Below are 144,179 nucleotides of genomic sequence, written 5' to 3'. Positions count from 1 at the left end.
ACCTGTTTGCTTGTCACCCCCACCCCTCCATTAAGAAGAAGAGGACACCTAAAAAAAGTAGTCAGCCTTTGTAGTTAGTTATTTGGAGGTCTATTTAGTGCCTATCAGCTAAAGGCTTATGCTGTCCACAGAAATCACTATAACCTATAGTATCACATAACTTTTTTGTGTCATGTATCAGCAAATGCCAGACCAGCTTTTACTGGCTACTCACATTCTATTTTGCCTCAGAGTTTTCGGGGGAGATGGCATCTTTTCATAACTCGGGTTAGAGCTGGTCAGGTAACTAAGTGAAGCAGTAGCAATGCTGTTATATCTCAAGCTGTGGAGAGAGAAGTCTGCCAGAGGACAATCACATCATGGCCTTCCACATCCACACCATCTGATGGAACTCATGTCCCAGGCACCTTATTCCATTTGTTCTGTGCATAAGGGAGAAACTCCAGTAACCTAGGTGACCTCAGACTGAACACCAGTCACTGTATAAGATACTGGGGTTGGGGGAACATGGAGAAGCGACACAGAATAGCCACGCCCTCCCAAGCCTTTGGCTTACTCAGCATCTGGAGACAAGAGTGCACTCGGGATGCCAGAGCTAATGAGCGCCCATGTCAACAGCCACAAAATGTGATAAAACCCCACCCTCCCAGCAGTGTGGTCTTAACACAAAGAGACTGTATTTTATTCTCCAGAATTCCAAGTTTTGTTTTAAATTCTGCACATCACAGCCATACTAAATATCCCCTTAAGACGAGACCCAGAGCTGCTGAGTAAGACTGTTGCAGATGAGCCGTGCTTTTTCATAAGACCAACATCCATAATTTATATCTGCATACAATTAGCCTGTTTACATTTATACATTTTGTGCTTCCTTTTATGAGAAATCTTCCACAGGAAGCCTGGAAATGCATTCAGGATAACCTTTTTTGAAATAAAGACTCCAGGACCAAGCTGTTTATAAAATCCAATACCTGATAAATACTTTATATGAATATAAAAAAACCAGGGTTTTCTTAATCAGAATCGTTGTGTTTGAATTTGAGCTAGCCTCTCTTGCCTCCCAGACCAATAGCCTGACATTAGATGGTGCCTTATTTCTTTAATGTCTTTGAGGGAAAGAAATTGTGGTTCCATGTCCTCTTGGCTGTTCACACAGAACTGTCATTATTGGCTTTGCCCATCATTAGAACACTGTAAGCATAGTATTTAGGATCACGCTGGCTGGCCTTCATTAAGTCAACTCCTTGCATTAACACAATGAAGAAAGAAAGAAATTCTATTCGGTCCCTCATAAATGCTAATCATAATGATGAGATTCTTGATTTACTCCATGCATTTAGCTGCAAGTAGATTTCACCATTGGGAATGTGTGCAGCGGCAAGAGCCTTATAAAGTTATCTAAATTAGCCAGTTTACTACAGGGCAGTGCTTGAATGGGAACGACTCTACAAGTCAGAGCAGAGGAGATGCAGACACATGGACGCCCTTCTTGCCGTCAGGGTATGAGCTCAAGATCCTTCCCTTCCCATGAACACTTCCTCAAGTATAAGTAGCTACTGGAGGAGGAACTGGCACTTGCTCTAACTCCTACTTGTGTGTGGGATAGAACAAGATCTTAGTGGTGAAGAACCGAGTCCAACTCTGAGCCTATCAGCATCGTATCTCATCTGAGTACAGAGATTCCACAAAGGCCAGGGGAAGTGCAAAGAATCACCACTCTGGTGATCCAGATGTGCTTACTGCAAAGAGTCATCCTTCAGCGTCAGAGTAACATAAGGCTGCCCCTTTACTTGGTAGAACAAGGCTACAGACTCCACAAATTAAGTTTTTGATTCATTGTGGAGTAAAATGAGCAAGAGAAGCAGAAGGATCACGCTTTCAAGGCTTCCCTCGGCTGCAAGATGAGCTCAAGGCCATCCTGTGCAAATTAGCAAGACCCCACCTCACAAGACAAAGTAAGCAGCAGGTCTGGGGATCACGTCCAAAGGACAGCACTTGCCTAACATGCATAAGATTCAACCCCTAGTACTGCCCAAATCAAATAAAGTAAGACTGTAGATAATCTGCCTTCCCGCACTGATCAACCAGAATAGACCAACTTTCTCTCTTCCCCAGGTTCCCGAGCCCTCCAGCTGAACCAGCACACAACTCCACCTGAGAATGGACTTGTGTAAGCTCAAGCATCCTTGCACCCAGTCACTGAGCAGGGCACCACTGATCTTCACTGCCCACTACCCTCCAGCTTTCTATTCCTCTCTATGGCACTCTCTCACCTAACTCTTGAGACTCACAGAGCTGCAGTCTAGGTCCTCATCCTCTTCCATTATCTCCCTTTACTCCCTAATCTTAGTGCCTTCAATGTCCCCTACAGGCATATGTGTTTTAACACTTGGTCCCCAGGTGGCTATTCTGGAAGATTGGGAAACCTGTAGAAGGTAGTCATAGTGGGGGATGTGGGTTATAGTGTTGGGGAGCTTGGGTGTTCCAGCTCTGATCCACTTCCTCATCACTTCCTGTTTCCTAACTGTTGACACAGTGTGAGCTGCTGGCCTACAGCTCTTGGGACCAAGCCTTCCCTACCATAATGGACTGTACCTCCTCATACTGAAAGCCACAATAGACCTTTTCTTCCTTCAGTTGCTTACTGTCAGATATAGGCCACGTCAACTAGTAAAGTAAACAGCACTGGAATGTGTTCTTAACGTTCAGAGTTGTTCTTCCTTTGACAAGCTCCTGCAGGAAGAGTAAACAGGGGTACCCTGAACAAACAGAGAGTTTTCATAAGAGAAATAGCACTGAGCTTCAAATAGACTGTTAGCAGAGACAGTTGGAGCTTCTTTACAGACAGATGGGAATTCTTGGAATTAAGACTTGGTCCAAGCTTTTAAATGAACTAACCAGAAACCTAAACTGTAACTCAGCTGTAATGACCAGGGCTCTCTTAGGTATAAGCACCTCTTGGTTCCCAGACCATTCTCAATGGGGCAGAAGACAGAGTTCCTGTGAAGAGCATGAATTGGCCTTGCCATCTGGAAGAGTGTCAGTATCACAGAACAGGAGGAAGGTTTGAGTTTCCCCTTGGTGCCTCTGTCCCTCTTCTTCCTAATGGCAGTCTGCCACTCAACAGGGCCATGGTAATGTGGGTTGGGAAAGAGGTTCTATGACTGATGTCTTGTCACACAGTTACCTTCATTTATACCATCATTCAAGATGCTAAGCCTATGTCATCATTATCATCGTCATCAATCATTATCACCATCACCTACTTGATTTTGAGCATAAGAGCCAGACCAGACTCATGCCTGCTGTAGTAACAAGTTTACACAAGAGCCAGACCAAACCATGCCTGAGATCCCCACTGCAACTGACAGCTTGCTCTAGAACCAGAATGATTCTCCAGACCATTACCCCATCTCAGCATTGATTAAGAACTACACAGTGCTTAACCAAACTGTTCTGTGTCCTGCCAGTTTAGCTGCTAAAAGCTGATTACAACTCTAAGCATTCCACATCTAAACAAAACCGAAAATCTCTTAAATAGGAGACCAGTATACAATACCTTAGTTTATACCAATTACTGAAAAATCCAAGAAGAGAGAAAAAGAAATTTGAATAAGAGAATCAAGTACTTGAGTAGCTTATTCAAGGCCTTGGGTTCGAACCTAATCCCTCAGACGAATAACAAACAAACAAACAAACAAACAAACAAACAAAACCTAAGTCAGAGTCACTGGAAATCTCAACTAGGCAAATTTCTGGATATCAGCATTAATTAACTCCATTAGTCAGCCATCCTTTAGTTACCCATCCAAATAATTACAATTAAGGTTTCTAAAGTTGGAAGGAGCTGTGCTGATATGCAGAACAGTGATCAGGCTAGACCAAACACCTGCCCTCATAGAGTTTGGAGAGGGAGCCTTCCAAACTAATTCAAAGATGAGTATTAAATATGAATCACCAATTTGATATGCACATAGTTTACAGGGTGACTTGTTTGTTATCATGCAAGGACCTATAGTCCTTGCATAATGGGCTTGAAAAAACAGTTCGTCAAGCAGGCTTTCAGCTTGAGCTCCTGACACTCCTCCTCACCACTACAATCCATGGATCTGTGAGCTCTCTTTCCTAACTTAAAATCCATCGGGAGCACTGCTTCTCTTTAATTTTTGGATGGGGAAGTCTATGTCAGTGCCCAATGGTAGAAAAGCAAGTGGACGAGCACGAATGAACACTCTGAGAGGAACAGGAGCACTCATGCTGCACGTGGTCAAAGCCAGTGTGCAATGTGTGTCAGCAAGGGGAGACCTGATATCTTGACGTCCATTAGAGAGACTTCCTGCTGGATGTTGGAAAACTCATTTTGAGGATGCCAATGAGGGATGCAATTCTGCATAAATAAGTGCATTCACCATTGATCCCATTTCCCACTGGGAAGAGCAGATTAAAAGGAGATGAAATCACTTACCTTTCAGAATAAACAAGGTGTATATGTAGAGCCAGAAAGCCCAAAACCAGGGCTACTTCTCATCGTCAATGTCTTCTTGTTCATTGTCGGTGCTTGTCTACCCTGCTTTTCCTGTCAGATGTAAGGCAGCTGCCTCTCATTTTCACAGCTTCCAACATACACAAATTTTATTTGTTTTGTGATCAGTAATTAAAATGATCACTTGCAGACCGCAGGCTATGATGCTGGATCCAATTTAGTCATGCTACTTTTAGTTCATGAAGACTAAGGTTTGTGTGTGTGTGTGTGTGTGTGTGTGTGTGTATGTGTGTGTATCTATAAGCACAGCTGCTGTTAAGTATACTCAGTCCTCCAGAGCAAAAGTGAAAGTTGGTAGAAGTTGAAGAACCCTCCTCCACATAAAAGCTAGAGAGAATATTAAAGTTTTTAAGGGAGAAATAAAAGAAAACGTATGTATTAGATATGATGTCAGCATTAGTAGCATCCAACACCCATGTTCCCATGGCAAAGATGCAAAACAATGTCAGGGCATTGAGTCCGGCTTTAAGGATTCTGCTCAACTTTTTCTATAATAGGTTCTTTTTTTTAAAGATCCATAAGTCGTTTTGTAACAGATGAGAAAACTAAGTGCACAGAAGAAGCAGAGCTCCACAAATACCACCCAGCATGGTGCCGTGACTCTAAGACAGTTTCGAACCGGGCCCTACTCCTCTCTAGGATAAAAGTACAGTTTCATTCCTTGAGTGAGAATTTAAAAAGTAAACAATGAGAAAAAAGTGTTCTTAGGAACATAAATAATATCCAATTTAGTCATGCTACTTTGAGTTCATGAGGACTAAGGAGTGTGTGTGTGTGTGTGTGTGTGTGTAGAATGATAGAGATGAATATGTAGACAATAGGTAGGTAGACAGATGATAGTATAATTGGATTATAAAGATAGACAGACAGACAGATGGCAATAGATTGATAATAGGTTATAGATAGATGACAATAGATCGATAATAGGTTATAGATAGATAGACAGACAGATAGATATGATTGATAGATAATATAATTGAATTACAGAGATAGATGATAGGTAGACAGATGATAAATCCATCTTCTCTCTTCTACAGTTGCTGCCTTACTCTTTACTCTGCTCACTTCATCATATGGATTTAATCATAACATGAAATGTCTTTGTTTGCATCTTATTTGCTCTCTACAATCTTTTTGGCTCCATCAGAACGCACACTCCTTATGAGAAGGGAATGTTTCTCCTACTGTCATGTTGAGAAAAGAGCTTGGGATAAAGTACATGTTTTAATAAACACTCACAGACTTAATTAGTGAGTCTGTTGAGACATCAGCAAGCACAGCATAGATGGGCAGTAAATGCTATTTTGTTTGGCGCTTATTGCATTGCTGTTTGAATAGAAAAACGTTTCTTTGTGATTACTTATAATTTTTAACTTTTCAGCAATGCAATTTTTCTTAGACTAAGAACAAGTAAGGATTTAAAATAATCAACTCAGGTCACTTAGAATTGGAGAAATCATTCAGGTTTAATTTTATATTCTTGTCACACTTAAAAGGACGGTCAACTAACAACACCCCAATTAACAATTCCCCTTGCAAGGCAAAAAATAAACTAACGAGAATAAAAACACCAAACACCAAGCCAGCGTTGACTGTAAGAGTCATTTCCTACGTTCCCTTACACTAGTCTGTTCATGAACCATGTGGGAAATAAAAAGGAAGGTGTTAATCACAGGGCTATAAGACAAGACGTAGAAGATGCAGATTTGACCTCCTGGCCCTACGCTCCTGGCCATGCCTACAGTTATGGTACTTTTCAGAGCACATTTCAGTAAGCTTGAATGTCACTGTTGACCAAATTCCTGAGAAAAACCAACTTGAATGAGGACTGAAAGCTTTATCTCTGCCCACAGTTTCAAAGGCAGAATACCACAGGAAGCTAGGTAAGGCCGCTTGCCTCCTGACAGCCAGAAAGTAGTAGGGAAGGTAGAGAAGGGAGCTGAAGACAATGCACTGCCCTCAAGAGTGCAGCCCCTGTGCTCTAATTTCTCCAGCTGGATCACATCTCTGCAACCTCCTAATATCCATAACAATGCCTGGACATTCTGAGTAGATCAGGGCACTGATTTATCCGCCAGGTCAATAAATAGTCTCATGATCCGGTCACCTGGCAACCATCAAATCCATCAGCTGAGGACCAAGTGGGAAACTCCGTGACCAAATTGCTGTTCTGAAAATGTTTCAAATAGTGTAAGTTAAGGGAATAAATTTACAAAATCATAAACAAAAAATGTTCAGAGTTAAGAATACAGATGATGTTTTCACTCTCCCCCTAGCCAATACTTTCCAGTATTTAGTTGATTTTTCTATGATTTAAAATAATAAATTTTCATGGGGAAAAAACGGGTTAATTTGAAAATCAAGTGTTACATATATGAAAAGGATATTATTTCACCATTCTAGAAAAATACTTCAAAGCAAAAAAATCAAAAAATGCCATAATTAAAAATATAGCAGATGGGGGACAGAAATATGATTTAACTGTTAAGAGCAGTTGCTACTCTTCTAGGAGACTTGTGATCATTATTCTTTGTTGTTAGCCTGACAACATCTGGAATTAACTAACCATCACTCCCCCAAAGATGGCTGGACACACCTCTGATGGGTTTTTTAAGTTTTGAATGGGGAGACCCACTTTTCATCTAAACCTTTGAGATGGGAAGACACACGTTTCACTCAAATCAAACATTTTGAGGTGGGTTTAATTTGGGCCACCCTTCTGCCTGCAGCCCATAGAAAGAAAGCAAGAAGGAAGCTTGTGCTCTCTTTGCGTGCTTGTTCTTCTTCTTGATAGAGTCCATTTCTACAGAAATACTAGAACTTTCTTCTTCAGGATTCCAGCCCACGCTGAAGACTAGCTGAGGCATTCAGCCTTTGAAAAGAGACTGGATTCTTGGAGCATTCATAGACAGCCATTGTTGCACTAGCTGGACCAAAGCCTGTAAGCCATTCTAATAAATCCTCTTGGTAGACAGACAGACAGATTCATTTTATAAGTTTTGTTCCTCTAGAGAACATTGACTAATATAAGACCCAAATTTGGTTTCCAGTTCTAAGACTGGGCAGCTTGAAACCACCCTGTAGCTCCAGTTCCAGGGGTCAGACACTCTCTTCTGATATCTGTGAACACACACACACACACACACACACACACACACACACACACACACACACACACAATCTACTATCTATCTATTTATCATCTACTTCTTAAATTTTTTTTTATAAAATCATAAAGATCTAAGATATAACAAGAAAGATCAACTGGTTTAAAGTGGAGATTTCTTGTTTCATTGGATACTCAGTTTTGTCATATGACATTTTTCTAGAAACTGTCTTCTGAGAGGATGTTTTTCTGAGAACTGGCATGTGGTGTTTTTCTTGAAGTTGCCTGGTGAAAGGTCATGTGATATTTTGCTGGAGAGTCATGGACATGTGATGTTTGGAAAGAGTCTAAGTATAACCCAGCAGATTTTAGATGACATTCTTGTATTGGTTCACCTTGCTTTCTATGCTGATCTTTGCTTGTCATGACTTCATAGAGAGAAACATATCAACGAACTTCTGGTGGTATTCTAGCTGCTTCATGTTGGATTCATGCTGAATGGCAGAGCCTTGTGGCTTCTTCTGGATCTAACTGCTGCTACTGATTCATGTTTTGTGTTTTGCTAGTGAACTGGACTCCTGACAATGAAGACTGGAATTGCCCCAAAGAACTATCACTAACAGGTCCACAGCTCCTGTTTCCTATTAACCTTCCTTTTCCCCTACCTCTGATAGGTGGTGGGGTAGAGAGATTGAAGCATTTAAAAACCACAATTAAAGTAGGTTTTGAAAAATCTACGCCTACACTGTTTAATAAAAGATGAAAATGAAGTAGAAAGGGTCACTGAATCATTCTGAGGGTTAACTAATGTATAAACACAGAGTTCTGATGGCAGACAACACCAATACATTTTTGAACGCCTTGGTGCTGCATAATAGACTTTATTTTTACCTTTGAGACTCCTGTGTCTACCAGAATTGCTATTTGTTTCTAGCTGATGTTACAGGAGTCTGGGATCTAGGATATGATCCTAGGCCATGCAAGTCCAGGGACATCTTCTTCATAGTTTATGTTGCAAGGATAGGTGCACATGTGGGAAACCATACATGAATGTTGCTCATTTCTAGATCTTAAAAGTAAAGTATCAGTAAGATATTCATGGGCCCCAAAGAAGTCAATGATATGTATGAATCTAATAATATGGAAATGTTAGCCAATTTTGAAATATAGGTTTTTCTGCTGTCTTCAAGAGTGCTGCATTGCTGTAACACAAGGTTAATCTATATTGATCATATATGTATTGGCTTATGGTTCTAAAGGCTGGGATATCTAAAACTGCCTGGCAAGATTCTCCTTCTGACTCCTCCTAAGGGAAAGAGCCAAAGAAACAGTGAGTGAGATCAATGTATTAAGTCCACAGATCAAACCCTTTAATATTAGCTATAACCCATTTTTGACCTGAATATTTCCCTCCAAGTCCCAGCTCTCAGTGCTGGAGCATTATGGATTGAGTTTTAAAGAGATGCTTGGGGCAGGGGGCATTGAAACAACAATACCTTCCTAGGCTGCTGTAAGAATGTTGTGTGCTGTTAGCTGTGAATGTTAGTCGTGAATCACAATGATGACTCCACTACCTTCTTGTCTTTACCCTTTCAAACTGGGATGAAGGATACCTAGAAGTCAGACAGGTAACCTTCACCCAATCACTATGGCCAAGAAAGAGGACCTGTGTTTTCCCCATGAAACAGCATTCCCAAGAGCACATAGTCAGGCTGCTGGGATATTCACCCTCTCATCCTGCCTAAGGTCAGACGTCCCATGCCTGATTCTCCATGTGTTCTTCCTTGGACAAGAAAAACCAGTGGCTCTAAACCCTTAGATTCTACAAATATTCCATACTGATTCACTTCCGATTATTTGTTTATTTTGTGTATGCGACTGTGGTGTCTGTGCATGTGGGCAAGCCCAGGAACATGCAACATGAGAATACATGGATGCCAAAGAAGGGCATCTGGTGTCCTCTATTATTCAATGCCTATTATTTAGATGCAGGGTTTCTCACAAAATTTGAACCATACTTTTTTTTTCTGGCTACACTAACAGCCAGCAATTACCCTGTCTCTGGAACACAGGGCTAGTGTTACAGGGGCAGGGAAGCCCACCATCTGCATCCTGTTTATGTGGAAACTGAGATCTAAACTCAGCTCCTCATATTTGTAAAGTAAGAACACTTAACCACTGAGCTATCTATCCAGCCCTAAAAATTCTATTTCACTGCCTAATTCTGAAGGTCAATAGTCTGTTGCAAATACACACGACTCTATGAACCTGAATGTTCTGCAAGTCAATGGCTCTCATGCTTGAGATGTTACACCTCAGACCTCTTATCCTGAGGGTCAAGTCACAAGAACTAATGAATACATTGACAATATCAGTCTATACAAAGTGTATGCTTTAGAATATTTAATCATGAAAAATTAGATATTTTGATATTTAATTTGTAAATATATTTTATGAGATGCTTAACATGATTGCTGTCATATTATTCATCTACTGATAAGCTTCAATAAAGCATATGGGTCTGAAAATACCATATGTTCAGGAAGTGTTAATTTGTAGAAATATTAAGAAAATCAATGTAATATCTTACATTAAGAAATGCCACTTTGACAAAGTCTTACGAGGCTATTATGTAATCTAAGATTCTCCTAAGTCACATTTGCTTCCTCAACAAAAATGGTAATATGTACTCAAGTTACAAAGGCAGAAAATCAATGCCAAAGGGTAATTTTCAAAAAGAGGTAAAGTTGTGGCTCTTGTGTAGATATATAGTGAGCGCTTGTCAGATATTTTCACTAGCCTATTACTTAAATCAGAGAACCAGAGAAGGTGTTAGAAGCAGGTCGAAAGAGAAGTCAGAAAAGCACAAATTAAGAAAATTGAAATGGACCCACAACTGATTTTGTCCACAGGAAAGAAGGCTGACCAGCGAAGCCCCACCAAACTGAATTAATTTGCATATCTTAAGACAAAACATTCATTATACAGCATCTATACTTCACAGTTATAAAATAACCCAAGGGCAGTGGCTAGCTCACCGAGGTGTAAATAATGCATGTCTGCCCGCTGTAGCTTTCCTTGGGTAACTTTTTGGCTTTTTGCAGATTTTTCTACAGTAAAGCAGAGTAAGAAGACGGAAGACAGGGTACAAGAAGGGAGAGAGGGGAAGGAGGAGGGAGAGGGGAGGGGGAGGAGGGAGGGAGACAACTAATAAAAAAGACTTCAGAAGTCAATTGCAAACAGGACACAGAGGTTATAATCCCTATAATCCCAACCCAAAGGAGGCAGAACCGAGAGGTCAAGTTGCAGGTCAGATTGGTGCAGGAAATAAGTTACAGGTCAGGCAGGGCTACATAGTAACACCCCAATGGAAAAAAAATTGAGTAAACAAAAGTTCCACACAGAGATCCCAAGAGAATTGTACTGAATCACCCATGCACCATGTTCCAGGAACACCTTTCTTTTTTTTTTTTCCCCCGGAGCTGGGGACCGAACCCAGGGCCTTGTGCTTCCTAGGCAAGCGCTCTACCACTGAGCCAAATCCCCAACCCCCAGGAACACCTTTCTTAATAGTGAGAAGTGCTACGTGAGAATAGGAAGCAATTTCTCATATTAGCATCCCTTGTACAGCATGATAGTTTACAGGAAATAGATCTGTGACAGTTTCTTCAACAAACACATTGAGTTTTTAAAGCATTAGAAAGATCTAAGGATAATTATCTTTATAGCTGTCTCTAATAATCTATTTTTCAGGAAAGGATCACATACTTTCATAGATGTTGATAAAATGCCCTATAGACATGCTCTTTGATTTTTTAAACCTTGCCAGCTATGTGAAACAACCCCTGCTTCTCCATACCTACCCAATGCTATCCTTATTCTCAGCCAATTTGTTGAGGTAAAACATGGGTCTTTGCCATCTTCCATCTGTGCTTTAAATTCTATTGAGGTTAAATTTTATATTATCCTCTGGGACTGAGAAGGCAAGCAGCCTTTGGGATGTAAATACATAAACAAATACATATTTATATTATCTAAATAAATACTGTACAAAACAGCATAGGAATACAGTCAAAATGGATAATAATTGGAATTGTTTTTCCTCTATTTCTTTTTCCCTAATTCAGAATGGTCAAGTATTGACAAGTAAATGAGCAGACATTCCCACAGCAAAGGCAAAGATAGAACATTGCTGTGGCACGGAAATGCAGCTTGAAGTGACTAGGTTCTGAGCTGTGGAAGTGAATGGTGGTATTTGATTGGAATTTGGTTAATAATGAACCAGGCAGATTCTGGGTTTAGGAAGACACGAAGCATCTGTGTAGCCAGCTATACATAAGGGAAAAGCATCTGTGACTCATTCTTTCCCACGCCCACTCATGGGTACCACGTAATTTAAACCTTGACGTAGTCACGTCTCTTCCCTGTCACGGGTTGAGTACTTTCCTCCTGGGGAGCATTTGATCTGTTTTATAGCATGTGTAAGCTGGACTATGGTGACTCTAGCTTTGTGTTTCTTAAGAAGACATGAGTTTTAGGGGTTGGGGATTTAGCTCAGTGGTAGAGCGCTTGCCTAGCAAGCGCAAGGCCCTGGGTTCGATCCCCAGCTCCGGAAAAAAAAAAGACATGAGTTTATTTCAGATTTGTATCATGCTGCAGCGCTTGCAGTAAGATGAAGGTGAGTACTGGGGAAATATATTAATATAAAAATCAAGAAACTCTCTAAGCTAAAAATCATGGTTTCCCCAGCCCTCAGAAAAGTGTGTCACCCCTCCTCCATAATTCCTCTGTGTCTATTGGGTTTCCTTTTCAATTTGCTGCTCCAGAGGTCCTAAGAAGGACTCAGCAGGAGCCTTCTTAGGTCTCGTCATGACTATCCAATGAGCAAGAAGACTAGAAGGGGAGAAACAATGTCAAAACCCCACCTGCTCAGGTTTACATACATGGCCAATGGCAGGCAATCACCTGGAACTTAGTTGTGACGTTGTAAAACTAACAGCTCATTGAAGCCACCACTGACTTCTGTCTAAAGTAGAGTTCATAGGAGCTCATGGCTGCCTCACAAGGCGCTCTCGTGAACACACACACACACACACACACACACACACACAAGTTAATATACAAACACAACTCCACAGAACTGAGTCAGAAACATAATTCCTTACTGAGTTTAAGGAGACTAGCCTATGTGTATGTTTAATGCAAAAGGAAAAGGACATGTTAAAGAATTGATCAAACTACAGCTTCTTAGACTGATGATACAGCATGAAAATTACAAGTTTATTTCCAAAGGGAATGTGAAAATCTTATGTTGAAATGGAAGTCAAAGAAAAAGGAAAAAAAAAAAAAGGTCAACAACAAACCTACTGAAGGGACCTGAAATCTCTCACACCAAACTCTTATCATTAATTTTATGTTAATAGTGTTTGTTAGCTTAAGGTTCCACTGTTCCATGTGCTGTGTGGATTTGTAAGTTGAGGGATTAGCTCTGGCCTATGGCCTCTAATTGGATACTGTCTAATTGTGAATATTCGTTTTTCCAGAGGGATTTGTATCACAGAATTTATAAAGTTGATGAGTCGGCTACAATTCCCCTCTGACTTAGGAGCATTAAGGCATATATAATTCAAACATGGCCGTCACAAACAACCCCAGATCATGATTTGAAAACAAAGCTTAATGTCCTTCTTTCATCTCCAACTTTTCAGAACTTTAAGTAAAATCAGAATTGTATACCAAGGAAATCTTGAGATCCAATGGCAACTCTTCAGCCAGCTCTGAATTCTGTTGTCTATCAATAAGCTTAAGTCAAAGTTATTTTATGTCCCAACGTGAGTGGGAAGGGAAGACACTAGGTGTTTCTTCTTTTGATGCAAGAAATGGTTGTGTTGACGAGAGATCATCTTTCATAACTGAACTATAAATGGTTTGTCCTTAGCATTTGATGACAAAGACATTCTTTAACCACAGAACAGACAAAAAGTCTTACAGCTTTGTAGGAATTTACATGCCTTTTATCGGGAGTGAAAGAAAAAAAGTAAAAGAATTGGTGTTCCTAAATGAGAAGAGTGAAGTCTGCCAGGAGAAGATCAAAGTAGTCAGGGTGAACGATAGCACTATATTAGCAGGGATTTAATCTGGGAGAGCCACTGTTCACGTGTCCGTGTGCCTGTCTATCTCACTGTCCATGACGTGACACCATGAAAAGGAAGAAAGGTGTCTCTGATGATAGAAATATCATGTTTCGTTTTTATTTCCTCATTGCTTAAGGAAAGGGCTGTGAGTTTCTTAGATCTGTCACTTGGAAGGAGAGAGAGCTGTTGTTGTAAATTCCAGCCAATAAAATGAAGAGATGACAGGTCTTTGCAGCTCTGTTTTGCAATTGCTTTTCAAATGGTTTTTAAAAAGAAAAAGGAAAGACTTTCCAAAAGTTAGAGACAATTTGATCCTAGTGGGAAAAAGCTGATTTATAAACTGTTCATAGAGAAAATATTGATGATATTCTTTAGTAGCGGGCAAGTTTAAAATATGGACATTTTGTCCTAATTGCTTTGATTTCTGGGCATCATCCTTTCTGTACTTGAGCCTTAGAGATGCCAAGGTCAAGTGTATTCACATCTATCTCTTGCATAGCAAGATCTTCCTGTTGTCCATGAAGGAGCATAAACAAATGGCCAGAACTCTGGGATTTAGACTGTGGAGTCTGGTGGTATCTTGGAACAGGAAGGTCTAAAATTGCCCCACACGTCTTAGACTGAAGTGAGCAGAAAGCTTGCAAACCTGCGGTCAGCTGTTGAGAACCCTATCTTCACTTTGAAGAGTATTTAGAAAGTCAACAGTGTGTCTTCTGGCATATCCCATACATTAACTTGAATGTGTACCTGTAATTGTACATTTGTAACTTACTCTGGAATCTTGGCCCTTTTAAACTGAAAAATAAAAGGCTAGCCAAACAAGAGCCATCCTCGTTAGACATTTCAACATTGAAAATCTGGATTTGAATGGCACAGAGATGACCCTAAATTCTTTGAAGTTAACATTCTTCTCCTTGTTTTTCAGTGGAGCCTGGCCCCCCAAGTCCTCTGCTGTAGTTTGAACTCTTGAAGCACATATGTTGAGCTATATCTCAGTTTGTGTGCTCTGCCAAGTTTCAGTCCTGGTCTCCAGTAACAAGAGAGATGTGAGCGACCTGCTGATGACATCTATAATCAGATTTATACCCACTCAAGCTCTGGACTCACAGAAAATTCACAGCAATGCTGCGTGAGTCCACTGCCATTGTGACAGGTAAAACAGATGTTGCTAGAAGACATAACCTAGAGGATTGTGAATATTAGGTCTGGAATCACTATAACTACGACCTTTAATTCTTAGATTGTGAGGATCATATAGATCTACAACAGTAAGCAAGACTTCCTTGGGCTCATGAATTTCCCATACATGTTGACCTAGCTGATACCACCTACTAGCCTTTCATGAAAAGCACATAATCTATGATTATCAGTTCAGGACTAACAAGCTAAGCTTTAATCTTTTCTCTTTAATAATAAACTCTCACTCAAAAGCATTTTGACAGAGCCCATGCTCTACAAAATAGCCATAAAAATGTTTGTTGCCACCACAGGGGTAGGATCAGCTCACAGCTTTCAGTCACACTTCCGAATCCTCTGGCAAACAGGTCAATAAACCGTTTTGTTTGGCCGCCTCTCCTTATGATAGTTAGGCTTTTATGCTACTGTCTATGCTACCTGGATAAACAGCTCTCGTGAAGCTCCTTGCAAACAGGGGTCTGTGTCTTTGCACAGTGTTTCCCCAACCCTCTTGATGAGTGTAGCACAAAGCAGGCACTGCATGTCTTATTGCGAGAACAGATGACTCATTCAAAGATTCGGGTTTCACTTCAGATGCTTGGTGACCTTGACACAGATTTTTTAAGGAAAGTGGAGTAATTCCAGCTAGAACATGGGAGTTTGATGCCAAAATTACCCATACTCCAATCTTGACCATTTTCTATTCCTGCCACTGAACCCTCTTCACACCTCTATGCTGTGGGTACAGAATACCTCAGAGTCCCCCTTCCTTTTCTTTGGCAATAACCCCATGTTTTCTCTTTGCACCAACCTATCTCTCTATTCCAGGGCCTCACTCTAGCCAATGTAAAAGATCATCAGAAGGTGAGAAATGCATCTTACTTAAAACTAGGAACCTTAATAGCAGCACACACACACACAAACACACACACACACACACACACACACACACACACGCACGCACACACACACAAGCAAGGTAAATGAAGATTAAACAATTAAGCTAAAAGTATCCTTAGACACCCACAATAGAGGGGAAAGAGAACTGTCTATTGAAATACTACTGCAGAGGAAGAAGAACAAATGACTCATATTCACGAGCATCCAACAAGCTGCCGACTGGAAAGGGAAGAGGCAAATCTCAGCATTCCAGCACTGTAAATCACGTACACATGCATACAAACCAGATGTTCAAAAAGTAAATGTAACCTTATTTCCAATCGTCAATGCTTCCCTCTAGAATAAATTTAGCAATTTAGTCCTTAACACCTTGGCTCAGTGTCTATAAAAGTATAAGCGATTTTAGTCTCAATTGTCAGATATCAAATACATAAGCAGTATTTTAAAATCTATATTTTAAACATTAAAGGGTTTCTGCCTCTCACAAATCAAATAGATGTGAAATTATAGCTCAAAGGACGCTATTTTGAGCCCCCTGGCCATGCTTACATTGGTTTGGCTACACTTAAGGAGCTGATATAACCATTTTCTAAAGTGAAGTATATATATATATATATATCCAGAGTACTAGAAATTACCTTCAACACCTTGGCCAATTGAGCATCCAAGTTTACTTTTGCCTAATTTACCATTAAAATTACAGAATGTTTTTGCTCTTTCACTTTTTGAAACATGTGTTTAAACTATATTTAATTCTGTGTACGTGTCGGTGTAAGTGTATGCAGGAGAGCGGATGCTCGTGCAGGTCAAAGGCATCCAGTCCCACTAGAACTGGACTATTCGTGAGTCATCCTCCGTGGGTACTGGGAACCCAAACTAGAGTCCCCTGCAAAAATTATCCATGACTTTAAACACAGAGTCATCTTTCTAGCCTTCGTATTTTGTTTTTGTGTTTCAAAGTATATGTACATATTACTGCTCCCTTTTACCTTGTGATTTTTCCCTTCTTCTGTTGACCCGAGCTCAGTACTAGCCTTGCCTGGCATACCAGGAGAAGCAACTGTGAAAACCTGAATAGGAGTAACAGGTACAGGTAAGGTTCAAACCGATTACCGCTCTCCCTCTTAACAATAATTAATTGGGGTAGTTTAAACGGACATTGGCAGAGCACAGGAAACGAATTTTGGAGTATGTTTTTAAAAATATAGATTATTGACTCGGTAAACCATAATGGGCCTTTCATTATCTTTCAGGGACCATTGTGTGAACATACTTGTGAAGTTTTTTAAATGGGTATTATTGACCTGATAGACCACAATAGTTCCAAAGAGAACATTAGGAGCCATCTTCAAACAAGTATTTATAGTATTTAAAACCATTATTGGCACGTGTGCATAAAAATCTCTTAACTTCAGAGCAGATGTTGAATGAGAAAGTGGTCCAGTTATATACACTTAGGGGGAAAAAAAATCAAACTTACCCTTCATGACTTTCGCATAGGAAGGAAAGTATTTGCCATAGTGGATTTACTTCTCTTTAGATTGTATTGAGTGCCTTAGTTCCTTTTATTTAAACCTTCTTTACTATAATCAAATGCTGAAAAGAATGTCAAGCAAGTTTTCATGAGGGGCAAGAATTTTTTGTTGGTCTGTTCATTAACTTGTTGAATGACCAAGTTGGTCATGACAGATCACTTTTGTTCTCAATCACTGGGAGATACAGAAGACCTAAAGTTATTTTTAATATTAACTCTAGCCATACCTATGTGGGTGAATGGGTTCTTATTTCCTACTTTGTCTGATTATAAATCCACTCACATGAAGAAACAGAGCAAATCAGATGTATTGTTTGAATCCTACTCTGTAGGGAGTTAATTGGAACTTTCCTTCTGACATTTGACAAGCCTAAATGTTGATGGTTTGAGAAATAGATTATTGAAGGGACCTAATCTCCATGTCCCCTCTCACTTATTCTAATACAAAGATCTGTAGTAGGATACTAGACTATGAGCCATTCAAGGGTAGAATTTGTTCCTAACATTGTCAAATCAGAGATGAATTCTGGGTAAAGGGGACGGGTGATTGTAAGAATGAGAAAGATCTCTTTGAGATAATAGCAAGGAAGGTTTGGAATAAGTGGGAATCAAAAAACCCCTAGAAGGTTTCAGGGGCATGACGTAGCCCTCCCCTGGGCACAACAACATAATGGGGACTGAAAGTACCATAGATAACTGAAGAATGGGTTATTCTCTTTGAAGTTTTTAGCTCCAGGAGAGAATGTCTGGTTGAACAAATTATATCACTTGTCTTGACTCTGAGTGCTTCATGGCTTTGGTAGAAATGTGTACAGAAAGAAACACTCATGGAGATGTGGGCCTCTAGTGGGGAAAGGGGCTGCTTCAATTCACCAATCCACCAAGGTGTCAAACAGTAGAGGCAAGTTAATGAGGAAATTAAGGAGTTTGTCCTAGTTTGTAGTCTCTTGTTATGATAAAATCCACGGCCAAAGGCAACTTGGAGAGAAAGGGGTTAATTTCACCTTACAGCTTATAGTTCATCACTAAATAAAGGCAAGGCAGAAACTTAAGGCAGGAACCGAAGAAAAGACCATGGTGGAATGTTGCTTATTGTTTGCTATCCATGTTCATATATATTTTGTTTTAAATACAGCTCAGGAACATCTGCCCAGGAATGGTAACTACCTGTAGTAGCCTGACCCTTCCAATCATCAAGAAAATCACCACAGACTTGCCTACAGTCACCTGATGAAGACGTTTCCTCAAGTGGTTCCTTCTCAGTATATACCCCTAGCTTATAACAAGTTTGAAGAAAAATCAAGAACAATCAATCAACACAGGGCTCTTAGAAAGCAGAAAGGCTACACTAAAGGTCCAGGAATATCCACACATAGAAAATACAAATGTATCTTGAATAAATGGAAAGATAAACAAGCCAGAAAAGAGGAGGTGAATGAGATTCAAATGCAAACCATATCAACATGATCATAATCCCCATACATTTTCAAATATTTCTGACCATTCCAGCAGATGTCATCTCATAATTTTTCTGAACCAACTCATACCAATCAAATTTAGTTTTCTAAATCATTTCTATTGTGAAATCGGGATGATGGGTTAGATAAAATATTGACCCTTGAAATAGACTCATGAGACTACTAACTTGCTTATGGGAATGTCTATAATTTTCCTTTAAATATTATTATCAGATTAAATATTAAGATGTGTGTTTTTCTATAGCATCAATGTAAACTAGTTATCTTTTTCTTCTTAAATAATAAGGGTTACTTATTAGTAATGTTCTTATTAAAATTATGGTATAAAAAGACATCTTTTAAAACATCTATATTTCCTCATCATTGAAATATACTGTGTCATTTTTTCATCGTAAAGAGCATATGCATCATGTTAAAAAAAACTGGCAATTTTTCATATAACTGGCCAACAGATGGAGGTGTGGTATAAGACAATACACCACCAGACAACAAACTTAGGTCTGACTATATGAGCTATTTATGTATCAATGTATTTGAATTCATATTCTACCACTTACCACGTCCTCTTTACCCAAATACAAAGAGACAAAGTCAGGAGAAGAGAGAAGAAAGTGGGGAGAAGAAGCCTGAAGACCCGAAAATACTCAAAGGGAGAGGAATTAGCACGAAAATAATCACTGAGTGTCACGGTCCCCTCCCCGTAAGTCCACAGTAACACCAGGCACCATGTACTGAAAGTAATGGCCTCTATCCTTTAAGAATGTAAGTTTTTCCCTTTATTTTTGTCCCTTCTTTTCCCCTGTTCGATTGGGGTGAAACTCTGTTCTGATAAAGATTTTTACAGTCCTTTCCAAGGCAAAACTATTGAATGTGATCTTCCATGCAGTTTCTCATGTGACACTGGATTACCATCTGTCCTTATGGCTAGCCACTCCATTGCCAATGTGATTCCAGTTTTACACTTCTTAAATCTCATTCTTTTCACCCATCTTCCCTAACCCTAGCTTCTTACTGGCTCCCAGCATTATTTCATCAGCTTTTTGTTCTCAGTCTTGCTCCCAGAATTCTCAAACTGTGCTGGTGCCACTCATTGTCCCAGTGACTTCCTGCCACTGTGATAAACACTGGCTAAAACCACCTTGGGGACAAGCTGTTTTATTTCAGCTCACAGCTTGCAGTCCATTCTCAATGGAAGCCAAGGCAGAACTCAAGGCAGGAAGCTGGAAGGAGAAACTGAGGCAGAGGCCATGCTTACTGGCATACTGCTTGTGGCTTTCTCAGTTTGCCTTCTTTATAACCCAGGACCACTGGCTCCAGAGGTGGTGCTGTTCATACCAGTCTGGGTCCTCAGGTTACTATTGCTGTGATAAAACACTATGACCAAAGCCACTTGAGGAGGAAAGGGTTTGCTTGCATTACTCTTCCACATCACTATTGATCATTAAAAGAAGTTAGGGCAGGAACATGGAGGCAGGAGCTAAGGCAGAGACCATGGAAGGGTGCTGCTTATAGGCTTGCTTACATGACTTGCTCATGCTGCTTTCTTATTTAACCCAGGATGGTACCACCCACAATGGGCTGGATCCTTCTCAATCAATGACGAAGAAAAATGCCTTACAGGGTTGCCTACAGCCTTCTCAACTGAGACTCCTTCCTGATAACTCTAGCTTGTGAAAAGCTGACATAAAACTACCAAGCACCAGTGCCCAGTTCCCTAATGCCTGCCTCCTCTCGACTGCTCCTCTTAAGTATTTCCAGGCTCTCAAATGCTCACTCTGACTCATACCCCTGCCCATTAGGGTTCTCCTTGATGACCTTCGATGGAGTGAGGTATTGGTTCAAACAGGTTGGCGATGGTAAGGCACTGGAAAGAGAATTGCAAATTTTCTTGGGAATCACCTGAGACTTCACAGCAATCTCATTCCTTTGGGTACCCAAGTGTCCAGTTATACACTTAGCACTACACTGTCTGAACTGATCAGAGGCTAACAAGTCTCTATCAATGGTTCCTTTACCAAAAATTCCACTTAATTTGGGCATTCATCTTTATATGACAAACTAAATCAATGAAAAATTAAGCAACTAGGCTAAATGCCATGAGGGTAAATCAGTTTGAATGTGTCTCTCAAAGTTCACGAATCCTAAGTGCAAATGTTTGTGAGTGGAGCCAAATGAGAGGGGGCTGGACTCAGTGCCATGGCCACATCACAGTAATGTGGAGAATGAGGCATTGGAAAAGTGTGCTTTTTCCACAGAGGGCCCTCCCTTGCTGTGATACAACCATAGATGTGGCCTCTCGGTCTCAGACTCTCCACCTTCCAAAAACAGTAAGACCTCTACTGTTTATAAATTGTTGCTGCTATAGAAACACAAAGTAAATAGGTTAAGACAGAAAGATAGAGTTGGGGAACAGGTCAAGTCAAGTGTCTGCTAGGTTCAGAAACTCAGAATCCACGTAGAAGCCTGCTTGGTTATTACCCTTCTGTACTCCCAAAACTGCTACAGTAGACCTGGAGACAGAGACCGGAAAATCTCTGGGCGCTCCTGGGTCAGCTGGTGTGGGCTATGCAGCAGTGAACATGAGACCCTGTCTTAAGATGGTCCTCTGACCCCACAAACGCACTGTGATTTGTGTGCATCCACATTCTGGAACATGTGTGCACAGAAAGAACGGGGGAGGCATAAACCTCGTTTATATAGTCAACATGGAATGCCAGGAGTCTAGATCGTTTCCTCTTCTACATCTTTTGATCTAGGTGTGAACATGTATGTGTACAGAGAAAAATACCAGGATTAAAATACCTAAAAGCTGGCAAATCAGTGTCCTTCTACAGTAGCAGCTACAGAATCTTTCTTGCGTTGAATGATATCTGTTTACTTCACAGCCTTATGTAGAGGCTTCGATGGTGAAACCTGAAGAAAACAATTTACAGTCCAAGCATTTATCCCCCCAGCAGAAGATCTGGGCTACCTTTGCATCTGAATTAACAAGCTTTGCCAAAAATACAGAGAAGATTCATTTCTGAGAAGTTTTGCTGAACTTTCTCAGCTATGTACAAAAATATAACAACAACAACAACAACAAAAATATGACAGATCCATTTGTATTTCGGGAGGTAAGAGCAGCTCCTGCTTCAGCTAAGCTGTTGAGAATCCGCATTGCTGGGACCCCCCCTTCATACTGAACAATTGTATCCATTTTCACAGATATTCAGGGTTTTCTCCCCACCCCTGATAAAACTGTTAGAGAATCGGAAATTACAGCTTCTACGGTCACAGCTCAAAATTAATTGTTCACCCTAGATTGGAGCTAATTTGCACAAATTCCCTTTATTTTTGGGCAAACACAGTTACTATTTATTTCTAAAAAGGTCTATGCCTCCCGCCTCAGAAAAGCAGAAAAGCGGGTTCAGTCAGAAGCTTTAATTTCCAGAATAGGCAGCGTCTTCTCCCCGCACTGAGGAAACAGCTCATGTTTCCCGTCAAGGCGGCAAATGTGGATTTCTGACTGGACACGGAGGAAGCAGCTCTGTTTCAGGATCTCATTAAAAGCCACCTGCTGCCTTAATAACGACAGCATAATTAAAACCCGATTCCCAAATTTGGTACAACTTAGACGCTGCGGACAGAGAGAGAAAGCTGATTAAAGCCGTCTAATTTGAGACTAAGGTAGCAATTTGTCGAAAGTCTGTCCTGAATGTGTTTGACAAACGAAAGAGCGAGATGCCAAAGAGAATTTTAATCCATGAAGGAAATGAACCCTATGACCTGGCCCCTATCTCCAAGCCCTGATAGCACCTGCCACACACCATCTCTAATGGATGGATGCCCCCTTTAACAAGAGATGTCTTCTAAATTTTTAATTTCATGCTAACCATTCTAATGGTTTTCTGAGAATGCTTTCCTTTTATTTTTGGAAGAACCAAATTGGCTGTTTTCAAGACAATCATTTCAATAACAAAGATACGGAGTAGTGGTCCAGGAAGAAATTAGGGATTAAGTGAGGGGATCGTGGGAGATCAACAAACTCCAGTAGAGCCTCAATGAAGGCAACACTCTTTCTCCATTAGTATCAGGCCTTATAAACAGCGTGGGAGCAATAATCGATGGATTGTCAAACCAGCTATTGCAATATTTATCAAGTGTTAAGCATTGCAGTTGGAACGGCATGAAGCAAAAAGAACCTCTCCTCGTAGCCCTGTGGCTTACTTTCCACAGAGGGGAGTGCCCAAAGTCCTTCAATATAGCCTTGCATCTCTCTGACCCACTTCCTGGTCAGGAACTTCCACACCTCTACTGCCAACCCCACAGCCCTCTCAGATCTGCAATCTGTCAGTTTGCTTTGGTTTCCTCTGTGAGTCTCCTGTCCTTTGGACTAGAGAAAGTGGGTAAGTCCCCGCCTACCCAACTGCTTCCCACCACCCACCCCCATGACGACCACATACACCAACTCTTCTCATTCTTCTGTGACTTTGTACATGTTGTTTCCTCTACGGCCCCAGGAACTCCATCCTATCCCAAGGGGGTGGGGAAGCCATCTGCTTGGTGCTGGCACAGAGATCTGCACATAATCCTGTCATTACAATGGTATATTAATAATGACAGCAATTTTCCATCAAGGGCTTAGTGTGTGCTAACCACCGGTGAAAGCGCTTTGCATATGTGGCATCATTTAACCCTCCCAACAGACTATGAGATAAAAGAGAGACTATTTTTAAAAAAGAGAACTTCTAAATTGCCTATGGCTTCGAAGACATCGTGAACCACACACCCATTCTGTTCTTGGATAAAACACTGGTGTTGCTTGACTCTTCTCTGCTCACTTGCTCCTGACCCAGTGGCAGTCCGTAGTACTTGCTTAACAAATGTTTTTTAATAGGAAACTATTCTCGGACTCAAGAGAGAGGCACGGTGCACAGAAGCAGTCACTGTTGGTCTCATTCTCGTACAGCTTCCCTTCCCTCCTGCATGACATTCTCTGCATATGTTGACAAAATACGACCCTAACCGTGTCCCGGGAAGGAAAATGCCGAACTGACTTGCTGCTGGTGTTTCTGGAAGCCTCACTTGCCTTTGATAATCTGTAGTCGTTTTTCAGGGAACTGATGTCAGGTGGGAACTGGCTGCAGTAGAGGTGGTCTTGGCAGTTTCAATCACTGTCAGGCGCGAAATCCGGGGCTACTAACAGATATATATCCCCTGTCTTCTTCCGGTGCTGTGAAAATTGATCTCTGAGATGCTTTGACTGGAGGTGAAAGAAACTGTATATCACAAAAGCAGCCTTGCAAATATCCTTCCACCCAAAGTAAGTAACAATTTTCGGTGGGTAAATAGGAGAGGAAACCGATCTTTAGTTTATGCTCGTTGGCTATTGGAGTGGAGAGCGAAGCTAGGGGACTCATTTTATTTATGTTCGTGATTGCTCACTTATCGGGATTCCTTCTTTATCTTGTACACAGTTCTGTGATTTCATGGACCATCGCTCTGTACATCTTGGCCCATTCTTGGCTTTAATAAGGTCTATACGATGGGAGATGATGTCTTCGGTCGGCCCTGGCCCTGAGCAGGTAGTTAATTCCTACTGAAAGGAAATGAAAGCACCCGGGCTCTCCCTTCCAGAAGTGTCAGTTACCGGGGATGAGACTGAAGAACTGGCCTCAGAGGTCTGCTTTCCTTCAGATAATAATCCGTTTTCTCAATCACGGAGATTACACGGGGGAAGGAATTGAGCTGAATGTTGATAACCAATCCACAGCCTAGGGTAAATTTTACAAATTTGTGGGCTCATATTTTGGAGCTTATCCTCAGTAGAGTCCCAAAGTAGACACAGCAGTATTTAATAGGAGCCTATCACAGGCAAGCCCTGGCATCGGACTTTAAGGTATCTATTTAAGAAGACACAGCTTCAGTACCACATGTGGTACTAGGTCAAGAAAAGTGTGGCATTATCCCAGGAGTATTGAAAATCCTTCTCCAGTAAGCTAAGTTTAATGCAATACTTTTTAAATTATAAAATCAATGCAGAACTCCAGGAGAAACAAAGTGTGAACATTTTAAATAAAAGCAGGATCAGTCATGGGGCTGTGCCAAGCCATATTGGAGCCTGGCGCAAAAAGGAAACTCAGTAATACTGATCCTATCTTTATTTAAAATGCTGAAACGTTTGTTCCTGATGAAAAGTGTAACATTTATTTTGATTTTTTTTTAAAATTGCTATGAGCTATGATTTCTTCTGACTCCGGGTGGGTTCTCATGCATAGGATTGCTCATCAAGTCCCACCATTGCCCTGATCTCAGCTGGCACACAAGGGCCTTGACATGAGGATGGGGGGCAAAGCAAACTGGGAGAAAATGGAATTGTTCAAATTCAACGATCTTGCAGAGTCATTCTGGGAACACTACAGGCACTCGGGGCACTTGGCTCATTGGAATTCGAAAATATCATAACCCAAGGGGGTCACTGAGGTGTTAGATAGTGGGTCAAGTTAGGTCATCTCTGAGGCGGCAACCTGGGAGTGAAAGGAAATACACAGGCTATGACAAAAGGAAGGGAGGTTAATGGAGGCTTCAGGAAGCATGGGAATGTGGGTGTCACCAGAGAGGATTCTGGGTAATATATACTTAGGGGTTGATAAGGCTCCATGGAAAGCAAAGCCAGCTCCAGCATACTAGAGAAAATGTACAGCAGCATGCCTTAGACCACGTTTCTCTAGTGTCTACTGTGCTCTTGCATTGTTGGGTAATAGCCTAGGATCAGGTTACAGAACCATTATACATCAGGCCTTGCTCTGCATGCAGAGGAAGTCAATTTGCTTGACAAATCTATGCTAAATGCACTGACCTGTTCCTATTCTCCTTTATGGAATGCATTCCACGTGGCTTCCCTCAAACACACTTTAATCTAGAAATGTGGTTCCTGGAGTAAAAAGTTGTCTCAATTTAGTGTCTTAGTGTCCTGGTTGGTCTGGTGCTGTGTATTCAAATGCTAGATACTGGCCTCAAAGAAGATCTGGTTGTTGCAGGTGGGTGAATGCCCACTTACATAGGCCTTGGATGTGTAAACCTTGCTCCCCTTAAAGCTATTGGTTAAATAAAAGTAGCTCCAGCCAATTGCTGGAGATAGAGTTTCAGCTACTGAGCAGGGAGTTGCAGGTAGGGACCATGAGGAGAGAGAAGGGAGAAGGTGAAGGGAGAAGAGAAAGAAGGAAGAGTGAGAGGGCAAAAGTCTCCATCAGGCAAAATGGACCAGGAACATGTGCATGAAGTGAAATGGAACCTGAGGACATATTCTTAGAATGGGAATAACCCAGGCAAGGCTCAAGCAGCAAGTAACAAAGGACACAGGGCTGGGATGTAAGTCGGTATACTCACAACCTGCCCAATCTAGGCTTACAGCTTGTAAATGAAATACCAGGATTCTGTGTCCTTTGTAAGAGCTAGCAAGAATAAATGATTTGTTTACAAATTAGCAATCTGAGAATGGATGTTGTATTTAATATGTCCACCATAAAAGACCCTTCATCATCAACAACACCCACAAAATCCTGGGGCTGTGCCCTGTGCTTTAGGAACAAAGAGCACTTTAGAGCTAATTCTTTCTAAGAATATTCTGAATCCATGCGAAACACAGCACCAGGTTTGTAGGGAGACAGGAAAAGAAACAATTATAGTGCTTTCTATTCACAGGAAGAGCTGTCAGGACAGCAGTATGATCAGACAGCCTTCAGTGACAATATTGCTAATATAAGTATCTAGGGATACAGGTTTGAGGGATGGTGAAGGAAAATCAATGGTAACACTATAAAATTTCTAAGATTTGGAGTCAAACACCTAAAGCCTTGATCGTCTGGTCTCTATATTTTATTTGTTTGCTTTGTTGAGACAAGGTATCACTATGTAGCCCAAGGTAACTCTCAGTTTTCTGCCTCCCACTGTTGGGCTAAAGGACACTTACTACCACTCCTGCATTGGAGTGATTCTCATCTACAAACATATTTCTTTAAATGTTAGGTAGGATAGCCTCATATCATATCCTTGACTTCTTATCATGCCCTTGATCTATCCCAGAAGTCATCCATTGCTCTGCTTTTGACTTCCCTTCTTACGTCATGTCCTCATTGTCATCCATTGCTTGGCTTTTCACTTTTCTCCTGCTGGTTTCCTTCTAAGGTAAATTTGCTCATTTGTGGGGCTCATACCATTGGATACCTACTCAGAGACGCCTTATAGGCCCCTCCCTCTAATACTGTAGAAGGGATATTCTCTCCTGTGTTCTAGAACATTCTCTTAGGATTATTTTCATAACAAGAATACAGTACCTGCTGCATGTTGATTTGCATTTGTTGCTAATATGACTCCCCAAAGATCCATGATTTTTCATGAGTGTCTGGATGGTTATCAACTTGACAGAATCTAGAGTTGTCAGTGGTACAAACCTCTGGGCACACTTGTTAGGATTATCTAGTTTGTTACCCTATGAGAACGTGGGAGATGATCTTGGTTACATTAATTGATGTAGGAAGACCCATCTTGATTGTGGGCAGAACCATTCTTTGAACAGTGAACCCTAGAGAGTATAAAATGGAGACCTGGAACTGCTCTAACATGGTTTATCCCTCCCTCTCTGCTTCCTGATTGCAGATACACTGTAACTAACTACTTCAAGCTCCCCCTATCTTGACTTCCTGCCATGATAGACTTGAGCAGTAACACAGAGAAAACCCTTCCCCCTTTATGATGATTTTGTCAGAGTGTCTTTGCACAATAGAGAAAGAAACTAAGACAATGTGGTTCTGTTTTAACGCAGCCAGTATAAACTAAAAACTTGTAAAAAAAAATTTACAAATCAAAATACATTAAGTAAAATCTACCTAGTTTTTACTATGGTTAGACTTGAGATTTGTTTTAAATTTGATGTGTGTGTGCATACAATTTAAGCTGTGCTTTGAATTTTGGGTTTAAACTCTTTCCTGGGGATAGCAGTATGTGCAGAGATCTTCCCACATGGTTCTAGCACTGAACAGCAGCCCCCAGTTTACCTCCCACCTCCCAGGAATCAACCAATACTCTCTCTAGTATATTTTGATCCCTGAGGATCTGCTAGTAACCCTATGCCAAAATCTGGGGATATTCAAGTCCCATGTATAAAATTACATGTTTACCTCTAAGTCTCTGCATTTACTTTAAATTCGCTCTAGATTACTAATAAAGTCTAACACAGGGTAAATACCATATACAAGGTTGGCATGTTGCTTTTTACATTATATCAAAGAAAAAGCTATATGTGTTTTATACAGGTGTAATATTTTTCCACAAAGTAATTTTTCTTCCTAGCCCTTCCCCTTTGTGTTCACATTTCTTTCTCTTCTTTCTCCTTGTTTTTGTTTTGTTTCCTCAAATATCATGGAGCCAAGTTTGGCTGAATGTGTGGCTAGAAACCAGAGCATGCAGGTTACACTCTGTTCTGCTGTATTACCTGGAAACCATATTTTCACTTGTAATGGGCTCATTGGAATGCGGAGCATCTGTACGGCTAACCTATCAAACCTCAAAGGTTGGTAACAGAGTCCAGTCTTTTATATTTCCTGGTGGTGCTTTCTGGATTACTGGGGTCATGGGAACTGAGATTTGCTGCTTTTGCCAGTATCAAGAGGGGACCAGCACACAGTGCTACTGGAAAAGCTTCCAAGCCCAAGAATCATGGTGTGGCTTCCTGTGCGTTCATTGCTTTTACACTGTCGTAATGTAAAGATCCGTACAGTTGAGGGCCATCCTCTAGAGCTATGGTATACTGAATAAAAGTCTGTGAGTAAACTAACCTGTGGGGTTTCAAAAAAGGGAGTTTATAAGTTAATTAACATTGTGAGAAATGGGGTTTTTTTCTATAAATGAGAGCTAGTCCACCAAGATGCAATATTCCATAAATCTCAGGCATCTGGTCATGCTCCTCTTTGCTCTGCAGGTAGACATCCCTAGACTTTCTGTCACATCTTGACTCTGATATGCCACTATTATCAGACTGTGAGCTCAAGCTCAAGCAAAATAAGACGAAGTCAAGATCTACGTTAGGGGGGGGTTGGGGATTTAGCTCAGTGGTAGAGCGCTTGCCTAGCAAGCGCAAGGCCCTGGGTTCGGTCCCCAGCTCCGAAAAAAAGAAAACAGAAAAAAGAAAAAAAAAGATCTACGTTAGGATAAAAGCTAAGTGAGCTTCCTCCCCTGATTTAGCCCCATTTGGGTTGTGCAGTGCCTTTTTTACAGAAAGAACTTGCCAGGTCACTTTCACTTGGTGTATTTCTTGTGCGACACCGAGATTGTTCATTTCCAAAAACATGTTACAGAAGTAGAGGGATAAAAAGGAGTTAAATTACCTATCTTTTTTTTCTTAATCCACAAAATCTACAAAAAGCAAGTCAATTCACTGGTATTGGTTTCCAGAACATTGGAAAGGAAAAATCATGACTGGTTTGGAGTCTCACAGAATCAGATAATTCATCGTAAATAGTGTTACTGTCAGAGGCACAAGATAGATCCATAGCAAATATATTAATAAATATCTTAGAATTTATTTTCAAACATTCACACACATAGATACATACAGGCACACACATGCATGCACACACATGCAAGCGCACACGCACATGCACACATGCAGACATACACACCATCATAAGAAACCTGACAGTGGAAAAAAAAGAGTTTGCTAGGAATTAATGTACCTGTTTAGATATGAATTTCAGTGTGAATACCAAAGTCCACAATAAAACACAACACAACAAAACTTTGACCTTTAAAAATAACATCTTAAGTCCTTTCTTTACTTCTGCCATCTGCCCCACCAGTGTCACAAGCCAAGTGCAAATGTACCTCTACCTGAGGCTTTTTACCATTTGTCACTGTTTTACTTACTTATTTTTTTACAATCTTAGCTTTGTTTAAAACACCAATTTTTTTTTCTTCCTCTTCTTTTGGCCAGGAGAATGGATATGTAAGTGCAGGACGACCATGCATATGATTTGCATAATAATGGGAAATACCCACAAAGCATTGGCTTATCTCGACTTCTCTGACCTTCAGCTCTTTAGCTGGAGTTAGAACAGCTCTGGGTTTTCAGCCTTAGTATGCAAAGGTGGGTGGGGATAGCATAATTTCTTGAAATCATTGCCCTCAGAGAGTGACAAGGTGTAAATTTCCAAAATGTTTGAAATTCCCATCCCGCAGGCTGAATTCTGATATGTTGCAGAGTTAGAACAGAACCTTAGTTAAGGATTTATCTCAGGCCCTGAGCTGCAGGCCAATGAACACCAGTGCTGCGAAGGTGAAAGGCACTGGGTCTCCAGAGCTAAAGGGCCATCCACATCAATTTGGAAGCAGCAAAGCGGCATCAGCAGTGGGAGAGCTATTTACACTCCCTTCCTGCCCAAGAATTATGGAGCTGTAACCAGGAAGGAAGCCAGGGAGTTGAAGGGGGGCTGCCCAGAAATATAATGGTCATTTATAGCTAAAGTACCCCCGTAACAGTGGGTCCCTCGATCTCATCTGTGGGATGCATGAAGAATTTGCAACAAAATCTACACACACAAAACACAGGTCCCCTGGAGAGCTTCTGCAGCATGGCCATTCACATTAAAGCAAGAAATGGCATTTACTTTGAGTAACCAATGGGATAAAACCAAGGGACCTTCTGCAATTTCGGCCTCACCCCATAAACACTGCCAGAGAGCGATCAAGCAACCACTGACACTGAATTCTCATCATCTCACAACAAAACAAGGGGGCTAAGAGGAGAGCATGAGGGAAAATAATTAGAAAACATTCATCATGCAATTCGTGAAAAGTTGCTATGTTGTGTAGCAAACGTAAATTATAGTATTGTATTATCAAGATAATAATTTGTTTTTGTGACAAAAAAATCACACCATTATGTGTTGCATCTGTATTATTTTTTAAATTAGGCTTTTTAATTACAGAGATAAATTATGTATGTAAGAATCTCACTTTGAAAATTTTATACAACATGTCATCTAAGATCCCATTAAATGTTGGAATCTGTTCCCGTCATGTCTAACTGTTTTCTGGTAGCAAGAATTAACTATTTTCTAGGTGACTGAAACACTTCTCTTAAACATTCCCAGAGCCTGGAGTCCCTTTCACTCAATGACAGCCCCACAACTCTGTTCAGTTAAGACTAAGGACTCCTCTGGGTGATACTACAGAGCTTTCCTTCAGGAATGCTGTTCAAAATGCAGTAGAATTCTCTGTGTCTTGAGAGAAATCTGCTCCTCCCTATGTAGAAGGACTACCTGCAAATTAACAGAAGCCAAAAATGGAAGCTGCTCTAACATCAAAGCAGACAGTAGAACCCTCCTCTAGTGCATCTGGGGACACCAGAGCTCTGCAGGACCTCCTTGGCTCTCAGTTCCTTGTCTATTAAGGATGGACAATAGACCCCTGTGAAGCATGAGGGTTGACCACGATAATGTTTGTGCGGGGCCGCACCAAACCTGATGAAGGGCAAGCATTGGATGAGGAGTCACTTCTATTATTTTTGTTTCAAAGCAAATGATTGGAGACCAGCTTCAATCACAAGCTCTACTTGGAGTCTTTTCATTTCCAAATGGCTCGCATGGGCTTTATGCTGGTACTTAATGGTGTTCTGGGGGACAGAATGATTTTAATAAGGCTCCCTTTTTTGAGTCAAGCCAGAAAAGACAATTTAGAAAAGTGTAAGCTCTGTGGCCAATGAAGTGTCCTGAGCTACCCTTCCCACCATTCATTAGCTGCTGGCAGAGAGATGTCAAGTCCACGGACATCTCCCCATCTCATCACAATTGGTTTCTGCAGCTGAGTATTCTGGGCCTTGAAATCAACAATGAATAGGACAAAGGAGCGATGGTCCCAGAGAGTGGAAGATGAAGGGACAGACTGACAGACTGCCTGAAAGGACGGCATGTATGCGGAAGGCACGCCTGCCCAGTGTCTCACTTAGTCTTTCCAATTCTATCTTTGAAATGTTTTCCTAAAAGTTTTGAGAAGATGTGGCTCCTTTTGAGGAATGTAGAAACACTATGAGTTGAAAAAAATCCTCTTCCATTTAACAAACAAAAAACAAACAAACAAACCCAAAACAACAATAACAACAAAAACAAAAAACCTCGTTTTTCTCATTCACCGTACAATTAGTAAGATTAAAAGCAATTGTATTGTCAGAAGTAGTGGAGAGAGAGGGGAAATAATTTAGGGGAAAACATGTATTTTTCCATTCAAGAATGTGTACATGGGAGAAGAGCTCAGATCACAGGAGTAGGCATTCAACACAGTGAGAAAGGGTGAATAGGAGTACATGACTCTCTGTAAAAGAGTCTCAAACTTGACTTTCAAACACTGACAAAACACGAGATAATTGTTTTTAGCAAAACCTTGGAAGAGGATGGTCTGTTGGCCTCTCCTTGAGTTTCGTTACTATGAGCGAAGCTAGAATTAATTGTCTTTCTTTTCCAGAATGACAGTACAAGAAGCAGACTTAAAATGGAGTTCGTGGGACTAAAGAGATAACCCAGTATTTAGAAGTGCTTGCTCACAGCCACCTGTAACTCCAGCCTTGGGGAATTAGAGGGCATTCAATGCCCTCCTTTGACTTCCATGGGTGCCTGTGCCCATTCAGGATACACACATGCACAAGAGAGATAGAGAGAGACAGAGAGACTGGGAGACAGAGGCAGCGAGACAGAGAGGAAAAGTGAGAGACAGGGAGAGATCCACATATACATGAGTAAAAACCAGTCTTTAGAGTTGATGTATTTGGAGAAAAGGCTCAAGAGGTGGGTCAACTTTAACGAGGCAATTGAACAAACTTATACTTGGACACGTGAAGAGCAAGCCTGATCAAGCTATCTATGCCTTGGGAAAACGCATAGCCTCTCATTGTAGTGAGAACCACTAAGTCTCCAATTTGGGAGAAGCAGCTGTACAATTAAATCACTTTGCTATTGAGTGCTCAAGTTTCTAAATGAAACAAAGACATAAAATAACATTTGACACCCAATATGGTGGCCAAGTCAGGAGGATTGCTTGAGATTTAGACCATCATGCACTATATAGCACATTTTAGATTAGCCTAGGTTAAAGTGTGTAACCCTGTCTCAAAATAGTCTCAAAGAATAAGTAGGTAGATAAATGGGTGGGTAGATAGTTGGAAGGTCTATACCACCAATAGACAGGTGGATAGATAGTAGGTAAAACAAAATTTGTGCCACCAACTGACAAAAGTTCAAATCAATAATCAACAGCCAGCATGTTAGCACCTGACCTCCTTACCTGCCCTTCCCTTTGAGGGCCCACAGAAGAGCCACTTGCCCCTCCTCTGACATCCATGATAAAAGGTTTGCCTTCACTCTCTTCAAGCTAGGGGTGAGCATCCCATTTTCAAATCATCAGGAAAATCATCAAAAATAATATTTTGGTTCACCAAAATTTACATATATCTTGTGGTTACCTTTGAAATTTTTGTAAATTCAGATGTCATTGTCCTTAATGGACTCAGCCACAGCACCATGTTCTTGTCTGGCTTTTGTACTAGGAGAGAATAAGTGGATATGGTGAAGGTAAACTACAGAGCCTGACTGTATACTATAGGTGACTACCAGTTGGGGAAAGTGGGGGAGGCAAGTTTCAGAGTCAGATTCTTCCAAATTGTGGTGGTTTGGATATACTTGGCCCATGTCAAGTGGCACTATTAGGAGGCTTGGCCTTATTGGAGAAATGTAGCTTTGTTAGAGGAAAGGGGCCACTATGGCTTTCAAGATATATATATATATATATATATATATATATATATATATATATATATATATATATATATATATAGTCTGGCCAACATAACCCAGGCCCTCTTCCTGGCTGCCCTTAAAACAAGATGTAGAACTCGGGACTGACTCCTCCAGCACTGTGTCTGCCATGCTTCCCGCTGTGATGATAATGGACTAGACCTCTAAACCTGTAAGCCAGCCCCAGTGAATTATGATGAGTAGTTTCTGGCATCCCACGCACTCCCTGCCACCGCCTACTGAGACCATCTTCTCTCAGCCCAGAAGGGATTCATTGCTGAAACTCCCATTTGAATTCATTTTAGAATCTCTCCTTAGGTTTTTCAACCCAGATCCCCTTTGTAGCTGCAGTCAGGCAAAGGGGCCCTAGATCTATATGTCTAATATTACTTCTGTGTGTTCTTCATGGAGTATTCCTCCTGCACTCACTCCACTGGGACAGCTTAGGAGCACTTTACTAGGAAACTAGAGTATGTCTTCCTTCCTGAAGCTGAGAAATACCATAGAACCAGTAGAATTTTCCCCACCGTGGACACTTTGAGCTGTGACCACATTCTTGTTCATTGAAGTCACTGAAAATTCTGACAACACCCCCTCCTCTCTTCTGTTCTGCCATGCACTTTAGCTCTAATCTGCTTCTGCCAAGATGGCTCCTCTTGGATTAGCATTTCTGAAACCATATGCCTATAACCCAGCTGTATCATACCATTTTCCTGGTAGCAAATGTGTTTCAAATTAAACAAAAATCCTAGGCTAACCTGTGTCAAGGATCTCTAACAATTTGTCTCTAGTGTGTTTTTCAATCTGTTTTCTACTGTGCTCCTCCCAAATTTGAGTGTCATCTTTCCCAGCCCTGCTTCTCATGCTTGTTCCTGTCCTATTCTAAACTGTTGCTCTATGTTCTTTCTTCCAGAATGACCCACACCTGCCCTTGCTCCAGGATTCTGACTAATGCCAATACTTCAGTGCCACACCCCGAGGTAGTTGGAGCCCTCAGGAAATCATTCATTCACTCCTCTGCATCTTATGATGCCTCGCTTGTTCCCTGGCAGGATTTCTGCTCTTTGTGGATAGTGAAACTGTATCTGAACGTTTTGTGTATAAAGGGATATTCTATTGCCAGATGTCAGAGAGACTTCAGTCTTACCCTGTTAGTTCTGGGCTGGATAACCCTGGATTAGTCATTCAATTTCTTGCCTCAGTTTCCTTACTTGTAAGATGCCCAATATATGACCTATTGGGGAACCCAACATAGTAATGCATAGAAAATACTTGTTATAGAATCTACCAGAGAAAGGTTAATTTTTTTCTATTTCCCTTCAAAAAGGTATGTCTTTACTTCCTTGATGAGATTAAGTAACTCAAGGTAGTCATGCATTTTATAAATTAGAAAATACTCCCTGAAAAATAACTTAAAGTAGACATAAAAACAAATAAAAGAGCTAAACATTTATCCTCATGAATTAAGGTAATAGTGAGCTATTAGCAGAATACACACAATATATATATATATATATATATATATATATATATATATATATATATATGTGAATACTAGATAGAAAGCAGGTTGAAAATTGAATGGCTGTGGAGACCGGACACTGAAAATCAGCTAAGAACAATGTATAGATAAATAGGACAATAATTTCTTCAAATTTCTTGAGCTCATTAATTAACTTGAGGCACTGAAATAATGCAATATCATGTGTCCTTGACTAAAGAAATTGGCCACTAAATTGATCAAATCACTTCATCCATGGCAGGATTCAGAAAAAAAGACAAGGAATGTGGTTGAGTTCCCAGTGGTCATGCAATGCCTTAAAGATCATGTTTCTCAGACTCATGTGAAGCCTTGAGGGCTATTGACCCCCACATGAGGATCTCAGTCTTCAGTATAGGAGACACTGTGGTCTCAAAGTTCCTTGGGTTATTTATACTTGTTGCCAGAAGAAACTGAGTTACAATGAAGAATTTGATACAGATCTACAAAGGACCATTATTGTTTTGCTTAAAAAGCACAAGGAATTAGTTCTGTACTTAGGATTGTGTGGATTCTAACAGCTACCATCAGCCGGAAGCTGTCTAAGGACTGGTGCACTAATATGCTGAACAAGCCAAACTATAACCCATTGCACTGAGTTGGGTAATTGTATCTTTTTTATAGTTGGCCTTGTAAATTAAAATTTCACACATTCACATTTTCTAATATTGAACTCTGCTCTGGAAATTTCTTGATTCATTTTTTTTCTGTTTGTCACTGTTCTTTACGTTTTTTAAATTTTTTTATTGGATCTTTTATGTATTTACATTTCAAATGTTATCCCCCTTTCGGTTCCCCCCTTTCCCCCTGCTTCTACAAGATGCTCCTCCTCCCACCTCACCACCCTGGCATTACCCTACACTGGGGAATGGAGCCTTCCCAGGACCAAGGGCTTCTCCTATTGATGCCAGACAATGCCATCCTTTGCTACATACGTGGCCGGAGCCATGGGTCCCGCCATGTGTACTCTGGTTGGTGGTTTAGTTCCTGGGAGCTCTGGGGGGTTGTCTGCTTGGAAGGGGGAACAAAATACTCATGGAGGTAGAGGGTGGGAGGTACTTGGTAAGGGGAGGTAGAAAATTGGGGGCATGATCAGGTATGAGAGGAGACAGGGATGATATACAAACCGTCAGGAATTTGAATGGAAGTGTATAGCAATGGGGGATGGGGAACTGGGGGTGGCCACTAACAAGTCTCAGATGCCAGGAAAGCAAGAGGCTCCCAGGACCCAACAGGGATGAGATTAGCTGGAATGCCCAACGAAGGGGAGGGAGAACCTGTGGAGAGCACATCTAGAGGTTAGGCAAGGGCCTCGGTTGCGGAATGGAATCTCTCACACTTCTCAAAATTTTAGCTCAGAATTGCTCCTGTCTAAAGGAAATACAGTAACAGAGTGGAGCAAAGACTGAAGAAAAGGCCATTAAGAGACTGCCCTACCCAACATCCTGTATGCAACCACCAATCAGACACTATTGCTGATGCCAAGAAGTGCTTGCTGACAGGAGCCTGATATGGATGTCTCCTGAGAGGCTGTGCCAGAGCCTTACTGATACAGATGCGGATGCTCGCAGCTAACCATCAGACTGAGCACGGGGACCCCAGTGGAGGAGTTAGAGAAAGAACTGAAGGAGCTGAAGGGGTTTGCAACCCATAGGAGGAACAATGATATCCTTGATTCATTTTTATTAACCATTTGCCAGCTAGTGTTCTGTCAACATGCTTTTGACCAGGAAGGTCTAAGGAGCCTGAGGGTATGTCATTTGAAGCTATAGAAAGAGCAGAAATAGATGTGAATTTCTGTAAGAAAATAATTTTCAAGATTTTTCTCCCTAAAGAACTGTTTCATGTATGACTGGAAAGAGTTGGGGTCTTTCGGCTGAGGATGGGAGAACGGCTATGCCTTAGAAATAGCATGACTGGGGCTGGGGATTTAGCTCAGTGGTAGAGCGCTTACCTAGGAAGCGCAAGGCCCTGGGTTCGGTCCCCAGCTCCGAAAAAAAGAACCAAAAAAAAAAAAAAAAAGAAATAGCATGACTACAGAGCCGGTCATGTATGTTATAGAACCGCCTGTCATGGTTGCATCACTAGATCAGAATGTAGCTTACAGTCAGTGAGGAGCCTTGATGGCTGTTGTCCTGCAGATGAAGACCTCAGTTCATCCTAATGTGTCCTTTTTATGAGACTCTGGGGTCCCATGGCTCCTTGGATTAGTTACAGTCTTTGCCCAAAAAATAAAATTGAGGCATATTGAAGAGCTTGATATAGATTTACAAAGAACTACTAGTTCTTGGCTAATGGTTATGGAGCTAATGGTCACAGGTAAAGGTCCTTTTAGGAAAACTAGCATTTCTTTCAGAGATATCCAAAAGCCAAATGTGTTTGATTAATAAAAGAACAGAACAAAAGAATAATTGGTTTGTTTTCATCAAAGCTGGCACAGTAGCATCTGATTACAAAGGAGAAACGGAGACTAAGAGGAATCGTATGTCCAAGGCCACAAAGTCTGTAACCTAATTGGAGTAGCCACACCTTCCTACCTCCCTTGATGGTGCACATGTCACCATTAGTGAACACTAAATGTGTGTTTGATTATGAAATAAAGGCCGCGTGTTCCTTTCTAAATGACTTGGTGAGAGAGAAGGGATTTTTCTGTGATCCCAACCCAAGTTGTTTATATTCACAGCTTTTTCTCAAAAATCTCGAGTCTCTGCTGCAGAGAACTGTTAGTAGTGAGGACAAAACATTTTGGAAATGCAACTTGTTTTTGTCGAGCTGGAGATGTGATAATTTATTCTGTTGTATCAAAATATAATAATGCCAGAGCCAACTCTGGTATTAAAATCACACTCTACCCAAAGGGGAGAGTGAAAGACAAGCTGACGAGTGGTTCAAATTGAATTTCAGCCCCGTGTTACGGTGCTTAACAAACTCTGAAAGTCATCAAGTGCAGGGCTTTGATCTTAATCATGCATCCTTGTGCCTAAAAATACTCGCCGACGATTCTCAGCTTGGTTAGAGTTGCCTCTCGAAAAAGTCTAAGGATGCTTGTTAAGAATTCATGTCTCCTGATCAATCCTTACTCCGTTAATAAGTGAGACTCCTGCTCATCAGAAATGGTCATCTGGAGGGTGTAGCTTCTGTCCCCGTTTCTTATCAGCCACTCTAAAATGGTGAACATTTTCTTCTTTCTGTATTTAAAAATCGGAGAGGCAAAGGTTTGAAACACAGCTAAAGCAATCCCCCTCTCCATGTTCTATGGAGATAACAATACCTTCATAATTAAAGGACTATTATTACTATTTAATTGTCTGTTTCATTGTTTAATGAATAAGAACTAGTTAATTATGGTGATGGGGAAAGACAAAAGACAGTTTTCAAATGGGGGGAAGCAAAGCTCTAGTTTTCACAGTGTGGGCTACAAACTGCTTTGTGCATACTTCTGAGCTCCAGAACCTAGATTCACACGCCCTTGTCAAACTATGAATCTCTTTCAACGTGACTTGAAAATGTGTTTAAGTGGGACTTTTCTTTTCAATTTTTACATACTTAAATGATATCAGATTTATCTCTTGGAACATTGAAAGGGACTCCTTTGGATTTATTCTTCAAACAATTCTAGGAGTCAAAAGTCAAAGCATCTTTCCCAACTATTTGAGCAGCAAGGGCAGCTTTCAAGCAAACGTGGTCCAGGACCCATGGAGTCTCCTCACAGAGCAAGACGCAGGGACCACTGACACACCCGTCCCAGCAGCTGTCTATCCTAGAACTCACTTGCCACTAACGACAATATGACCTGGTTGAGGAATCATTTCTTGCTTTCCCAACCATTAATAACACGGAGTTATATTTGTGCACTTTGAAGGCTGTAGGGACCATTGTGAATGGCACCTTCTCCATTTCTTCCTTTTAAATGCATTTTTACACTTTCCATTCTGTTCACATTGCAGCCCACAAAACACACCATTTGCCAGTTCTGTTGATTTTATAAATTCGGAGACAAAGAGGTTGAGCAGACTGACTTTACCTTGGTGCAGGCGCCTCACCAAGACTCTTAGAGAGATGAACAGGTGTGCAGGGGAGTCACCAGACCAACTCTGATGGTGAACAGTAATGCTCTTCCCAAACAACAGACAGGAAACTAGGGGTACCTGGGTGCCCACGCTAAGATCAGCAATCAACATGAACAGAGCCATTTCAGAGTTGTTTAGTAGAGGAATGCGCTGATATAATTACCATAGCCAAAAGTCATTGAGCCCTAATCATTTCCCAACCACTGTACTGAGGAATTGTCCTAAATTGTCTCCTTTAATATCCATGAGTACTATGGAGGCTATTGCCCTAACACCTAGTGAGGTTACTTGGTGTCAGATGTTTACGTAAAATAATTTCTAAGTCTAAGAGCTGGCATTTGAGCAGATCTTGAGGTTCAAAACTCCAGAAATTTCAAAACAGGTCGTAATATAAATTTTTTTCAGGTAGACATTCAACCCAAGGTAGAATCATAACTGAATTTATTTTATTGAATTTAAAGTTTGTGGTCAGATACACAAGGTTACTGCTGGCCAAGAGATGGGGCGAGCAGGTGGCACTTCTAAAAGATACTCAGTGGGAGAAATGGTATTTTCCTTACACGAGAGAGAATAAATTTCACGGGAAGACACTGCGCTCCTCAAATTTTGTTAGCCTTTGTGACACATTAGCAATGTCAACAATATATGTAAACACCATGCTTGCCACCCTCCGTCCTCTGCCAAGGCTGACATACCAACACGTACATCCTACTGTTCTCACTCTGGAACTGAAAATAACAGAAACCAGGCTCAGCAGATCCATGAAAATCTCCAAAGTGAGTAAATGCCAAAAAAAAAAAAAAGGTGGGGAAGAGAGAAGGTTGGAACGAATCCAGCACTGCCGCAAACACTTCTGTGCAGAGTTTCCTTAATGAGACTCTTGTGTGTCGTCAGTGTCACTGGCGTGAAGTTCTTCAATTAGAAGCAACGTCATGTAGGACATATCTAAACATATGATCACTAATATTGACCTCCGTAGGTTTTTGATCTGACGTTTTCCCGGGACTGGCTCACACTTGTGCACATTTTAATATGCAGCTTTGTGGTTCAAATCTTTGCTGTCAGGTTGTTGTGGGTAGCAGTAAGCATTAAACTGGAGGTTTTGTATCCACTGAATTCCTTCTACGCCTGCCAAATACTATGTGTGGGAAGTGTGTTTCTAGCTTCCGAGATTCCCCCTGCACTGACCCTGTTCTGTTATCTAGCCTGAAGTCCGCAGCGATGCATCTGGAAATCCCTTAAGTCTGAGATGAGAAGAGGCGAAAGCTCGCCTTTATGGTTTTCTTTAGTGATCTGAGGATTAAATTACAGCTATGATGGCTTCCTGAGCAATCATGCTACTGCGGGAACACTCACTTCCTAGCATTGGTGTAACTTTGAATTATGCCGCACAACTCAGTCTATCCCACATACCAGCCTGGGCAGATAAAACAGGCGAAGAAATCAGAATTAGGTTAAGTTTCTGGGGAGACTGGGGCATTAATTAGCATGTTTGTTTCATGAAATTGCTGAGTTTTAATGAAAATATATGTTCCCCAAAGTGTTTCTAATTTTAACCATTGTGTAAACTGATCATATCATCCATTCCAGATTGGTTCACACATGCTGTCCTAGGTGTAGGAACACCGACCCTCGTCAATGCAAGGTTTCTGGTCAGACATTACAGTCTGCATCTCTATGGCTGCATCTTTCTTTCTCTGATTATCATAATCAGCTTCCTGATAACTGTCATTAGTAGGCAGCAGCCTACTTGAACACAATTGGGTTTGTTAAAGTTGGGTGGAAAAGCAGCTCAGTGCAAAGGGTGGGGGTGGGGGAGATCTCAGTGCTGCGCTGCACCCGTAAGATATTGGTAAGAGCACCAGGTGCCTAGGCTGCCTGTATAAATAGACGTGGGACAGGATAGGTTGCTCCATCCAGCCTGCAGTTGCGGGGAGGAAAACAGGTAATGTAATTACTTAAGGCTCCAGGCAGAGCAAGATATGCAAGCTCCTCCCACTCGGGGCTGCCGTCTGGGTTTATAAAGGTCCTTCTATTCTTTTAATGATTTGTATTCAAAGACAAGTGTTGTTTCATTTGCCTGTTTCCAAGGAACAAAGTCAAGGCTGATAAACAACATTGTGATTTGTCATAAAAGACAATTGGGCTGGATTTTGGTTATGTTATATGATTTCTGTGATGAAGATATTGACTGTCCAAAGACTTTGTTTCTCTGGAAGAGGTAAAGTTGAAGATGGAGTCACCGGGAGAGTTAAAAGGACACGTGCTCCACTGTGTTCATAGCAGCCTTATTTATAATAGCCAGAAGCTGGAAAGATCCCAGATGCCCAGAGGAATGGATACAGAAAATATGGTATATTTACACAATGGAGTACTAGTCAGCTATTAAAAACAATAGCTACATGAAATTCTTAGGCAAATGGATAGAACTAGAAAATGTCATCTTGAGTGAGGTAACCTAGTCACAAAAGAGCACACATGGTATGCACTCATTGATAAGTGGATATTAGCCCAAAAGCTTGGAACACCTAAGAAAAAAAGTCACAGATCATATGAAGCCCAAGAAGAAGGAAGACCAAAATGTGGATATTTCATTCCTGTCAGCAAACACTTTTTGGCATCAGCAACAGTGACTGGGTTTAGTGGATGCACTTGGGTGGATCAGTCTCTGGGTGACCTTTTCTTCAGTCCCTGCTGACAGGAACCAGATGTGGGTGTCTCCTGAAAGGCTTTGCCAAAGCCCTACCGATACAGATGAGGATGGTTGCAGCTAACAGGGGACCCCAATGGAGGACTTGGAAAAAAGACTGAAGAAGCTGAAGAGGTTTGCAACACCGTAGGAAGAACAACAATATCAACCAACCAGACCCACCAGAGCTCCCAGGGACTAAACCACCAACCAGTGAGTACACATGAAGGGACCCATGACTCCAGCCACATATGTGGCAGAGGATGGCATTGTCCAGCATCGATAGGAGGAAAAGCCCTTGTCCTGTGAAGGTTCATTTCCCCAGTGTAGGGTAATGCCAGGGCATTGAGGTTGGGGTGGGTGTGTGGGAGTGGGAACATCATCATAGAAGCAGGGGGAGGGGGAGGGGGTATGGGAGAGGGGAGAAAGGGGATAACATTTGAAATGTAAATTCATAAAATATCCAAGAAAAAATATAAAAAAGAAAACAGGCATTAGAATGGAATACGAAACAGTCATCCTACAGAAAGATGGAGAAGTCAACAAGACAAACATCATAACGTGGTAATGTATGAGTAATGTAAGTGTTAATGAGGATGCTCCTTAGATGATGAGGAAGGTTTGCAGAGATGGACCATGGGCCCATTACCATCCCTTTCTCGGTGTATCTGAGGTCTCTGACTGTGAATAAAGTAACGAAGAATATGTAACTACAAAGACTGGTCTCTGTCTTTGGGACTTTAATCTTTATCTCCCCTTTCTCCCCCTTTCTTGTGCGCTCTCTCTCTCTCTCTCTCTCTCTCTCTCTCTCTCTCTCTCTCTCTCTCTCTCTCTCTCTCTCTCTGATGGAGATATGCAATCCACTGTAGCTGAAGGATGGCACAATTAATGATTTGGCCAATATGCCATATTGGCCCTGAAGGAGGAGGATATTGTGTGACTTCAGAAGAGGAGTCATGCACGTGAGGCAAGTAGCCCTAAATGTTTTGCTAGATGGCACTCTTCTTATATTGAAGTAAAGTCTGACATCACTAATGGTGAGAAAGAAGAATCAAAGAGAACAGGTAGGGCATTTTGGATTGCTTTGCAGTAATGATCTTGGAAAAAAAGGAACTCTTGATATTTCTGTAAACCATGTGGATAGGACACAACTAGGTTCTCATGTGACCCACCATTTTTGTTCCCCAACTCTACACATCTCTAAGTTGGTCCGGTGACTTCCAGAATGCATCAGCCAATCTACATAGGACAATGAGAAAGCAACACAAAACAAAGTCCAGCAGCTAAAGGTTACCCAGGACTGATGATGGCCAGGTGCTTTGCAAAACCAAATGCAAAGCCTATGACAGACACATACTTAAGGGAAGCCTTAAATGATTCCCATGAATAAATGCAGAAGAAAAACAAGTTATTTTATAATTGTGATTATGGTTGTTTTTATTAATTCTCTCCCCCCCTCGTGTGTGTGTGTGTGTGCGCGCGTGTGTGTGTGTGTGTGTGTGTGTGTGTGTTTCCTGCTGCATGTTAAGGACTGTATGTGGAGGTTGGAGAACAGCATCCCAGAGCCAACCTTCTTCCATCATGGGCTACAGAGACTGATTGCAGGTTGTGAGACAAGCACACCAAGTACTTTTACCCACTGAGTCACTGAGTCATCTCAGGTTATAGTTTTTTAAAAATTATTTGGTGCTTTGAATACAAATTGTCCCCATAGGCTCATATGTTTGTGTGCTTAGTCCCCAGTTGATGGATGCTTGAAGGATTAATAGGTGTCTCCTTGTTCAAGGATGCGCCTTCCTGGGGATGAGCTTTGAGGTTTCAAAAGCCCATGCTGAGCCCACTCTCTCATTCTTTGCCTACTATCTGTGGATCACAATGTATCTCTTAACTACTGCTCTAGCACCATATCTGTCTGCTTTCCACCATGACAATAATGTACCCACCTCTGAAAATATAAGAAGTCCTCGGTTAAATGCTTTCTTTTATAATAGGTGCCTTGGTCGTGGCAATAGAACCATGACTCAGACAAATTATAATGCACACATGTAAGGCAAAAGATACATAAGCAAGAGTAGAGAGAATTAACAGATTGAAACTCCAGTGACATTTGTGGATGGGGTTATCTGACAGAAAAAAATACATAGAAACTATATTTAAGAAATGTTAGGCATTTAAAATGTGATAAAAGAAGAGACTATAAATGTAACCACTGAGAAAGTAAAAGGAAGCGTCATAACCGTTTTACTGGCACGCGTTTTCCATGCTTAAAGATCTCATTCTGTTGTCTACTGCTTCCGTTCTCTGTCACTTACATATATTTATATATAAATGCTTTGTACACTTTACTTCAAATTACTATAGTTTATTCCCTTACCATGTGAGTTTCTATTCCCAATACAAACAAAACGGAAACTTGTTGAATAAAATTAATAGAGTAATATTAATAGGGTGCACATATACACATTCAAAAACACTCTGTTTAGAAAAGATAAATTTTAATGGCTGAATATATTATGTAAGAAGATGGACAGTGGGCTGGGAAGATGGCTCGGATGTTAAGAGCTCTTGCCATGCAGTCATGAGGATCCCAGCATCGATGTAAAATGCTGTGCTGTGCTTTACCCTAGTTCCAAGGAACCAGCCTGGAAGTTTCTGGGTCTCTCTGGCTTTCAGCCTAGCCAAGGAAAGATGAGCCTCAGTTTCAAGAAAAGATCCGAACCCAAAGGAGCAGGCGGAGAGTGAGAGAGAAAGATACCCAGCGCCTTCTTCTGGCCCCAGTGCAAGGATAGAGGTGCTTCGACTTGCACACACAGTACACATATACTCACATACACATGCCCACCAAGGTACACATACATTCTCACACACATAGGCACACATACACACACCGAGAGTTGGGGCTTTTACAAAATAAAAGAGAAAAGGTGATGCTATATAGAAACATCTATGAATTTGTGTAATGTCCACTCAGTCATACCTGAAGCCTCTTAGAATCTTTTTATTCCTAAGGTGAGCAATTTGTAATGCTCAAGATGAAAGCGTTCTATGTGGATAACTACTTCAAGGGATGTAGTATATAGCCATATGAATTGTAACAGAGATGATAAAAGTAATATCCAAAAGGCTTATAGATACCCAGACCATGAGAAATTTAGTGAGGTTTGAAATATAAATTTTTCAATTGTAAAGAAAAACCAAAAGGATTAAACCGAAAGGTCCGACCAGAAAAAATTCTAAGAACCCAGAAACAATGATTATTCTCTATTTCTAGAAACTTGACTTATATCTTTCCATATTAGATAATGTTCACAGTTTATAAGGAAACAACACTTGAAAAAATACTTACAATATTGCAAAGATCAATTTGTTCTTTTGTAAAAGGAGGCCTTCCTAAATGTATTTCATTTGAGTATGTGCGGGTGTGTGTTTCTGTGTGAGATTACACGTGCATGTGTGTTTGCATGTGTGCACGCGTACTTTCTGAAGTAGGGGAGAATCTTCATGCATCGCCTCTACCTTGTGTCTGGCAAGTGTTTTTATGCTTTTCTTGCTCCTGGGGCTTTACCAAGCTTTCAAACTCTTACTTAGGTGATGTGAAGAAAAAAAAGTTACATATACCTCTCCTGGCTGTCCTTGTAATGTACAACACAGAACATCACTTAAGATTTAAAGGTCCATAAAATAGAAAGCTTGCTTAACCCCTTGACTGCACAGTGTATGCAGTGCAGCCCTGTGGTATTGGAGTTTTATGAATGCTGAGAGCTGAGATGTGTAAAGCCTTAGCCACCTGTGCTCATTCTGTCACGGTAACCCGGGTCAGGAGCAGCATAAGGTTTTCTCAGCTACTTCTTTATTCTTTGTCTTTAGAAATCTGTTCTGTAAATCATGCAAGGCCCGAAAACAAACAATAATTCAATACATTAGCAAAAGGAAATAGAAAGTATGTATTTTCTTTTCTTGACCAAAATGTAAATGAACCCAAGCACATTTTCAAAGAATTTTAGAAAGTCAGTCCTAGTGACAGATTTCTCTTAAAAGGAATGTACAACAGTAAACAGGTCTAAAAACAAAGTAAAAATTAATCTCTCCAGACACCATATGGCATCAGTGCATTTGCCAGAAGATCCAAACACAGAGATAGGAAGAATGTTAGCCCTTCAGGCCCATGAGGACTTCTGGAGAAATAAGGAAAACTGATATGCACGGATGTTCAGAACGGAGTTGTGAGCAAGCGTGACCCCAAGTCTCTGAGTGCCTCCTGCAAATGGGACTGGGACCAGATCTTGCAATGTGGTCTCCTCCCAAACTTAAAGTTTGATTTGCATAACCTGAGGCTAGGTATTATCATTTTATGTGCTTTCATTCAAGGATCATTTCTTCTATCTAATAATGTGTGATGAATAAGAGACAATGATTGAGTGTTTGCATTTCACAGAAGGCACATGAAGCAGTGAGAACAACCGTCCTAATATGCAAACCAGAAAGAAGTCATGGCTGGATGTGGATCGTTCTCACATGCAACTTATGCAAGAATCTAATATAGCCCAGTGTGTGCCTCTTCCAGCATTTCCACACGGTAGACAGACCATCGGAGAACACTGAAGCGCAGAGTGGCTGGAGAGCTTTCTAAGGTTACACAGCCTGTGAGGGGCAGAGCTGGGACTAAGCACCATTGTTCTGATTCCAAAATTGGTTTTCTTTTCTTTTCTTTTTTTCCATAGGGTTGCTTTCTACATTTTTTGTATTTACATTTTTTCTTCCATTTTTATTAAATTGGATATTTCTTATTTACATTTCAAATGTTATTCACTTTCCCGGTTTCTTGTTCATCAACCCCCTAGCCCCTCCCCCTCCCCTTCTATATGAATGTTCCCTGCCCCCTCTTTCCCCCATTACCACCCTCCTCCCAACAATCACATTCATTGGGGGTCCAGCCATGGCAGGACCAAGGGCTTCCCTTTCCACTGGTGCTGCAACAAGGCTATTCACTGCTACCTATGCAGTTGGAGCCCAGGGTCAGTCCATGTATAGTCTTTGGGTAGTGGCTTAGTCCCTGGAAGCTCTGGTTGGTTGGCATTATTGTTCATATGGGGTTGCAAGCCCCTTCAAGCTCTTTCAGTCCTTTCTCTAATTCCTCCAACGGGGGTCCCTTTCTCCCAAGTTTGGTTTTCATTCCAGATCACAGGAGTGGGGGTGGGAGTGGGGGTGGGAGTGGGGGTAAGTATGTGTCATTACACACCTGACACACTGTCCCCTTGGGAGAATCACTGCAAGAATACGAAGGCAAAGAAAGAAGGGAACGAGTGAGGGAGAGAGAAACAGGAAAGGACATGCAGACCAGGCAAGTAAGGACAGAAAGAAGACACTAGGGAGGGAAGGATGCATAAAGAAATCTGAGCTCAGGGCATTGATGGAGCTCAGTTGTTCTTGCCTTAGTATACACAAAGGCCTGGGCTTGACACCAAGTACTGAGTAAAACTATGCCATGGTAAGCTCGTGATGTGGAGGCTGAGGATCAGACATTAAAGGAATCATCTTTGGCTGTAGAATGAGTTTGAGACCAACCCTGGATCCATGAGATCCAGAGTGAAAAAAGAGAACGAGGAGAGGGACAATATGAAGACAGTAATAAAATGAACTCCTCAGACCCATCAAGTCTACAGTGCTTCTCAGTCTGGCTAATTTCATATTTTTGCCCATCTTCAAAGTAGCCTTCCATGATAAAACATAGTTATGAAGTATATGCAAATTAGTTTAATTTATTTAAATGTTGTTGTATTCAGTTTAAATTACCTCATAAATGGTTTACCCAGCTAAACACCACACACTACCAAATAAATCATCCAATACCAAGAATCAGTTACCTCCTTTTGAGTTGTCCAAAAAGACTACCTGATCATTACAAGTTATTGGTTGGGATAATATCCAATACATACAAGGAACTCAAGAAGTTAGACTCCAGAGAGCCAAATAACCCTATTAAAAACGGGGTACAGAGCTAAACAAAGAATTCTCCGCTAAGGAATATCAAATGGCTGAGAAATATCTAAAGAAATGTTCGACACATTTAGTTATGGAAATGCAAATTAAAACAAACCTGAGATCTACCTCACACCAGTCAGAATGGCTAAGATCTGGCGAGGATGTAGAGAAAGAGGAACACTCCTCCATTGTTGGTAGGATTGCAAACTGGTATAACCACTCTGGAAATCAGTCTGGAGGTTCCTCAGCAAATTGGACATTGTACCACCTGAGGAACCAGGTATACCGCTCCTGGGCATATACCCAAATGATGCTCTAACATATAAAAAAGACACGTGTTCCACTATGTTCATAGCAGCCTTATTTATAATAGCCAAAAGCTGGAAACAACCCAGATGCCCTTCAACAGAGGAATGGATACAGAAAATGTGGTACGGCTACACAATAGAGTACTATTCAGCTATCAAAAACAATGACTTTATGAAATTCATAGGCAAATGGATGGAACTAGAAAATATCATCCTGTGTGAGGTGACCCAATTAAAAAACAAAACAAAAAACAAACAAACAAAAAAACCACACGGCATGCACTCACTGATAAGTGGATATTAACTCAAAATCTCGAATTACCCAAGATACAATCCACAAACCACATGAAGCTCAAGAAGGATGACCAAAGTGTGGATGTTTCAGTCCTTCTTAAAAGGGGGAACAAAATTTTTCATAGGAGGCGATATGGAGACAAAGTTTAGAACAGAGACTGAAGGAAATGCTATTCGGAGCCTGCCCAACCTGGGGATCTAGCCCATATACATACAGCCACCAAACCTAGACAGTATTGATGAAGCCAAGAAGTGCATGCTGACAGGAGCCCGATAGAGCTGTCTCCTGAGAGACTCAGCCAGAGCATGACAAATATAGAGGTGAATGCTAGCAGCAAACCATTGGACTGAGAATGGGGTCCCAATTGGGGGAGTTAGAGAAAGGACTGAAGGAGCTAAAGGGGCTTACAACCCTATAAGAACAATCGCAACCAACTAGAGCTCCCAGGAACTAAACCACCACCCTAAGAGTACTCATGGACAGACCCATGGCTCCAGCTGCATATGTAGCAGAGGATGGCCTTGTTGGGCACCAATGGGAGGAGAAGCCTTGGTTCTGCCAAGGCTGGACCCCCCAGTGTAGGGGAATGTCAGGATGGGGAAGCAGGAAAGGTAGGGGGGACACCCTTATAGAAGAAGGGGAGGGGGAGGGGATAGGGGGCTTATGGACAGGAAGCTGGGAAAGCAAATAACATTTGAAATATAAATAAAAATATCCAATAAAAAAGAAAAAAAGAAATGTAAATTAAAAATCCAATAAAAGAAAAATGAACAAACAAACAAAAAAGAACAAGTCATTGGTTACTCTTCCCAACTTGAATGTACGACCCTGCTGCTGAAGACAACACATACTTGAATCATAGAACACGGGGAAGACAAACTGGTACTCACCTTGACCCTTCACCTCTACTGACTAGGTTTAGTGATGGAAGGTGCTATGCATGTTCCCACAGGAGACCATTCATAATCAATCTTACCCACTGTGAACCCTGCAAGCTAAATGGGGGCCTGCCTGGCAAGCTATGCCTACTAGTGCAAGAGGGACATGAAATTCGAAGTAACCAGACACTTCTTCAATTTGGATCTAGACCTGTTACAGGAGATAGAACCCATACCTAACACTGCCAATGAAACCAGGAACCAGGGCTAGCAAAGTCATGGCCCCTAGGTGAAAACCTGTTACTAGTCTGCTAAATGGTCCCATTATCAAAGCTATCCCTAACAATTTATTGCTGTGCCATAGATCAACCCTCAGAACAGCTTATTCTTCCAATAGATGTCAGTTAACACAGAGACACACCGCTGGTCATAGTGCTGAGACTGGGAGACTGGAGTGTTTCACGTTAAATGGAATGTCTATATTATAGCCTTTCTATCAAGGCTCGAGGTTGTGTAGGTCTTGTGACAATCTGCAGAAGAAGAAGAAAGATTGTAAGCACCAGAGGAAGAGGATGACATGGAAGCAGTGCAGGTGAGGTGCACATATGAACAGAACAGGTGCACATATGAACAAGACAGGTGCACATAGGAACAGGACAGGTGCACATATGAACAGAACAGGTGCACATATGAACAAGACAGGTGCACATATGAACAAGACAGGTGCACATATGAACAAGACAGGTGCACATATGAACAGGACAGGTGCACATATGAATAGGACAGATGCACATATGAATAGGACAGGTGCACATAGGAACAAGACAGGTGCACATATGAATAAGACAGGTGCACATAGGAACAAGACAGGTGCACATATGAATAGGACAGGTGCACATATGAATAGGACAGATGCACATATGAATAGGACAGGTGCACATAGGAACAAGACAGGTGCACATATGAACAGAACAGGTGCACATATGAACAGAACAGGTGCACATATGAATAGGACAGGTGCACATATGAACAGAACAGGTGCACATATGAACAGGACAGGTGCACATAGGAACAAGACAGGTGCACATATGAACAGAACAGGTGCACATATGAACAGAACAGGTGCACATATGAATAGGACAGGTGCACATATGAACAGAACAGGTGCACATATGAACAGGACAGGTGCACATAGGAACAAGACAGGTGCACATATGAACAGAACAGGTGCACATATGAACAGAACAGGTGCACATATGAATAGGACAGGTGCACATATGAACAGAACAGGTGCACATAGGAACAGGACAGGTGCACATATGAACAGAACAGGTGCACATATGAACAGAACAGGTGCACATATGAACAAGACAGGTGCACATATGAATAAGACAGGTGCACATATGAACAGGACAGATGCACATATGAATAGGACAGATGCACATATGAATAGGACAGGTGCACATAGGAACAAGACAGGTGCACATATGAATAAGACAGGTGCACATAGGAACAAGACAGGTGCACATATGAATAGGACAGGTGCACATATGAACAGAACAGGTGCACATATGAACAGGACAGGTGCACATAGGAACAGAACAGGTGCACATAGGAACAGAACAGGTGCACATAGGAACAAGACAGGTGCACATATGAACAGGACAGGTGCACATAGGAACAGGACAGGTGCACATAGGAACAGAACAGGTGCACATAGGAACAAGACAGGTGCACATATGAATAGGACAGGTACACATAGGAACAGAACAGGTGCACATAGGAACAGGACAGGTGCACATATGAACAGAACAGGTGCACATATGAACAAGACAGGTGCACATAGGAACAGGACAGGTGCACATAGGAACAAGACAGGTGCACATATGAACAGAACAGGTGCACATAGGAACAGAACAGTTGCACATATGAACAGGACAGGTGCACATAGGAACAGGACAGGTGCACATATGAACAAGACAGGTGAACACATGAGCAGGACAAGTGAAAATATCAACACATAGCAAATGAGACACACACGAGACCTAAACAATCTCAAGATAATCAAAAGCCCAGAAGGGAGGAGGGAAGGAAGGAATCCATGAAGTCTCACCCCTGGCTGAAGAACAATTGGCATTTTACTGCTTCAGGGAGAGAAAGTCAGTCAGTCATTAGTCTGCAAACTGCACTCCCTTGTAACGGAAGAGAGGAGGGAGGGAGAGAAGGAAGGAACTTGGATGGGTGGGAAGGTAGGGGAAGACTTAGAACTAAATAGGAAGGGAAATAAATGTGATCAAATACTGGGTAATGTTTTTAAAATAATGAATAAAAGCACTATAAATTGTTTCGCCCCACAATCCTGATCCCAGACCATGTTCATGAAGCATTCTTTGAAGCTGTGTTCTTCTGACCAATCTGAGGTGAAGATGGTGTTTTAGTCCGATCTTATCTCTCTTTATCAATGCATCCCGTTTGTGCTTTCCTGTGGAATGCTTTGTCTTGCCCTGCAACTAAGGTGCTGAGGGTGGCATGTGAATGCTGCCAGAACTTTACGAATACATATTGTTGAGAAGCTCAAAAGCCCCGCAGTCTAAACGTTAGCATTTTCAGAATTATCGGTTGTTAAAAGGTTGTGATTCTCACAGCCCGTTGATAAAAATCACAAGCCGTAATCACATAAAGTAATTGATGTGTATGAAAATTGAATAATTTACTTTTATTTGCTTATTATTTAATAAATCCTTGACTAAAATTGGAAACTGTACAATGTAATATTAATGCAGGAAACTTTTAAATATAATAAATAAAACAATGCAAACTCATTTTAACTCAAAGATTTTAATGAAGGGAATATGCATGCCCTGGTTTTCATTAAATAGATAGCAGCATGCTGTGAAGATTGGAATCCATCTTAAAAAATGAATTAAATTTGGGATGATGAGTTCTTATTCTGGAAAGTGTCCTACTTTAGGGTCCCACACAGCATACTGAAGAAAGCATTTAGGAATGATAACTGTGGGTTAGGTGTATGGCCATTCTGTTGTCTTTATAACATTTCGTGGAAGGCATTTTCAGAGTCTTTGTCTTGAACAGAACTAAAAAAAAAAAAATTGCCTCATTCCTGGATCATCATTTAGCAGAAAGGGACTGCCTCCTGACAGGAACCAATATAATGACCAGAAAGCTCTAGAAAAGTGTTGTTAGTCTCCCTGGTTCCACTTCATGATTTCATGGAGCAGGTCCTTGGAAGGCCTAAGAGCAACTACTAGTTTACTACCTGGGTCAGCATGTTCTGATGTCCAGATTCAAGTGTATCAATGTCATCTGTGCATGTGTGATACTTGGGAATGCCTAAGTCTGGGCAAGTCGTGTGGGATGCTGGGAGATCAAGCCTTATGTATAGGGAGAGGTCACAGGGCTGGAAACTACCAGAAATTCTTGAGGTTACCTGGCTCTTGGAAGTCTCACCTTCTGTTGCAAATGGCTAGCCACCAGGCAAATTCCAAAATGGACAACTGAGACAGAAGAGGTAAAACAAAACCTCAATTGTGTCTCTTGAACCATAGGTCTATAGAAAGAATGGCCCCTGACCTTCCCCGTTGGTCCTCTCGGGCTCAGTGCATGCAGGGGCTCTTGGCACACATTGGAAGTCTGTAGCACTAGACTGAAAACAGAACTAAACTAGTTTTCAAGGTGAAATTGTTGTCTTCATAACCAAGATACGAAAAGCTTTACAACTCAATTTGGCTATTTTAAGGTTCCTCCTCCTCTTCCTCCTCACCCTCCTCCTCCTCCTCACCCTCCTCCTCCTCCTCCTCCTCACCCTCCTCATCTTCCTCCTCCTCATCTTCCTCCTCCTCTTCTTCCTTTTCCTTTCAGGAAATATGACTGGACAAACAGGAAATCTAAGTCAAGTACGGATTGTAGTGGTCCTGAACCAAGATGAGTTGTGTCCCTAAGTGATCAAAGCAATTATTTGGAACAAATTTGTCAATATTAAGGAAGAAAAAAATGATTTAGAGAGCTTCCTGGCATGATTATATAAATGGGCCTTAGACCCAAATCCTACAAATCAGAGATACAGTATATCAAGCAAGAAAGAACTAAGTTTGAGATCTTATTTTTAACATGCATGACGAATAAAAAGAAATGAATCGCCAGCACAATTTTACCAAGGTAACTAGCATCCCAAAATTTTGATAAGGTAACCAGACCACAAAACAGAAAAGAAAAAAAGCAGCCACAGGCTCAGCAGGCAGACCTGAAACCCAGGACCTCTTATCGGATATTCAATCCTCACCCCTGCTTTCTTTTCTACCATGCTGTGTCTGTTGGGGTGGGTCTTCTAGTTTTCTAGTTACAGGCTTATTTTCTGGGTGGATGCCTTCCAGAGGAGAATGTGCATGTGCTTTTACCTGCTAATATATGGCTTGGCCCCTAATGGGACAAACCAGAGGATCTTAAACACATCAATACAAGTCCAGGTTGGCTGAATTTGTGGCAGGGTGACACAGAACAAGGAGACCCAGATTGGTGACATGGCTGCTTCCTAAGTGATTGAATTATGTGGCACTGGAACATTTTATCGTGTTCCTAGGCTGCTAATATTTGACTTCCTTTTCTGTGACGAAGAAAAGCATAAAGCAGAAGACAAAAGTTCATTAAAATACCGGCATTATTATTTATGTGGCGTTTGGTCCGCATGAACAAAGAATACACTGGATGTATTAGGCTCAGCATCTAGCTACTTTTTGTCAATACTTTTAACTCACTAAGGAATGGGATAACGTGTTAGTGATTCATTTTATACCTGATTTATCAATATTTTATTGGCCTGACAAGACTCCCCCAAATCAAAACCATCCAGAGAGAATTACAGTGCATCTCTTACCTCTGCAGCCTGAAAATGTGGGTTGTCAGATATCGGGCACATAGGCCATGCCTGCTGTTCCATGGGGCTCGCTTTCCCCACTCTGCTCAGTCAAAGTGTCTAATTAGCGGCTCCACTTAGTTCTCATTGCCTTTAGCATCTCAATCAAGGCTTTCTGCCGAAGGAACCCCGCTGCTGGTGCTAGAATTTAAAAAAAAAAAAAACCTGAAACTCATATTCATGTAATCAGACTATAAACATCGCCCCTTCATCACCAGGGGAAAATAATATAATCTTGTCAGTGCCTCCTCTTCCTTAGTGCGTGGCTAAGACAAACCTCCCCTCACTTTTCTCCCTTAGATCTGATCTTGGTAATTGCACTCTGGTGAAGAAAGCAGGAATGATTGAAGAAGAGAAAGAATTTGAAAGTCCTTAGAGTTGGGCAAATGTTCTGTAAAGTGTGGAAAGGATTGGCAAATGTTCATCTAGTTGCCAAGGATATCTATAGTATGCAAAAATATAAATATATCTTAAGCAAACAATCCTGAGACAACCTATGCAACGGGTAAAGATTTACTCTTTCTGATGAATGATTATCAAATCTGTAATGGACAATTATATGATCATGTGTCTTCACAATGAAGCTACCAATGAAAAAAAACACATGAAGATATGCAGGAGTGACTTTCAATAATCAATCAATTATTTTAAAGGAAGTGAGAGGTAGGCATTGTTGTGCACATTTTTAATCCTAGCCCTTGGCAGGCAGGGCAGGTAGATCTCCGTGAGTTTGAGATCAGCCCAAACTTCACAGTGAATTCTAGGTCAGCCATATATAAGGACATCCTCTCTTAAACAAAAAGGATATGGAACAAAAGGAATCATTTTTATTAGAGTACCCTTTGGAATGATGCTTTAATAAAATGACTCAATAAAATCCTGCACAGAATATAGAAGCATAAATTAGCGATGTACTTTTTAATAAGGGGAATGCATCCTGAGATAGCAAACACTAGCAAATTTGTCATAAGAGATGGATGGTTGGGAGTATTTACATGAACTAAGATTGCTATGACATCTAGTAGGCATCATGATCTTAGTGGACACCATCATCTACGTGCTCTGTCACCAACCAGAATGTTGTTGTGGAGCATGTAATTGTATTGTTTGGGACCAAACATATCTCAAAATTAATAGGAATGGCATGCAATTAGTTTTCAAATTTTCATAAACCATACAAACCAGAAAACAGCAGATTTGTTATAATATAGACTTCTAGGCTTCACAGGAAAAATTATGGTCCAGAGAAGGTTAGGAACAACATCTGTGAATCTCTGTTGTAAAAGAGACTCTGAGGCTAAGAAGAGGCTTGATTGGCAAGGTGTTCGCCATGCTAGTGTGAGGACCTGAGTTTGAGGCCCAGACCCATGTAAAAACATCTGAGCATGGTGCTCAGTGAAGTCCCAGTGATGAGGAGGCAAAAAGAGAAGGAACCCTATCAGCCCAAACTACTGAGTACACTCAGATCACTGAAAGACTGTGTCTTCAAAGAAAGCTGGATGACATCCCAGGTTTTCTTCCAATCTCAGCACATACATTCATGACTGTCCCTATACACACATAAACATGTGCACACATAAATACACACAAATGGGTAAGATGTGGTAATTTTAATGCAGGTGATCTTACCAACAGCTGAAAGATTGTGAAGGGTGAACCAGCCGTAAATGAGGCTTCCTCTCAGTGGAGATGACCCTATGGTATTACATACTTCAGTGGTCACAATGCCAGTACTGCTAGGATTAGACAACCTACAGATGAGCACGGTCTTTCTCACAGTGCTGCGAGGCCTTGGCCACAAAGCAATATGCTATAATTCATTCAGCAGAAACATGGACAAAGCGTCGAGACACAACTCTGGCATTTCCCAGTTCTCTTGTCTCATTGACCATGATCAGTGGTTTGGCCTCTTGGTACCACTGAGCAAAGTTAGCTTCTCAGGGAGATTCAGTAAAGATCTCTGCTGTTCAGCAGGTTGGGTCAGAGTGTTACCTGGCTCTGCTTACACTCACAGTTAGACATCTGATAGCTGGGGAGATAAAGCTCTTGGATTCCTTTAAAAAATATATTCCAATTTGACAGACTTGGAAAAACCATCCAGGCTTGAGTCAGGCACAAATAAAATCACAAAAGTGTCTGGGCCTGTATGATTCTATCCTTCTTTGATGTGGAACCAAGAATGAGTAGAAAAAATTTGAAGGATTTTTTTTGTTTAGTTTGTGTTGTGTTGTGTTGTGTTGTTGGTTTTGATGCATCCTTCAGATGGGAATAGCATATATGCTTTGACATTGTATTTCTGTATAATACCTGGTAGACAGGGATTTTACATGATGAGAATTCTTGAGTTTTATTGTAGTAGTAATAATGAGGTGTATACATTTCTTGGCTTGGCAGAAAAGATCACAGGGATCTGATCCCTACATGTCACTGTTGGTAAAGAATTTCTTTTGCCTTGATCCTTAACGTATACCCTGAGTCCTCCATATATAGCCCATAGATATAATCGTCCTAGCATGCTGAAGGCCTTCAGAGTGTGACTAGTATCAATTTCTCTTAAAACACAAACAAGCTTCCCTTATCTCTTTGCATGCATAGTAGATTGTATTCTAAATGACTCTAGGAAATGGCCATTTACCTACCCTAAAATATGAAAGGTGCAGTTGGAGAGGGGTTGGCTGGTCCACTATCCACTGGCACTCGGACACAGGGAAACTACCCAACTCTCTGCTTAGTGTGTTTACTGCCACACTGTGCTGCAGTCTTCTCCCACTGTCTGTGAGCCTTCGGGAGAAGTCAAAGTCCCAAGCATTGTCTACTGAATAGAGAGCTCATCAAACCTTGGATGACTGGATGTTTCACATTGAATCTGAAATGACCCTAAAGGCTCCTGTTAAAAATTTGTCTGCCAACAAATGAGGTTTCAGGGGAGCAACTGGACCATGCCGGGCTCTGACTTCATCAACAAGTTAATCTATTAATGGAGTCATGATGTAGCAATACCATGGTAGTTCAACCAACACTGTGGTAGTTGGTGAAAACTTAGAAAATAGTCCTAATGTGAGGATTGGCTCAATGAAGCTGGGCCTCTGAAAGTCTTTTCTTGGTCCAGAATCTTCTCTCTCTTATTCTGCCTCCTAGCATCCATGAGGTGAGGAATCCTTTCTTTTACCAGTTCCTGCCACCCTGATACTCTGCCTTGTTCAGGCCCAAAATAACAGCACCAATTGGCCATGAACTGAAACCCCTGAAACACTGAGCCAAGATGAAGTTCCCCTCCCTTCACTGTTCCTCCTGAGTATTTGTTGCTGCATTGACAACTCTGAATACACAATGATGGAGTGAATAAATGAGCCAATCAGTCTCCAGGCTTCACATGAAGTCGGTGGAGTGGTAGAAGGAGGTATGGATGGATAAGGGCCTCCATCTTCACCCAGGGATTATGTACATGGAGCCAACTCTCAAGGTTGGGAATAAAACAGGAAACGATGTCACCAGACTCTACTCCTGTTATTAATGAGCAGAGTCGGTTTTCCAGCAGGCAGCAAGGTTGAGACCAGGGTACAATGTCAGTGTCCTTCAGTATTATCACCACGGATGACTAAAAACATGAGGCCTAAGAAAGAGCGCCATTTGGGAAGTGAAGGTCTGTCTGCGTTGAAAGGGTGAGACAGGGATTTGCTGGGCATCTTATGCTTGGCACTGCTGCCGGTGTCTTTAAGCCTCTTGATGAGAACCTGCAGGTAGGGTCCCACACCCTTTGCCCTTGGTCATGTAACATCTCACAGATTTGGAGTGAGGTTCTTACTGTATTGGATGAATGTCAAAATGGCTGACAGCAAACCTTGGAGCAGCTACACTGTCGCATCTGCTACAGCATCAGTGTAGTAAAGGCAGGCTGAGGACACCGCATAAGAGAAATCCCTGAGCACAGAGACTCTAGAAAGAGGTCCCCTCCTGTGCAACGTTCCCGTGGGCTGCACTCTGCACCCCTCTTTCATTGTTTAAAAAGGTGGTGACTGAGAGACGAATTTTTCTTCAACTCCTGGAATCCCTCACTGAAAGGAAAATGTGATAAAGGAATTTAATTAAAGGAAAATCACTCCATCTTTCAGACCCTTGTTCTTCCATTTGACTTTAAAACATGCAAGAATAAGCTCTGAAATATTATAGGTAAAAATAGAAGACTGAAACACAGCCTGGAAATCCACAGTTCAAAGTAAAAGGAGCCGATTAATAAGCTGCTTTCTCTTCCCCTTTTCTGCTTCTCTTTCCCACTGAGCAGATCTAAATACTTGCTGTTTTAGTTGGGTTTATATTTTTCATTTTTTTTAAACGATCGCCCATGTTGCACGCAGACCTCTCCCTGAGATATATTGGCCAGGGTACATAAACAGCTGGTGTGCTCCAGGGGCTCTGTGTATTTTATTCTGGATGGAGCCCATGATAAGAAACTGAATTTAGAAAGCATTTTGTAGGAAACTAAACCCAGCCGCCGAATAAAATACAAAGAAGGTGCTTTCGAGTGTGTTCTTATTCGTTAGGATTTAATTCAACGAAAGTTATATTATGTGTAAAATGGGAAGGACAAGAGTAAACGAGCATGCCGTCGCAAAACAAAAGGCCCCGAAGACATTTTTATTTTTCCTCTAGAATAAAGTAAATTCCAAGAGATAATTTCACATGAAGCCCTGTATGTTCAAAAACCACTTGACAACTTCCTTTTTTATTCCAGCCAACCACAGAAGCGGTATGTTTAGTCTCCTCATGAAAATAGTGTCCTGCACAGCTTCATGTTGTGGAGGAAAATTGAACTTTAATTGATTGGAATCACTGCTTTATTATACATGTCACCTTCAGGTCCTGTAACAAAGAACACAGAGCCACATAAATGTCTGTGTAAATGATACTTTCCCTGTCTTTTGCTCCCAAGAACACAGTGCTCTCTGACCTCCCCTATGTCTTGGATCTAGGCTGAATCAGTGCATACAGGTTAAAAGAAGATTAATCAAGAGAGGATAATACATTACAAAATAGTTTGATGTCTCTTGTTTGTGGGGAAGGAAGGTGAAGCAAGAAAGGGATTGCTTTTGACAGAGAAATTTTGCATCCTTCTATTTAAGGACTCTGTGGCAGAAGCACTAGCTGGGAGTTTGTTAAAATGCATAACCCCAGGTCCTGCCTCCTCAGATGCAAAGCCCTGGCACCACAGTCCCCATTAACAGGATCCCCAGAGGTGTACATGCCAAGTGCACTTGAAAAGCACTGGTCTAATCCAAGTATCTTTCTTCAAGAAGAGCATGGTCTCACTGGGACTTAAGAAGACAGCAAAAGCATGCATGGAGTCCCCATGAGGTCTACGTGGATTCTGAGGACAATAAATATTTGAGACCCAACACCACAGATCACAATTAAAGATGTCTACATAGATAAGTCTCCATGTTGAAGTATGGAGAAGAGGAGATATGGAAAGCCAGGGGAAAAGGGGAGAAGTTGCCCTCATATACAAAGAGGCCGCATTTAAATAGCAAGTCCTATTAAAGCCTGAAGCAAGGGCACAGAGAGAAGCCGACAAAGTCTAATTCAGGAATAGTTAGTAAAAGAGGAAGGTAACACTCACTTTCCAACTACATTGATGCCTGTAACATGCTGTGTTCACATAGAGATTTCTTAGCACAGTTAATATCATGTACGGAAGAATTAATTAACATTAATGAATCATGGCCATCCCCTATGGCACGCTCTAATTCTAATGCAATTGTATGTGGAGATGAAGATCTAATGAGGTAACTAAGGTTACATGAATCATGAGGGTGTGTTCCTGGTCCACTGAGCTTAAAGAAAGGATAGTAGGTATCCTGGAGAAAGGACCATGGGTAACATCGAAAGTCAAGAAGAGAGAGAGCCGTCAGAAGCAAGTCGCTCTGTTCTTGCCTTCTTCAGGACTTCCAGTTTCTACAATTGGAAGACAACACATATCGGATGGCGACACCCACTACTTTGTGGTATTTTGAATAGGTAGTATGTTTGCAAACTTTTTTCATTATGTCAAATAGCTGATATAAACCTTTTGGGGTCTGGGGAGTGTAGAAAGCTTTATCTCAGCTCATGGTTTCAGGACTTTCAGCCCTTGGTTGGCTGGATCACTTGCTGTGGGCTTGAGGCAAGTTTGAACATCCTAGAAGGGAGCATGTAATGAAGGGACATTACTCATCTTGTGATGAAGAGATAGTGGAAAGAAAATTACAGGAAGGAGACATGGGATGCACCCTTAAAAAGTATTCCATTGTCTTAGTTAGGGTTTCATTGCTGTGAAGAGACACTATGACGAATGCAACTCTTATAAAGAGCAACATATAACTGGAGCTGGCTTACAGTTCAGAGGTTCAGTCCATTATCATTATGGAGGGAAGCATAGCGGGAAGAGTTCAAGCAGACATGGTATTGGGGGAGGAGCTGGGAGTTTTATATCTTAATATGCAGGCAGCAGGAGGAGACTGTCACCAGCCATAGCTTAAGCACAGAAGACCTCAAAGTCTGCCCCCCACAATGACACCTACTCCAACGGGGCCATAGCTCCTAATAATGCCACTCCCTATGGGTCAAGCATGCAAACGCATGAGTCCATGGGGTCATTCAAACCAACCATAGCCACTAACTATTTCCTTTAGTCAGCCCCCATCTTCCAGGAGTTCTGTTACCTCCCTAGAGTCAATGCAAATTTTGAGTCCTTCAGTTAATGCATAGGTGGAAGCCCCCTCATGGTATAACCATTTCTTAACAGTGCCACCAGCTGGAAACTGAACATCAACACAAGAGCTTTTTGAGGGAACACCTCACATCCAAGCACAGATATCCATATCACACTAACACAGACAGGAGACTTGGGAAGTTATGCAGAGCATCCTGGTTAAATGTATCAGCATTCACTCTTATCTTCTGCCTTCCCTATGTTTTAACCCTTTACATTTTTTTTGAACAAAGACTCTGAAATTTCATTCTTTACAGACTCCCACAACCAGGAACTCATTAACTCTCAGTCAGTACTTCAGTCACTGAGATACACAAAGCCTTGATTATTACAACTCTGCCCCATTCTCTTATTGCATAGTCTCCCTTCTCATTTGGCCTCCAAGTCTGGAGATTCTAGAAGGAAGGGAAGGGAGATCAAAAATAACCACATTAGCAGTGGTTCTCAACCTTCCTAATATCATGACCCTTTAATACAGTTCCCAACCATTAAATCATTCCATTGCTACTTCATAACTAATTTTTCTACTGTTAGGAATAGTAAAGTAAATGCCTGAGAGGCAAGATAACTGATATGTGACCCATGTTGAGAACCGCTGAGCTAGAGAGATGGAGACTGTGTTGGTAGCAATATCACGAATAAGGTATGCAGTGGAAAATGCATTTTGGAAGAAAGGCAGTGTGCTCAGTGGAGTGGTGGGGGGTGTCATCCCCTTTGTCTTCCTTTGTCCTAAGTTTTTATTTTCTTGGGTTTTTTTCCTGATTTGTTTGGTACAAAGTGACATGTGGTCCTTTCTACTTTTGGGAATAAAAGGGAGCCCTTCAGTTAAAATAACTGAACAAGAAGGGAGGAACATTGTATTGGAGGAAGGTAGATATTGGAGAGACACACATCCGTGTAAATACACTAATTCATACCGAGAACTTCGCATTGGCGAGCTCTAAGCACATGAAACTTTAGAGATGAATGAAATGCTCAGGGAAGGGAGTCTGAGGATTATAGAAGAAAAAAGTCCAAAAATTAATATTAAGAAATTCATGCTATAGGGGTCACATAAAGAGGGCTGGAGAACAAAGAAAAAGAAATAAAAGACAAGGAAAAAGGAGACCCTAGCCACAGATTTAGATATTTTATTGTGTGATGTTAAGCATATCAACTGGGGGAAACTGATCAGTTTCAAGCTTTCATCTCTTACCCAAGGCTGAGGCATTTACTGAGCTCCACCACGCACTTCTGCCTTTCTTTACATCTTGAGTCATTTGAAATGTTTACAGAGCATTGTTCCAGAGCATAACATGAATAAGAGAGCTTTAAATACCAGGTACTGTGTTTGACAAATGCATATTGAATTAGAAATAAATTTTGTTTATAGATGTAAAAATAAAAAGAAGGCAAGGAAGAGTTGGGAAGAAAATCAGTGTAAAGTCAAATGGAATTAAATTGAGAGTTTCAGAAGGAAGAATTCCAATGGTGAACTAGAAGATGTGAGGGAGCAATTATGACCGACTGCTGAGCTTACATGCAGATTCATCACTGTTGGTTAGACGGAAATACACGGAGTGGGCTAGGGTTTAATGATTCTAAAGAAAGAAAACAAGTAAGAAAGCTTAGGATCAGCTAGAGTAAGCAAAGGAGTCCAGTAAAGAGCATTCTTGGTCCTATATGGAGGGCAGGGTATGTTTAAAGGGAGAGAGAAAAAAGTGGAAAAAAACTGAAAATGAAGGGGGGGAAATGGATAAGCAGGGAAGAACGCAGCCAATTGGTTATCCAATACCAAAAACCAGCCTTGAAAATGTACACGCAACGAACACTGTACAGACTGAGCAGGTTGTACCTATGTACTTAGGAGTATAGATGTATGTACATGTGTACGTATATAGTATATATGTGTGTGGATATATGTTATATATGTGTGCGTGCATGTATGCATGCGTACATGTATGTGTGTATGTGTGTAGGTGATAACAATTACTAGAAAATAGAGGTCATGAATTTGGAAGAGAATAGGGAGATGAATGGGGAAGTGTGTGATTGTATTGTAACCTCAAAAAAAGAATAATAAGAAATTGAATGTGGATGTGTAAGGAAGACAGTAAGGGATGGGGGATGCCAGAGGCAGCAGAGACATGGTTCCTGGACAATAGGTGTCTGTGGAAAGGGAGAAGATGATGCAAGAGCGGGTAAACAAGGAGTCACTGGGAAAGACATTGAGAAAGTGGCCCCGTCTGAGAAAACAGAATCAGGAGTCACCTGGTTCTTACAATATGCAATTTCATAGTTTTGTACGAATACGAGGGGCCAACCAGGAAGTATATCACAGGCACATTATAAAAATGGGAGTTTTAATCATCCCACATGAGTCCCTTCTCTAAAAACATGGCCATGTAGCATCCTCACTGAGAGACAATAAACAAACTGCTTACTCGGCAGGTTGAAGCCAAGCAGCTTTTGAATATTTCATGGCCAGGCTTCAGGTCTAAAATTTCAGGAGTTAAAATCTGTAGAGCAATAAGGAACAACAGCAGCAAAAGAATCAAAGTAAAATAAAGGCAAGAGAATTATAAGCAAAACAGAAGTTCAGAGAGAGGCTGCGCTGACCCAGTTATCTTAGGAGGATGGAATCATTCATTATAAGACTCAAAGTCAAAGGCTACACACACACACACACACACACACACACACATACACACACACATACACACACATACACACACATACACACACATACACACACACATACACACACACATACACATACACACACACATACACACACATACACACACACACATACACACACACATACACATACACACACACACACACAAACACACACACACACGAGCATGCACAGTAGGGTATCATTTAACAAAATAGTATGGCAGATTAGTAACTGCCCTGGTCCCTTCCAGGTACTACAACATACTATGAGCTGAGCGGTTTAAACAGTAGAAAAATATTTCTTCTATTTTATAAGCTAAAAGTTGCAAGATCAAGGCAAATTTGGGTGGGACATGCTTCTTTGGAAATAGCCAGTGCTGCCTTGTGTCCTTGAATGTAGTGGGTGCAAGAGTTCTTTTGTGACTCTTTTAGAAGGGTACTAACTCCATGCACGAGGAAACCACCCCCATGACCTGATTACTTCCCAGAAGCCTCTGCTCACAGGGCCACTGCCCTGAGAGTTAGGAGATTAGCACATGGGGTAGGGAAGGGCACAGATGTTCAAACACAGCTGCTGTACTGTGCATTAAATTCTGTGGTCCCATCTTCTACAGTTTCTCCAATTTCAAAAATGCATCGGGTTATTAGAGCCTAGAGAACAGGGAAGATATTATAGCTGTGAAACAAATATGTCTTTTATTATACAGGCAGATGTGAGGCAGTCATAAGTAAAGACACTTTATGTCCTTTGAATGTAAAAGCTCATATTTTACTATATCACAATCAATGAATTCGCAAATATCATTTTGGAATGTTATTCCAGCTCCATAGCTAAAAAGAAAAGAATTCAAATATTGTATTCAGATGTGTCTCATCAATTACTGTAGAAAATCAAGTATGGACACCATCATGGAAGACTCTTGACAGGAATAAAACTTCTTCTGCAGGCCCAGGATAGAGGCTTGGTTGTGTCATTCAGGAAGCTATAACCCTAGAAAGGTGTCGGGTCTTCACTAATCCTCTGTTTTCTAGTGTTCTAGAAAGTGCTACCATTCGAGCCTTTCTTGTAGCTTGTCTATGGAACTCTAATGATGCTCAGTATTTGCTGAGACTAAGTAAGAGCTTGGTAAGAGGTGTGGCTTCTTTTCTGAAGGACATGTTACAAATTAGGGGTGGAGTTCAAAACTTGCATAATGGCCTGGGATTTCGGATGGAGACTCATTTGTAAACCTCAAAGCAAAGAATAGTCACTTATCAAGAGTTTGGTGAAAGAGAAACTTGCACTCACACTGGCAACAGGCCCATGGTGACATTTCAGAGAAATCTCCCTTTGTGTTAAGCAGGGAATAAGACAGTGTCTGTCAAGTGGCAAGACCTATGGTTCATGCTAAGCTCATATATGTAATGTAGCAGAGGATGGCCTTGTGGGGCTTCAGTGGGAGGAGAGGTCCTTGGTCCTGTGAAAGTTCAATGTCCCAGTATAGGGGAATGCCAGGGTGGGGAGGTGGGAGGGAGTGGGTGGGTGGGGAAGCACCCTCATAGAAGCAGTAGGAGAGGGTGGGGTAGGGAGTTTCTAGAGGGGAAACCAGGAAAGGGGATAGCATTTGAAATGAAAATAAAGAAAATATCCAATAAAATTTTTCATATGTGCAAAAGAAAAAACAAAACGCTTTTTTTATACTCTTGAAGATAACTATAACCCCAAATGAAAATAGTAAATACTCATGTGCTTTTCCTCAGAAAACTCATAGGAGTCCCCTACTTTATTCATGATTAAAATACGAACTGAAAGAAAAGTTATGTGTGGAGTGTGCGATTCTATCTGAGACTTCCTGAGGTCACCTTCGATACAGCAGAGGCATATGCCCATAGCCTGGTCTCAAGAGCAATACAATAGAAGGGGGTTGTGGAAAACACCTGATGGGTCTAAGGACGACTAAGCCCATGGGTTGGGAAGTCACAAGGGGATGGAGAAGGAGAGCCACTGCCACCGAGAAGAACCTGCAAGCTCAGCTAGTTTTTACCCCAGTTAAAAAGGCTTACAGTGAGATTGGGGATTTAGCTCAGTGGTAGAGGGCTTGCCTAGCAAGTGCAAGGCCCTGAGTTCAGTCCTTAGCAGCATGGGGATTGGGGGTAGGGAAGTCTTACAGTTTAAAGCAAAATGGATGCCAGAGAGAGGCTGGGATAAAAGTGGCTTGAGACGCAAGAAGAAGATCTAGAATTTCTCAACTCTCCTAATGCTGCGACCTGATAATTCAGTTCCGCATGTTGTGGTGCCCTCCCCCACCCCCAACCCTACAATTATTTTTGTTGCTACTTTCTAACTGAAATTGTGCTACCGTTATGAATTGTAATGTAAATATTTTTGGAGATAGAGGGTTGCCCCCCAGGGGTGGAGAATCATCAGTCTAGACTGGCATGAAAAAAAGTGTGAGCAAAGGAGTTTTTAATTATGTTAATATTGACTACTTGTGCAGCAAAACGCCCAACAAATGTCACTAAAACACAGAGGTCTGTTATTAGGAAAATATCAGAACTTGCAAACTGGGTGCTTGCTGTAGCTGGTGACAGTGATGTTACTTGATGGTGATGTCCTTCCGTTTTGCTCCAATGTTGGCCAATAATTACAGGTCCTGTGGCAGCTGGGATTTTGCTGGATACTGATTTGTATTCCAGAGGGCTCCTGAGTGAGTGATTCTTCTTCTAGCAGCTTGAACTCAGAATATCCTGGGAACTGGAAACCTCTCTACCCCAGTCATATTCCCAGAGAAGCCTGTCATTCTCAGGCTTCCCTTGGCTTCCCTCCGTGTCCTGTCTTCCCAAGAACACATAACCGGGCTTGGAAGTTCCACCATGCAGGAGAGAGTCCATTGCAATATGAGAATTGGCACTCTGGTGGTACAAACTGTTAGTGGACCACAACATTCCCATTCAAACTGAAGATGACGGTAGACAGAAATATCAGCATGCTTTGGTTGAGGGCCGTAGTCCCAGAGCGCCAGGGAGGGAGCTAGGAAGGCAGGTTGTGATGTAGAGAGCATTAGCCAGAGTTCTGTAATGAGGACCCTGTGTTCAGAAACAATCAGAATTCCAGTCTTCATGAGGCAGAATTCTGAATCTGAGATGCTAAAGAGTTTCAAAACCACCCTATTTGGGGATACATGAAAATTACAAAGAAATACAAGGGGGGAGGAGAGAGAGAGAGAGAGAGAGAGAGAGAGAGAGAGAGAGAGAGAGAGAGAGAGAGGCTAGCAGAAGGAAAAAGATAGCATTGTGTTGAATTAAAATAATTTCTTAGAATTCTAGCTGTTTCTGAGCAATATGAACAATTGGAACAGAAATGGAAGCAGACACGAGATAAAATTTAAAGTTTTCATCAAATAAACACACTGCCACATGGGTTAATAGAATTTACCACACCCCTGATAAAAATAAAAAAAAATCTCAATTTCAGGAGTATAATAAAAAGAAACTAATTAGTGGAAAGTGAAAAAATATGTTTTGGTGCATTTTCTGTTGCTGTAACAGAAGACTCAATGTGCTGAGACACAGAGAATTGTTTTTTTTTTTAAGACTTGCTTTTATTATTTTAGGGGAGTGTGTGTGTGTGTGTGTGTGTGTGTGTGTGTGTGTGTGTGTGTGTATGTGTGTGTGTGTGTGTGTGTGTGCACACACACATGTGGGCCTACACTAGTGAGTCTTGATGTGCTCAGAGGCCAGCGGATTTGAGCCTCCTGAATCTGGAGAAAGGGTGGAAAAGAGGACTGCAGAGCTTGGAACCAAGCCCTGCTTCTCTGGAGGAACTGGAGGAGGCTGTGAACACCGAGCCACCTCTCCAGCTCTGGAAACACGGCTCCACCTCTCACGCTGTGGTACCAGAGTTCCTTCCGGTGAGGGCCTTCAGGCTGCATCCTAACATGGGGAAGGGTGTCACCAGGGAGAAAGCATTCGTGAGAGGGAACAGAAGCAAGAGGACCTCTATGTCTGAGAAAATCCTTTATTAGCAAAGCTGTCTGTGCAACCACTAACAGCAATGGCCACCCCCATGATGGCAGAACACTTAACCTAATTACCTCTCTATTTTCTCAGAGAGGGGGCAATTCGACCTCACATCGGATTTGGAAGGGACCTTTTGCAACCAGTTGTTTTGCTCAGCGTTGAAACCAAGATGAAGGCTCCTGAGATTGAGAAAACTTAGGAAACCTATGGACTCAGGCATCTTGGTATACTCGACGTTCAGGAAGCTGAGAACATTACAAGGTTCGTGAGACACCCTCAAGATTAAAGAAGTGATAAGGTATTGCTGGGGAGAGAAAGCTCCAGGATTCAGCTCTCACGGAGTCTTCACCCCCCATGCTGAGGTGGGCTTTTCCTGTGCCACCTCTTCCTTTAATTCATTCATTCATATGCCTGTTCGTCACCTTCACCAAGCAAGATGGAGTGAACCACTTCCCTGGTGGGCCTTTGGCGCCCCGTGTGGGGTAAAGCGGTATTTATTTCCATCTCTCCACTTGCCCAAGACAAATTATTCAACACAACCACAGAAGCTGTGGAATGGCAGCCCAGGTCTGAGACTGGATGAAAATCAAAATGATCGTGCACAAATCACCTAAAGTCGGGCATGCTTCAATCATGTCTGCATTATCACACTTTAGGAAAATGGACAAGTAATAGAACTTTGAAAGGAAAACGAGAAGATTGAAAGGCATTACACTCAGTCAAGATCGCTCATCTATGTTTATATGGGAAAACAATAGAAATGCATTTTGGGTATATATGGCTCATAAAAAGTGCCAATCATTTGTGCCTCTAAAAAAAGAAATTAAAATTGTTTTCCATCTGGCCACAATTCAACGTACAAATGTGGGAAAGATGCTATATATAAAGACTGCCGGAAAGAAGTTGATAACCAGTTAAATATAGATTTATGTCTAGGAAATTATAGCAACACTATTTATATTCTCATTAAAAAGAGAAGAAAGACATCTACTACCTTATGACGGCTTTTCATCCATCTAGCCAGCACAGTTGAATCTAAGATATGGGCAACATATCACCAAAGAAGACAAGTGGGGGGAGGAGGTGTCTTTACTTTGTACATTATTGTCTGTTTATTTGGGAAATATCAGAACCAAATAAAAACTATTACAACATTAGAATAAAGCTAAAAAGAATTCGATTTGACTGTTGAAAATGAAATGTGTCTATTTTGTAAAAAGAAAAAAAATCAACATTTGCCCTATATGCAAGCATTGGCATGATAGAAAATAGAATATAAAGTTAGGTCGGAGTCACAATAATAAACGCGCAGGATATGCACTGTAATGAAGAGAGTCCACAGTGCTGACAGGCATTAAGGGATATTTGGACACAGGGAGAGGTGGTCTATCCTCCGGTCTCAGGGAACCGAATGCTCTAAATCTGTCCAAGCATATTTATAGAAGCATATATTTATAGCTAATAGCCTAATGGTACATGGGGTAGGGTGCAGTTTTAATAACACTAGGAAGAAACGAATGTTGGGAATAGCTGAAATTTTTTTTTAATAACAGGGCAGACTAGGGTGGAAGTTGTTTTTGTACTTCCTGTAAAGCACACAATAACATGGCAACATTAATCACAACAGGCCATCCCCAGTGCTGGGACAGAGAGAAAAATGGAGAGGACGGCATAATCCACACAAAACACAGGACTGAACCAGCCTGAGACAGCTACCTTAGAGTCATGGGCCACGCCTATGCTGCTTTAAACCTCAGAAAGGTGGTTCCCAATAAACCTAAGAGACCGTGGAGATTTGCTGCTATCACATCTCAGTAGATGGGAACGGAAAAGATAACGCCTGAAGGTGAAAAATCAGTAAATGTTTTACTTGGTGAAATGGAAAACACCTTCATCACACAGTATCAGAGCAGAAGTTTGCTTCGATAGGTAACCACGTGTGCAGAGTGTGCTCCAAAGTTAGATTATGAGAGTGATCAAAGCATAAGAGGGGACTGCTCTTGTGTAAGTGGGTGTGTGCCTCTGTGTGTGTGTGTGCCTGCCTGTGTGTTCATGTGTCTGTTAGTGTGTGTGTGTCACCTGTGTGTTCATGTGCCTGTTTGTATGTGTATGTGCCTCTGTGTGTGTGCCTGTGTGTGTCTGTGTGTGTGTGTGTGCCTGCCTGTGTGTTCATGTGTCTGTTAGTGTGTGTGTGCCTATATGTGCATTACTCTCTCTCTTTCTCTCTTTCTCTCTTTCTCTCTTTCTCTCTCTCTCTCTCTCTCTCTCTCTCTCTCTCTCTCTCTCTCTCTCTCTCTCTCTGTGTGTGCTTCTGTGCCTGTGCCTATGTGTACACATGCATGCACTTGGCCTACATTAGCAGTTCTCAACCTGTCGACCACAACTCCTTTGGGGGTTGAGTGACCCTTTTAGAGGTGTCACATATCAGATATCTTGCACACCAGATATTGATATTACTATTCATAACAGTAGCATGATTACAGTTATCAAATAGCGCCAAAAACAATTTTATGGTTGGGGGTCACCACAACATGAGGAACTGTATTAAAGGGTTGCAACATTAGGAAGGTTGATTTCTACATGGAATGATGTGTTGCACATTCTCTGTCTGGTGGTTCCATTCATTCAACACTGTATCTGTAAAGTTCATATGGACAGCACAGTCACCCAGCACCATTGCTCTGTTGTATCCCAGGTGAGAAGAAGGAAGCAGGGAGGGGCACTCTGAACTTAACAAGACTGTATTTTATCCAAATACATCATGAGGCAGACTTATCACTTGTGTGTATTCTGCTTAAGGGGACTTCAACTTAAAAGATGTATGACTGAATTTTAAAAGTGATTTTTTTGAAAGCAAGGTTATGCTGAAGATGGAGGATGGTGGAAATGGAGGGTCAAGATGATTTCATAGAAAGCAGCACGATTTAGGGAGGCCCTGGGAGTTTTCCAGATACTACAGAAACATAGCACATGTGAGCTGAGTGATATTTTGAATGGACGCATGAAAGGCAGCATGTCAATTTCATCATTGGCTCAGCATAAAGGAGTGAGCAGCCATTTGTCCTCTAGGGATGCCTGACAACAGGCTTAGAGCTGTACCTAGAATTGGTATTATGTGTGTGACCTGGAAATGTTCAAATCGAAATTTTACTTTAATACAGTCCCCAGGCAGTCATCAAAGCATGCACATGTGGCCCATACATGGTTCTCTTTAGGTTCAGTTTTCTACTTGAGGTCTCTCAAGAGCCATCCTCTCATAAACAAAGAGTAAAACAAAACAAAGAGGCACATCATCATGGTTGACAATCACAAGAGAAACATCCTCCAGGATCTGCAAAGGCCACAGATACTGCAATCCCCACAACTAGAACATGAGCATGTTCACATATGCAGAGATCTAAGGTGCTTTACTGGTCTGCTTGAAGGTGTAGATATTGGAACTCAAGAAATGGTAGCATAAAATAGAAGCTAACTAAGAAACAACATTTCTCCTTGACCATCCCTTGCCTGTCTGTCTACCCTCCTTCATTCCCACAAGCCACAGCAATCTGAAGCACATTTCCTCAGTCATCTATAAAACCTAAACACACTGTCCTATCTCTCTCTCCAGTCCTCACCTTCCTATAGCAGAGGTGTTCTCTGACTTGCTTTGTTTGAATGTAAGATATAAGACTTCCAGTCTAGAAAAGGTCTTTCCCAACCCAGAAGGAAGAGGGCTAAGCATCCAAGCAGATGGGACTTGACTTGCTGGGTCTGACATTTGATCAGACCCTTTTGTCTGACCGTCATTCTATGTAGCTGCCCACACTTTGCTGGAGCAATGCATACAGATAGCTCACTCTGAGTCTGGGAGTCATCCTTCTGAGGTTCCCGCGGCTACTAGCACTGTGATCAAAGAGAGATGGGATTTCTTCTAGTTACGTGCTCTCTTGTTACAGGATGTCAGACATGACATTTGACCATTAGACAAAAACAAAGTAAGCTCATTCTCAATCCTACAGTACTGTCAAGCTTGACTGAGGGAGATATTACAAAGAAGCAAGGAGCTAGGGTTACGGCTGTGTCGGTAAGAAGACCCAAGTTCAGTTCCTAGCACTCACACCAAATGGCTCACAAACATCTCTAAGTCCAGCTCTGGGGACCCGCCATCTTCTGAACTCTACACACACACACACACACACACACACACACACACACACTTATACACACACAATTGTTTTGTATTTTAAAAAGAAACAGAATATTGGGAAGACTCAGCTGGAAAGTAGAGAGAGAAGAGAACTCAAGCAATGTGGAAAAATAAGAAAACCCCTAATGAATCATTCATTCTAGGAAGAAATAAAAGGAAATAGTGGAAATGGAAATTCAATGACACAGTGTCAAAATGATTCCTGAATTGCTGGAAAATAACTTAAGTTTAGAGATGTCCTGAAATCCAAATAAAATGGAAAAAAAGAAATAGAAATGTTTCCATGATACTATAAAATTCTAAAGACAGAAAGAAACATATTTCAGTATTATTTATGCCAAAAGAAATGCCTATTAGAACTACTGTGAGATACTATTTTTCATATATCATATTGATGCATGAAGTATAACATTTGACACAACACCATGTTGTTCAGGCAGTGGAGTCTCATTAGTCATTGGTGTGGTATAACCCTCCCAGGAGTGATTTGGAACAAAACACAACAAAATCAGGCATCTGTCTTTGATCCAGCAACCCTACTCAAGTACACAATCCTCAATTATAAAACCCCCATAAGTTCAAAAGAAGTTTATAGATTCAAACTATTTACTAGAACAATAGAAAATTTAACCACAGACCAAATATGCTATGGTACAGACACACAATGGAATAGTATACAACTATTTAAAAGAACAGGAGACAATACTATGTACTGCTGTAGGATCATCTCTAAGGTCACTCTGGAGGCTGACCCTGAGCTCATGGAAGTTCTCCTAGTGCAGGGGTATAGGCATGAGCAACCACATGCAGCCAGTGAAACTTTGGGAGAGGAAAATGAAAGAGTCAGGAAAGAAAAGGTAGTATATTATAGTGTACCTGAGAATGTGGGGGAGATTTTTGAAGACAAAAAAAAAAACTAAAGTAAAAGTCATGTATAAGGAAAGAACATGGAGTTTCTCTGTAAGTTCTTTAATTGGTGGTTTATCCTGAGACCTATTTTACATTTCAAACAATTGTATATCAAAAAATGAACTCTAAAGCAATTCTTGGTAATTGAAAGTATAATTTACAGATAGAATGATTACCAGTGGAAAAACCCTAACAGAGTTTATATAGGAGAATTAATGAGAACATTTAAGTTTCCTGTGTGTAAGAGCAATAGCAAGGGCAGCAGAGAGAGGCCTTGTGACAGAGATCACGATGGCAGCAGGAAACCTTCTGCAGGGCATACTTACATGGTCACCAAGTATTCACGTGAAAATTAGGATAACCTTTAGAAGTAAAATCTTAAAGAAACACAATATAGAAAGAATTGCAAAGTGATTCTTTAAAGATAGGAAGTTTTCTTCCAGTCTTAGAGATTGTTGAAAGTTGATGAGTTTATTAATAAATTTAGTATGAAGTGGCCATGTACAGCCATGCCTGATAGTCTGCATTCAATCCGTAGGCTCCAGTAATTGTCCTCTGACCTCCACACACACCCAGTACTCACCATATACACATATACACAGACGCATGTGTGCAACACACACACACGCACACACATGCACACATACGCACACACACATGCACGCACGCACACACACACACACACACGCACGCACACACACACACATAAATATAATGAAATTTCTTACATGCTATTTTCCACCAGAAGTTAGTGAGCTACAGGATGGTTGGACTTTGCTATACTGAAAGAGAGCTTGATGTGGCTGGACAGGCAAGGAAGTCAAAATACATCACCTCAACCAATGCCATACAGAAGTTCAATCTCTTCACAGATTAAGTCATAGGTAAGTCAGTGGAGAAGAGAGGGGGCCTGTAGATCTGGAGAATTCTTTAACCAGATCCTTCTGTGTGTGTGTGTGTGTGTGTGTGTGTGTGTGTGTGTACATTATATATATTACATTATTATATACTATATATACATTACATATATACACAGTATATACATACCTGATGCATTATATATGCATTATATAATATGTATATATACATGATGTAGTATATATTATATAATTTATATTACTTATATATAAATATATGCATTTAATATATATACTATGTATATAAAATAAAGACATGATGACCAAAACTACGAACAAGATGTAGAATGACATAATCGTCAAATAGAGAAAAATTCCTTAAAGCAAACACAGTCAGCACAAAGACAAAGCAAAACCGGAAGTGCTAAGTGCTAAGTCAAAGATACTGTCACGTCTCCAAGAAACCAGGGAGAGCTGGATGTCTGTTAGCACACTCAAGTTCACGCTGGCCTCCAGACTCAGCCAGTGTCTCCTCTCTGCTCTTCTCTCCCCTGCCATGTCCCTAAACCTCAGAGCCTCGCTTCCCTTCTACCAGCTAGCAATGCCAGTAAAGCCCGCCATTGCCGCAGTCTGCCTTCTTGGTTGTCTTTTCTTTTTGCTCTCTTTTGTCCTGACTCCCTTGGTTCTCTTCTTCTCATGGTCCTGCGTTCCTCTCTTGCTCACTCTGCCCTTTCTCCACTTCCCTCTCTTTTACTCTTCCTCACTCTTTCTCTTCTTCTGGCCCTGTTCGGCCTGTACCCTTCCAGATGCATCTGGCTGTCCTCTCCTCCTATCTCTGATAAAATCCTTCTCCTCAACCAAACCTCCATTTTCATTCACTAATATTATTTTTTTGTGTTCAGAGAAGATAAATAGAGCCAACTGAAGACATACACAGATTTTTTTAAGTGTGAAAAATATCATAATAGCCTACCTGGCAAAATATGCCTACTGGTGCAATTGTGTCATAAAATTATGGGGTTAACCAACCAGTTTTTAAATTTTTATTCAAAGCTTGCCTGTTCCATGAAATGGAACCCATACTTAACACTTTCCATGGAGCCCAGAACCTGTGATTCTAGGTATAGCAAACATACATCTTCTATTTAGAATATATAGAGATCTTACATGAACCAATAGTAAAATGCAAACAATAGAAAAATGCTCTTAAGACAAGAAAGCCGAAGGGGAGAGATGAACGGTGGGTGACAGAACCAAAATAGTGGCTATTCTGGAGCTGAGTCGGGTAAGATTCATGGAGCCCCTCTGTGCCTGTCCTACTCTCTGAGCGCTGGCGAGGATTGACACCTGCACCTATAGAGGACCACAGGAAACTCCTTCAAGCTCATATCTGCTCAAGCTTCCAGAGGAAAACACAAGCTGACTGTACTTCTCCCTAGAGTCGCCATTTTGGAAAGCCACAGATGGCTTTCCTTTGCCCTGTCCCTTCTCTGATGACCTCAGGATAGCAGGACTCTGAGCACCTGCCCCCACTTTCTCCACAAGCACAGATCGCACTCACAGATGAGCTTTGTTTCCTCCTGATCACCTGACCTTTAGATTCTTCATTGAAGAAGGTTGTATTTTCTTTCCTCCATCCACAGACACAAACTGAGTCCCTGATGCAATGGCATCTCAACCCGTTTTCTAGCAATGACAGGGAATGACTGAATGCTTACGCAGCACAGATGGAGATAAGATCCACAGTGAACTTGAACCGCAGTCTGGTAAAGTCAGTAAGATGCACATGAGCAGGGGAGGATGCCGCAGCCATTCCAACGCCACACTTAGCTAGTCCCTTAAAAGGTAACTAAAGAAAACGCAGAGCTCCTAACTCCAGATGAAAATCACCCAGATGGCATGTGGGAAGCACTGTTTATGGGAACAGAACAACGTGAATGTTCCAGTGTTTAAAATAAGATGAAGCCTTGGATGTGACTGCCCTGAGGCTTCATGCAGACATGGATAGGTATTTAAAAAGAAAAGAGACTGTTTAAGTAGATAGATTGATGTGTGTGTGTGTGTGTGTGTATATACATATATATACATATATCTGATAAATTGACAGATGTAGATGGATGGATAGATGGTTGCATAAATGGATAGATAGACAGATAGATAGATAGATAGATAGATGATAGATAAACAGATAATAAATATATCACAATCACAATACATGTAATATAATCTTATGTTTACAAAGTTTAAAGCATGCAAAATTAAATGTGATGTTTACTGTGTAAATATTTTTAGCTATCACAAAAGCAAAGCATGGAGCAGCAGATGTGTCTCAGTAGTGAAGAACACTGCCTGCTCTCTCAAAGGACCTGAGTTCAGTTCCCAGCACCCACATGGTGGGTCTCAAACATCTGTAGCTCCAGTTCCAGGGGATCTGGCATTCCTAGGCACTGTATGCTCATCCTGTGTAGGCAAAAAAATAAATAAACAAATAAAAAACAAGAAGAAAAAACAACTCATAAAATAAAATAAAATAAATACATAAAAATAAAAAATGCAAAGCCCCAATTAACTCAAATTTCAAGTTGGTGATTATATATAGTTGAGAAGAGGGAAAAGTGATTTTGTTTTAAAAAGACACAAAGAACTAGAAAGGCTATTTTGGAATTTTGTGCATAGAAAATTACATTATTTTGTTTAAATTTCACATATATACATGTATGCATATATATCTATATACATGTTCATAAAGATTTTTTGTTGTAAATTATAACATACATAGTGAAAATTAAAAATAAAGAGATACAAATGGGAGACTGCTGCTGTTTTCAATTCACTAAACCACAGAACTCATTAACAATAATTCCACATCTTGTTAGAGAAAAGTGAGAACATTTAATTTTTACTACTTTCCTGAACTGCAATTTCAAACAAACCATAAGGTAGCATTTTCCGATATGAAATCAAGTTCAGGTTTTAACTCTGCTACTTGCAATTGGTGTAAACAATGTCTACTATTCACGGGAAAATAAACTACATACTTTGCAAAGACAATATATTTCTGGGGTTGTATTCATTTGTTTCATATGCACAAGGATGTTTATGGCAGCATTATTTATGATATATAATGTTCTTACAACATTTAAAGTGCAGAATATTGAATACAATTTTTAAAGTCCAATAATGTGGAAAGGATGAAATAAATTATGTTCTAGAGATGTGATGGAATATTGAATAAAATGTAAAAGTCATGACTTGGTAGAATAAAGCAATGAAAAAGTCTAATGGCATATTTTAAAAGTCAAATACAAAACTATTTTTACAATAAGATAGTTAAAAAATAATAAGCCTTCAGGAATGTAGAGATGGGTCTGATGATACAGAACTTCCTGCATATGCCTGAATTTCAGCCCCAGAACCGAAGAAAAGAAGGCAGACGCTTGGGCATGACCTTGCCCTCCCTACACTAGGGATATGGAGACAGTTAGATCTGTGGGGCTCACTGGCCCAGCCTAGTGCACTCTAGCACAGTGAGAGACCTTGCCTCAAAACATGATAGGAACAACATCCTGAAGATGATACCTTAGGTTGACCTCTGACCTTCATATATGTGAACAAAAATAAAACAGAAAGAGCATTTTAAACTGGGGAGAGGAATGTACACATGCACCCGACTGTTTCAAGAACTCCACATGGGAAGAACAAGACTAAAGGAGAACACATGAAACCCCCAGTGCACCCCAGGGGATATAAGCAGGGGGATGTAGGGAAGATGGTGCTCCTCCACATAAAGAGATGAGGAAAGGGTGGATAGGAACAGCGCTATAGACAACTGAGCCATCAACTTTTTAAATATTAATTTGTTTTTATTTAAAGTTTCTCTCAGACAATATATTTTGGTTATGTAACTCCTCTCCACTTCCTTCCAGATCCTTCCCACCTCCCTACCCATTCAACTCAACTTCATGCTCTCTCTCTCCTCTCTCTCTCTCTCTCTCTCTCTCTCTCTCTCTCTGTCTCTCTCTCTCTCTCTCTCTCTCTCTCTCCCCCCTCTCTCTCCATAAAATTAATAAAAATCAAATAAAAATAAAAAACTAATAAGACAAAAACCCATAAAATATGGATTGTGTTTTATGTTGTATGTTGGCCAACTACCTCTACACATGGGGCTGGAGTGCTGTTGATATAGCCAGTGCCATTCTATTAGAAAAACAAGATTTTCCCCTTCCCAGCAGGTTCAATTGCAAATAAAGTTTTGGTTAGGATAGGGTTTTGTGTCTGTTTCTTCTCATGGCTGGTATTTTGTTTGATTTGTACAGGTCTTATTTGTTCTGTCATATCTCTGTAAGTTCATATACACTCAGTCCTGCTCTGTCTAGAAGACAGTGTTCCCTTACAGTCATCCACCATTTCTGCCTCTCACAACCTTTCTGCCTCTTCTTTTACATAGATCCCCGAGCCTTGAGGGGAGGGGCTTGGTGAAGACACCCCATTTAAGACTAATAAGTGGATAGTCTCTCACCATCCACACACTGTCCAATTGTAGGTCCCTATGTTAATTCCTACCTAGTTCGAGAAGCTTCTCTGAAGAGGGCTGGGCAGTGCTCTGATTGATAAGTGAAACAGAATGTCACTAAAAGCCATCTAATTACTGGGTTCCTTTAGCAGAATAATAGTGCATTTTCCCAAGGGCCTCAGACCTAGTTAGTCTCATACTCTTGGCCACCTTAGCAGGGTCAGACATGCAACCTTTAAACCTGGAAATTGTATGTCCTCAGCGTGTTCTCTTGTGTGTTTACATGCTGTGTATGTGCATGCATGCATTGCTCACACAGAGTTAAACTTCCAAAAAAAATTATACCTGTTTTTTCATTGTTTAGAGGTGTCCTTTCATATGTCTAGATAAGTTAAAATTAGTATTTTGTTCTGATGTTCCCCAACCCCTTGAAAAACACTGCACACTCTGCTGTGGCAGGAATAGCTATGCATTCTTTTTTGCATGTTAACTATAAAAATATATATTAATTAAATGTGCTAACTAGTTTTTGGTGACTGAGAAATTGAACATATTTTCACAACTTCTATGAGAGAACGAAACAAGTCCAAGGCGACAGACCCTTAGGTTAGCAATAGAATAGCCCCCTTGTGCCTGATGATGGGGGCCACCCTTGTCTTTATAAACAGGATGGAATAATCAACCTCACCTCACCCCAAGCCCCACCCCATCCCACCCAACCCCTACCCCACCCTACACCATCCCCATCCCCCCAAGAAAAAGACTAGGAAGATGAATTTTTCATAATAACTACTGTGTCTTCTGGCTAAAACCAAGACCACAGGGTCCAGGTCTAGTAAGGGTCAAATAAAGGTCAAGTAAAGATGCTGATCCCTCAGATAACCTTTTCTTTTTCCCTTTGACCACAGTAAATCCTACTCTTTATGATTATGTACAGTCATCTAAGCACAGTAAAGGAATATACAACATTTAAGCTTCTGTGGGATTCATATCTTTTTTTAAATTGGCATTTTAATTCTTTTTTTTATTTTATTTTATTTTTTTAACTTGAGTATTTCTTATTTACATTTCGAGTGTTATTCCCTTTCCCCGTTTACGGGCCAACATCCCCCTAATCCCTCCCCCTCCCCTTCTTTATGGGTGTTCCCCTCCCCATCCTCCCCCCATTGCCGCCCTCCCCCCAAGAATCACGTTCAGTCTTAGCAGGACCCAGGGCTTCCCTTACACTGATGATCTTAGTAGGATATTCAATGCTACCTATCACATCTTAAAACAAGAGACATTATAATGCAATCCAAACTGGAGAAATATGTAGCATGTAGTATAAACAGATATATTTTTAATACATTTACAAATATATTTTACATTATATATTGTATATATTTATATTTCATAAGTTTTAACACATACATTATTAATTAAGCTTAATGGGTATTTTTGATCCCAAATGACAAGAATTACAGAAGTGTAAAGAAATTCACTTATACTATTTTCAATTTTCAATTGCAAAGCTAGTTAGTTATGACAGTAACTGACACTTTAATGTTTGAATGTCAAAGATTTGAATAGCTCAGAGTCTGTCTTACTTGGTCATAGCTACAGCCTTGAAGTTACTTATTAATACGAGGAAACTGGAGTTTGTAACCATCAAGTTAGCGTCGAAGGTTGTGCAGCTCTCACGAGCTAACATCAGTGCATAAGTCAGGCCATCATACACCTCAACCTAGTCATAGTCCCTCATTTATAGAAGGTGCTCATAAATCGATATCCATCTTCTGGAAGCCTTAGTGCTAATTCATTGCCTCAGACATGGAAGGCAAGGGCTACAACGAACACAGGAAGTAGTACTTTGCACTGTCATGTGCCTACTCCATTGGAAGATCCAATCTCTAACGTGATGGCATTTCTCCTGTTAACCACCTGCCACAACCTTCATTAGGACAGCCTTGTCTTTCAGACATGGGCTCGCTCAGCATTTAGTGTCCCTGTTCAACATGTCTTAAACCTATATCAGGACTGGAAACCGTCACTCAGTGGCTGACCAACTACTTGTCTTAGAGTTTATAAGAGCCTGGGTGGAGTTCTGTGACTCTTATTGTCATGCACAAAGGCTGTATTTCTTTCAAATATTTTCCTCTTAAAACTAGAAAAAAAAAAGAACAAATCTCTCCATTATTCTCTGTGCTTGAATATGCATAAGAAGTAAATGAAGAGACAAAAGCTGAGAACTGTAGTTATCCCTATGCCAGTGTATATCTGCATTATCTTAATTCCCAGAATTCCCGGGGAATTAACCCCAAAACTTTCATTTTATAGATAGACCTTGCAAAAAAAGATCTGAGCCTATACCTATCAAATGTTCATATCAAGTCTCCTCTCTTCTTGGGTCTACCTTAGACTTAAAGAGTAGAATGTATATTTGTTCATTCTTCAATTTCTCTGTTATCTAGCAAATGTTAAGCTATCACAACTAATCTTATCACAAAAGCATAAGTGGGGAGTGATCTTGATCTTTAATGATAGAAAATTGGGCAGAATTGTCTTAGAACAAGGGAATGCGTACCAGACCTGCAATGTTTACACGATGAAGTCTGTGAGCATTTGAGAGAGTACCAGTCAGAAGGTGGGTATGTTTAGAAGCATGGGGAAGAGGAGGGGTCTTGATGGATGAGTCCTTGCCAGGAAAGTGGTGATGGCCAAAGATAAGCATCAGTATCTTTCCAAGCTGCTGGTGCTATGGCTCTCTCTGTGGAGATCAGTGTGTTAACTTGTCTTAACTTCAGGCCATTACACACTGCCACGGTCTAGTCCCAGGTATCAGATTCTTCATTTAGCAGCTGTTTGATTTCACCCTCACTTGTAAGTCAACGTGTCTATCTAGAAGAGCCTGTCCTAGCCATGCCAATGGTAAGAATTTTCATGTGCGTGACAAATACTCTTCCAGTTCATGGACTGACATCTTACTTAAATGTCTGTCTTTAAAGCAGGGAACCTCTCAAGGTGTTAAGAAAAACTGACTTCTCAAGCTAGTGAGAAGAAGGATTGAATTAACAAGATCGTCCCTTGAAATGCAGCCACTGACACTCCTCTGGTGAAGATCCACTCTGGTGGTCTATAACATTGGAGAGTTTTATGCATCAACTTGACTAGGCTGTTAGGCCCAGATTATTTGCTTAAAACCCAGTCTAGATGTTTTTGAAAAGCACATTGTATTAGATAACTTTATTCAATAAACTGAAGGATAAAAGAAAACAGATTGGACAAAGGACTTGACTACACCATCAAATCTTCCCTGACCACTCCTTTCCAACATAACCTCATTTTTGACAGTGCTTAGCTCAGTAGTAGAACGTCTGCCTAGCAAGTGCAAGGCCCTGGGTTCGGTCCTCAGCTCCAAAAAGAAAGAAAAAAAAGAAAAAGAAAGAAAAAGAAAAAGGCAGTGCCCATAACTCCATAAGAGAGCAATCATCCCTGCCAGACATATCCCTCCCGCCCCCCTAACAACAGGGAAATGTCCTGAGAACTGAGTCACTAAGTATCTTATTGTTAAACAAACATCACAAAGTACATCCCAGACCTAGATGGTATAGGTCAATCTTCACCTTCACGTGACCTCTTCATATAGTAGACATGTAAACACAGGGTGTGTGAAATTGCTTCAGAAGTAACACAGCCTGCCACGTGTTTATACAAGAAAGTTCATAAAGTAAACATTTTTAATAAGCTCAAGCAGTGACAAAATATAGTATGCTAAATACATAATCCTGTACTAAAACCATTCCTCTTAATCGTCAAGTCTATGCACTGCACATAATTTCAAGTGCAACTGGCAATCCCACAGGTTTGTTTACATTCCTGTTCTAACCCATGTGAGAAATGCATTGTGCTTCAGACTGAGTATGACTATGAGGACATTTGGCAAGAATAATTATACTATTCTATTCTAACCTATGGGATCTCTGAAGTATATACAGACCAGAGCTGACTGAAGTGTGGTGTGTGAATCTATGCAGGGGACAGACATTGATTCAATCTGGTCTAAGACTTTGCCTTTCCCTAAATTCAATGAACCAATAAAGTGACTCATACAAAAATAGCATTTTTATATTTGTAAATTCTCATAACAAATTTACATACAAGTCATCATGTTATATATACTGGTAGATATAAATCTTGGTTCTCTCATGAGAAGAAGAAAGCTTGCTCCTTTGCTTATCACCAAGTGCTTTCTGTATGACCTATTTTTATAAACACACCACAGGCCTTGTTTTTCTGAAGCAATTTCTCACACTCCTATGTTTACATGTCTGTTGTATGAAGAGGCTGTGTAAAGATTGACTTATACCATATAGATCTGCAACATACTTTATGATGTTTGTTTTCCAATGAACGCATGCACACAACCAATAATCCTGTAATTCTTTTTAACGTGGACAACTATTTTCTTCCATTAAAAAGTGTTTGAATAAATTTTACCCTTTCCTGACCCCTTACTGCAAAGGCACAATACAAAGGGCTTTCCTTCAATGGCTGTAACTTGGGTATCTGAGTCTTGGGCTGGCACACGTGTTAGACTTCATTGCTTTATTATCCCCGGCCATATTGGCTGTTCTTCTGCTATCCAGGTCTTAGCCTTGACCTTACACTGGTTCTACTGTGGCCTGACATCTTGTTTTCTCGGTCCTCTCAGCTTTTGGGTTGAACATGGAATCTCCTAATCACAGACTTTGGCATCTATGCCCTGGCAGGCTATTTTTCTAACTGAGAAAGTGCATCATACCTTTAAAACTCCTTCTTAGATCCTTTAGGAAGGCAGCCCTACTGAAGGAACACTTGTTCTTCTCTTCAATAACTTCCTCTTTGGGATGAAATCATGAAAGTACACTAATTTCCACATCTTTGACAGTGAAGACATCTCTAGATTAGTGCTCGGTAATCATCTAATAGGACAGAATGAAGAAAACCAATTCAGAAGAATCTCCAGGCTTTACACCAGTACTCCATGAGGGCGACTGAGACAGAAGGCTTTCTGTGGCCTCTGATGGCATGTCAGTAGTCAGCCCACCTGTAAGTAGATTGCTGTTTTCCTAACTTCATGCACTAAATCCGGTCAAAGGTCGCTTGCTGTCCCTGTGCATTTACTTCTGTGGTTCAGAGGTTTTCTCATTCCCATAAAATCTAAGCTCTTGGACATGTATGCTTCACTTACCCAGGCTGGATTTTGAAATGTTTTAATTTATTCGACACTTGTTCACTTAAAAGGAAATAGAAATGGGGTTGTTGCTCCTGCCTAGGACTGTGGTCTTACTCTTATATATCAAGTCCAAGCTCTAATTCTAGATAGCTATTCCCAAATCTAAACCAAGGTCAAGTCAACTGTCAACTCACAGGTTTAGAACTGCATAGGAGACATCTCTAAGTACGTCATGGAGGATTAACTAAGGAAGGAAGATCTCCCTGAATGAGACAGCAGCACTCGGTGGGTCAGGATCCCAAATTAAATAAAAAGGAGAAAGCAATAAAGGATCAACCTCCCTCCCCCTTCCCCCTCCTTCTCTTCTCTTCCTCCCTTTCCCCTACCACATACCCTTTTCTTCTGAGTGTGCACACAAGGTGACAAGCTGCCTCACACTCTCAAAAGACACACCTTCCTATAACAATAGAATGTATTCCCAAACCAGGAGCCAATAGAAACCCTTGCTTACATTGATTTTGTCAGATTTTTTTGTCATAGCAACAAGAAAAATCAGGAACACACGAGCCAAGTTTAGAGTGACCTGGCTGTCACCTGCTCTTCTCTATTCTCAATGGACAAGGACTGCCTTTCTTACTTTATAAAATGTCTCTCCAGTAGGAAGTGGTCTTAGTACGACATCTGAGAACATATATGAGGAATCTCCCCACTTGCTGACTTGGTCTATGTGAGCTCTGTAAAGGCAGACCTCCTGCTTCTAACCATTCATTGGGTACTAGTGACATGATTCCTTTGAGATTCAGGAAGCACTGAAGTTCAAATGGGCACACAGACACACACACGCCCCCAGACACTGACAGACATTTTTATGTGGGAAAAGATAAAATTTCTAACAGAGCAGAAGAAATTGAGCACAGGCTTTTGGTTGGCCACACCTCAGTGGCTCATGACCACCGTATGCCTTTGTCTTCCCTTTTTGAAAAATATAATCTCCTGGCTATGTTCAGTGATGCTTAACACAGACTCAATTCTCAGTGGAAAATAGACACTTCCCTACAAAGAACCTTCCCGTGCCAAGTGGACATTTATGGGCTATTAATCATGTGTCCCATTATTTGGTATAACATTTACCACTTATTGCTGCATAAAACGTATAATATAACCGTATTGCCCCTCAAGAGTTCTTACAATCAAAACCTCGTGCAAACTCATAGCCCCAACCCCATTCGTATAAGAGGCGATAAAAGATTGATTAAACGTGTTCCCAGAAGCCATCTCTGAGATAATATCTTTACAGGGACCACAGCACTTTGAAGTACAGTATTCCCCTGTTGCTTTACCAGGATTAGCAAGGGCTGCCCTTCTGGTTCAATTGTATTTGTAGGAGAGCTAACTGAATTCAGTTTACTCTTTGTCCTGAACAAACAGAACCCCAGGACGAACCTGAGCACCTTGGAGGTCAAAGTTTACCAATACAAGAGGGGCTCGCTCACTAGAGCTGGATGAGTAACTGTTGGCTTGCACATGAAGCGTCACAAAGGTCTGCCTTCAGCTAGACGTTTAACAGCTGGTTAGTCCAGACTGCCTTAGTCTCCTTCTCTCAATACGGAGAGATTCTTGCCACCTACATGGAAATTGCTGGTCGTGTGACAAGGGGAAAGTAGACACGTTCTTTTCCCTGAAGAGTGCTTTGGCTGAGATCTCCTGTTCCAAGAGTGTATGGATGGCCAGGGAGAAACTTCATTCCCTGCAGAGGACCCATGTAAGTTTATGGATGAGTGGGGTAGAATAAGGATTCCCACCCCATGCATGAACAAGCCACATCAAACAATGAGTTATTAGGGAGCTAAGTACAAATTGTGCATTACTTCCCCCTAGATGTCCCCAATAGATAAATAATACCATATTTAAAAGTCCAGTAGGAATGTTAAAATTATTTAATAGATATTGAACTAGCAGCAGGCTTCAAGTTGCTAAAACATGAGGTTTTGCATTAATATTATAAGAAGATCTCCATGTTATTTATTTGAAAATAGTTCAACTGTGGAATTTTTGGCAAAAAACTAATAACATGTTTGGTTGTGACTGTGCAGGCTTACATAAAAAGTAATGACATAATGTAAACTTTCCATCTAATATCATTTTAAAGCTCTTTGAAAGCATTTGGAGAGAGCCCTTCTGTAGGCTGGTGGCATATTCTCTTTATAAGGGAGTTAACAAAAAAGGTAGAGAAATTTAACTCACTAATATTTATCTCAGTGGCACAAATCTTCGTGACAAGGAGTCCCACCACAACTTGAAGAGCGAGTCACCAAAACAATAATTTAAATGAGGCTCAGGTACAGAGCTGCACTGCAGGCATATAAATTTCTGTCATTGAGAAAATAGGGAAGGTCTCTGGGGTGGGACAATCTGACTGTGCCCTTGGAGATCTCTGGAATGTTAACAAGGTCACAATTGTACTCTTTTCAATAGCTTTTCTGGTCTTTTGTGTGTGGAAGCTAGGAAAACCCTTGACTCTGTGTGTGTGTGTGTGTGTGTGTGTGTGTGTGTGTGTGTGTGTGTGTGTGTGCTCATTCACACTGACTTTATTTAGATAGGTGACTGTAGGAATCTGTTGGCTTCTATGGAATCTAGGGAAGCTACACCATAAAGAATGAATTTTACTCCAAGTAAATTTAAAAGTAAACTCAGTCTGGAAGTAGAAGAACCATTTTGATATTTGAGAAGAAATAGTCAACCAGCTTCCAAGCACTGTACATATGCTGGTGTTTGCCTCTATTGACAGAGGCTTCTCTCTGCACCATATACTGAATCAGATCCTACGAGGTGAGCATTTGGCTCCCACCTTCCTTCCCTGAGCATTTCACACATTTCTGCTATGCTTTGTGGGTTTTCTTAAGGTATCTTTAAGATTCATCCTCTCCTTCTATTTGGTCTGCTCTATCCCTTATGGGAGTGGGTCCCACAATATTACTTTAGAGAAGAAAATAAAAGAGTGTTTTAGCATAAACACCACAGTGACATTTGATAGAAATCTGACTATTCAATTGCATAAATATATATTTGAGGATATGGCAGCTCTTTGAAATTTGGCTTTTTAACACTTGCATTGTAGCTCTGAAGATCACCAATGCATTCAATCCAGTCCTCTAGTTTTGTCTGCTGCTTGCTGTAGAGCCAATAAGGACTTAGAGATACGAAGCCACTGATTCACAATGTTTTACAAACACTAAGACCTCTGCTGACAATGAACCTCAAATATTAAGTGACAGAACTTACCCCATACATAGCACTAAATAGATATAATGTGGGCTCATATCTCAGAGTAATGAGAGATCTGCTGCCTTCTTAAAACTGATAATCTAAGAGGAAATACTCAGATAACTTGCAAATATTCCCTGAAATTTAATTTAAATATTCATTGCTATTTATAATGGGATATCTAAACTTCTGATATGAATTGCATGGGACTGGGGCAGAGGGGGAGAGTAGGTGTGGAAATCAGTAAATAGTGCTGGGTATCCTGTTCCCTTCACTTCATAGCCACTCAAGCTGTACTCACTTGAACACAGTCCATCACTTTGTAGGGATGTTGTAGTGAAATACCATGGCATCAAAGGGAATCTCAATAAAGCCCAAGTCAACAGTCTAAAAATAGAGAGATTCTGCTTTAAATTGAGAAGAAAGGGACATGAAAGCAACCTTGTAGATTCTTTTGAACTTCCTCTGCCTCTTAAAGGCAACGGAGTATGTTACTTAGGAAACATCCATTTAGGGGTGTAATTTTCTGTAGGAGTTTGGTGCTTTTATAGGAAGCTTGGTTTCTTGATATTTGAAGCCCAAAGTCACATGTATGTGTCAGTGTAAAAAAAAAAATCACAGTTCTCTCATAAGCTAGGGGTCTATTCATACAAAGACTTGGTGATCACTGTAACTCAGTCTGGACATGTGACAATGCAACTTTGTCACATTACAGACCGTGGAACAGTTGACTGGTCTCTGTAGAAGTATTCAGTGTGGGAGGGAAGACTTCTTCCCCTTGTGGCATGAAACCTTAGTTCAATATGTTACATGTTAACATCAGTCTCCTGGAACGTTCCTCATGAGTACCGAGAAACTGACCCTAAAAGTCATGTGAAAGACGAAAAGTCTAAGTGTATTCCAGAACAATACTCAAGAAGAAAAGAAATGGAGGACATGATTCCAGAGTGATGGAACTGGGGTGGGGGTGGGGAGCAAAGATGCAGTAGCATTCCATGAGTACAGAAAACAACACAAAATCAGGTCCATATGCAAATGAGGTCTTGGTATATGGTAGAATTGACATCATAACATCACTTCTGTAAGAAACGCTCATGAGCCAACTGGTCATTCATACACACGAAGACAAAGAGGGTGACCCCTACCTCATACCAGACATCAAAATTAACCCCAAAAAGGTTGACTTAACTGTATCAACACACACACATATCATATATAAATGCACATATATATGTATATATGTGTGTGTGAATATATCTACATATATGTGCATGTAAGAAACATACATCTTAATATTAATTGAACATTAAAAGTGTAAAACATTTGTCATTCATCATAACATACATTATTAGAGCAAGAAATAATTGCTTAAATAAGATGGGAAAGTTTTTTCTAAATTCCTAATTTTTTAATTTTTTTCCTAAAGAATTAAATTTTATTAAATAGGAAATCAATAAGATGAACATTTAGGATTTGTGGAATCTTCACTATAGAGAAATAAATCATCTGTGGGAAAAAATATTTGAAACCAATATAACTAACACTGTGTCTGAATACAGAAGATACAAAGAACAATAAAATTCTGTAAGAGAAATGCAGATTCCATAGGAAAAAATCAGCAAAATGTATTAATAAGCAACTCACAGAACAAGGGGCCAGGGTAGAAATTAAACATATGCTAGCGGAATTCAGACTGACAGCGCCAAATGTTGGTGAGAGACAAAGGGAATTGCTAGTGGGAGTGCAAACTAGTAAATGTTTTTTGAGGAAAATTAACAAAAGATCCGCGCAAGCCTGTAACCTCATTACACCGGAGAGGCAGGAGATTGTAAGGTCCTGTTTCAAAATAACGGCCCGAGTTCAATTCCTAGGACCCTCAAGAAAGCAAGAATGGTAGTTACTGCTCCTTTTTAAACTGAGAGCAGAGGAGGTGCGGAAAGGAGGATCCATGGGACTCACTGCCCAGCATACTTCCCTGATCCACAAGCCACAGGCCCCAGTGCCCAACGTCTACTACACACAAAGAAGCAGGCATGGCAATCCCAGGTTTCTGGGAATAGACACACAGACAATATCAGGCAGTCGAAGCCGGCTTCAAATGCCTACTAAGTTTATGAATGCTTGGGCTATATGAGAAACTATCACACACTCAAGAATCAATATTCAATACAGTTTAACTAGAAATAGCTTATTATGGGAGACTTTATTTCAGGACACATAGATTAGGGGACGGCTGTATACCACCTGAAGCCATAGAAGGATCCTCCCTGCCATGAGATTGGTTATAACGAATTTGGACCCGATAAATGTCAGTGTCTAAGAATTCAGCTTTATTAATGCTATGTGTACATAGATTAAATGAGCAAGATTGGTGAATACCAAGATATGTGGCAAAATCTCAAAATATTAGCATTGAGTAAAACTGTGCTCAAGTTGTGCTTTATGAAAATGCCATAAATTCAAAACAACGGGCCAGTAGCACACCCTGTGTGGGGATTCATGGATGGGTGGCATGCGTGTGCCTCCTCTGGCAAGAGGGGGAGAGCATGACATGGGTGAGTTTCACCTTTATCTATTGCTTCATGTCTTTAAAAGGGCAAATATTCGTTCTTAAACTTAGATTTGCAGTTAAGCTTTGCTGTGGGCAGATAGGCTGTCAGTTTTCGGCATTTTTTTCTATATGAATAAACATCTCAAAAAATTTGAATTTGCATAAAAGAAAAACAAAAGAATGTTCTTAATAACTTGGGAATAAACGACAGTAGAAAACACCTACTTTTCAAAATCCATGGGATATTGACAAAGCGCCATTCAGAGAAAAGTGAACTCTTAATGCATACTAAATTGCCTTAAAATTAAACTGACTACTTATAAATGAAATCAACGTTCAAGTCAAGATGATGGAAGATGAAAAAATAACAAATTCAAAGCAATGAAGTAATAATAAAAGCAGAACACAATTATGTCAGAAGAGCAATAACGACAATGGTGGATGTTCCCAACAAAACCACAGGCTTTGTTTTAAAACTTGAAAGAGCAACACATTAAGCCAACACTGGCAAATCTAGTCAGAAGGACAAAGCGTTTAAAAGACATAAAGTGGGTGTGGCCAAGGACAAGGTCAGCCTACATCCCAGAGCTGGAAACCACAACATTCTTCCTCCAGATTGAAACATTCCCTTCCAGAGAAAGGAGGGAGGTCCCGAGACCCAAGAAGTTAATGAGATATAGCAGGCTTAGGAAGCTTACAAATGAATAAAATGTAGGAAGATCAGAGATTTGTAGATTCCCAAGGTCCTTACAAGGTCATACAGGCAATAACAATGTGGAGAAGTTCCTGTACGAAAGCCTGTAGGTTGGGCAGAGAGATCCAGGATTGATGCTTTCGTGACCCCTCACCCACGCTTGGGTAGGTTTTGAGTGTACATGCGTGCGTGCGAGCGTGCGAGCGTGCGTGTGTGCCACAGCTGCCTCAGAGTTACCCGTGCTCTGGTAAGTTAGTAGGTTAGTAATTCCCACGACTGGCTGTGACGAGCCCTCAATGCACTCACTCCTTCCTCAGGGCAAACTCCTGTGAAACTGGTTCTCTTCTCAGGCCGCGGTGCAGTCTGGAATGAAGAGATACTTGTTCCTGTCTACATTATTCTCTACAGCATCTGTTTCTAAACTTTGCAGCCTATTCTAGATTTCCTATTCTTTATTATTTAACTACTGGGACCTTATCGTTGTTTTTATGATTTTGTATTGCAACTCTAGCCTTGGATGAATCTTACTGTGGAAAAACCTGAAGTAGGTGACGCTTCCACCGAGACCTGGTTGTCAGAGGTTCCTCTTTAGTTCTCTATAGGCCTCTTTTTAGGTCAGTGTTGAATCGTCAAGCATTATTTCTTTTGTCTAGAGTGTATATTAAATAATCACACACAGGCACAGAAAGACAGACAGACAGACAGACAGACAGACAGAGACAGAAGTATCTTAAATAATTAGTGAATTAAATACACATATTCTCTTGCCTTTTAAAATATGGTTGGTTTATGATTTCCAGTATTTTCCCATTCTATTGTTCTTTTATTTTTCTCATAATCAAAGTTAAACCTTTGAACTGTAATCAAGCTCCAATTAAATGTTGTCCTTTTTAAGAGTTGCCGTGGTCATGGTGTCTCTTCACAGCAATGAAGCCCCAACTAAGACAGGGTTGCACCCCTCTGACTTTGTCTATGTTTAGGACTTTTCTTCCAGTCATTTTCAATGGCTTTGTAAGTTGCTGTCTTACTCTGATCATGTTCTGAGTGCTGCCTCGGGGCTCCTATCTCCTCCACAGTCATGGGTGCTTGCCTTGGGTCAGTTGTTTCCTTCCTGTGAGTCTGTGTAGATTTTTTCTGTGTTTATTTGTTTTTTTTTTTTCAGTTTGGGACACTGGGAATAGAACTCAATCTTACGTGTTAGGTAGGTGCTCTATATCCCAGCCACATGACCAGTTCACTACTGTGTCATCATCATTAGCAGCAGCAGCACCACCACCACCACCATTTTCTAATTTATACTAAGGTATTATTTCAGCTTTCTCCATTTTCTCATCACCTGTCTCTTCTCTGAGTTGTTATAGCTCTCCCTTGGGTTTTGTGTAGTTGACTTTTTTTTTGCTTTGTTTTGGTTTGGGTTTGTTGGGGGTGTTTAGAGTAAATTTCTTCCATCTCAGCCTCACGGCAGTTGGAATCAGAAATGGGCCACCACACTCTTTGTGAATCGTCCCATCCAGACAAGTATTCGCTAGAGTGTATTCCCTCGTGTGAACTCTGCTCTTTCCTTTTGCCTTCTTCTCTAAATTCTGTGTGTGTGTGTGTGTGTGTGTGTGTGTGTGTGTGTGTGTGTGTGTATGCGCGCGCGCTAAAGTGTGTCCTTGGCATGGATGCATATGGATCTCAAAAAACAATGTTTCACAACTGCCCTCATAGTCTTTCTCATTACAGCCCAGTAGCTTCAGGGAAACCCCTGCCTTTGCCTGTAAGCCAGCCACCTTCTTTGCGTTCGTTAGCTCTGCCATTCATTAACTGTGAGATCTTCAGCAAGTGACTAAGCCCTATTTGGCCCATTTCTTTGTAAAGTGATAATATCATATCCTCATTAAAGTTTGTGGCAGACATAAGTTCAGGCAGCATGATTCCTTAGTGCTAGTTTAAGCAGCGATGGACTCATTTGTCACAAATGGCCCTCCCATGCACTGACACATGTGCTTCCTATTGCTGTGATCAACATTATGACCAGAAGAAATTGGGGAATGATGGGATTTCTTTTACCTTCCAGCTTTTTAGTCCATCACGAAGGGAAATCAAGATAGAAACTCAAGGCAGGAACCTGGAAGCAGGAACTGAAGCAGAGACTGGGGCACCGTGCTGCTCTCTGGCTTGCTCCCCATGGCTTACTCAACCTGCTTTCACATACAACCCGGAGCCCTCTGCCCAGGGGTGGCACTACCCACAGTGAGATGTGTCCTTCCACACCAATCAAGAAAATGTTCCCACAGGCAATTTAATGGAAATATTCTCTCAACCAAGGCGCCTCTTTCCAGATAGTTACAGCTTGTGTCAAATAGGATATAAACAAAACAAACAACACCTGAGCGAAGGATAACACACAATCACCCCTGCACCCGGTCTTAGGAAGGCAGCACTGCTGTCCTCTCCTCGTGATTTGGGGCTTAGCCATATGACTTGCTTTGATGAGTTAAAGACACAGTAAGTAATAGAAACAGTTATCTGAGGTTTGAGCTTTCTCTGCTGGGCTGCTGCTATACCGTGGGCACGCACACAACTTAACTGGTATCTATTCTGTTTATGTTTCATGAATGAACACATTGGAAGTCCACTGCTTTACTATTTGGAAGACCTGCAGTCTCCCAGCCAAGTGGAGAAAGTATAGACTTCTAATATCTTTAGTCTGTAGCCAGGAAGGAGATCATAAGTTTCATATCAAGGCCAGGGATGGATAACTCGGCTTATCTGTCCCATTGCTGCATTTCGTGTATCTTGTGTAGGATTTGAGTATCTATAATCCATTAAAAGAACGTTCATGTTTCACCAGTCAGATGATGATGGATTTGGAGCCATTTGGAAAGTGCTGTCTATTAGTTCTGATTTATATTTAGAAATAAAATGAATCTACTTTCATAATTCTGGAGATCAAATAATGAATCATAAACATGAATCAAAGAAAAATCCTGGAAGAATAAAATGTAGAAGCAAAGGATGAAATCACCCAGAAAGCATCTCTGAGTCCCTCCATCCATCACGGTCATCAGAGAGGGGGAGGTTAAGCTTTGTGAAGAGACTGATCTTATGAAGCAATGGATAACTTACTCAGAACTGTCTGCTGACTGGGATGGCGTTTATCAATTCTTCCCCTAGTCTCTGCAGTGTTATTAGAAAATGACACAGGAAAGACATCCCTGTTCTATAGTGATTCTGCAGCATCAGCCAAGGGGGGGAAATGGGGATAATACATGCATCAATTACTTTTCTGTTGCTGTGATGAAACACTATGACCAACGCAACTCAAGTGAGTTCTTCGGGGCCAACAGTACCAGACAGACGAGTCCGTGATTTTATTCACTATATGGCCAAATTTATGGGTGACGTTTGGGAGTGTATTAGAACCATTTTCTTTAAAACCTTAAAGCAGATCATGACTCTGAAATCTCAGCATCTGTGAATCTGAAACATTAGAATTGAAACAACACTGTAAAATCCTATACTCTTGTTTCTATAAGCACAAGTGAATATTTTTGCATGTGTGTGTGTTGGATATGTATACATATATACATGTTCATGAGAGTGTGGGTGACTGTGCATGCACATGTGTGCACATTGTGTGTAGAGGCCAGAATCTGACATTAGAAACTTCACCAACATACTAAAGCAGAACCTCTCACTTGAATCTAGATCTCACTGATTTAGCTGGTGTAGCTAGTCAACATGTCCAAGGCAGCCCCTGTCTCTGCTTCCCAAGAACTGAGACTATATATAGGCTGGCTGCCACACCCATCCCAAATTGATGAGAGTCCAAAGAGCACAAGCTCAGGTCCTTATACTTGCACTCTATCCACTGAGCCATCATCCAGCCCTAGGTAAAAATTCAAACACATTTAGTTCCAGAAAGAGGGGAGCTTACTGGTTCCCACATGTGCAGTATCAATAACTAATGCCTTTTGTTTGAATGAAGAAATCAATCATTTTAAATTAACATTTTTCATGGAAAAAAGGAAACAAAATAGAAAACCATACTGAATTTTCAGAGGAATACTGTATGATTAAGGTGCATTTATGCTATATCTTGTTCTAAAAGGACAAAGTGACCAGCCATGATTTTCAGCCTTTAAAGGGACTAGCTGCCTGATCACAATTTTATTTTGTGTAGCAAGGATCTTAGACATGGTAGCTGAATTCGGATCAGGTCCCTCTAGCACACAGTAATACGAAACTCTGGCATAGGGTGGGTCTCACATTTGGAACAATGGCATGTTCAAGACAACGTGGCAAGCGTAATGCTCGCCCTATAAAAAGCATCCACGCTCTTCCTCTTGTCGGTATTCAGGGCTACACTAAAGGTCATGTTCGCTCCAGCTCTCTGTTGTCCTTAACCACTGACATTTTAAAAAGTCTAAATGCACGGTGCCTTGGGATTCTTTTGTAAAAGGGGTTTTTATAAATGTACAGGGCTGGTGGTACAGCCTCTGTTTGACTCCTGACTACCACCTCTGGCTCCAAGCTGAGCAAGTTTTGCTGTCTTGGCAAAGTCCTCCGCGGTCCCCCACAGTTCCTTGGGGAGTCTATATTCCATCTGGCAATACTATCATTGCAATTTGTCAAAGGCAAGAATTGTGCCCCGAAAGTGTGTGTTCTAAAGAAATAGTATTGTATGCACATTCAAAAGCCTTCAGCGAATAAAGGATCATCTGGACACAGATAGCGGTGTGGAGTAAACACGAGCTTCTGCTGCTCTGGTGCAGGGGGATCCATCATTAAGATGGAAAATAGATGGAGCCTTTGCTGTGCAAGAGACGCCTCCTCCAAGCAGTGAGTTTGCAGGCACCAGAGCCTGTCTCAATTCGGGGTGGAAATCTGTGCTGATAAAGCAAGGGTCAAAGAACCTGCTTTGCATCATTAATTTGAACCTTTTCCTCATAAAAACCACCTCAAAGGAGCAACCCAAAAAGGCAACACAATATGTTCTGCAAGCCCTGCTCTGTGCGTTTCCACACAGCAGACAGGCCCAGAATGTTGACTTTGGTCCAAAGAGGTAGGGTTGTCCAGACCTTCCCGGAGTTGAACCGGAGAGAATACCTTAGAACGTTTCATCCAAGGATATCCCAGAGACCAGTCCATCACTGTACTGTCCCTGGCAGGCGAGTGCCATGTTCATGATGGCTCTGCCATGCACAGACACTGTGAGCCTTGGGCAAGACTGTGTAAGCACAATCTCCCATGTGTGAAATTCTCTCTGCTCCTGAGACTGGAAGACCACTCTGTACTGAGCGCTGAGCCACTCGCACTAGGCTTGCAAGTAATACTAAAAGTTAGATGGATTGACACCCTGTGGAAGAGTTTGAAGTCATATGTAAGGAAAAACAAATTTACAATAGCCACCCCCAATATCACAAGGCGCAGAAAGAAGCAGTTTTAGCAGAAATGCTGCTGAAAGATAGTTTCTGTCAGTGATACATCACCGCACTGCTACATTGATAGCACCAATAGCACGTTCCTACCTTCTCCCTCACTGCCTCTCCCTGGCTGTTTCTACCCTGACCTGACAGCTTCATGAGGCCTTTCCCTTTATATTTCTTTTAGATAACAAAAGATAAATTAATCACCTAGGGTCAAAGCGATTGCATCAGATATCACAGAACTTCCTTAGATAGTTTTAAAAAGAAAACACCCTTTTGTATCTAAGAGCATGGTAAATTTTGCCTTTGAACATGTACGGATAAGTTCTTTCAAGTCAATTCCAATGTAATTGTCTTTTTCAAAATACCACTGCCATTAAATAGCTATAAAGAATTTTCAAGGCCATGTCTCAAAAACTTAAGCCTTGGGGTCTCCAGGCTGTGTGTAGTAACAGTGTTTATTTGCTTCTGGCTTGTTCTTTCCTTTCAGACACGGGATGGGGCACGGCAGTGATCACTATAACACTAAGAGCCAAGTCAAGAAATAATATATGGTTGTCCCTTAGAGTCCATGAAAAATTGATCCCAGGACTCCTGCATTAATAGAAACCTTTTGATGTTCAGGTTCCTGATACAAAAAGGGCCTAATATTGGCACATAACCTATGAACCCATACGTATGTATGGACTACTATGTAGATTACTTATAAAACCTAAAACAGTATAAATGTTACATCAATTGCTACCATACCACACAGTATAGAAAGTAATGACAAAGTTTGTATATATCCAGCTGCCATAACAAATTACTACAGACTGGGAGGCAATTGATTTCTTTTTCTCACAGTTCTGGACACTGTGAGTTAAAGACAAAGATATCACTTAGGCTTGTGGTGAGACCCCTTTTCCTGGCTGTAGATCCTTACCCCTTCCTTTGCCTTTAAAGGGTAGAAAGGAGGAGATCTCTACAGTCACTTTTGCTAAGTACAGTCACGCATCACTCAGCAATAAGGACATGTTCAGAGAAATGCGTCAATAGGTGATCTCATTTTGCAAGCGTCCTACAGCATGCTAATATAAACCTGGATGTTATAGGTTAACCACTTGATATGGCCTTTGAAGAAATTACGAAATGTGGTAAAGAAAGACCTATGGCAGCTCTGTTCATACAGCCAGCTGCTATACAATAAACCTTTCTCTAAAGAGAAGTATAGCTTTATTTAAAAAATACAGTTTTAATGAAATATAAACTATAGAGTGACACATATGTATTATCATTTATTTCTATCAACTATAATTGACTGAACTTAACTATGAGCTATACTGTGTATGTGCACGTATGTGCAGGCACACATGTGTATGTAGATGAATATGCCCACGAAAAAGTCAGAGGTCAGCTTTAGGTGTGGTTCCTCAGCGGCCACTCCTCTTGGATTTTAGACAAGGTCTCTCAATTAGGCCTGGGACCTGTTGATTAGGCTAGACTAGTTAACCAACAAGTCCCAGGCATCTACCTGTCTCCATCTTCCCAGTAATGGGTTACACACACATACATACCACCACACCTAGATGGATGGGTGTTAAGTATCAAAATCAGGTCCTCATGCTTGTACAGTAAACATTTTACCAACTGAGCCATCTCCCCAGTCCTGCATATGAGCTATCTGCTTATATGGCTGGCCATGAGAATAGGTTTTATACCAGCATTGTCACAAATACCTTATATACCACACTACAACACTGGGAACTCGCCAGGCCATAGAAAGTTTTCAGCTCCATTATAATCTTATAGATCTGCTGCTGTATATGGGATCTATTATTAACATAAATGGTATGTGGCACAGAACTACACACTAATCTTACTGAATAAAGGCCCCACTCTGACTACCTCATTAAACTTTAATTACCTCTTTTGCCTTATTTCCAGAAATGGTCACATTGGAAGTTAGAGGTTTAAGGGATGAATTTGGCAGTAACATAAGTTAATTGACAGAACTCCGTAACACACAATAAATAGATGATAGATAGGTGATAGACAGACAGACAGATAGATATATAGATAGATAGACAGACAGACAGGCAGAAAGATAGATAAGCAAACCAACACCATTGTATCCAATGCCCTTTTCTTGTAGATAAGTTATAGGCTGCCTTAGCTTGACAAGAAAAAGACAGAGGATCCAGAGCTAGGGCTCTTTTACCCAAAGACAAGTAAGAATCTAAGTTAGAATTCCTGTATCAGAGTGTCCTCCATAGTGGGGACATCCATAGACACTAGAAAGTTTCAGTCAAATTACTAAAAGGAACAGTGGAAGAGACTCATGCAAAAGATGTGGGGCAGAGAATGCAGCAGCAGTACAGTCCTAATAGATGAAGGGAAATGGAACTTGAAGAGACAACCAACCTACAGAACTAGAATTGTATAAATGTCCTCATTGTAAGAGCTGCCTTAGAACATCACGTGCAAGCAGGCTGACCAACTGGAATTGTTTGTATTGTGCACATAAACAAATGGTAGCATAAAAAGGCAATCCCGTGTCCTTAAAGCAGAAGAATCCTCTGGACTTCTCTACCAGGACAGTAACTTTTGCTGTGAGGTCCATTGTTCCCATAGTACAAAACAAAACTGATTCACAAAAATAAACTCCTCAGATAATAACAACTGACATTACAAACAAACCACATTTATTTGGGCAAAACAAGCTTCCCACGGCATCAGCCACATTTTGATAGCATTAGATTTTCTTTTCCCTAGATATGAAGACTCCAAACATGGAACCTGATTTCTCAGCACACACATAAAACATCTAAGTGTGTGTTTTGTAAACCTTTTGATCCCTTTGCTCTTTATCAATACTTCAATAATTGAACGCTTATAGGAAGAATTAAACACCTTTCAACTTTCCTGGCTATCATATTTCTTCTTCCTTTGCCTTTTTCTCAAGTTTTCTGTATTGATTTTTAATATTGTTCCCTTTCATGCAAAGACCAGTGAAGGACTCTTAAACTAAGGCAGTGCCTAAGATTCCCACCTTTGGCGATTAATCAAATTTGTTCTAAATGGAATTAATTCAGGTGTAAGTATGAGGAAGATTGTCAGGGGACAAGTCCCTCTTCTCCTCTGTCCCCAGGTCCTTTGTGTTTTTGGTTTTTTGTTGTTTTTTTTTTTCCTGAATTGGAAAAGAAGCTGGGTTATAATCTTGCTTGGCAGATATTGGATCCTGCCTTTGATAAACATCTAAAATGCTAATGTGGGCTCCATCTCAAAAGAGCCAGAACAGGATTTGACAAGAATCTAGAGGGTAAAAAGAAGAAGGACTTTTGACTTAAAAGAACTCTTTTTTTGTGTGTGAATATAAATTCGGTATTGTTTCCATAAGAAGAAAAAAAAATTTTTTTTTTGCTCCATTGGAAAAACAGAAAAAAAAATCTGCTCCATCAAAATGCGGAAGCATGAAAAACCGATGAGCTTTCAAATTGTCCTCTTTTGCATGCAAATCATATCAGAAGTTCTCATTAGCATAAATGCATGAGCAACTCTAAATGCTTTTAATTTCCAATCTCAGCCAGCAGAGGAGTAATTTGTCACTGTCAGGGTGAAAATCTAAGAAGGGGAAAAAAAGTGAGGAAGAGAGAGAGGGACTCCATGCTAAATTGGAATCATATAAATTTTTGATTTGCTAATTGACTGATGCTGCAGTTCAATCAGCTGCCTTGAAGGTGTAAATAATTCAATGTACAGTCAGAAATAAAGGCATAATGTGCCCCTACCGAAGGCACATTAGTATTCAGTGTGGCAGGACTTACCTGACCATGTCTTTTTCGCAGATGTCCTGTTTAGTTAAATTGTAAGTCTTCTACAAGCAAATACATTATATAAACCTATAAAAACACCACTCATACATCCCAAATTTTGCAAGTGAAAGGCATTAGGACTATGAAAGCCAAACTCAGCAGTCTTTAACTGTGAGCATCCCAGCAGGTTACAGCAACTATGGCCTTAAGAATCCTCTTCTCGCGGCAGCTCACTAATGCAATCATACGGAGAAAGTAAGAGATAAAAATCATATTCTTACTTCTGCTGACTCTCATCATCCCTTTCCCTTAATCAACTGTTCTACATGTTATAAGCAAAAAAAAATAGATATTTATTGCAAAAACATTTCCTTGGGGCAGACATGATAGGGATGTTTCAGATACTATTCCCTGTGGTTTGTTTTTATCAGGTAATTTTATATTAATATCTTCACTATGAAACATTTGAATTTACATCGTCCCGAAGGTAGTTTGTAAATATTTTAAGCACCATCACAGAGCTGGTGGTGTATCTCTTAGCACCCCCAAAGCCCTGGGTCAGATCCCCAGAACTTGAAAATAAGAAGTGTTTAATATCAAGTCAAATGGAATAACTGTGATTAAAGTTTCAGCAAACACTGGGTATTTTATTCATCCAAGGCCTTAAGCAGCAAATCAAGGAGTCTGGCCACAACCACGAGTAGACACTTTCTTACAAAACCAGTGAGGGCCAAAGAGAAGATAGCGATGAACCCGAATGCATAAAGTCACTTCATCCTAAGCGAAAAGTCATGAAAGGCCTGATATTCTGATGGATTCACTTGGCCTGTTTCTCAATTGTAGCGCTAGAGAACAAGCCCAATGGGTTTAAAGGCCTATGACAAAAATCACACCTATTGGGAAACTATCTGGACATTGTGGACATGTGTCCCTTTAAAGAAAAAAAAAACTTTTTTCAAAGCGAAGTTTTGTCTGCTGGATTCAACAATTCATGTCTTATATTTAAGAATAAAAGTTGTATCTCTTCTTTCCATGGTCATTGCTTGGCTTCATGCTAGATTCTGACTCAAATTCTATCAAGCTCATTCTACATAATCTTCAACGACTCCTTCAAACACCTTCAATGTCTTCAACGAAATCCTAGCTTTGTGTGGAGTTCCAGAGAGGGTAACCTTCCTGCTATATAAGGAGACTTTATTTAGTCTTACATACTATGTACTATGACATAAGTACATAAGACTAAAGTCATTTTTAAAATACTCTTCTTCTTCTCCTCCTCCTCCTTCTCCTCCTTCTCCTCCTTCTCCTCCTCCTCCACCTCCTCCTCCTCCACCTCGTCCTCCTCCTCCTCCTTCCTAATACCCTTTCTCATTCTTTATCGTTGTCACAGGAACCATCAAAAAAAAAAGGTGAGAAACTCTTCCGTGTTAAAATTGAAGGGCAACTACTAAGGACCTCTATTTCCAGACCATCCACCAGAACCTGGGCCACCCACAGCCAGTGGACACACTCTTGAAATAAAAAAAAAAAATCTTCGTCTGGAACCAATACCAACTGCTAACAGCTCCTCCGATCTGGGCGGAGCCACATGAGCCTCTCTCTCTCTCTCACACCCATACTGAACTCCTGAACTCCTGACCTCTGCAGTAACCATAAGTTCAGGAGTGCAATAGTCACACTATGTCCAGAAGAGAGCATTTCATAACATTCCTCCTCACCCTCTGGCCCGGACATTCTTTCAACCCACTCTTTGGTATTGCTCTCTAAACCTTGAAGTTGATACATTCGTCCCATTTAGGCATAAGAACTCATCTGTCTCTTACTCTCAGCACTAAGTGGTCTCTGTATTGACTGACCACTGCCCATTGTGAAAAGAATCTTCTCTGACGAAGGCTGAGGCAGCGCTAATCTATGAGTATGGATATAAATATTTAGATGTCATCTTGAAAACAATAGAAGTGTCTCCTGCTAGGACTTCTGACCTCCCGAGGCACGGGCTTTTGAGCAGATTTACCGGTATCAAGCATGAATTCCTTCCCACAGAACATGCCTTTCTGAGCATCAGATCATTAGTTTCATAATCATATTAGAAATGATAATGAGCTTGAACAAGTGCAGGATCAATTGAAGTTGGGGGACTTTTGTTTGATTTGCTTTTCTGACCTAGATCAGATGAAATAACCAGAAACCTACAAAGGAAGGAATAATGAGAGAAATCCCCAAGTGGGAGAGGTACTCTGAACAAGCAAGGCTTGAAGCATGTACTGAAATTCAGCGCTCTGCCCACAGCCCACAGTAACCTTCCCAGGAAGGCAGCCCTTTAGAATAATTCCAACCCAGGAAACCAAGTTGCTAAACTGTAAGAATAACCCAGGGAGCCAAACAAGAGCTCACACAGCAATCAGTCCAATCAGCCGCAAAGGTCCAGTGTTTGATTAAGAGCTGACAAATTCCCTAACTTTCGACACCATTTCCAAATAAAAAGAACCACCAGGAAAGGCCTAGTAAGCGCCTATATCAATCCCCTAGAATGCCACGCCCTGGTTACTACAGCTTCCAATCAGAACACACCAGGAAGCCATTTTCGCCTTCCACCATCCTCCATTCACCATCCCCCATCCACCACCCACCACCACCACCACCCTGCCTGTCTTTCAGTCCCGGCAAGAACACAAATGACACAGCCGATTCTCTTAAACTACCTTTGCTTTTCTTATTTGCCTTTATTCCCACAAAAATCCACCAATGTGCTGAGAAAGCCTATGCCTCCCGGTTGGGGTACCATCGAACCTCTAAATCAAGTCGTGGGGTCAATGAACAAAGAGAGCCTCTGCCTGTTTTCTCTGTGTGGTCCCTTAAGAAGGGAGGCATATACCAACCCAGAGTGAAAGAGAACATATGGCATCAGCCAAACTACTAGGCACTTTTCATCTCACAATCCACTACACACACACACACACACGCACGCACGCACGCACGCACGCACGCACGCACACACACACATCTACACACACCAAGCCACTTAGATCTCCCAACCTTTCCCTTTTGACAAAACTAGAAGAATTGCCTTAGTCTGCAGTTGCCTATCTATAGAGTACTTTCTCCGCTCCCCAACTGGGGAATATTGGTTCATCCACTGTTCCTCAAACTTGCTCAACTTTAGCTGACCCTCTTTGCTTAAGCCCCATGAATGCCCCTCCTCTCCTCTCCAGAATGGACCACTCCTCCCCTGCCTCCGGTTTTTGGAATTTGTATAAATGCTCCTGACACGGGGCCTCGCCCATTTCCATCGCACAGCCATACTCCTATTTCTTGTCGGCTTGTATGTGACTATCCTAACAGACCTGTGATGTGGGTGGTATGAGGATCCCCATGTTGCAAAGGCAGAGGAATTTCAGCATGAAATGGGGAGTATTTTCAAGGCATGCATGCAAAGTAGCATGTTGAATATGGAAATATGACACAGGGCTGCTTAACCTCATCAGTGCTGACGTTATAGGGGTAGGAATTTTTGTTGGGTGAAAGACAAGAACTACAAAGGAAAAGAAGTCTTTTCATAACCTTTTAAAATTTAATTTGGTTCTGTTCTTTTTTTTAAGAGCAGCTTTGGTTCTGTGGGTTGAAAAACATCAAGCAAGAAAAATTTCAACAGAAAAGAAAGATTTACTGCGTCCTCGGCAGCCACATCATGTCAAACCATTGGTTTATACTGAGCTCATGATTAATTAAGCTTTACGAGTCTTCTTTTACATAAATCATTTTGTTTCCTCCGACCAGTATTCACGAAATTGATTGTTCAGACAGAATCCAGAGCCTTAAATTTCAACTGGGATAAACTTCTAGTCTTCACTTTTCCCTTTCCGTGTGAAGTGGCAGCTACTTGCTCTAATTTTAACTCTTTCATACAGCATACCATCTCTGACTGTTGCTTCCCATCAGTAATTAGGCTTGCTGTATTTCAGGGCCAATACAGTACGGCAAGGGAGAGAAATAAATGGTGCACATGTTATTGTAGTAACAGCCTACCACTTAGAAATGGTAGCATGTTCTAAATCGCCCTAAGATATTCTGCCAGACTGCTGTCCCACACCTAACGATCTGCAGGGTCCTGGTCCCTCGGGATCAGTGCCCCCAGAAGTAGGGCTCACATAGCACAGCTTCAGGTAGTACCCTTATCCACCACAAACTGGAATTATTATACTCGAAGAGAAAATGCCACAGCAGATAAAAATAACTCCGAATCTAAAGATACCCTATGCAGAGCCGCATGTGAGGAGAGAGGGAGGGGCATAGGTAAGATCTGTTCAGTCTTCACTGACAATGTGTACGTGTTAGCTAGACTGCTCCTCTACTCTGTAAGTGTCCAGTATGATGACTGTTAAATTGAAAGCCTATGTATAAAAGGAACGGTTATGATTCGGGAAATACATCAGCTCTACATGGCATCATTTTAAGAAATCCAGTAATAATGGGCTGGAAAAGTGGCTGAGCTGTTAGAAGCTTTGCGTTGTTCTTGAAGAAGGCTGGAGTTCAGTTCCCAGCATCTACTTCACCAGGTACCCCCCACACACACACACACACACACAAGTGAATAAATAACAAAGCTTGGTTTTGAAGGGAATGAAATGTGTAGTCTTCTGGAATCAAACCCATGGCCCACACTTTCTTAGAAGTGGCTGATGGTGAGTGTGGTGATAGGCAAATCCACTTCATGACCCATCACGCAATGTTTGGCCTTTGGCCAGCATCTCCCTCTACCTCCACTGGTTACTTTCCAGCCCGATGATTTCTACTCATTAACGATACTCAGATAAACCTGTGACCTTAGCTATCCCTCTCTTCACACCAGGTTAGGCCACCATTTGGTCCTACACTGGATGTGGAAATTCAGGCATCCCAGCACTTTAGGAATCCCAGAAAATTCCACTCCTCTGCCAGAGGATGAGATGTTTGAATACAGGAGCGATGTGCTCTGTTCACATATGGCATGCAGAAGGATTTACCTAATATTGAAATAAATGAAGAAGCAACCAAGTATATTGTGACTTTTTTATTTCCTTGGGTTGTTTTTAATTTTCCCTGGTATTTCTTTCCCATAAATATACTTTTTCTTGATGAGGTTAGCTTAGCAGAACTTAAGCCCAGTATCTGTCCTCTCTCCCTGTCATCTCCCAGTAGGCTGCCATCTGCCCCAAGCACAGACTCTATGTTTCTTTGCTCCAAATACAACTTTCAAAGATCATTTCAGTTGTCATTGGCATTTTTTATTTAGTATATTTTAATTGAAATATAATTGCGTCATCTCCCCATCCCCTATCCTTCCTCCATTTCCTCTCATACTTTATCCCGCACTGACAGTCTCTTTTTTTATTATTGCTGCCACATACCCACATGTGCACAATAATACAATTATCATCTGCTGTGTTTGTTTCTGTTATCTGTATGCATATGCTTTGTGGGATGATCACTTCCTATTGGTTAGGCAATTTGGGGCTCATCCCTGGTAAAGGCTCACTCTCGGTCTCTTATTAGCCATTGGTTAACTGTAGTTCTGTGTCTATTCGAAGCCTACAGAACTACCTGTGGCTATTGACAACATGGATCTGAGTATAGCACCTGCTACTGCCGGTTTGCTAGGCCAGCATAATTCTAAACTCCACTCTAAAACTTACTCTCACCCCTCCCTCCCCATTAAGCATGGTTTGGATTCCTCAGCTTGCTCTAAGCCCAACCCTCCAGACACCATTTTAAAACCCTTTGCACTTGTTAGTTCCTATGTCTTATACGTGATTTTCTTTTTCTGGTAGGAGTGAGTCAGTCAGGTAGTCACTTGGCAATTACCAAGTCACAGTAGACTTTTCAGAAAATCCCCAAACTTTTATTTTTCATCAGGCTCGCTCCTTTGGAATCCTGTTATTGGAAATTATAGAAAACCAAAATGTTATCTTTTTGTAAGTAGCCCTCGTCCATAAAATAATATCTTGATATTTAAATAAATAATTAAAATAACTTTCCTAAGACCTGTGACCAGTGTTGTTCTTAATAACCAATAACAATTTCCCCCCAAGTTTATGGCATGTCTAGCTACCTAGCCATTTTCTGCATTAATCCAAGGCTGCTATGAGCATAGTGGAGCATGTGTCCTTGTCACATGTTGGAGCATCTTTTGGGTACATGCCCAGGAGTGGTGTAGCTGGGACTTCAGGATACAGGAATTGTGGTACATCTACACAGTGGAGTACTACTCAGTTATTAAAAACTCAGTTATTAAAAACAATGACTTCATTAAATTCACAAGCAAATGAATGGAACTACAAAATATCATCCCGAGTGAGGTAACCCAGAAACAAAACAAAAGAACACATATGGTATGCACTCATTGATAAGTGGATTTTAGCCCAAAAGCTTAGAATACCCATGATACAACCCACAAACCATATGCAGCTTAAGAAGAAGGAAGACCAAAGTGTAGATGCTTCAATCCTACATAGAATGAAAAACAAAATAATCACAGGTAGAGTGACAGAGGGACCGGGGAGGGAGAGAGGAGGGGGAGAGGAAAGAGGAGGGCAGGAATGGGTATTGGAAGGGACAGGAGAGAAGTAGAGAGGGTCAGGAAACATGAAGGGGATGGGGAACTGGAGGTAGCCACTAGAAAGTCCCAGACTCCAGGGAAGTGAGAGGCTCCCAGGAGCCAGTGGCAATGACTTTAACCGAAATACGCAACAAAGGGGAAATACAACCTGTAGAAATCACCTCCAGTAGATAGGCATGGCCCCCAGTAGAGGGATGGGGTCACCCATGCATCTCAAAACCCAGAAATGTTCCTGTCCAAAGGAAAGGCAGGGACAAAAAATATGAAACAAAGACTGAAGGAAAGGCCATTCAGAGACTACCCCACCTAGGGATCCATTCTGTCTGCAGACATTGAACACTCACACTATTGTTGATGCCAAGAAGTGCTTGCTGACAGGAGCCTGATATAGCTGTTTCCTAAGAGGTTTTACCAGCACCTGACCCATACAGATGCAGATACTCACAGCCAACCATCAGATTGAGCCCAGGACCCCAATGGAAGAATTGGGGGAAGGACTGAAAAAGCTGAAGGGGTTGCAACCCTGTAGGAATAATAATATCAACTAAACCAAACCACCCTGAGCTCTCAGAGAGTAAACCACCAATCAAAGAGTACACATGGAGGGATCCATGGCTCCAGATACATATGTAGCAAAGGACGGACTTATCTGACATGAATGGGAGGGGAGGGAAGTTAGATGCCCCAGTGTAGGATGATGCTAGAGGGGTGAGTCAGGAGTGGGTGAATGGGTAAAGGAGAACCCTCATAGAGGCAAAGGGGAGGAAAAGGAGGATAGGATGGGGGGAGGTTGTGGAGGACTAACCAGGAAGGGGGATATCATTTGAAATGTAAACAAATAAAATGATTAATAAAAAAAAGAATTATCTGCCAAACCAAGAAGGTGGCTGCCATGGCTCTACTTCAGATACTTAGGATGACTTTTACCTAAACTATTCTCTCTGATACGCAGCTGTCTAGTCTAAGGTATGAAGCATCCCTTTGGAAAGAAGTCCTCTTGGCTCATGGCACTCCGGAAACTTCCCAAGACTCAAGATCACCACAACACTCAGGAGATTAAAGAAGCCCCTGCTTGCCCAGTGTTACAAAGGTGGTAAGCAATGGCTGAGGGAGGAGGAGCCTCTTCTGTGGAGGATTCAGCATGCAGGGAACTCCAGAGGAGCTGCTTTTGTGAGTTATCTCCTGAACTGAAGTAGCTTTTGCCAATGAAGTTTCCAGAGTCACCCTTGCTTCTGAAGTTTCCCAGCAGCCAAGTTCTCTCCCATGTAATCCCAATAAGCTTGTTGGTTCACCAAGCCAGACTTGGGAGGCACTGCTTCTGTGGTCTGTCTTCAGTGTCCTACATGGGTTCATGGACACTGTTTATGTCTATCTAGGAAACCCTACATCCTCTAATGTGCCGCACTTTAGTTCAAATGTTTCCTTTTTTGTGCAATGTATATGAGTTTGCACACATATTCTCTACCAGGGCTATTTGGTTTCCTAAATGTCTGGAGACATTTCAACTTTCACAAACAGAGAGACTTGTTAGTGATATGTAGTTGGTAGATCTTGGGGTTGCTGTTAAATATCCAAAACCAGAGAATTAGCCAGACCCACAAAGAGCCAAGGTTGAGAACCCTTGGCAGCATAAACCCCAGGAAGACAGAAGTACAGAAGATATGTTGACTGTGATTGCTGCTGTATACCTGGCATCGGATCTGGCTCCTGGCACACTGTGGCTATGTAATAATTCACAAGAAGATTTCATGAGTGAACAAATATTAGTGCTAAATAGCGGTCTGCATGGATTCAACAAACAAGCGAACTAAAGAATAAAATGATTCCTGAGACTCTCAGTTTAGTTCCTTGGGCATGATTTTAGTAAGAGAAATGAACTAATTTTGCCTTTCATGAAAATATAGAGGAAGTGGAGTATCTATGTCTCTGTTGATTGGATAGAGATCTCCTGCCTTACACACACACACACACACACACACACACACACACACACACACCATACTCTTATCAAGTCAAGTCATGGTTATCTACTTCTAAAGAAAGTGCTTATACCACCAAACTTCCTTTAGGGCACATGAAATGTGACCAATATGACTTCTAAAATCTTTCAAAAACCCTCTATTATCTTCTAAAGTACAAAAACATAGCTCTTCCTTCCTCCTCCTCCTCTTCTTCCTCCTCCTCTTCTCCTCTTCCTCCTCCTTCTTTTCTTTTTTCTTTTTTGTGGGATGTGTCTTACTGGCTTGTTCAGATTGGCCTTGAGCACCCCGCACAACCTCTCAAGTAGCAGGATGTGCATGACTGTGCATGACTTAACTTCCTCCCACTTGGCTCCACCTCTTAAAGTATCCACCATCTCCCAAAAGTGTTGTACTAGGGATTGCATCTTTAATACACAGGTCTATGAAGAATGCATATCCAAATAATCATAAATGGGTTGAGAACAATAGCAAGAACAAGGAGAGCATATGGCCACACTACTCATACCTCTACTCTTTGTTTTCTTCCAGTTCCTCTATTCCTCTGTAAGACAAAGTTCGTGGTGGCTTAGGTAGGCAAGGGACTCTATGTATCCCATGAACTCACAGTCATTCTCTTGCCTCAGCCCACCAAGTGCCTTGGTTACCACCAGGAGCCACTATTGCTGTATGGTTTCTGTGTTTGGGTGAATGACAATCCTAGTAATTTCATCAAGTCAAAAGAATACAGCAGAGAAGGAAGCAGCCACATGGTGACTAATGATTCTGAAAATACACATAGGACACAGCATCCAGGTAAGTGACACAGACTCTTCTGCTTTGGAGGCCATGAACCATTTATGGCCCAAATGAAACTAACATTAGAGTTAGTATAACTATACATGAAACATTGGTGCTATTACTCAATAACCCACCATGCTCTCCAGAGTAGTGCCATATTAGTAAATGAAAATAGTTTTTCTTACTCCTGGTAGAGTCAATTTAGACACACAGATAAAAGGCAAGGATCTGCAATCAAGGATTAGAGACATGGCTCAGAGCTTAGAGCACCTGCTGCCCAAGCTTGACAAGGATTGTTGGGATCCCAGGTACCTGCATAAATGCTAGGTAGATAGACATCCTGCCTGTGATTTCAGCACTCAGGAGTCAGAAACAGTGAAGAACTAGAGCAAGCTGGCTAGCTAGGGTTAACTGAGTCAGTGAGTTCCTGGCTCAAAAAGGGATTCCTCAATAAATAAAAGCAGAGAGTAATTATGGAACACCCTTGATGGTGTTCTCTGTCTCCACATGTACATGGGGGCCAGGGGAGACAGACAGACAGACAGAGAAAAACAGGGAGACAGACAGAGAGATGGAGAAACAGAAGACAGAAGAAACAGAGAGATGGACAGAGAGAGAGACAGATAAAGACAGACAGAGACAGAAATATAGGTGAAGAGAGACACACAGAGAACAAAGGACAGAGAGACAGATAAAGAGAGATATGAGAAAGACAAAAAGAGAGAGGGGAGACAGAAAGGTAGAAACTGGTAAGCAAAAGCTGTTAATGGGATTATTTATCATATTTTAAGAGTGATGTTGGGCTCTGTATCTTAAGGGAGCGATTCCAGCATTCTTTAAGCAAGCTGCCTTGTGTATGAATAATTTAACAGGAAAGCTCAGAATAGATACATTTGCATCGTTGGAGGACCATATGCCACACTAGTCACCTGTGGAAACTGGAGTAAGTAAACAGGTTAAAATTAATGGCCAAAGTCATTACCATGTATTTAGATTAAATAGATCAAGGTTTTCTTTAGGATAACTAAAACCATTGTTTTATACTCACTTGCTTTACTTTTTAAGTTTATTTATTTCTATTTTATGTGTGCAAGTGTTTTGCTTACACACATATCTGTGCACCACTTAGGTGCCTGGTGCCCATGGAAGCCAGAAGAGGGCATGAGACCCCCCTAGAACTGGAGTTACGGACAGTCGTGAGATACCTCCTGGATACTAGGGATGGGACCTAGATTCTCTGGGAGAGCAACCCAGTGCTGTGTCCCCAGCCCCTTGGTTTCTTTTAGAACAGTGGCTACTGCCTGCTTCTCACCCATGAAATACAGGGATACTTTCTAACTGCAGTAATAGGAATATTATAAATGTTATAATACGCCTGGCTTTAAGTACATCACTGGGAATCATTTGAATATAGTAAAAGGGAGTTTGGATAATAGGAGGAATTCAGCTTTGTTGTATTAGAGTGTATCATATTAGGAATATTCAGAGGGCTCACTTTTTTTTTGCAACAAAAAGACTCAGCTTTAATTCAATGGCCCATTATACTCATGCACATAAAAGAATCCTCTTAATTTAGTTGTGAGATTTGTTTTACAAAACAGAAAAGAGAGCCTCCCATATATCTGGAACCCACTGAACATAGAATTATTTGGGGGATGCCCCATGTAATTGCTCCAGTTTTAATTTATAGTGCCCATTTATTATTTACACTGTTTTACTTTCTGCTGGAGGTTTCATGCTCTGAAGATATTCAGGGCGATGAGGCAAGACTAGAATTATTTTTTGTTGCGCTGTGGTATCATCTCATCTTTTTTATTTATGCTAAGCTATTATTTTAGATGATTCTTGGATTTTCTACAGTGCCAGGGCTCATTCTTGCTGAAATGTATGCAATTTTGTGTGTGAGAGAAAAAAATGGAAAGCAAAACCATATATTTTTTTGCCCTTACAAAAAAAATAATCATTAGCTTTTGCCTGCCAGAAGCGAAACGGTTGATCTTTTGCCATGCAGTTTTATGATTACTAACTTCCCATGGAGCTTTGTCCTATGATAAGCAGAATGGCCCTTCACTATTGCCAGAAGGCAAATGACCCTAGAATAGGTCAACAGGTTGACCTCTAACAACTACTGGAAGGGATCTTTTCAAGGAAACCACACCTAAGCCTTTCCCAGAAGTAACAGGGATATAAGCCGACTTCAAACAGATTTAATTGTGACTTTAATTAGAAGATCCTCTTATTCACTAATTAATTATTGAATAATCCAGTGGCCGGTTCAAAGGGACCTTGAGATACCAACAGTTGGCCTCCACTCACCCTACAAGACTACACAGAACCGATCTAGACCCACAGAAAGTACTTTTCAACACTTAGCAATAAAAATACATCTATACCCTTCTTTCTGGTGCTGACCAAAAAAGGAACAGAGCTCACCCTGGGAAAATTCTCCTAGCACATCCCTAAGATGTCATTTTCTGGGTAGCCTGATAGTTGAACTTGCATCTGTCCTCTTGGGCAGCCGTTATCATTACATTCTTTCAAGATTAATTTCCTATCCAGGGGTCAATATGACTATTGTTTCTAACATAGCAACAACAGTCTTCATTTTGTTTACTTCTTAGTTGGGATTTGTTGCTCTACCATTTTCTTAAGATGGTCCCTATTTTTCTTTTATCTTTGGAACATGTTCTTGGAAAATGTAAAGAAGCAGTTAAACCAGAATAAAGAAACAACTTCTAATGAAGTCGTCTATCTGTCCACCGATCCATCCAGTCCCCCTGCCAGTGACAAGGACACACACTACCTGTTAAACCACATGCAAAAAAATTGGCTTTAATGTTCTGTTATGCCCACCACCAGTAGTGGGAGATGCTAGAATAGAAGGTGGGGTATCTATACCTAACAGCATTTCTTTTTTTTTTTTTTTTTTCGGAGCTGGGGACCGAACCCAGGGCCTTGCGCTTCCTAGGCAAGCGCTCTACCACTGAGCTAAATCCCCAACCCCTAACAGCATTTCTAATATTCACAAATGAATACTCGGTCAGTTATATGCTTTATAAATCCATTATGGGTTTCTATTGGACTCTGTTGGATTGACTTATTGGTGCATAAACAAATAAAATATTTCTAATACTTGTTCTTGGAATTGTAGGAACTTGGCTCATAATTGGTCGACGTTGTTGGTGAAGATAATGGAAGAAGTCATAAAGTATATCATTTGTACACACTTTATTTGTGTCAGTAATTAGACTTGTCTTGTAAAAATTAAAATGCTATATTTCATGGCAACTATACCGTCAAATCCTTCTATCATGCTCAGAAATTATCAAGCTAGAGTTCGTCTGGTATGTTTGAGGAGGGGTAACAAGCACAGTGGGGCTGCAAGAAGAGAGCAGATAGAGCAGGCTCAGTGACCGAGAGCCTGCCAAGCACGGTCAGGGCCACCCAAGAAGAGAGAGTCAATGAGATAGACCGAGGTCTGAAGAAGAAGGCAGGCAACCAGACAGCCTAGGTTACTAGATGACAAAGTCAGTGGGGTTACCACTGAATGGATTGGGTATGGATACCATGCCTTGACTTAAAGACAAATTTAATATTCATTTTTTGCTCATTTTAAAACATAAGTGACAGAAGGAAGAACAAGGAGATTAGTGAAGGAAAACTAACTCCATCCAGAGAACAGCAGGCGATGGCATGGTCCACACTAGACTTGACGTAGAGTCAGAGATTTTGGTGCAATGTAAGGCAAGGCGATTAGGGTTTCATATATAAGGGGCAAAGAAATGAAAATTGAAAAGAAACTTGAGTTTGAGGGTATGCTAGAATTAGAGTAATTAAATTATCATCTTTAAAATAGAAAACGATCTGACAGGAAAATGAATGTGTCTTTCGTCATGTTTGATTTGAGATGACACTCAGAAAGCCGTTTTAGTAGCCCACAAAATGTTCACGTCTAACACTGTGAAAAGAAAAGTCAGGACTTGGTATTTAATGCTGGGAGATCGGATGAGATCATCAAACAAGTGTGTGCGATTAGAGAGGGTCCAGAAAGAACAACCCACAGAAGTTAGGAAGGCGAAGAGGAGAGGGAAATCTAAAGAATCACTACTGAGGTGGGAGGAAAAAACCAAGGAGGGCTCAGATCAGAGGCAAATGAAAGCAGTTTTCCAAAGGAAAGCAACAGAGATCCTCTGACAGATCTTGGTGGGTTGAGTAAAATGATTCCTGAGAAATAACCATTAGAATCGCTGCTGTAGAAGTCAGCAATGATTGGAAGAAAAGCAAGTTTAGTTTTAATAGTGTCAAGAAGCTGAGCACCGGTGGAGAGGGCTAGTGAGAGACTAAAACAAGGGTTGAAATACTAAGTCTGAGAATGGTGATCAGGGATCCAAGATGGTAGCTACATACAACCAAAGGAGATTATCAAGTCAATTGGGATGCAGGCTTTTTTTATTACCGATTTGTTTACTTACTTAACTTACTTACTTTACATTCAGACTGCAGATTCTCCTGCCTCCTCTCCTCCCAGACCTTCTTTCTCATCTCTGCTCCCCACCCATCCACTCCACCTAAGTTCCTCTTCAGAAAATGGGAGGCCTCCCATGGATATATCAACCAGCTCTGACATATAACGTTGAGGAAGGTTAGGCATGTGGTCTTCTACTGAGGCTAGACAAGGCAGCACAGTAGGAGGAAAGGATTCCAAAGGCAGGAAACAAAGTCAGAGGCAGGCCCTGGGATGAGGGCTTTCAATGAAACAAATGATAACACAGGAATGAAGTTAATCCGGAAGAGAGGAAAAGGAGGAAGAAGAGGGAAGAGGAGGGGGACAAGATAAGGGATTGATAATGTTATAAATGTATATGTGTAATATAAGGTATATGTGTAAGAAATGTAAATGATTAAATGCTATAAAGTAACCATGTAGGATTTGAGCTAAGCCTAGAAAAGAAAAGCCTTTATCCAGCAGCTGGATAAAGATGATATCATGAAACAGAAAGGAAGAGACAGGAGGGAGGGAGAGAGAGAAGCCGTGGCAGGACAGTATGGCGGGCGACGTTAAGATTCCACTCTGTACCTTTACAGGTTGTTACGAATGTTCTTAAGGGATGGATGGTACTGGGCTTTGTATGTTTAGGTGGGCAGTTATATCTTACCAATTGGGTCAAAAAAATGATATCATTATGGAATTCCATTCAAAATTAATAAAACACATCCATAAGCATGCAAAAGAAATATACAGAGATTATATGGTCCGACTTAGATTAAATCATAAGAACGGAAGCTCAAGGGCACATCTGAGATGAGGAGAGCTGGGCATTTGCAAAGACTTTTCAGAAAGAAGAGTCCAAAGCTCATATACGATGGTTATGAAGTTGTGAGGCCATAGGGCTCTTGGCAACCTACAATGAGCGTTTGAAACCAATGAGCAAAAGCTTGCCATGTCTTTGTTTTGTAGTCTCAAAGCTTATGAATAAGATAGAGATGAGATCAATAAGTTAGGGATTAAAGCCTTAATGACTTACAAAGGTCCACCCACTTACCCAAGGGTAAGTGTCCTAAGTGGGGAAATTTTACCCAGAACAACAGAATTTATATCTTAATTCAAAATTCTCACTCATGGCGCAGTTCTTAAATTTTGTTGTCATCAACAAAAGTTTGATTTTAAACATCTCTTTGTGATAGCTAATCTTGCCAACTTGATCATATCTGGAATTAACTAAAAACCAATTGGCTCGGTACTCTTGTAAGGGAGTTTTTTCTTAATTAAATAATTTGAAATAGGAAGACCCATCTTATTGGTTACAGCTTACATAAAGGACAGGGAAGGAGGAAGCTCTTGGTCTTTGCATGCTTGCTCTCACTCTCATTGGCAAATTCATTCTTTCACCGGCATTAAGACCGACTTCTTTGGGATTCCATCATACATTGAAGACCAGCTAAGACATCCAGTCTCATGGACTGAACAATTATTGGATTCTTAGACCTTCCATTGGTAGACAGCCATCATTGCACTAGCTGGACCATACCTGTGTACCATTCTAATATATCCCATATATTATATATAAAATGTTCATGCTATAAGTTCTGTTCCTCTACAGAATGTTAATACACCCTTTAAATGGAAACTCAGCTACTAATATGGTGAAATAATCTCTGACCGAGACAATGTTTCTAGCTGAAAACCTCCATATATTCCAGACAAAGTACATTCGGAGTAGTGGGTAGGTGAAAACTTGAAGTCATGGACACCAGAGTTCCCCTATTTATTTTTATTTAATGTCCTTTTCATGTTTGCACTAAGGTTAGACAATAAAGCAGTAAGGTGCATGGGGCTAAAATTTCAGTAAGATTCTGTATAAATAGACCACAGAAAGGATTCAAGGCAACTAATGCAAAATCTTTTGACCAAGGCTATAGATGCCCCCATTATGAATGTTAACCCAAACGTGACTGATGGGCCTCTCAACATCATGTATCTGCTTCAAAGCTGTGATTTAAAACATTTGAAAGCTGATGTAAGACTTCAACAGTCACTCCAAGAAAGCAAGACAGTTGTTGGGTCTCACTGGATTGATAACCCAGCAAAACAAACCATGGGCATGTTGCATAACCGAATCCAGGATCCACAGGACATAACCTCACTGCCTTCAGCACACAGTCCAAAATTAACATCAAAAGAAATGGGAGAATATGGCCTCCTCTCAGGAAAAAGAGGAAAAACAGGTGCTAACCTGCAGCTGATCAAACTGCTGGAATTATCCCGTGAGCTAGTCTACTGGCTATTTTAACTTTGTCCCATAAGGTTAAACCATGTCCTACAAATAAATGAGAAGACATGTGATCTCGACAGAGATACAGAAAAACATTCTGCAGCTCATAAGTGCTCCAGTGCTAAGGACAAGGGATTGCTGAATGCTGAAGTCTGAGTTGTACCTCCTAAGGCCCAGGGACCGTCAGATGATGAGGCAGAAGGGGTCCAAGAGTCAGAGCAAGCAGAGGAGTGCTATTTAACTCTTATCTTCCGGACAGGGTTATGGCAATAAGGAACACACAGCATCTACGGTTGCCTACATGGCCTACATAGGACTGGGCTCTTCACCATTCCCTCACCTATAGAATATGCCACCCATTACCGAGGCACTATTAGAAGTGAATTATTTCCATGGAAGGAGTTAATTATTACCCTGATGTAACTCCTGAGAAGTGCCCCAAATCCAGTCAATAATCTTCTACCTATGCTCACACACTTGTTACATCAAAACATGTGGAAGTAGGAGGGGGACTAGCTTGGAAGAGGACAGTGGGTGAGGCTGGGAAGATAACGAGAGCAGGGAAGAGAAGGCGATGAAGGTGAATGGCCGAAACCTTCACAAGGTAAAATGTAAATGCTGAAGATGTCCATGACCCACCCCACCCACCCAAGAAAGGACACATTGAAAGACAATCCTATATAAAAACATATCACAGCCCAAGCTGAAACCCTGTAAGGCATGGAGGAAAACTTGAAATACATCCAAGAAGGAGATTGGGAAAGTACCACAAATACAGAAACACGTAGCACAGGGAAACACTTGTTCCTCGTTGGAAACCACAGAGGCCAGAGACATCTACCTCTGTCCTTAAGACACTGGAATGGAATTCGATGCAGATTCTACGTCAAGGGAGGCATATTCTTAGACATCAAACTAAAATAACATTTTTGAGACAGAAAACCAGCAAAATATGTTGCTATAAGGAGTTCTCAATACATTTCTTCAGGCTGAACAGAAATATATTCAGAGGAAAAAATATCAAATCAAACAAAAAAACATTGAAACTGTTCGGTGTCTGGAAAGATTTCTTTCTGGAGTTTTATAAGATTTGATGTGTTGTTTAAAGTGAAATTCCCAGCATCTATCTGTGTGATTAACAAGGTAAACAGCTATGATCTTATACACTGACAATATATGTGAAGTACATATGAGCATGTGTGTAGTTAAATCACTAGAAAATTCTATATAAGCACAAGGTTTGTAATTTGACACAGACAGCACAGTAGTCACTAGTAGTAACCTGGTAAAAATTGGGATATATATTGCTGTCTCCATAAAAATCCTGTTTGGGGTTGATGTGAGGTTCAGCAGGCAAATGTGCTTCCACCAAGCATGATGTTTGAATTTGATCGTGAGACACACTTGATAGAAGAAGAGATCTGACTATTACCTCTGACCTCCCCACATGCGACATGGTATGTGTATGACTCCATATACAAACATACATGCACACACGTAAATAAACACACATTTTAAAAAGCAATAAAAATCATGTCTTAAAGTGTAATTATACATAACTAGAATTATAATGAAATAAAGCAACACATTAATTAAAAGCGAATGTAAAATGTATTCTAATAACACAAAACAGCAAGAAGAGAAAGGGAACATAAAAAGAAATTAATTAACAAAGGCATGGTGACAATGTAAGCATATAAAAATTACACTAAATGTTACTGACACAAAAACCTAGTTGAACATCAGAACAGAGAAGTAGCACTTCCATAAGAGACCCCTGAAAAGACATTAGATGAATTTGAAGACGCAAATTATTCTATAAAATAGACTGAGCATGATATAAGTAGTTCTGGAAATGAAGGTGAGAGAGACAGATTCTCATGAGATGAAGGGACCTGTGACATAGAGTGCACCCAGATAGAAAGATGTGAGCTCAGGATAAGTGGGAAATTTCATCAGGGTGACATAGCAACATAAGTATGTATGCATCCAACTACATAGAAACAATATCTAGGCACTAACAACCACAAAATTAAAAAATAACTCAGACAATCCTGTCATCAGAGTAGGGGATACTGGAGTCATCAGTAAACAATAAGATAGAAGAAAATTCAGGAAAACATAAGATATTTAAGCTGTCCTATAAAAATCATATCACCTTGATCTATCTGGTATTTATAATACTTTATACCCAATGGGAGCAGAGAGAACACTCTAAGTACACATGGCATATTCACCATGGTAGGCATTAAAAAAACCTAAAATTTTTAATGGATTGATATTATACAGCAGGATTCCAGTGTATTCTCTCTGAGAATGTGGAGTTTAATTATGTACCACTAGCAACAAGATATCGTGGAAAGCTCCAAATATTACAATGCAAAAACCATATCTCTCAGTAATTATTATCTGGAGAGTGGGAGAAAAGCCATGAATGAAATCGATGACGTGTGTAACTGACAGCAGACACCATGAGTTAAAAGTGAGACTCATAAAAGGCTCAGAGCTGGACTGTGTTTTAGACATTTATATTGGAGAAAAAAAGAAAAAAGAAAACCATCCCAACCAATTACTTAAAGTTCTAGCTAAAACCTTAGAGAGAAAAGAATAAAAACCAAAAGAAGCAGAAATCATGGGATGTTGATTAGAATTCAGTATAATAGAAAATGGGACACAGAGGAAATGAACAAGAAAGAAAGACTTTTTTTTCTGAAAAGATTGTTAAAATCCATCAGGAAATGAGAGCAAACAAATATAAGACCAGCTTGAAGAATGCTTCTTAAGCCAATGTCCCCCAAGGGCCAAAACTCTTCATATCCTTATAGCAACTAAAGAAAATAGATTTTATTAAATAAAAATAGAGACAGCCACGTAAGGACCAGTCAGGAGTGATTTTTGACAGTCAATCCTATTAAAATTTCAGGAAAACAATAAAGTTGACCTTTCACTTACATCTTAGCAGCAAAGGAAACAGCATTGAGAGACCCACTGTCTGCATTCGAGCCAGAAATGCACAGAGACATCCCTCATGCATGCATGCAAGGAGCCCTCACACAACACGGGCAGACACAATTTCCATGTTAGGTATATGAGAAGTTATTCTTCATCGAATGCCATCTTTGAGATGCAAATTCACACACAAGAAAACAAAACCACCCTGGGGTCTTCTACTTCATTCAGGGCCCAAATCAAGATACTGTCAGGTCCAGGGTCTGTGAAGACTGCTTCCTGGTTTTTATAGCAGACCACTGTCCCACCGCATGTTCTGTGGTGAAGGGAGTCACTCAGGAACTCTTTTATAAGCACACCAATTCCCTTCAGGGGGACTCTGTCACTTGCTTGACTTAGTCACCTTCGTAGACCTCGCCCCTACACCCCGTCGGCATAGGAGTCTTGTGAGAACATAAACATTCTGTTTCTTACATGGAGGCCAGGCATATGCACATATAGGAGACAAGTGGGAAGCCTGTACCTTCTGCTCAACTTTCTGTGAGCCTGAAACTGTTCTAAAAATAGATTCTATTTAAAACCAAGGTTTTATAAAGGTACAGTCATCAAGGCAGCTTGAAGTTAGTGAACAGTTAAAGAGATAACCAAATATGCCCAGACATATATTGCTAATCCTTGCTAAAAAAAAAAAAAAAAGAAAAAGAAAAAGAAAACAATTGAATCAGAAAAAGAACCTTTTATTAAATGGAACTTGAACAAATGGTATGTCAATTTAACATAAAATAATTAACATTGAGCTTTATTGCCCACTAGGCATAAACATGAAGACAGGTCATGGACTTCCTGAGCTTTCCATCACTGTAACAAAACACCTGACAGTCAGCTTACAAACAACCACAGTTTGCGTTGGCTCATGGTTTAAGAGTTCTCAGTCCAGGACTGATTGGCTGCTTTGCCCTAGGCTTACAATAAGGAAGGCACTATCAAATTTAAGAGTGTTTGAAAGCACATAGAGATCACAAGAAACACGGGAAAGGATCCAAAAGCCCATTCTTCCCTGATGAACCTGAAACCCGGGTGATACAAGCGCCAGCCACATGGACAGATGAAGTCTGTGTACCCTGCACGTGGGAAGAGAAAGCAAAACAGTTCATTCTTCAGACACAGACACACGTACCACGTGGCCCATCCATGCCATCCCAGGACAGTTAGTTATTTAGGAAATGAAAATGTATGGTCACACAAAAGGACGTGCACAAGGACACTCACAGAGCTTCATTTGTAATAATCCTAAACTAGAAAATCTTAATGTACGAAAAGGTGTGGGGAAATCACAGGATGAGTATCCGCACAGAATACTACTCAGCTGTAAACTATTAACACGTGCGACAAATGGATGGCTCATGAAATCATTCCCCTGGGAAGCTGAAAGATGGCGGGTCAATTGGTACACTTACGACCTCGTTTATAAACATCTAGAAAAACGCAGACTACTCAGCTGTCTCCCGGGAGTGGGATTATTCTAAGAAGGGATGGAAAGGAAACCTTCGGGTAACAGGGATGTTCTTATCCTGTCTGGGGGAATCTTAACCATTGAATTAAAATAGAGGGCAAAACTTGACAAATTGCACAATTGGACATGTGTGATTTATTTTAGGGAAAAAAAATCATCTTTCAATAATGCTTTTAAAGGCCTGAAATGGTCTAGCTCTGGCCCCCCAAAAAGTAATTCAGGCTAACCAAGATACATAAATAAATCCATAGACTCTGGCAAAATAACCAAAGCAGATCCAGGGAGGTGGGAGACTCTCATTTCTCTCAGCTAGGTAAATACAGGAAAGCCATATGGCTGCAGCATGCCAGGTCCAGGCTTGACTGTGCTGGCTCAGCACTCACTGGGAAGGTCCATTCGGTTTATGTGTCCAATAGGACATCCTGCTATTAGAATTGTAAGCGTAAGTGGAGCTAAGCTGGATGGCCTAGCATCGTTCCCTACAAAGGGAGAAGTCACTGACACGGCCCCAGCCCCTCTGTTGACTGTACAGATGTTAACTTTACAGAACTGAAAGCATCTTCCCCTCTCCTTCCTCCTCACATTATCTGGGCAATGCTTCAGCTAATAAATGGCCTATTTCAAATTCTAATCAGACAATTAAATGTATTCAAAAATCTGTAATGAACAGAAATAACAATGGCAGCAATTCTAGCTTCCTTGGGAGGGGGGAATGACATGTTTGAGGCTTCAAGGATGGTTCAGTGGATAAAGTGGGAGAACCAGAATTCAGCTCCCTAGTACCCATAGGATACTGCCAGGAAGGTGTAATCCCAGCCTCAGGAAACAGAGACACAGTATCCCCAGAGGAAGCTGGATGGCTAGGCTACTTGATCGAGAGATCTTGGAGTTCAGATGATCAGATGAGAGCCCCCACTTCAAACATATTATGTGGAACACAGTTAAGCAAGACTTGAACCTCTTGCCTCTATGGGCACATACATGCACCAGGGCAGCTGCACATGAGAAAATGCATGCACACATTATGAGTGCCACAAAGACATACATTAAAAAATTAAACTTGTCAATGTCTTTCACTGAATAGTTAGACTAAACAAAAGGTATTTGCATACAACGATAGCATGTATGATTAAGACATTGAAGCACCCAAGAAAACAGTGGCCAAGAATCAAGCTGCCTGAAGTTATTTTCATTGGTATTCTTCTGGAAAAGGCACAGCAAGGATTTGCATGTATCTCTGTGTTAGAATTCTGTACACTAGTGAGAAGAACAAATGACTTTTTATTAATGTACTAATTACATCTTCAGTATGTATTACTCTTCGCTAGCACAACATATAAATCCTGTTAATAAAAAGGGCAAAAATAGCTTAAAGACTGAACATAAAAGAATTAATGAAGATATTGTACCAGTGCATGACATAGTGTGTGTTATTGCAGCCACTGGCTGCTTTCTTAATGTCATCTGACTGTCGAATAATCTGTAATATGCCTAGACCTCCCCGATGTGGTGAGGATCTGCTGAATCTTTGTGGTTTGGGTAAATGTCGCCTTGTAGGAACGGTGAGAATTGGTGCAAAGCTACAGGGTGCAACGTGGAGACAGCAGATGGGAACATTCCATCCCTAAGAGGCACAGATGTAAAGAAAATCTATAAGAGGACATACACTTCTGTAAACGTCCCACAGGTGGAAGGAACTAAACGTAAAATGCCCAAGAGAATAGACGCAAATGGCGAGGGAACCCTTCCCGATGTGTTCAACGTCAGCCACCAGGGAAATCCAAATTAAACTACTTTAAGCTTCTACCTCACTCTGGTCTGAATGGCCATCAGGAACACAGTGACAATGAACGCTTGTGCAAATGTGATGAGGGGGCAGCCTAGATGAACTGCTGGGGAGAGTGTGCGAGTCCATGGACCCACTTTGGAAACCAGTCTTGAGAGTTCTCAACAAAAACAAACAAACAACAACAAAACCAACTAGAAACAGAAATGCCACATGACCCAGGTTCACCATTCCTGGGAATATACCCATGAACTCTATATCCTACTCCTGAGATACCTAGACACCCGTGTTTATTGCTACTCTGTTCACAACAGCCAGGATGTAGACTCAATCTAGATGTCCATCAACCAACGCACGGATAATGAAAGTGTAGAACATATACACAATGGAATGGTACTCAGCTGTAAACAGACAACGAAATCATAAAATTTGAAGGGAAAGAAATGGAACTGAAAAAAATGTTCCATGGAGTGAGGAAACTCAGGGCCAGAATCTATCACCTTATGTTCTCTCTTGCATGCTGACTCTGGTTTTAAAAGTTTTGTTTTGTATCTACAACTAGGAACACAAGTGAAGCCAGGAAATAGAATCGGTGTTTGGGGGCGGATAGTAAATTATGGTTGAGAGAAAGGTAGAAGGCTAACTAATGTGTGGAAAGGCCTAAGCAGAGAAAGCTATGTGAGTATAGAAGAAATCAGGGCATGGAGGGAATGGTTAACCCAAAGGGAGGAGATATTAAAATCCATATGGAATCCTACTAGCTCAAAACTCAACCTAAAACAATAACAAAAAACAAAAATGTGTCAGCAGAGCAGGACACAGATGAGGGTTAAAGGGGTGTGTGGGGAAGGGGATTGAGGAAACGTGGGAAGGGAGGGGTCAGTTAAGAAAAGCCTTTAGTGCCAGCACTCAGGAGACAGAGGCAGGTGGGTCTCTGAGTCTGAGTGGAACCTAGGCTGCAAAGTGACCTTCAGCACAACCAGGGCTACACAGAGAAATCCTTTCTCAAAAACACAAAACCAGGCAGGATACAGAAAAGCCAAAGATGTATGATAAAAGCTTATGAACACCCAGTAGGTTAATTTCAAAATACAACCTTCGAAAGATGACTTTGAACATAAATTATTCATGGGTTATTAGACGAAAATCTCAGTATAACATATGCAGTACACATATGTCCATAAGTTTGTATAAAATATTAAAAATATTTATTTGAAACAGGATCTTGCTCTATAGCCATGGTTGATCTGACCTGGGACTTGCTATGTTTGACACTAGCCTTGAACTTGCAGTGATCCTCCTGCCTCTACCTATTGACTACTGGGATTATAGACATGCCCTGGCATTCTTAGGAAGATTAGTAACATCTTATTTCTACAAAAAATAATATCAAGTGCGTATAATCATGACAAAGTCACTCTGTGTCAATACTAAAAAGAAAAGCATGTGTTCAAAAGTATAAAATATGACCAACACCAGGGATCAGAATCAAAGAGGTCAGGATGTCAAATGGCCTTGGGTGACCATATATCCCCATTCAGTGCACACTGTGTGGAGACAAAGAATTCCTGGAGAGTGGGAACGTGTGTTTGTTCTGTTACTCCCTGTTGCTCCTATCAGTAACATTGGAGCTAATTTTCCTCTTCAATAAGCTGACTCCCTTACAATCTGGTCATATTCTAGGATAGCTCCTTGTTTAAATGTGCCTATCTGAACCATTAAATACTCCCTTGAAAGCCTCCTTTGCCTTCCCCCTAATAGACAGTGAAAGCCCCACAGCTCATCGTGACTGCTTTACCCTCCTGCAAAGTACGGAAGGCTCCTAAAGAACAACTTAGCCCCCATAATTCAGTTTAGCAAGCACCAGGCGAAGGAGATGCAGGCCTTGGGCAGGCTCTCTCATGGATCCATCACTTTTGAAGTCTAATAACTTTCCAGAACTGCAATAAAAGAATAGCAAGCCATTTTTATTTGAATAAACTTCACTTCCACGAAATGGAGAATTACCAAACTACTTCAAAGGCCATCCACTGAATCCCCCAAGGAAGGTTTTACTTTAAAATTTAGAAAAGGATTTGAACCAGTGGCTCAGAAGGGAAGACACAAAGGGTTTTATTTACAGGAAGAAACGTACTGAAGTGAAATAGAGGACAGGGTTGGAATTTCTTTACTGGTGATAGAAGAGGTCAGAGGACCCCAGAGCACCCCACAGACACCCCACATATTAGAACCACTAGGAAATAAAAACACCAAAGTGTCCCCTCCTCTTGTCTACAGATTTCTTAAGACTCGATTAACTTTTCTTGTGCTAAGGTAACAGCTAATGAGCATTTCTCTCAATCAGATATCTGGTTGCTAACCATAGGCAGCTCTCTAAATTAGGTTAATGAGAGAGCAAGATGACAGGGGAAAGTCACGTGGGTAACAGCAAAGGGCTGGGTCAGGGAAAATGAGAAGAATCAGAGAAATGACTCTGAGAGGTCTCCCCGTGCAGCGCCTCAGCTCATTGCACCATCCTCTCTCAACAGTGCGTGTTCAGGTCCTAGAGTTTAAAGAAGTAACTAGTTGGCCAATGAATAGAGGACATTCTAAATGAGGGTGATAACACGAGGCTTAAAAAATATTTTAAATAAGATGATTTTAAGGTCATCAATTCCAGGGATGGAAGAAAACATTTTAGGAGCAGAAACAATAGAATTTGATTTGTTATGATTTAGGGAATGGTTCATAGGATGAAGAGGATGAAACGAAAACTACAAGGACTACAGGAGCTGTAACTGCTTTTCTGAGAGCTGACTTTAGTGTCTCCATATTGTCTTCTGTTCTAGTTAGCTTTCAGTTGCTGTGACAAACAACATGTGCAAAACCAACTTAGAGGAGAAAAAGGACATTTGCAGATCATAGTCTATCAGAGAAATCAGGGTAAGAACTGAAGCAGGAAACACAGAGGGGCACTCTCCCCTCCTGTTCCTCTCTCTCTTCTCTCTCTCTCTCTCTCCCTCCCTCCCTCCCTCCCTCCCTCCCTTTCTCCCTCCCTCCCTCCCTCCCTCCCTCCCTCCCTCTCTGATTCATGCTCAGTTAGCTTTCCTATACATCCCAGGGTTATTGACTCACAGGAGGCTGACCTACATATCAATTGTCAATTAAGAATATTTTTTACAAACATGGTCATAGGCCAATCTGCTTGAGTCAATTCTTAACTGAGGTTGCCTCTTTCCAAACAACTCCATTAAGGAGATTCATCTTTTTTTTTTCTGTCTACAGACATGCTCTTTTCTTTTTCTTCATTTTTTATTTAATATATATTTATTCATGATCAATAGTTTAGAATTGTAATACAGAGTGGAAATAAAGGTAAATTACTGATGGTTTCAAATTCATGGCATGTTACTTGTCAAAAATCAAGAGAAATACAATCAATATTCCCAGGAACTCTTGGAAATTCCTTAATGGATGTTCTTGACTCCTATACCATGGCTTGCTTTCTTTTCCCACCAGAGTTTACAAATGTAGTTCTAGTTGTCTATACTCCACCTGTTGCCCACTCCTATCTTCCAAAGTCCTCAATAAACAGCCATTTCACCAACTCAGCTCTCACAGACCACCAAGGTGACTGCCGACGCCTGTAGCTTTGCTTCCGTGGAGCAGCACCTGAGTCTCTGAAGAGTTTCCCACTGTGTCTCTGCTCTTAGTCAAGCTTCTTCTTTGCAGCCTGCACATCCTGACTATCCTTTTCCACCCTCTAGCTCTGACTCATCTTCATCCAATTCTCACTGACATTTCTTCTGAATTTATTTCCAACATTATCTTCATTTCTCTACCAAATGACCACATTTGCCTCCATAACTATCTCAGAATTCTATGACTCAAATTCTCCACTTACAACAAGGTGCTGTCCTTATAACTGCTTCTAAGTAATTCTGCCAGCTTCCAAACGTTGACAGGACAAAAGCCACGTCTCACCAAACTTCCACCTTGCTCCCCTGCTTCTGTATAATCCAAGAGATCTGTATCTTCTTCCAGTGAATGTCAGATTTGACTCACCACTTTTCCTTGGCACCAATTTTTTAAACGTCCATTCTTCGGAGTAACACTTCACCCTTCTCAGTGCAACTACTTTAACAAGTCTTTGTTTTATGCATTGACTTATTCAACAGAAAACTATGCAATGTTTACCATGTAATAAACATGCCAGGCACTGGAGACACAGACAAACCAGGCATGATCACTGTCCTAGCTCCCCTCTGACTGTCTGATTACAATCTGACTGAGTGTTAAAGTATGTTAACACATTGCTGGGATCACTTTAATAAATAATACAAGGATATGTAGGTTATTAGAGAAAATGGTCAAGGAAATGGCCTAATGCAGGATGTCAGAAAAGGCATTTGGGAGAGATGGGTGCAGTCGGTCAGACAGTGGGATCTGAGGAAAGACAGAGTCAGAGAAGACTGGTGGCAGGCTCGGTGCTCCCGGAAATCCTAGCCACACCCAAGCAGTAACTAGTAACATTAAAGACAAGAAGACTGGCAGCTGTCTCCTCTCTCCTCTTCTCCCTTCCTCTCTCCCTTCCCCTCTTCTCTGAGTTCATAAAGTACACAGATTATTATAACTATTGATTTTAGATGTTAGCTTGGACCAGGCCACCAGATAAGCAGATATTTAGCTAAACATTATCCTGTTATCCCAGATATTTCTCTCTGGAACAATGGTTTTGGATGAACTGAATTTTGAGCTTGGCACACCAGATAATACAGACCTTCCCTACACCTTACATTGTGCCTCCACGCAATAAGTTGAAGGTACACATAGAACAAAAAGGTTAACCATTTTTCCAAGTTAAGAAATGTCCCTCCTGTCCATTGACTTTAAAGCAGGCATTGACTTCTCCTACCTTCAGGCTCAACATGAAATGTTGCCTTTTTCTCAAGACTGGCTGCCCTCTGCTTGGAGCACACTATCAGCTCTCTTAGTCCTCAGAGCCTCCAAGACTCAAATGCAAGTACATGTCAGCTTTTCCTAACTTTCTCTACTCTGCCAGCATACATTTACACAGTCTAGGAAAATGGTGTGTGTGATCATGTGACTCTACTCCTAATAAGTAATACAAGCAAAGCTAGCGTGTGCATGTGTCCTGTGCACACACGAATGTGCAGACGGGTGAAGTGGAAGCTTAAGGGTTCTTTGGAAAGTCAGTTGTGTTGGATGGTGTTATGCTGGGGAAAACACATGGAGTGCTTTCCTAAAATGGACATAGGTGAAAGGCTAAGGCAGACTCCTAAAAGAACATTTCCTAAAGCAGACATAAAGTGAAAAGATGCTCTGCTAAAGCAAGCACGTGAAACGACAAGTGATGAAGGATTCTTCGCTAAGGACACACAAGTATTGACCCACCTTACATTGTAAAGCTGAGCTCCTTTGTCGGACACCATAGAGAGAAATGCAACAAAAAAAAAAAGAGAGAAATGCAGAGAGAGAGAGAGAGAGAGAGAGAGAGAGAGAGAGAGAGAGAGAGAGAAATGCACCAAAAATCTTCTGGTGGTGTGCCTAGGCAGCACCATTTCTGTGGAGTCTGTGGACTGATTGGCAGAGTGATATCAGCTGAGACAGACACACGTGCTGAGGCAAAACACGTGCTGAGGCAAGACCCGTGGAGGACACGTGAGTATAAATAGAACTTGACGGAGAGTGAGAAGGCCGAGCTTGGCTTGCTGGTACGGCTCGCTGTTCAACACCTGTGGGTCTTGTACCTTCATTGATCTTTGCTTCCCTGAGAGAGGCGCAGTTGAAAACTTCTCCTGGAGTTCCTGCTGGTCCCTCCTGCTGACTTGTGCTGAGGCTGAGGCCTGGCTGACTCTGCTGGGCAGGACCTCTGCTGTTCATTCATGTTTGCTATCCCAACTCTACCAAACTGGACTGCTGGTGTATCCATGAAGTGTTTGCGAGGGATTGAGCTGCCATTGCTGACCTAAGAACTAAACTGCTGATTTCCTGACCACACAGATGGGAGTTGCTCCAAAGAACCATTCTAAACAGGTCCACTTCACCCTTGTCCTTTCTTTCCACTACCTTGGTGGGTAGTTTGCTAAAAGAGAGGTTAAAGTGTTTAAGAACTATCATTTAAAGTAGGATTTGAAAAAAATTAAAGTTACACATGGGTGCTTGTGCCTGTGGGCCCTACTGTATTTGTCCCTGTGGAGAAGCTTGACAAGTTCAGTTATCAGACCTTTAGTGCAATTGTCCAAGGCCATTCCTCCTATCATTCTCATGTTAATTCACTGTTTAAAGAATGGGAAAAGTAGATTGAGTATTCCTTTAAATAGATTTGTAGGACATTTTTGGTCTTTATTTTGGGAGAACATCTAGAGGCATTTATGAAGATAGAAAGGGAGAAATACATCAAGGTCAAAAATCACGGGGGCTGGAGAGATGGCTCAGTGGTTAAGAGCACTGACTGCTCTTCCAGAGGTCCTGAGTTCAAATCCCAGCAACCATATGGTGGCTCATAACCATCTGTAATTGGATCTGATGCCCTCTTCTGGTGTGTCTGAAGACAGCTACAGTGTATTTATATTTAATAAATAAATTTTTTTAAAAAAGATAAAAAATCATGGTAGGTAAAACATTTCACTCGAAGCAGGGGGATTAGTGACTTTTGCTTTGAGGAAGGTATAGTAGGCTAGAGAGGAAGGGATAAGGTAGAAGAGGAAAGGATAAGGAAGAAGAGGAAAGAGGGCTCATTAATATGGTGGAAAGGAAGATAGGTCCTGTAAGAAACAGACACGAGAGAACAGGTTGATCCCAGACTTAGGCAGCTATGAAGATGCCAACATCAGAGGTTCATCATTAGACCCTGTAGGTGATACCATAGAAGGCTCCAAGGTGTTCTCTCCTCCTCACACGAAAGGTACTTGATTGACACCTCAGGTGGCCTTCCCAGTCATGAGTCTTTTCCAAGACCAAGGTAGGAAATATTAATTGGTTTAATCTAATCATTGTAATTGCATTATTTTTTTCCTGATGCGTTTAGGCATGGGTGGATGGCAGAACCATGACTCTGAAATGGAGGTCAAGCTCCAAAGGGAATATTTTAGAGGGGAGCTGGGGAGGTGGCTCACATAGTAAGATGTCTGCTGTGTAAGCGTGAAGACCAATCTTCCATCCACAGATCCCAAGGATAGTGCCAGGCATGGTGGCCTGTGCCTGTCACCTCACTGCTGCCAAGACAAAAAAACAGAAGGGTCCCTGGGGCTCAGTGATCTGTCAACCTAGCTTAGTCATCAAGATTCGGGTCTCAGCAAATGAGATAGGCTGCTCCTGAGTAATGACACGAGAAAGCCAGCCCCTGCCTAAGCAGACACACACCCCACATGGAAACATGAACATACATAAAACCCCACGTAAAAATTAGAAACCATGCAATGAAAGGAACTAACTGTATAGGGTGATTATAAAAATCATAAGTACATGTACATAAATAAATGCATAATCTGCCCTCACACACAACACACAACATACACAAGAGAAAATTTTAATAGATCAATCCTGGAATGTTCCCCTTACTGCTATTCATATGTAAGAAGATAATTTCCTTCTGATTTTCATTTGTTTAAAACATCCAGGTTTCCTGTTATTTACAGCCCAAGGCAAGAGAACTGAACCAGGGGTTGCTTGCCAGGAGCCTGATGAAAGAAATATATGAAAACTGATGGAAATATACGGGTTTAATATATTCCTGACTGAAAATTTTATGATGCATAACATATTTTTTCAAGCAATCCTACCACATTATTTCCCAGAACATAATTTGTTAATCTATTTAAATATCTATTAGCTAATAAAACCGCAAGATACTTATTATGTATGTTTTAATGTCCTTGAAAAGTAAATAATGAATGACATTAAAAATCATTTTACATCGGCAACTTTTTAATGTCTGTATATTGCTGGTTAATAAACAGGAAGGCTGTAGGAGGCGTGAAATTTGTCCTAACCCATTTTATTCCTAAAATTATAACACAATTCCCCAAGTATTTTGATTAAATTTTTCTATACCTCTGAGGACATCTTCCCATTTTCTTTAATAGGGGTAGAATGTTGTTCACATTCTATTAGCAACATATATTCCTAAACTAAATTAGTTCTTGTACAATCCTAATAATTAGAGAAATAATGACATCACTGTTTTCTAAGTACTGAACTCAACAACCTGCTTACATGGTTTCGACCTCAGACTCCCCAGGGTTTCAGATAAGGAGCCAAGACTTAGCTTGAGAGGAAGCCAGCTCTATTTGCAAAGCCATCTGATGGCGGAAACAGTTAAGCCCTGTGCATCCCATGCATAATAACTGAAAGGATAAAATGAGAGCGAAGGGGTCTGGTACCTTGGCGGTCCCATGACAAAGTGTACCCCTGAGAAGTTATACCACACAGCAGATCTGATGTAAGAAGTTTATGGGGCGGGAGGGAATTCGAGAGGGAGAAGCAAGGGGAGGGAGCGAGGAAGGGGGAGGGGCAGGGGAGGGGGAGAGGGAGACAGACAGAACAAGAAAGAGAGGGCAGAAAGAGAAACATGGGAGAGAATGAGGAAAGAGACACTCGGCAGAGAGAGAGGGAAAGGGAAAGGGAGGGAGAGAGAGAACAAGAGAGCAACAGACAATGAGAGAGCGAGAGCGAGAGAGCAAGAGCGAGAGCGAGAGCGAGATCTGGAGTGGCTGGGGACCTTTTCTGCAGCAAGCACCTGACAGTGGCAGGTGATGATGTTGGCCACTGCTAGGTCCCTGAGGGCAGGAGGATAGAATCACCTGTTTACCAGCAATAATTAAAGATCCGGACTCAAAATCGTTTTATAAAGAGATCGGCATCTTTTCTTATGTTTTATAAAAAATAATTTTATATAAGATATCGTGTTTGGTTTTACAAGTATTTAATACTCTTGTATACTGAAGTAAATACAGAGCAACACAGATTGAATTCAATGTTTTTCTTTAAAAAAAAGAGAGGGCAAAGGAGAGAGAGAGAGAGAGAGAGAGAGAGAGAGAACATGAAGTTTCATGAGGAGGGAGGTTGAAGTAAATCAGGGGGAGGGTAAATATCAGCAAACAACACTGCATGAAAATCTCAAAGAATTAATAAAACATTTTAAAAGTACTGCTGAGGTGGGAGGTAAATTCATCATATTTGTTTATGAAACACTCCTTGGCCCTTCTATACATCAAACATTATGATATAGTTTGATGTTGGTCTACCAAAGTCCATTTAAATAGTTGGTTCATAATTCATTTAGAATCATTTTTCTTAGAACGTCTTTTTTAAAATCTCTCGCACTTTAAGCCTACTTAAGAATTAAAAAAAAATCTCACTCCTTGTGTGAAATCTTTAGAAGATGTGTTACTGTGAACTGCTTTAATGAATGTCAAACTTATTGTCTTCCGTGGAGATTTTCCCTAATTACTAAATTGATTATAATAAACTAAGCTCTATGGTGACATATTTACTGTGAGAGCTGATAGCTTTTATATGGGTGGGTCCTGAACTGTGAGCGTTAATGAAGCGTAAGTGCTCCACACGCAGCCACAGACCCTTCCTTGCTGCAGAGCAAAGAAACAGTGTTCACTTGATTCCAAAACAGTGTTTACGCTGAGAGTGTGGACTCCAAAGTATCCGTTGTGGGCCTCTCAATTCTCAGGATTAGCACATTGTTTATTATCAAAAATAAGTGTCTCTTCCATTTTAGAAGAGACACTGCCTGTGACATACGTGAAAATCTACCAAAAAGCAATTACACCCATTTTATCACCAGAGACTTTTAAGGTAGCCTGGACTACTGGAATCTTAACAAGCTACGTCAGAAAATCGTTTCCAATATAGCTATTAAAGGGTGATGGGTGATTAATTGAACATGATCCCATTGGGAAGAGGAGTAAATAAAGGGGTTCAGTGACCCCAAATCCTTTCCCAGAATATAAAAATGAGGTTTATGTTTAAATAGATGGCAAGTGTTGTGGTCCCTCCCATTCATTGACCATCGTTGTCTTAGCCCAGGTTTGCCCTGCAGGGTAGTCTGGTAAACCACCAACTGTTAGCCACCAAACAGTTAGCGTCCCTTTCGTGGACAACAGTCCCCGTCTTGGAGAACGGACATCCCTGTAGTTCAACATAAAGACAGTATCTAACCTCATGCCTTCAGCAAGACTGACAGAAGATGAGAGCAAAGGGGCCAAGCAGATTTCCCCCCTTTTCTTTAGTTACCTGGACAGCCCAAGTGAGGGAAGAGTTGATGCTTTTCTGATTGCTTGTTTCAGTTTGAGTTTTATTTAGTAAATGTATGTAGATCACTGTTTCCTTGGCTGGGTTCTCTCAATCCATTTGCTTAAGCTGAAAATAAAATCTTGCTTACATTTAAGTACCAACCAAAAAAAAATAGCATTTAAAATTGTAAAACATAATTTACAAATTATAAACACAGAGAAAATTGATGATACTGACAAGTGCACGTGGAAAGAAAACTAAAACGCGCCTATTTTGAGATACGTCTGGACAACATATTTCCATCTCCCGTTCGGAAACTCAATAAAATGACCATTAGAGAAATAAAACGCCACGAAAATACAAGAGCCAAGGGGTCAAGGGCAAAAGAGAAGCATAAATCAAATGAGCATTCAGAAGATGAAAAGCACATAGCTTAGGGACATGGAGAAAGTCCTATCTTGTAGGGTGGAATAGCAACCAGCCCCACCACTGTTGTGACAGCATAGCCCATGGGGAGACAGAAAAGTGCAGGAGGCCAAAGGACCAGAAACACACATGGTAAAGGAGCTGCCTTCCAGCAACACAGGGGCATCCCCTGCAAGTCTGACTACACACACACACACACACACACACACACACACACACACACACACACACACACACACTGTAGGAAGAGAACAAATAAAAAGCTGAAATTCGATCCACTGGAGAAATAAATTCTATTGGAGTCGACTCAGGAATTGTAAAAGGCTGAGGAACAGAGTATCTAATCGCGCCCTTCCTCCCTAAGCTTGTATTTGAAACCTAATCTTCAACGTAATGAATGGTATTAGTAGGCGGGGCCCTAGGGAAATGGTTGGGTCTTGAGGCAGAACCCTCAAGGATGGGATTAGTGCCCCATTGATAAAAAGACCCAGGAGAGCTGTTGTTTGGCTGCAATGCTAAGTGGATGGTTCCACTTAGGGTTTTTCAATGTTTTGACTCTAGGATTTTGTGAAGCAGTGCTCATTCGTATAAATGCACTCTGTTGAGGCGGGCTTTTTCAGGGCTAGCAATATACAACATGAGACACAGTGCAGGGACGTGGCAGCAGAGAGCTGTGACTGTCAAGCACAATCCAGGCTGAGGACAAGGGATGCCGGATGCCCACTCCACTGCTGACCAGGTATTTAAATGTGTTTTCAATTTGCAATGGGATGTAATCTCCTTTGTAAGAAGGAGAAAAAAAGAAAAGACAGTAAGCTTCCTAATTCATGCTGATAGCAAAACCCCAGAAAGCAAATTATAGAAGATTTCAGTTATAAATATAGATAGAATTTTGAAATAAAATTTGAGTAAATTAAATATAGAATTATATAGCAATAATGTACTATAACTAAGTAGGGTTTATTCCAAGACGATTCAATCCAGTATTTGAAATGTTCTTTATTACATTTAAAATGTGGAGGAAGAAGTAATATGATTACAGCCATATGAAGAAAATGTGTTAGGCAAAATATAGCAGCCCCTTATTAGTAAGAAATGAATGAAAATTAAATAATAAGTTCTATACATGATGAGCATTTTACAAAACTAACTGCAAATACATTAAAAGAAATATGGTGTTGTGAAATCAGAAATCAAAACAGAATGCACTAGCAACATTATTGCTTAACATTCTTTTAGCTAGTTCAACAAAACAGGGGAAATAATTATATAAATACAGGAAAACCAGAGAACAGGAAGCATTATTATTTGCATTGAGGACCATGTATTCAGAAAATTGGGAAGACTCAAGCTTATTAATAAGATGCTGTTTGGACGAAGTTCTCCACAGCTCTTCCATGCTTTGGCTTATCTTGCTTTGTCCTAAGACTATCTCTACAAGAATGAGGTGACTGTAAAGTGTGTGGTGTGTGTGTGTGTGTGTGTGTGTGTGTGTGAGTGTGTGTGTGTGTGTGTGGTGTATGTGTGGTGTATGTGTGTGTGTGTGGTGTATGTGTATGTGGTGTGTGTATGTGTGGGTATGTGCATGGTGTGTGTGTGTATGTGTGTGTGTGTATGTGTGTGGTGTGTGTGGTGAGTATATGTGTGTGTGTGGTGTGTGTATGTGTGTGGTATGGTGTGTGTGTGTGTGTGGTGTGTATATGTGTGTGTGTGGTGTATGTTTGTGTGGTGTGTGTATGTGTGTGGTGTGGTGTGTGTGTGTGTGTGTGTGGTATGTATATGTGTGTGTGTGGTGTATGTTTGTGTGGTGTGTGTATGTGTGTGGTGTGGTGTGTGTGTGTGTGTGTGGTATGTATATGTGTGTGTGTGGTGTATGTTTGTGTGGTGTGTGTATGTGTGTTTGGTGTGTGTGTGTGTGTGTGTGTGTGTATATGTGTGTGTGTGGTGTATGTTTGTGTGGTGTGTGTATGTGTGTGGTGTGGTGTGTGTGTGTGTGTGTGTGGTATGTATATGTGTGTGTGTGGTGTATGTTTGTGTGGTGTGTGTATGTGTGTGGTGTGGTGTGTGTGTGTGTGTGTGTGTGGTATGTATATGTGTGTGTGTGGTGTATGTTTGTGTGGTGTGTGTATGTGTGTGGTGTGGTGTGTGTGTGTGTGTGTGTGGTATGTATATGTGTGTGTGTGGTGTATGTTTGTGTGGTGTGTGTATGTGTGTTTGGTGTGTGTGTGTGTGTGTGTGTGTGTGTGTGTGTGTGGTCTGTGTGTCTCTTCCAAATAGGGATGATGCATATATCACCTTTGGTCCAGGTCTCTCTGATTTGGTGCGAACCTCTGTCTATTCAGCGTCTCCCTGGACCATGTGCTCTGTGTGACTTGTAAGGAAAGAAAACTGACATGAATGACCTGGAAGCTCAGACTCAGCCCAAAACAATAATCTACAGAGCAAAAGCAGGAGACAAAACACAGTCTGGTGATGTTGGCAGAACCAGAGCCCTCCGTACCTGACAGGAACCCGGCGGCTACTTCCCTTTTCACTTTCCTAAAGAGGCATCAGAGTGCCTCTGCCAGTTAGTCTGCCCCTGCCTATGAGAAGACACAGACAAACATTAGTATAAGAGGACCTCTCTAGCTAAAAGAGGAAGGCATAGCAAGAACTGGCAGTGTATAAAGACCAAATTCACTATAGGGTGATGGCAAGTTCAGTGAGACAAGAACAAAAGAAACCCACACAGAATCAATAAAGGCAAACACAACAAGGCTGCGTAATAACTATATGAAGAGTCTCATTCTCATGACATGTGTATTTATTTCTCAGGAATAAATTCAAATTTTGAATATGAAAATTTTGACTGGAGAGTTAAATGATTGATTAAAGAGAAAAAATGTTGAGTTTAAAGACTGAACCAACAATTTCTGAATGTCAAATCAAGTGGTTAAGAGATTAGAATTATAAAAGAGGCAAGAAATATAAATATGGAAGCCATAGGGCTTCTAAAAGGGACATATTGGAAAGAATGAACAATAACACTATTCTAAGAAATAACAAAGAAAACTCTTCACATTATTAAGGGGAAATGTCTTTAAAATAGTTCATCTAGCTTTGCATAGAAGTAATTGATGCCTGTGTACACACACATGGCATTACCATTGAGTTTCGCACTATTATGAATTAATATAAATTCCCGAATGCTATAAAAAAGACAGAAAGTGAAGACATGCCATTTTGACAGTGCTTATCATGACCAATGTGAGCAAACAATGGGACAGGAACTCCAAAGCTTCTAAGGAAAGTAACCTAGAACCCCTGGATTTATGCTGAGATTAGCTACTATGGTATGGAAAGGCTTATAGAGTATGCATGTGAGTGCTGAAGTAAGACTTTAGCAAGATACTGTAGATAAATCTATTCTGGGAGCAGATAGTATGATACGGAGGAAAAATATGATCACCATAATAAAACCCCAACATAGGAGAAAGAAAAGAGAGAATGAATGTAAATATTAAATATTTGATGACAGCAAGTAGAAAAAAATGCAATAAAATGTATGACCTACAAACTAGTAAAGAAAAAATACAAAGACATAAACACAATAATTACATTGGAGAACCTTAGAAAGAATGGGAAAATGTTAGATAATTAGAAGCTATACAAACATATAAGAAATAACAATATAACTATAAGTGAGTTAAGATTTGTTATGAAAAGGCAGAGACTAGGATTAGAAAATAATATCAGGCAAAGGATTTATTGTAGATGCCAAGAACTACAATATCAACCAACTAGAAAACACACACACACACACACACACACACACACACACACACACACACACACACCGAGTTCCCAGGGACTAAACCACCAACCAAAGAGTCTGCGTATGTAAAAGAGGATGGCTTTGTTGGGCATCAGTGAGAGAAGTCCTTGGTTTGTGAAGGCTTGATGTCCCAGTTTAGGGGAATGCCAGGGCAGAAAGGTAAGAGAGATTGAGTGGGTGAGTGAGAGAACACCCTCATAGAATCAGGGGGAGGAGGCATGAGAGAGGGGGGTTTCTGGAGGGGAAACCAGGAAAAGGGATAACATTTGAAATATAAATAAAGAAAATACCCAATAAAAGAAAAGAAAAAAAGTAAATGCAACAAATGAATGAAATGAAAATCTACTGCAGGTAAATTGAGAGTAAACTAAGGACCAGTGGTGACTACAAGCCTCGGAAGACAGCTCAGCAAGTAAGGAGCTAGTTGTGCAAGCTTGAGAACCAGAGTCCGGATGTTAAGAACACAGATAAGAATGGGGTGGGTGTGGTCACTCCCCTGTAATATCAAGAAAATGGAAGCTGAGGACAGGAATGTCAGGAGTAAACTGGCTAACTGGCTGATAGAAAAGTCAAACTCCAGATTGAGTGAGAAATGCTACCTCAGCATAGAAAGGGATGACAAGAATACCCTTGGGGGGAAATAGGGAAGCAAAGTTTAGAACAGAGGCAGAAGGAACACCCATTCAGAGCCTGCCCCACATGTGGCCCATACATATAGAGCCATCAAACTAGATAAGATGGATGAAGCAAAAAAATGCAGGCCGACAGGAACCGGATGTAGATCTCTCCTGAGAGACACAGCCAGAATACAGCAAATACATAGGTGAATGCCATTATTAAACCACTGAACTGAGAACAGGACCCCTGTTGAAGGTATCAGAGAAAGAACTAAAAGAGCTTGAAGGGGCTTGAGACCCCATATGAACAACAATGCCAACCAACCAGAGCTTCCAGGGACTAAGCCACTACCCAAAGACTATACATGGACCAACCCTGGGCTCCAACCAGTGGAAGGGGAAGCCTTTGGTCCTGCCAACACTGAACCCCCAGTGAACGTGATTGTTGGGGGGAGGGCAGTAATAGGGGGAGGATGGGGAGGGGAACACCCATAGAGAAGGGGAGGTGGAGGGGTTAGGGGGATGTTGGCCCGGGAATAACAATCGAAATGTAAATAAGAAATACTCAAATTAATAAAGATGGGAAAAAGAAAAGAAAGAAAAAGAATTGATGCTTTAAAAAAATTAATATTTGAAAGAGACAATGTCAAACACAGGCGCTCACATGCACACAATGCACATGTACCTGCACACACACGTGTGTACATGGAGGCATCCAAACATACATGCAACCATTCCACACATACATATTTGTGCAAAAAAAGAAGTACAAAATACTCATGAAATAATGGATTTTATATTTTATGTTGATGAAAGGCAGAATTTTCTTAGGAAGCAGGACCACCAAAATTTCACTAATTCATTAATATTCTTTGAAAGACACAAAGCAAAATTGATAAAAACCAGGAAAAAGAAATCCATTAAAAAAAAAACTACAGGCACAGTTATAATGAGTTATTTTATCTTTCTTCTTACACTAAGAGATGAAAATTTAAAATAGTTTAAGTTATGCAATTCATAAGTTGGTTCTTAAAGTCCATAAAGAATCTTGTACCTAACACAGAGGGAAAACACATATATCTAAACCTGTATAAAGCATTTCCATAACTGGTCATACATTAGGCCATGAAAAAAAATTGCAAGAAACAAAAAGCTATTATATAAGCAACACTCACCAGTTATGGCGGAACATACCTTATGAAACACCAAGCAGTGCTGAATAAAAGTTATGAAACCAGAACACTAGCTATGGAGATCTAAAGAGAAGCAGAGTGATCTGTCATCCCAGCACCCAGGCAGAAGAGCCATTGCAATTCCAAGGGCAGCCTATTCCACACAACAAGTTTAAGCCTGCCCAAGGCAATATCAGAAGACTGTCTAAAAGACACAAACAAACTCCTAAAGAAGATAGCCAAGGCAGTGCTGTGAGGAAGGTAGTCTTCAAAACATTTGGGACTGGAAAGTTGGCTGGGTCAGAATAGAGCTTGCTGAACAAACATGGGGATGTGAAGACTCATAAATGCCAGGAGGAGCAGCATAGGTCAGCAAGGTCCAGATTGGAGAGTGGAGGCTGGAGAACCCTCGGGGGCTCACTGGACAGCCAGTCAGAGAGTCAGGGAGAGACCCTGTCGATGATGATGGTGATGGTGGTGGTGGTGGTGGTGGTGGTGGTGGTGGTGGTGGTGGTGGTGGTGGTGGTGGTGGTGGTGGTGGTGGTGATTGAGAAGGCCACCCTTACATCAATCTCTAGCCTTCACGTACACCCTCACAGATCTGTGCTCAGACTCACACACACACACACACACACACACACGCATGCACACACGCACGCACGCACACACACACACACGCATGCACACACGCACGCACGCACACACGCACGCACGCACGCACACACGCACGCACGCACACACGCACGCACGCACAGGCACTGCACAAAAAGCATTTGAAACAAACAGCAAGCTAAAATAAACAAGTGAAGTTTTAACAGGACCGTTGAGGTAAGCCCCACAAAAAACAAGGAGGAAAGAATTACAGGAGACGAAGACTCACAAGAGATATTTAAAACACAAGAAAAAAGGTAAGTCGGACATAGGACCCAACATTGAATGCGAAATGTGCCATTGGCAATATTTTGGTTTGGATCTCCCCTGAGTGCCACAAAATAGAGAAAACTGGGTCTGGGAGATGGTTCTGTCAGCCAGGCACTTGGGACGCAAGCCTCATGACCTGAATTCAGATTCCTCTCCCAAACTGTAACACAAAGCACCACCAGGAAAGCAGGTCCATCGATCACACAGCACCCGTGCCTGCAGGTCAGACCTGGGTTAGGAAAAGCCGGAAGCCCTTTTCTCAATCGGCACAGCGAGGCTTCTTCCCATCTCCCCATTTCCTATCTCCTCTCTCTAAATGCTTTTTAAATTATCCTTAAATAAATGTTTGTTGGGTTTAATTTAGCAGAATTTCGCTCCCTGTGTTTAGTGTTCCCAACAGCCTGATTATCCCAGCCTGCAAGAAACTACAAAGGTCTATTTAACCGGGGTTTTTAGCGTTTTTGTTCTTTGGGAGTTTCTCCTCCAGAAAACGCCTTGTCTATAATTAAATGGTGAGCCCAGGCCTGAATCCGATCACCTCACTTGCAGTCTCATATGGCTAAATTGCCTCCAAAATCATTCGAAAAGGCAGAGAAAAGGTGTAATATAGCAGAAAAGAGCAACAGGCTCCATCACTTCTGGGTAACCTGAGCAAAATGGAATTATTAAAAGACAATTGAGAGCTCGCGGAATTGACAGGGAGGCTGAGGGTACAAGCTTTAAAATGACGAGCACAAAGGAAGTGCCGGGTTCCGGGGAGAACGCGCAGCATCTCCACTTCCGGTGCAAATCACAGCAAATAGCCCCGCATCAGTATTTAGAGGGGTCGCCTGTCCATGCCTCAGCTTAGATGAAGTTGTACGTATTTGTTTTTCATTGAAAATAATGTTTTTCTCATTCACTATTATAATCCCGACTAAATCCTATATACAGAACAGGTTATCGGGTTTGCGCTCAAAGCACCTCACCTAGTGCTCGCTGCAGATAGTGTGTTACACAGAGCAAGCACCATTCTATGAGTGACGTGTCCACAGATGAAATTCCATCCCGAACTTACTGAATTCTCTCCACATGGTGTTAAGAATTGACATGCATTTCAGGCACACCTCTCACATAAATAGAGCCAAAAACAAACAAAAAACAAAAAAGAGAGAGAATGTGGGTAACAAAAGCAAAGAAGACAGAAGAAACTTAAATATATAGATAGTTATATATAGTTATAGTTATGTATAGTTATATAGTTAAATATAACTATAATAACTTGGAAGAAAAATCACAAAATGTTTTAGATGAGAAAACATTAAAGAAAAAGGAAGGTAGAGTTAGATGTGAGATTAGATAGATGATAGATAGATAGATAGATAGATAGATAGATAGATAGATAGATAGAAAAACTCACACACACATGCACACACACATACACATGCACACACACATATGCACACACACACACACTCACACAATGCCATGAGAAACTGAAAGGAATGAATTGTAATTTCAAAAGCCAAATTAACACAGGAGCTAATGTAACAACTCTCCATATAGTAAGATTGGAAGCTAGGGTTTGAAAATGGAAAAGATGAACCTGAAAGGATCCAGCAAGGCATTCCAACATTTGAATATTAAAATTTCCATAGGGAAAAGAAAAACTAGAAAGAATTCATCAAGGAAATAATTTCGGGAAGTCTCACAGAACATAGAGCCATAAATGTGTAGACCAGAAGGCCCCACAGCATGGCTACAAAAAGTGCAACTGAAAGAGAACCAGGGTCAAGATAAACCATCCTGAGCTATGAAGATTACAACACGTAGAACAAAGAACATTCTAAGAGCTTCGGAGGAAGAGTTGAAGCTGCAGAATTCCAGAGTGCAATGGCAAAATACATTCCAGCAACATGGGGACTAGAGGACAAGAAACATAACTTCCACATTGTGAAGACAAGATACGTTATTTCCAAAATACTTGTGGCCAAATCAAACCACATACCAAACGTGGAGCACAGATGAAACACTTAGTGATGAAAGCTTAGAAAGAATGAAAATCTATGTGGATTAGAAGCTAAATTCTGCTCCCTAACACAGGATAATAAAGCACGGTAGCAGGTTCTGCATAGCTGAGGTCTGTCATAACCAGTGTGAGGGGACGGAGGCCAAGTGCCACACTGTCGCCTCCTTACCCGATGGCAACAGTCATTTGGCCCCTTAATTTTTTAAGGGCCTCCATTCCAGCACCCAGGGTTCATAGTTTTGGTAGAAGAAAAAATTTCTGGACTAGCCAATGTGAAGCAGAGGTGAGTGTCTATTAAAAATAAAGGTGCTTAAGAAAAGAATAAAGCAAAAGTGTAGGTGGGCTTCTCGGGAGAGAGTCTTGGCTCCCTCCAAGGCTCTCTGAATAGAACTTGTAAATGATGGCATAAGAAGCAGGAAAGAGAAGGAGGTACCCAGGAGGGATGGGCTTATCAAGAGAGAGTCCTAATTGACAGTCTGGGCATTAGCCAGGTGTGTTTTGCTATATCTCACTTATAGAACTCATTATTTCTCAAAACATTGTTCAGAACTCCTCCTCCTCCCCTTCCTCCTCCCCTTCCTCCTCCTCCTCCTCCTCCTCCTCGTCCTCTTCTTCTTCTTCTTCTTGTTCTTCTTCTTCTTCTTCTTCTTCTTCTTGTTCTTCTTCTTCTTCTTCTTCTTCTTCTTCTTCTTCTTCTTGTTCTTCTTCTTCTTCTTCTTCATCTTCTTCTTCTTCATCTTCTTCTTCTTCTTGTTCTTCTTCTTCTTCTTCATCTTCTTCTTCTTCATCTTCTTCTTCTTCTTCTTCCTCTTCTTCTTCTTCTTCTTCCTCTTCTTCTTCTTCTTCCTTTTGCTTTTGTTTTGCTAAATGAAATTATTAGGTGTCTCTGGGGGAGCCCATGGAAGGGATTATAACCTGGTAAAGTCAAATGAAACAAAGATTGCATAGGGTATTTCTTATGAGAATCTTTAAAAAATGCACATTTCACCTAGGAAGGCAGAGCAGTCTTAAGCAAACTCTAATTGTACTGGGACTCTTAGGTCTCTACTAAGAAGAGATGGCTGGAGCGAAAGGCTCATTCCCATTCTCATGTTCCTAAGATTTTCCCTGTCTTTCTACCCTACCTGAGTCATGAATTCCTGGGTGGTACCAGAAAGGATCATCTCCACTTTGCAATGAGCTGAAAATCTCTCCAACCAAAAGGACAGGCACCAATAACCGTTGTGAGCCCTTACAATGGGTATTCCTGTCCTGTTCTGCAACAGCAGCATTGCGCATGCAGTGACTTAAAACAATACCCAATTATTCTCTTCACACTTGATGGTTCCACATCTAGGACAGCATGACTGGGCCTCTCTCTCTCTCTCTACTACATTTCACACAAATGCAAAAAGGCAGCTAGCCCAGTTCTTATGGAAGACTCTAAGAAGCAGCTGTTGTCACATTGACTCAGTTAGAAAGCACAATCCGTTTTCTCAGAACAGAAGGGCTTTTCCATTGCCTACTTTTCTGTGGGCAGAGAGTTACTTTTCAGTGGCCTCTCTCAAGCCGTGCATATTCCTCTGTTTTTCAGAGGCAGCAAGTGCATGGAGACCTGCCTCCTCTACCACACGTGTCTGTCTCAAGCTCTTTTCTGTTCCTCTCTTCTATTTTAAAGCCTCATATGATGACACCAGGCTCATTGCAGAATCCAGCTTACTCTATTTTGAAGTCAATTAATTAATCATATCCTCAAAGTTTGCTAAGCAACGGGAATCTTGTGGGTATCACGGTGTCCTTTAAAGTTCTACTGGCCATAGAATAGTCTTTAGGGAGTGACTAGGAGTTCTAAAACTTGGAACGTTAGAAACCATTACATTGCTACCAAATATAGAGTAGTGCAGAATGATTGTTTTATGAATCATAATCAGAAATGATCCCAAATTGGTACAATTTCCAGAGCCCATCATGAAACTGTCCTATTTTTAAGTTCCCAGATATATCAACGATAGCAAGGCCAAGTCATGTAGAAGATACTGATCTTTTGTTTCATGTCTAGTGCATAAGGAACTTCTTAAAAGACTTCAGATATATGTGTTTACATTGGTTTAGCCTTTCTATATGTTTCTTCTCCATTAGGTTTTATGAAATGTACTTCCCTGGATTTGGGTATATTCAAAGTCTTTTTTTTTTTTCCTTTTTCTTTTTTTCGGAGCTGGGGGCCGAACCCAGGGCCTTGTGCTTCCTAGGCAAGCGCTCTACCACTGAGCTAAATCCCCAACCCTTATTCAAAGTCTTTATAACATAAATTTCATAGTACTTGTGTTAGTACATAGCAATGAATCTGCACTTGTATTTTCCTCTTACGGACTGTTTGATAGAGACTCAAACCCACAAATTAGTCATTAAATCAACCAATAAAGTCGTTAATGACCCACAAAAGTAAAGGTACCATTTCTAACCCTTCTAGATGACATGACATATAGAATAGATTAAACAATGTATAGAACATGAAAAATACATATGATAGACATTAATATGATAGCAAATAAATGCCTGCAAACTCAAATGTTCTGAAAGGACTCAGGATGCATTACTATACGTTGCAATTTTTTAAAAAGCTCTTTCTTATTGGAGTAGGTAGGATGAAAACTGTCTCTGGACAGATGACTGTGAATAGTGTGGTTGTTTTTAATTCTGAGGACTAACTGCAGCAAGAGGAGAGTTATGGGCATGGGGCACTACCACTGATTTACAACCCTAGAAAGTGGGCCAAGGGAAGAGCCGGTCTGATGGAAAACTTCAAAGGCTATTATTAGTAGATTGTATTTGATGCAGCAGACAGTGGGACTCTTTGAGAGAGTTGGGGGAAAACAGGGGGATATAATCAAGGCAGCAGGCCTGAAATAGAGATGTATCGCACTGTGTAAAATAACTTGAAAAACTGGACTCTGAAAGCAAGCAAGGAGGAAGATAGAATAATCTCGTGGCAATTTACCAGTGGTCAAGAGATTGTGCTGCTGTGATGGCGGCAGATGATTTGATGGGGCTAAGTGGAAAGCAGATGGACTTAGAAGGCAATACTAGAAAAATGTCATGATGGCTTGTACTTTCAAGGACATTTATTTTATAAGAAGTTCAATTACTCTTACTAACTCTGAGGCCAATTCTGGTTTTCTTATTCAATACAATTTTGCCTGTATCCTTCTCCCAAGCAACTTACATTTCCATGATTCTTTAAAAAGTGATTCTATATATAACACACTCTTTTTCAAATTTAACCAACAGAAAGGAAGACGAGTCTTCTTCAAGTTAGTGATTTCTAAGCTGAGACTGAAGGGTGGACAGAACTTAGCTCCTCTTAGAGAACAGACATAATCAGATCTTGGTCGCAGAATGCTCTCCAGAGAGAGCAATGAGTAGAAACAAGGCCTGGACTGAGAG

At 41.0% G+C, this 144,179-nt stretch overlaps 1 long non-coding RNA gene across 1 annotated transcript; it reads right to left on the bottom strand.

Moving 5' to 3' along the window:
* Window positions 1-37,994: 37,994 nt before the first annotated feature.
* Window positions 37,995-85,841, bottom strand: LOC108349518 (uncharacterized). The gene is made up of 4 exons (XR_015645282.1): window positions 85,700-85,841; window positions 83,042-83,201; window positions 54,347-54,526; window positions 37,995-38,421 (listed from the first exon to the last, which is right to left on the bottom strand). It is a non-coding gene; the product is annotated as an uncharacterized LOC108349518 (long non-coding RNA).
* Between the last annotated feature and the right edge of the window lie 58,338 nt (window positions 85,842-144,179).

The sequence above is a fragment of the Rattus norvegicus genome, chromosome 1 (genome assembly GCF_021556685.1).
Source record: "Rattus norvegicus strain SHRSP/BbbUtx chromosome 1, alternate assembly SHRSP_T2T, whole genome shotgun sequence".
Lineage (NCBI taxonomy): Eukaryota > Metazoa > Chordata > Mammalia > Rodentia > Muridae > Rattus > Rattus norvegicus.
This window is presented reverse-complemented; position numbering and strand designations above follow the sequence as displayed.